Here is a 144,179-nt window from a genome sequence, read left to right on the forward strand (position 1 = left end):
TTGCGTCAATGATCGTATGGTTTCATTTCCACAAATGAATTGAATCAGGCTTTCAATATAGAAGTACTATTGACCAAAAAAAAACAATGAATTGAAATTAAGCTACCTATTGAAGGTTGATATTGGTTTTATATATCTACGTATCTAGTAACTTTATAGTGTGAAAGTAGCTAGAACATATATAAGACCGGTTATACTGTGGAAGTCCAGCATTAATTAATTGGTGCTTGACTAATGACTACCATACGTATAGGTTACTTCGAATAACATGAATAAATGTCATTTGCGTTAACGACCAAAACACAATGGAAGCTGACTATTGATCGAGGCTTAATATGTTACGTGTAAAATTTCAGATCAAGTATTAAGTTAATATATATTACTAATTTTTCATTTTTCAGTTTTAATTTAATTAATATGATGTACGTACGTGATGATCATTGAAGTTATACATATGTTGAGTTTTGTCACCGGACTAGAGGTGTTCATTATTCAGATTAACCGAATTACCCACCCAATTTATTTGACTTGTGTACTATTTGGATTGGATTATTTGGATTTGGTTTGTTGTTTGGATGAAACTGATTAAGGAAGTTGTTAAATGGTTTGATTTTGGTTTAGCAAATTTTCAATTGGGGCCCAACCGAAACCCGATTAAGCATGTTTAATAAAACTATATAATAATTAACCTAAATTAAATGACATAAATACCACTTAAATTATTTTAATAATTTAATCCAAAAAATTTTAATACACGTAGTTATTTGAATAACCTTACCATGAATAAACAAAATGGTGTACATTAACATTCGGATTGCATGACTATTCAGATATACTAAATTAAAACTTGAAAACGTTTATTATTTGGGTAATCCAAAACCCGACCAAATGACCCAAACTTAATTTGGGTGATTTGGATTGGGTGGCCACATGTATGGATTGGGTAATGGACGGTTTACTAATTCCTAAAAAACCGAATAACCCAAATCGAATAACTCTATTCTCCCAAAACCCGACCAAATGAACACCCTAACACCGGACTAGTCCAATGTTGACGAGGATAAAATTACCGGTAATTAATGATTTGCATTGGTTAAGTTGATCAAACTCTGGGAATAATCACACAACCACGAGTTATAAATATTTAAGTTATTTAATCAAAGTATTTACACAGATGATCCATGTCACGTGGTTTGTCAAAATTACATGTTTCTGTATGGGTATGTCTGGCAAAACTAGCTGGTAGCTGTAGCTAAAAGCTGTAAGCTATAGCTGGGTGGACAACAAAAGATGTTTGGCAGGCAGTGGCAGGGTACGTAGCTGTAGGTTTTAATAAAATGTATAAAATGACAAAAATAGACATAAGTAAAAATATAATCAATTTCTTTCATAATAAAATTTCACATGGTCATTTTGATGAAATAAAACGTAGTTACTTACAAACATTCGAAAACATAATATAATAATACTAAACCATTAATGACGTGCATTCCATATCAAAGTAGCAAGACTGTTGCGAACTCGTTTCATCTCATTTGTTGTTTGTGTCACGGTTACTAACATCATGTAGCTAAGTAACTATACACTACTAGAAAATTCAAAATTAGAGACAGCAAAATCTGTCCCAAAGCCGTCTCTAAACATGTTTAACAACAGATTTTCAACGGATTTCGTCCGACCCAAAAATTGCCCTTGATAAATTTTAGCCACAGAATTACCAACTGAAGGTAAATTAAAAACGGCATTTCAACGTTAGTTTCTGTTGGGAATTTTTAGAGGGATTAACGACGGACTGCGTTTTCAACGGATTCCAGACGGCTTAGGTTAGCGACGGACACAATTTACGACAGATTTTCAATGAAAAATTTGCAACGGAAAAACGAGAGGCTAAATTACTGACGGAATTTTTTGTCCCTAATCCGTTGCTAAAATATTTAATGCAATTAAAAAAATTAATCGATTGAATTAAAATTCAATCGATTTATTAGCATCAATATACCCTTTTAATACAAACATAGAAACACCAAAAAATCTGCACAAACATATAAACCCACTTCTGAGTAAAATCCCCATCATCCAAAAATAGTCAACCTCGTCGTTTGACCGAAGAAACACCACCTCTAGGAAAAAAATATATGGAATGGAACACATACAATTTTCTAAAGCGAATACATCATCGAAACGATATTAATATACTTTTATTTACAACAAACTTATAATCTAGATAAAGTATAATCTACATACAAAAAACAATCTCTATAACAAATTTCCACTCATACGTTATTCAATGTTTCAGATCTAAAATAAGATAATACATGAACCAAATATCTATTTTAATATCAAAAAGTATATAGGTTTATGGTCCTGGCATTTGAAAGTCGGAAACCATATCCATTGCCGTCGTCGCCGGCGTCTTCCTAGTAGCATCACGAATAACTTATTTCTTCAGCACATTTTTTTCCGACAATACTTTTTATTGAATATAAAAGAACAAGATTGCAGCAACACTAATAAGGAAAAGGAGAAGTGGGTTGTTTATTGATTTAAGAAAATGGCATAAATTCAAAAAAGAAGAAGAACTATATCCTATGGTTTACTAGAGAAAAAGAGGAAATAACAAACATATAAATAAAAAGTCAGGCAACTTGATTGTGGGATTGGGGGTTTGGTTTTGTGCTTTTAAGGGTAATTGTAAGCCTTTGGATAAAATTTTGGGGTTGATGTGTTTGTTGAGAGAGATTGTGAACCATTAGATTGGAATCCATGTGTGGGGTGATGGGGCTTTCTTATTGGCTACTCTATATTACAATAATGTGACTAACTTTTTTATTGGCAAAAGAACAGGACTAGAAAATGAGTGTAGTTTAAATTTTAACCAATTTTCAAAGCTTTTTGTAATATATAGTTGAAAACTTACAAGTTATTTTAATATATAGAAAAAGATCTTCTGCAAAATTAAAAATATATTAAACTGAATACTTTTATAATTGTGTAAGGTTGATCTTAATTAACCATAGATAAGTTTGAAGCAGTCAATTAAAATTATAAAACATGTGGCAAATTATAATAATATATATAGATTTATTGTATAAAACACATATGTAACGTTTATAAATTATAACAAATGCAATGTATATTTTAATGAAATTATATTTCAACAATGTAGTTACGTTATATAAATTTATTGTTATTATAGTTTAAGATTAAAGAAAACCATTTTTATTTAATTACATATAGTAACTAGTCTCTACAAAGTTATTTTAAATTTTTACTTTGTCGACATATTACTTTCCGTCTATAAATTTTAAATTTACCAACGGATTGGAGACGGACTTCTATTTCCGTCCCAAATCCGTCCCTAATTATAAATTTTACCGACGGATTTGGGACGACTTTTTATTTATATACGATTTGAGAATACGAATATCTCAAAAATGCATAAACGCTCATTCCTACATACAACTTTATCACTAAATAAACATATTTGAAAGTTAAAAAGTGTACAAACTCACACATCGTGCGAATTTATGCACAAACGTTGTAGTTCGAATATAAAAGTCTATCTATACATATACTCGGTTAAAGGTGTAAACGTAACAAACATATCTTTCTTGCTATATATATCGTACCATTTCAACTTCGTATGTATAAAAACACTTAATGAGTACGTATATGTGCATATCAATGTTCCTATACTTGAAAAATACAAAATTATATATTGGTCCCTCCCTAATCCGTCTCTAAGTGTTTTTAAATTTACCAACAGATTTGGGACGACTTTTTATTTATATATATATTTTTTAAGAATACCATTATCTCGAAAATGCATTAACACTCATTCTTACATATAATTATATCACTAAATAACCATATTTGAAAATTAAAAAGTATACAAACTCACACACCGTGCGAGTTGATGTACAAATACTCTGATTCGAGTGTAAAACTACATATATATATATATATATATATATATGGGGGATGTGAATATAAGGCTGTCGGCTATCTAAGCTTAGGTATGGAATACTCACATATTGTTTTTTTAATCCATAAAAATCATGGGGGCCCATGCATTTATTCATTAAACAAAAAATAATAAAATATTAGTATGTGAGGGGTTCCACACCTAAGCTTAGGTGCCGGACAGCCTTATATTCCCTTTTCCATATATATATATATATATATATATATATATATATAGGTCAAGGGTAAAATAAAACAACTATTAATATAAAACAAGTAAGACACCATATGAAAATGACATGTGGCATGAGAATTTCAAAAAATCAATATTTAACTAAAGGGCATTTTTAACATTGTATTTCATTTGGTCGACGTATATACCAATGCCAAGCTTGAATTTGAAATCGACTTGATAGCCAATTCTTTATGTATTTTGGTGGCTGTGAATTGAAGAAGAAAAGGAGCTGCAACGTATCGAGAAATTTATCTTATAACATCGCTAAAAAGTATGAAGAGATTATTAGCAGCAATAACGATTCTTTCTTTTTATTCTTTTTGGTTTCTTAGTGGACTATATTATTTCAATAATACATTTGAGCCTATTTTGTTTGGATTCATCCTATGTAGTACTATTTTCTTTTTCACAAAAAAGTGGAGGATTTCATTTAAACCGCCAACATTCATAACTATTATATAATATACTCGTATGAATTTATTATTTATCACATCTGTAATTTTACCTAGATTATAACTTGTACATCAGTATTTATAACATATTTTGTTCAAAGAATATATGTGCATCACTTCTTACATAATGCTTGTCCATCAATGTTTACAACATATTATGTGATTTTATCATTTTTGCAAGGTGTTGTGCATATTATACTTGTGCGTCAATTATTACATAAATACTTGTGCATCAATTCCATTATTGAATAATCAATGTGCATCAAAAATATGAACACAATATATTTTGTAAGGTTTATAAAAAGAAAAATAAAAAAAGACAAGTGTTTATATTTTTATGTATCACTAAAGTGAAGGCTCGTGCGTTGCACCGCCGGGCTTCACGGGTTGTTTTGATTGTTTGTCTTCCTTTGAGGGTTTTTCTTATGATTGTTTGGAATTGGGTAATTAGATTGTATTTTGTAGTTCTGTTCTTTGCTTTTAGTTTTTGTTTTTTTTTTGTGAATGATACAACTGTCCAACTGTTGATTGCATTTTAGTAAACTTTGCAGAACTATATGAAGCAGGATTGCATAGTTCACAATAATGTAGTAGGATATCAAAAGATATTATGATAGAATAGCATCATTCAAACCCGTATTAAAGGTGAACAAAATCGAATGATGGGTACATAAAGTCTTAGCAAAAGGTATTTAAAATACGACTTCATGACTGCTTCTTTGATCTTCTGTTACATCCAGGGTATCTTAAGTGACAACTATTGGGTTAAACTCCGATTCTTCGCCGGGGTTCAAATTTCTTGCTTTGAACTTTCGAGGCCTCAAAAGGTACTGCCTGCGTGTGGAAGGGTTTTCATCTTCACTATCTTGTGCCTAATCAGTTGATGGAGTGGTTTCTCGTGATTCATTGATATTCTCTTCTTCCGTCTCGTTTTTCTGCCAGCTAGACGTCATTGTTGTTGATATTCATATCCTCATCTTCATTTATTGGTGGGTTGTTAACGGGTTCATCAGCATCCTGGTCCTCAGGGGAGTTTGTTTCACTCATTCCAGTTCCTGTACATCAGTGTATGTGAAAGTACATTAAGTATAGAATGTTTATACATACATAGAACAATCTATTTAAGTATGTATTGTGAATATTAACATAGTCATTGGTATAAGTTTAGAGAGGTATGCATATATATATAGGTATTATGTGTCTGTATGTACATATAGTATACATACGGCTCAATTTGTTATGTTTCATCCTAACGAACCGTTATATCATGTTGTCTTGATCGTCATCGGACTCTTCATCATCTGTGACTCCATCTGGGAATTGCATAGGACCTGCCAAATTTAAGATCGATAAGTATGTTAGATATTCGGGTTTTGCCTTGCTGAATGATTTTAAATGGTCTGTTCAATTGGAGAAAACTTATTTAGTTAAGATTATAGAATCAAACTTTATGGGCTGTTACCTAACTGAATAAACGTAACATTGATCAACTAATATGATAATTAAGCAAGGGCGTGTACATATATATATTTAAGAGGTACAAATGTCTTATTGAGTATGTATTAATGTCACATGTTACCCTTACCCTTTTCGTCGGACCTCTGGTCATGTAATAACTATGTGAAAGAAGTAGGTATATATCTTCATATCGCAGGATAGCAAGAGGGAGTCCACTTCCACTACTTCCCTGTCCAAGTTTCTAGCTTATTTACTATAACTATTCAACCAAATGAAAATAACTATGTAAACAAAAGGTTGCCAAAAATAATATAATGCAAACCGTCATATCCGGAAGAGGCTTATATGCTAAAGCCAGAACACGGGATCCTTGGTGTGTGTACCTCTTGTATATGCTTACATAAAACACCGATGTATCATTCAGTCTTCCTTGTATGGTCTCTGGTGCACCCTGAAATTTCAGCACCAATAACTTTGAAACTGAATTAAATAAATTTAGTGGTATTTACAACTTTGACCTTTCACATACCTTCATAAATGCATAAAATTGTTCTTCTATGCGAATGACAACTGCGATTCTTTTCAAGTGTGATGCAAAGTGATGTATTTGAACAATTTGAATAGGGTTGCCACCTCCCCTACAAACAGTGTGGTTACTACCTCCCCTACAAGTAGTGTGGAAAACACAGGTTACCAAAAAAAAACCCATACATATAATTAGAAAGTAGAAGATTGTATTCCAACTAATAACTTCTGTTCATTACATAAAGGTGCACTTGTTAAAACATAGAAGAAACCTCTATCTGTTGGGTTATTTGTATTCCAAGAAGAATTGTACAACAAAAAAACGATCATGAACTTGTTGCACGCTATCTGTTGGGTTATTTGTATTCCATCTATTTCTATGTAATGACTTACTTGCAATAACAATTTCATCTTTAATCTAAAATAAAAAACATATTTATCTCTGTGAAAAGTGGACAGTCGGAGTTTCTAATTCCACTCTACCTGATCTTATCCTACTAAAAATGACACATTTCAACGTAAACATGTTTTGACCCATTACACGTTTTGACCCATTATACCTGATTTGCAGAAGCTTTTCTCTTTCAAACTAAAGCATCATGTGTTAAATCACAACCTAAGCCTTGAACACCTTCAAAATTGGCAATTCCTCACCATCAATTATCTGAGCCAGCGATGAGCTTGACAGTCCAAGCTCACTTGCAGAACAGGGTGCAAAAAAGTTAGAACAACAAACGACGAAAACATTGACATTTGAGACACGTAAGAAACTCACCAAAATATTTTTTCTCAGTCATAGCAGTGAGGATGCATACATAACCAACCGGTTTTGATCCTTTCCTATTGATCAGTTCCTCTCCCGTCGAGCCCTATAACGTTACTGGGATGTGTCGACCACTGCGCATCAATACAGATAAACAGTGGTCAGTGTGGCCTATTTTGACAAAATCCAAAATTAAAATAAGTAGCAAATAGTAGGGATATTATGTACTTCCATAATCAGATTGAACTCAACAGTCTGCGCGCCATTGGATTTTGTTATAGGTGCCCCGACATACGTGACATAACCAATGAGATCTGCAAGAACACATACAACATCATTACGTTCAAGCGAACAGTAACACGTAAGGAAGAACCTCAACACATTAAATAGGTCGACACACTCCATGAGCAGGAATATCAACATGTAGACCATATGGTTCTTTACATAGGAATTTTCATCAATACAATGGAGTTCTTTTCTGGAACCAAACCCATAGATTCATCTCGCCAGAATCGGGTTTCTCCATTGATTTTAATATCGGTTGTTCCTCTTCATGGTTCTTTACATAGGTATATTTTTCAATACCAATGGAATTCTTTTTTTCTACGAATGGCAATGTTGCTTCCACAATAAGAGGCACTTTCTATTTACTAAATTCTTTCATGTTAGATTATCATCAAAGTGTGTAATAACACCTTATGTTCTTGTTATTTAAATAGAATATGTGAAAGATTTGCACAAACGTTCACGAGTTAGTTTGTTTGACTACAAGTTTACACATACTTGGGTTTCTTAAGTTGCTCCATGCTCATAGCCCATCTTCAAGTTCAATAACTACCCACCATAAACTTGTATTTATCTTAAATTGAAGTTGATGCTATTACAGTATTACATCCTAAACATTCTTAAAGTTTTATACCTTGAAATGAGAATATTGATTAGCGGAAAATAAATATACAAATGCATATAAATCATTATCAAAGAATATGACAAACATAATACCGAAAATTCATAAACCACTCTTTTGGACATTTCATCAAACATCTTTTGTGTAACCTTACAATATGACACAATCAATATCATTACAAAGAAAAAAGAAGTTCACAACTTTTAAATAACTAAATCATAAAAAGAGATGAAATACAAATAAAGGAGTTTCAATTCAAAATTTTCCATCATATTTCAATTCAGATTTGGTAATAACCAAAAATTTTACTAATAAATAAAAATAAAATACCAACCTCAAGATATTTGCTTTCTATCAATCTACATCAAAAAAAAAAAAAAAGTAAATGGATCAAATAAAAATTACCTGACAGAAAGGTTGCAGAAAGATATAGAGCAAAAACCATATTTACATATATGATTTGTAATAGTTGCTGCAAAATGGAGAGCTGATATTGAATGCCAAAAACTAATAGCAGAGTATAATTGTAAATGCAGGGAACTCGATAGTCTCGATGTATGATGCGGGAACTGATGCCGGAACTCAAGAGGTGATAAATTTATGGATATAGTATTCATCACTCAAAGGACGCACCTCTGAATCCGTTCATTGAATGATTCATTCATACATACATATACAAATTAATAATATACAAATTAATAATACCTCTTGAGTAAACAAATCAAATAAATAACATACTCATACTTGTTATCTATTAAAACATTAAATAACACAATATGAACTCAATATGTAAAATGCAATGCACGAATTAATGTATATTATGTGATACAACCCTTACAACTTCACGCTATACAAATTCTCGTATATTTACTGATCTTGCCTCAATTGTATAGGTTAATTCATTGGCAAGCAATAATTAACATCTCATTTAAACCAACTAACAAACCATGCATTCACTGATGGATAAAAATTACGAAATCAAGAAGAGTAGGAAGGAAAACATTAACCTTAATCAATGACAATCATAAATAACATCATAAGTGAAGTGCTAAAAAACAATTAGGCCTATAACTTTATATTATAATAGATAATGTTGTCATAAATGTGTTAAAAAATTTTATGCGTCGCTAATGTGTAACGATTAACTATATTGAGAAAATTAATGATATCAAAACGCGCATGTGATTTTTCGAAACTAACTGTGAATTTGTGATGCACTGACTATCAAAGTGATGCATCATGATTTGTTTAAGCGAAATAGTTATGAATAATAAATCAATCAATTAGATGAATCATTGTCATCACAAATTAATTAACAATTTTGATTAAAAAAAATAGGGAGTCGATATAGCAAATAAAATAAAAAGAAACCAAAAGACTTTCTTTAATATCATTTATTAATTTAAATAAATATAAATTAACTAATATACTGTACAGTTTTAAAAAATGGTGTTAACTAATTAATTAAACATATAAATTAGGTAAATGAAGCTACAAACGTGGAACGGTTTTTTGATATATTCCATGCCATTGAACTTCTAAACATTTACAAAAAATGCCATCATTATATTTATTCTTAATCTGATCTTAGATGAAGGATCCAAAGGCTAATATTTGTCTTTTTGTTTTATGTTAATAGTTATCTTACAATAACTAACATCTATATATATATACACCTGGTTAAAGGTGTAAACGCAATAAACATATCCCTTATTGATATCTATATCGTACCATTTGAATTCAATGTGTATAAAAACACTTAATGAGTACATATATGTGCATATCAATGCTCGTATACTTGAAAAACGCAAAATTATATATTGGTCCCTCCCTAATCCGACTCTAATTTTTAAAATTACCGACGGATTAGCGACGACCTTTAACTTCTATATATTTATAATTATATTTAGGGACGAATTTGGGACAGAAAATATTATTAATATTTTTTTGATTTTTTTTAATTATTGAAAGGGTCTGTAGCAAATCTGTTGGTAAATTATATATTTAGGGACGGATTTAGGAGGGAATTATTATATTGCAGGATTTTTTAATATTATATATTATGATTTTAAGACCTGTCACAAATCCGTTGGAAAAGGTAATATTTAGGGACAGATTGCCGACGGATTTTTTGTAGTAGCCAATTTGTCCATAATCCGTTGTAAAAAATTTTGAAATCATATATTTTGGTAATCTGTCTGAAATCCGCCAGAAAATCGTTATAAATTTGGGACGGGTTTTTTGGCCGTCGAAAATCCGTTGAAAATCCAAGATTTTCTTGTAGTCACCATAAATATATTTGATTATAAGATATCGAGGTAAGCAATTTTGAGAACTTCAAAGCCAATATATATATATATATATATATATATATATATATATATATATATATATATATATATATATATAATGTATACCTACTGATCGATTTACAAAGGATGTTATTAATTAAGGGTTTTACAATAGAATTAAAAAGGAACTTAATGCTAATTTCGTTTGTCTGGTGCTTAAAGAAGATGGTAAAAAGATGAACCATATATTTCAATATATTAATGAAATTAAATCAAGCTCCTACACTATAAGAGATTCAGAGACGGAGCCAAGATTTCGAGTTAACGGGGCTATCACTAAAATCAAATAGCAACAAGTAAAAGTAACATTGCGAGAAAGCCCTTTCGTTTGTATGAAGTCTTGTTTTCACAATTTTCATTGCCGAGAAAGCCCTTTCACTTGTTGCTGTTGAAACCGGTCAAAACAGACTCGAAGGATATTTGGATTTCTGAAGCTGATAAGGTCCAAGTTTGATATATGCTCGTCTAATCTCATCACGTTGGCTACTTGGATAACTCAGGATTGGAGGAGGCATGCCGGGATCGCGAATCAATTTATCAAGCTTTATCTCTTGTGAATTTGACATATCAACATTCTCGTGTTCATTCTGGTGCTCAACTCTAGTGTTCAACTCAGGTTGTGGGTCATGAACGTCTTCCATAACATTATCAATGTTGAAGTGTGGCTGTTGAATATCTATTCGGGGCTTGAAAAAAGAATCAATTGTTCGTTTGTAGCGCATGATTTAGCCTAATACCACATAAGTACAGAACTCTATCATATAAATGAACAATAATAAGACTTTAAAACATCAATAAAATCTACAATTAAGTGCTATTGTACATACTAAAATGAAAAAATCCATTTAATGAGTTGTAAGTTGTTCGACTAGAGCTGTTAGTATACTTTTGTACAACTTCTTTTCTTCTAATGCACATTAAAATCTCATCATTTAAATTAATAACTCACTAATTGAATTAAATTATAGATTAAGAAGAAGCAATATATGGAAAATCAAATTCCCAGTAAACAAAAAGGAAAAATTAAGATAACAATAACTTAATTAAATATGAAGCAATTAAATCATTTGAATAATCAGATGAATTAATTTAAATATGAAAGGATTGAAACCTTACTTGAATAATATGGAATATGGATGGATCTGGAAAAGAAGGTAGATGGAACGACGGATGATGACTCATGATGAGGGTTTTGTTCTTTCAATTTTTAAAGATATTATTCTTATTATTATTATTCTTTTGAGGCTAGTAGACGGATATACCAATGAATTGGGGAGGGCTATGTTAAATTTTTATGGACTGGGCCGAAGAAAATTTATGAAAATTGGGCTTATTGGGGGAGGCATTGCACCCCCCAGCCCAGCCCCCCTCTATCTCGACATCATAAGATTTTGTCTCTTATAGGGTTACATGCTAGAACTTTACTAGAAATAAACACCCGCGCGTTGCCGCGGAGCTTTTATAGAAACGTCGTAAACAATGATTCATTAAGCTTAAACACGTTGCCGCAGATTATATTACACACCTTGCGGCGAGACTCAAGTAGATTATCTTTTCAGATGACAATGTTTTGGTACAAATTTGATAAAGTCACCAACAAACATTTATTTGACATTGTAACAATAAAACATTTTATTGATAGGCTAAAATGTAAAAGATAAAAACTTTAAGGGGTTAAAAGGTAAAGATGTAAAAGTTGATGGGCTAAACTGTAAATAGAAAAAACTTTAGGGGTTAAAAAGTAAAGAGAAAACTTTAGGAAGTTAAAATGTAAAGTAGTAAAAGATGATGGGTTTAAATGTAAAAGGTAAAATCTTTAAGGGGTTAAAAGGTAAAGAGTTTAAAATTACATGTATGTATAGTTATACCATGTGCATAGAAACTTGTAAAAAACCAGTTGGTTTTTAGTATATATATAAATATACCACTTATAAAATAACAAATTCATGGTACATCGGTTAACAATATTAAAAAAATACATCTGCATGTGGTGGCCAGAAACCAACTAGAAAACTCTAAAGGTAATATTAATATCTATTTTTCAATGCAAAACAACTAAAACGATTCAATGAAAACAAAGAGCATCAAGGAAAACTAAAAACAAATAGAATAGGTTACACATATATACCAGACGTAATCACATGACAATCTGAAAGAGAAAAGCGTATTAGATTTGTGATGGTTTCTTGATCATGGCCGTGTGGAAGAAGAGTTGGAATATAGTGATATAGGAACGGCTGGGAGGATTTTTATTTTATTTAGGAGGATATTTAAGTAATTATAAGGACTAAAGCTTCTAGCTATTCTTAATCGTTTGTTGCAGTAATGGGCTTTTTCTCCCAACCTAAAAGCTTATAGCTCTTTCAACCAAACAAGACTTTGTTAGGTAAGAGTTTTTTCCTAAAACCTTGAAGCTTTGAGCTCCTAAAAGCTCCTTGTCAAACATACCTTATCTTTAAAAAATTACACCGAATGTCCTTAAGGTATGCACATTTCCACTCAGAGTGTCTCTCACCCTTATGTGTTCCTTTACAAAAATGTGATGCATATACCTTGGAGAAATTATGAGGGAAGCTAGGGACTATCATAGTGAAAAAGTACATAATTTGTAAATGCTAGTTTTATTTCATACAAATGGACAAAGAATTTATAAATCACAAACCAAAGAGACCATCTGTGTAATTTACTGTTTGCTTTATTACTTTGAAACACAAATTATTTTTTCTTTTGCCTTTTAAATAAGCGATTATATATGTGTTATTTGCCCATAAGATAGAGGTTTGTTGTATGTATAAAACTAAATTATTCTTCATGTAATATATATGCAGGGTAAATATATTAATTTTTAGTTATTTATAACTTATAATATAATAAATAGTTTTTATTAAGACATTTTTATTGTAAATAATTATATTATTGTATATGAATGCATGATTATAGAGATTTGGTCTCTTATATTACTTCTTTTACTTGGAGCCTACTCCAACTTCTTGTGTATATATACTCCTTCTTTATTGTTAATAAATAAAACAATTCCTTCTCTTCATATTCTGTTTTTTATTACTTTATAACACGTTATCAAGACCCTTTAATATACTAAAAATAATGAAACTACAAAATTGTTTCTCTCCGTCGAACAATACGAGAGCAACACTTTGGTTTGATTTTTGTTTTCTAGTTAATAAAATAATAATAACAACTTTGGTTTCATTGTGAGGTTTTTTACAGTTCGGGGTAAACAACAATTCGAGTTTTGCTTCGTACGACACGATTCGTTCTTTTATAAGGTTTTTCCAATCCACTGGTATATTCTAAAGATATATGTTGATTGCTTTTATGACCAGTCAATTTTACAATCCTTGTTTACATTATAGACATAATCATTATATGTCAATTAAGTATTTTAATGACGCTTTGGAAATTATGATACTATATCAAATCTTTATTAGTATTTATAATAGTAAATCGAATGAAACAAATTTTCTCTTTTAAATTATGATGGTCCAAATTTGCTAGTAACGTTACTTGAATTAGTTATGGCCTTGTTTATCTCGACAAGTAGTTTGATTTGGGTGACTTTCATTCTTAAAAAAAACATATATGTTTTGTTCATGCTTCTATTATTTGTGTTATACAGACAGATCTTTGAATGATTTATCTAAATTGACCGCTAACGGTAGCTACACTTGATTACGATTATCTTTAGCTCGACAAATGATTCGATTTGGATAATTATCATTTGAAGTACAAATTAATTGATGGAAAAAAAACAATTTTTATTTAACTTTTTTTTGAAAATACTTCACTTTTTTGAGCACGCTCTAAACCCTGAATATAGAAAGAAAACAATAATAATAAATCGGCCGATCAAGATTTTTGGTATTGATCATCGAAAAAGATAAGCAAAGATAAGTAAATCTTGATCGAGTTTACGACTTCAGTTGAGGTTGCCCTTTACTCTTTTACACTTTAATTTGTTTGTTCAACCAACTATTTACTTTAATGTTCCATCATAGCTTATTTAATCCTCTTTAATACATAAAGATTGGGGGAAAAAAATTAAAGCATATGCATGGTACTGTTGTAAATTTAATGAAATGAAAAATGTTTAAAAAATAAATATAAAAAAAAAAAAATTACACCAACTTTAATTACGTTTTGCCTTACGTGTTTAGTTCTACAAGAACAGCGATTTATGCATGAAGATATTATATATATATGCTTGACATTATTTTGTCCTAACAGATTAGGTTTCGTTTATTGACTTTATTACATGAATGTTTGGTTTTTTTCACGATCGGCAAAACTAAATAATGTTCTGAGATAAATTAAGTTTTGGGTTTGATGGTAATTTGCAACATGCAATTCGATAGTCTACATTTGGGTTTTATATTATACAATTAAGTTACATTATATAGCAACCCCACACATTTTGCCAGCTTTACTAGAATTCAATTACAATGGTTTAAGTAGTACCTTAATCCAAGGTGTCACAGGGCACGGCATATAAGACTACACCAATGCCTTCAATCCGTTTGTTGAAATCTTTCTTCTTGTACCCGAACAACGATGCCCTTGTAATTTCTACAGGTTTTCCTCTTTTAAAAGCAGTGAACTTTTCTTCATCATCATGGGTGGATGGTTTACTCACATTAGCACTATTTCCTTTTCCTTGCTTCTAAATCTGCCCGAAACCTTTGGTAATGGTGTGACTTTTTGAATTCTTCGTCACTGATGAAAGGCTTTTGTTTTAAGATCTCCCATAAACAATTTTTATTCAAGATATAAACAGCTTCTTCCTCCTGTTCAAAGAGCATGGAAAAACATATTAGGATATGCATATAATAAAATAAAAGATGTATCTAGTTATCATAGACCAACTTTTATGTTTCTTGAAGATGGGAAGTCTCTTTTGACTGCCAAAATTAATTTAAACTCAACAATGATGTTTTTGAAGTCTCTATATCTCACAAGGATCGTTTGTTTAAAGGGCCTAAATCGCCGGAATCAAGTGATGAAAATGTGATGGTTAATAATGATGAATAGTGTTGGATATGCAAAGATGGTGACTTTTATGTGATTCTTGTACATCTTGTTTTCATCCAACCTGCATTGGATTATTGGATGGAATTCCGGATTCAAATTTCCGGTATTGTATTTATTTTTTTGATAATTCTTTTTGCAAAATCATCTTTGTGAAATAGGATTATGATTGATGAAAATCAAAAGTAGTTAGGTTTTTTTTTTCTACCGAAGATTGAAGACGAGCAGAATAAGGGAGCCATGGAAAGAGGGGAGAAGAGAGAGAATAAGTGGCCACGTGTATAGCTTCTATTGGCTTATTCTAATCCGTGTGATATTATACTATTGGCCACGACTTTTTTGACCAAATTGGTCTTTTTACTTGTCCATAACAAGACCACTCTGTTCTAATTTGACTAAAGAGCTAAATATCCCTTATATTAAGAATTGTGATAGAGAGGCCTACTAAATACACCTACTTAGGGGGGGAGGGAGCCGACAGCGAGATGACACGGGAGATGGAGCGAGCTCGCGAGATGGTGAAGGTTACGACCGCCACTGCGGCGAGTTGAGGAGGGAGATGGAGTTGGCGAGCTTCATTCTCGCGGAGGGCTGGGGTGTGGCTGCAAGAGGTGAGCGTTAGGGGGGGGGGTTAAATGTAAATAATTCAAACGGTATAGTTACTGTTTTAGGGACTAAAGGTGCATCGTTTTGAAAGTTTAGGGGTGTTTTTTTGGATTAATCAAACCGGTTCCACCATTGATATATATACATATAAACACCACACAAACACTAAATATTTGTATACAAGAACATATATACATAAACATATATACCCAAATATGGATCCTAGAATGAAAATCTCAACGTCAAAGACGCAAGGTGGTCGTGGACGGGCTCAACAAATGATGCGACCACAACAACCCGTTCGATCACACCACAACCAGTATCAACAGCCGAAACAAATCATGCGCCACAACAACATCAAGTACCAGTTGATCCATTTCAGGCGAGTGGGTCGACCTCGCAACAATACTATCGACCCGAACCAATTTCCCCTCTTCCACGACACGCTATTTCTCAAACAAATCAATCTTATTCTCTCGATGACGTCGACTCCCTCCCCGGTGCAAATGAGTTTGACTGGTTTAACGATTTGGTTCAACCAAATCAAACTTATTCGCAAATGGAATACGATCAAGACGCCGTGCCCGAAACGCAAATGGAGCAACCACAAGATATACTTTCTGTTTTGTGTTCTTGTATGATAGATATAGATATAATTTTTGTTTTCATTGTTTTGTGTTTTGTGATATAGCCGATTTTGTTTTCATCGTTTTGTGTTTTGTGTTCTTGTATAGATATGAATAGATATAGATATGAATTGATATAGATATAGCCGATTGATATAGGTAAAGATATGAATTATGTTTTGATATATAGATATAGATATGAATTCTGTTTTGATATATAGATATAGATATGAATTTTCAAAATGATATACATGATTCTGTTAGTTGATATGAATTGATATAAGTTCATGTATTTTCGAATTTAGATGGAATTGAAGTTCAAGAGGTTAAAGAACAAGACGTTGGTATCCCAAAGCAAAGATACAAAAATAGAGCCCCGAAACAACATTGGTCGTTGAGTGATGAGGAAACTTTGACGCAAGCGTGGATTCAAATCTCCACATGTAAACAAGTCGGGAATGAACAAAGTGCTACTAGTTTTTGGAAAAGGGTTTCGGAACATTTCAACAAAACCGTAGGTAATGAAAATCGGACCCATTATTCTCTAACAACAAAATGGAGGGAATTGAATGGAGCATTGGGTTTGTTTAACGGATTGCACCACCAAGCAGTATACTAATTGATTTTGTATTTTCGAATTGTACTATTCTTGGATTGTTAAATTTCTTTAATGTTGTTGGATTTGTAATATTCTTGGATTGTTTAAGTTGTTTAATTTATAATGTTAAAGTTGTTTTTATGTTATAATTGTAGACACGTCTTTGGCAAAGCGGTTGTAACGATCTTGATGTCTTCAACAAGGCGTGCGAGATGTATAAGAAAAAAAGTGGCAAAGATTTTACTTATAATCGTGCTTGGGAGGTGGTCAAAAATTAATTCATTGCACCATACATATACAAAAATTAACCAACTGAAACATATACCAAAAACAACCAGGTAAAAAATTATCAGTTACCATATGTTTTGCAAATACTAATACTGTTTAGACGATTAGCGATAATATATATAAAGTACGTGAAAAAGTTTCACAATGATATGACATGACTCAAACTATAATTACTTCAAATCCACTGGATTCTCCTTGTCCAACCCTTTACCATCTTTTGTTACAACCTTTTTTCCAAGCTTAATCTTTGTCAACCTCTCAAATTTCTTCCTTTCCACTTTTTCACCACATGAACTAAAAAAAAGAAAAGAAGACAAAGCCAGTTACAAAAGTGACATAATCTGAATTTAACAAATAAAAAAACATTAACCAAAACAATGTCAGTTACCTCCCAATCGTGGAGGTACTAGTCTTTGTTGATGCAACCTTTTGAACTTGAACAGGAACAATTTTTGGAGGGATCAGAGCTATGATAGGAACATCATCAGAATTTGTTTCCTCTTCAACAACTTCAGGAGTAGGTTTCCGAGTACGTCCACGTTTCTTCTTTCGCTGCACCTCTTCCTGAATAGTTTTCTCAACATCTTTATTATCAAATGACCTGTTAAACCTGGTAATCTTGTAAACGCCAGACAAACTTACCTCAAAAATAGGATTCTGCTTAACATTGTCATCTTGTAAACGCCTATTGTAAATCTTTGTTGGAAGTTTTGCATAATCCATTTCAACATTCTTTTTAGAAGATTATTTTTGCTTTTTCCTTGCATGGCTGCCATCATCATCAAATTCCTTTTCTCTATCCACAGTATGTTGAACAAGATCGTCTTTAGGTTTGAAACATTACCTTCCTTCTCAACAACAACAACACAACTCTTGTCGACACCAACACCCTAATTACCTTCCTTCATAACATCAACATCCGTATTTTTAGCAACACCAACAAATTCTGAACTTTTATCAACAACAAAATCGGTATCAGAAATAGATTTTTCAACAAAAGACGAAGCTTTTTTGGTAACTTCTTTCTGTGACTAGGACCAACATTAGAATCAAAAATCACTTTGTCCTGTTTCTCTAAAGTAACTGGTTGGTTGCTAGTCACAATAGGATCTTTCTAATTCTTATCTTTCTCCTTTTCGACATGATCTTCAATTTCTTTGTGATTAGGGTTAACAGCATTATCATCTCCTTCATTACCAACAACAATTTTTTGATAATCATTTGTTTCAGTATCTTGTTCTTCATTCAAGTTTTTAGAACAGTTTGCTCTTCATGATAGAACAAAGATTCCATACTAAAGACTTCAGAAATCTTGGACTGGAAAAACTTGAATTTCATCTTCTCTGGATCTTTAACAGATTTAGCATTCAAAAAATCAAACAACATATTTTTCTTTTTTGAAACCTCAACCAACTGGATGAAAGCGGTTTCATAATCCTAAAAAGAAAAGAAAATAAAACACTTATACTATGGAAGTATAAAATAGCAAATCAGTATGTTATAGTACATTACATTATCAACCGATGAGTCAATTTGAAAGCTGAATTACCTCAATTGCCAATGACTCTTCACTCATGGGACCCTTGATATCCATGATACCGAATCGACCAGCCTCGATTTCCATAGCCTCCCTACGTTTCAAATACATCTGATCATACTTCGTTCTATCCAGATACAGAAGCTACAAAATATGCATAAGCTACTCATTAATTATTAAAGATTAAATGTTATAAATAAAAAAAATAGAATGTTAACGAGACTGATAGGACCTCAATAGTAAGACTCATATTTTTGTGGTTTCCATGATGCTTTGCTCCTTTTCAAATATAACAACACTTTTTCACTCCAGTTTAGGGCTGTTAAATCTGTTTTGTTTCCAACACGGTGCAAAATATACTCATCGATACGTCCACAGTTCTCACAGTGTATAACAGAAGTGAGAAACAACATTAAAAAGTTCATTTTGAAAAACTTGTCAACCTCCCTAGATTCCACCAAGACGTCTGCAATCATCTTGACACTTACAATCTGCATATTTCCTTCTTTTTTTGTTTGCGGAAAGTGTTTCTTCCATAAGGTAGAAAACTCCACAAATTCAAGGTCCGATTCTAAGAAAGTAAATGAAATATTTCCACTTGGAATCCCAAAAACATGCTAAACACTTTTTGCATCAACTTCTATTTCACCTTTCGGTAATTCTATTTTATTTGTTTCTGGATTGTAGCTAGAAACAATGAAATGAACAAGTTTGCTAGGAAGATCAAATATCTGGAAGTCAATTAGTGACCCAAAACCATACGATCTCACAGCCTCTTTCTGAGCTGCACTTAAGGAAACAACAACTCCTAAGAAATTTTGCGGGGTTGTTCTCAGATGGATACTTGACATTTCTGGATGGTTATCAATGATCTCCTTATCAGCATTTGGGTCCTCCTCAATGGTTTGTTCTATATTAGATAAAAAAAAAAAAGAATATGTTTCAGACAAAAACGTTTTGAACACAATCACCTAACCCACCTACATTGCCACATCTAGTTATATGTCACATAGAATTTGACAATCTGAAGTGCATAATGTGGCTCACCAGTCTACAGTTACCACAGAGAATATACACAACACTTTTGCCACTTAATCAGAGAGAATAAAAGCAAATAAATCTTGACCAATACTGATTCTAAAATTAAAGCGTCAATCAAGTAATTTAGTTCCATAGAAGTACCTTGTTAGAATATTAACTAAATAACTATACGTAATACCAAAACAAACATGAATTTCACTTACAGTAGTAAGAAAACAGAAGACAATCCAAATTGACGAACAAACTAACAGAATATTACATCAAAATTCGAGATTGACGAATCAAGTAACAAAACAATAGACATGCAGGACTAAAGTATCCTTATGCATTGATTCTGAAAATTTACTCAAAATTTATTAATTCTGATTTCTAAAATTTGATTATAAACATGTTCACTAGTTGTACGGATGGAAAACATTGATTCTTGATACATGGTTGCATACACACGGAAAAAAAACAACTCCCATTAACTTCAAAAAGTCAAATAAACATAACGCAACCTATAAAGTTCATAGCAAGAAATTTTTTTAATAAAATCATACATATACAAACAAACGCATAAATCCAAACAACAAAGACGTTACCAGAAATTATTATCCCAAAATCTACTTAAAATACCACAACCATATAAAATTAGACATAGACATCTACATATACATAAGAAAATGTCAGTTTGGACTGAATATAGACAAACTATATATATATATATATATATATATATATATATTCCCTAATATGGACCAAAATCCACATTTTAAAATGAATGCTACTCATACAGATATACATATGAATAAATAAATATATACATAAGTACATACAGATATAGACTTGCACATAAATATAAACATGAACAAATAAAAAGTATCATGATAACGAAAATACCTTCTTTAGGTTTTTTTTTTCTTTTTTGTTCCAGGTTTTGTTACCGTCTGAACCTTCTCCTTAATCTCTACATTAACGACTTCAGTATCTTTTGATTTTCCTTTTTGCTTTCCAGATTTTTATATCGTCTTAATCACATTGGTAGTTTGTATATCCTCTAAAAAAAGAAACAAATAAATAACATTATGAATATGTAAAAAAATTTATAAAAAAACCCTAAAAAATAATTATTAGGTCAAAAACTTACTATCAACGATGGGAGATGCAGATTGCCGAGTTACACGCTTGTTAGGGCTTTGAACTGTTTGAGAAATTGATTGTTTTGCCATTGTTCTTGGATTTAGCGGTGGTGTTGATGATTTTTACTTACGGTTAATTTTTTGATTTAGCGTTATGTGAGTGATGGTGTGTGAGTGTTTGATTTAGCATTTTTGTGAGTGTGTGAGTGAATGTGTGTTTGTATTTGATGACAGAGCGCGAATATAAAAATATTAAAAGCCACAAACAACTACCACCACTTAAAATATCTGAAATTTGAATTTCAAATTTTTATTAAAATGATAACAAAATGATACCACTTAAAATCATCAAGAAATTTAGCCATCCAATTAGTTTGTTAATAATATGAGTGAATCACTAAGTGATTTGTTTCGTTTACTCATTTGTATTTTTTCTTATCTTTATATCAGATTTGCAATCTCAGATTAAGTATTTGTACTAATTTTTTCAAACAAAGAGCATGGTGATAAACGAATTAAACCCATATTACCAAAGCTATGAAAAAAATACCACCACAACAAATATAGGATCATCAACATTACAAATTTCAGTCCATGAGGGAACAAAATGTGAAAACTTGATATGATTTGAAGCAGGATCATTTCACAACCAAATGTACACACACACACACAACAAGGATAACTAATACAACCAAAGCATGACATAAAGAATACCAGTCTATACAAAGAATACCAGTCTAAAATATCGATATGCATTGATTCTAAAAATTCTCTCTAAATTCATTGATTCTGATTTCTGAAATTTGATTCTGAACACGGTGCTTTCACTCTAAATCTGAACCTTCCAGATCAAGATCAGAATCGGCATAGTTACTTAATGAACTATCTTCACAGACAACATTGGTTGGAAGGACGAACCCTTTTGAAATCAAACGACATATAGTCTATTAATCAAAAAACAACAAATAAGATTAAAAGAAAACTTCTAAAAGCTAGACGGAAGGTTAAAAAAAGTACATAATTAATAAAAAAGAGCAGCAATTTACCGGATGGCAAGAAAGCCCAACTTTAACTTCATTCACATTCTGAGTCTCATAATAACATCACCTAGTACAAGCTCTTCATCCCTCTTTCTAAATCTTTTATAGTAACGGGGAAAGTCAAAGTTAAGGTAAGTTTTAACCAAAGACGTGACGTTCCTAAAAACAATGGCTATTACCCACCAACTATCAACAATTTTCAGAAATGTGATATTAGGAGCATTGATCTCAAGAAAGTTTACAAGTTCATCAGCCTCATATCCAAGAATTACCAAATTCTTAATACTAGGGGATCTGATATCAATCAATGAACCACGACAGCAACAAAGGGTCAAAGTTTCCAACAAAGGACTACCAGATACAATTTTTGGGATCAAATCTTCTTCCAATCTTGAATATGATATAGTTAAATCCTTAAGGTTGTTCCAAGTAATACCAACATGAGGATCAAGCAAGCAATATCCTACATCGAGCGTTGTGAAATGCGAATTCATGTAGAATGATTGACTTTCAATTGAAAATGTATCATCATTTCCCAAATTTCTCAAGTAAAGTCTAAAATCTTTAACATACCTACGAACAGCAAATTCGATCCAATTTTCGACAAGCGAAGCAAACCTAGCATCGTAATTCGCATCGACCTCAAACTTTGTGATAGTTTCTAATCCATACTGACAAAGGGTACTATTAACAGCATTATAAAACTCTGAAAAAACTTCATCACTAAAACCTAAATCAACTAGAGTTTCTACTGCCTTCTTACAAAATGAGACATCACTAAAAACAAGATAAGGAACATATTTCCAAAGGTTTTTGCCATCGTTTAGAAATGATACTTGTTGAAATAAGTAGTTTCGTATCCAAAACGCGAGAAGGGATCAAATCGGATATTACATCATCAGGAAGGTTGCTTATGCGATCCTCCCTAATTTCAAATTCATCTTGTTTCAACCGTTTTGTAAGATCAGATACCATAGGAACGAGTTGTGTTGAAGATTCACCAGCAAACATTTTGAATTTAGGGTTTATGCGATTTGAAAGATCAGATTCGTCAGTATCTTGTTGTGTTGATGATTCACCAGCAATCATTTTGCATTTCGAGATTAGATAAATGATTGAGGAATATTAAATATAGGTTTTAGGAGTAAAAAGAAAACCCGAAGTGCGAGATATGTTAATCGTAACTGAAAAAGATATATCGGGTCAATCATATGGTAAATGGATAATAAAAAAAAAACATTTAGATCCAAACCACTCAATTATTGTAATACATAACATACAATAAATCACTAGGTGATTATACAAGTTGTCATATGAGCAAAAAGTTAATAATAGACCATCACAATCAATCATACAGGTTGGGAACGGAAGTCATGGAACGCTTAAGGAATTAGGGTTTAGCCGTTAGGCTAACCCTACAGCTTCAAACCCTAAGCCCTAAGCTACCCATTAAAAACCGATTGAAAAGATCTAAACCCTAAATGCTAAACCCTAAAATGCTAAAGGGTACAGGAGGGGGACGGAAGTCACGGTACGCTTATGGGTTTAGGGTTTGAACCCTAAACCCTAAGCTACCCATTAAAAACTGAGGGGATTATGTGTCAGTCCCATGGGGATTATTTGATTTTACTTTTCTTAATTTTATTAGAAAGTTATGGTTAAAGTCACTTAGTGATTATATGTCAGTCCCATGGGGATTTTGTGACAGTCCAATGGGGATCATTTCCTTTTGTTCTTCTGAAAAATTATAGCAAGTTATGGTTAATATCTCTTAGTGATTATAAGTCAGTCCCATGAGGATTTTGTGACAGTCCATGGGGATTATTTATTTTTGTTCTTCTAAAACATTGTAGCCACTTATGGTTAAAATCTTTTGGTGATTATATGGCAGTCTCATGCGGATTATGTGACAGTCCCATGGGGATTATTTGATTTTACTCAACTTTATTAGCAAGTTATGGTTAAAATCTCTTAGTGATTATATGTAAGTCCCATGGGGATTTTTTGCCAGTACCATTGGGATTAGCTGTTAAACCTTTACATTAACATCTAGAAATATAAAACAGATATATACGATACAAATCATGAAATTTGAATGCTTTAAATGAAATATTTCATTTTAAGAAACAAGAAATCATTTGATTACATTGTTTTAAAACTTTACATAACAACTAGAAATATACAATAGAAATCATGAAATTTGAATACCTTTAACTAATTTTTCTTCATCTTTCACGTGCAGCCCTATTTTTCAAACCTAAAAAGACAAGTTGCTTGATTTATTCCTTGTCGTAAACCTTTACAAACTCATATGCTCTTTGTAAATTTTCATCAGCCAATTTGTTCATTGGGTGTGTCAAAATCCTTGATGCATACCTGTTCCTTAACCACCTCAGTTTAACTCTTTGTTCATTCGACTCCTTGGGTAATTCACAATCCTAGCTACCATCATCCTGTCCCATGTAACTCTCCATGTGACGCATAATGAAAACTCCACAATCCAGACCGTTCTGTTCTGTTTTGCTGCCAATTGAGTTTATACAGACGATGCTTCACTTGACCAATAGCTTCAGCATGTTGGTGACCAAATTTTGTCAGAAGTTTTTGCATACTTTGTTTCTGTAAAAGTGATTTAGTCAACACATAGTAAAAAACTAACAATCCAAAAAACAAACACATAACATAGTTCATCGAAACTTACTGAATAATTTAACACCCTTTAGTATTTAGGGATGAATTCTGATCCAGAATATATGTTATCAATAATAGCCAACTCAGGTTTTCGAAAGTCAAACACAAGGAGGAAAAAGTGATCTTTTCTACAAACAGGAATGAAAACCTGTATGCGTATAACACAAATATAGTAAAAATCAATAACAAAAATAAAAGTAACAAAACAACCTAACTTTAATAAAAAAAATTACAAAAACAAACCGGATCGATTTTTTTCAAGTCAAACTTGTTTGCATAGAATAAAGGATCCAAAGATTTACGAAAATGCTCAAACATTTTAACCATAACTGGCTACCCATTAGAAACCGATTGGAAAGATCTAAATCTTAAATGCTAAACCCTAGAATGCTAAAGGGTACAGAAGGGGGACGGAAGTCACGGTACGCTTAAGGGTTTGAAGCAGTAGGGGCTAACCCTACAGCTTCAAACCCTAAACCCTAAGCTACCCATTAAAAACCGATTGGAAAGATCTAAACCCTAAATGCTAAACCCTAGAATGATAAAGGGTACAAAAGGGGGACGGATGTCACGGTACGCTTAAGGGTTTATGGTTTGAAGTAGTAGGGTTAGCCGTTAGCCTAACGACTAACCCTACAGCTTCAAACCCTAAACCCTAAGCAACCCATTAAAAACCGATTGGAAAGATCTAAACCCTAAATGCTAAACCCTAGAATGTTAAAGGGTACAGGAGGGGGACGGAAGTCACGGTACGCTTAAGGGTTTATGGTTTGAAACAGTAGGGTTAGCCTAACGCCTAACCCTATAGCTTCAAACTCTAAACCCTAAGTTACCCATTAAAAACCAATTGGAAAGACTAAAACCTAAATGCTAAACCCTAGAATGCTAAAAGGTACATGAGGGGGATGAAAGTCACGGTACGCTTAAGGGTTTATGGTTTGAAGCAGTAGGGTTAACCGGATAACCCTACACTTTCAAATCCTAAACCCTAAGCTACTTATTAAAAACCGAAGGGATTATGTGCCAGTCCCATGGGGATTATTTGATTTTACTATTCTTAATATTATTAGAAAGTTATGGTTAAAATCACTTAGTGATTATATGTCAGTCTTTGGGGATTTTGTGACAGTCCAATGGGGATCATTTCCTTTTATTCTTTCTTAATTTTTTTTTGCAAGTTATGGTTAAAATCACTTAGTGATTATATGTCAGTCCCATGGGGATTTTGTGACAGTCTAATGGGGATCATTTCTACAAATAGGAATGAAAACCTGTATGCGTATAACACAAATATAATAAAAATCAATAAAAAACTTAAAAGTAACAAAACAACATAACAGTAATAAAAAAAATTACAAAAACATACCAGATCATTTTTTTTCAAGTCAAACTTGTTTGCATAGAATAAAGGATCCAAAGATGTACGAAAATGCTCAAACATTTTCTCTTTCAAGGTTATTCTCTTTTCAGAATTCAGGCCATCATGATGCTGTCAAAAAAGTTATTAAACCAAAAAAATTAATTAGAACTAACACTTAAAGCCAACTTGGAATTAGAAATGAAAGAATTAAAACTTATAAGAACACTGGTGGGAAGAAACAACCTATGAATCGGGTGGATTTTTCTTGATTTCTCTTCATAATTCAAAATAATTCCCCACAAATCAACCACAGAAGCCTCTATCATCAAGTTGGGACATAAAGTTTCCAAAGAAACTCGAACTCCACGTATTCCACCTTCTGATTTGAAAACAGTATCCGTGTGATAAAAAAAAGTAGTAATATAATTAAATGAATTTCAACAAAATCACTAAAAGATTATTCTTCCAATCAGCATATAATACAATAGAAACAAAATGGATATGAAAGATGTATCATAGAAACATACGTTCCATTTCCAAAACATGCAAACAGATGGTTAGCAACAGCATACTCAGATCCTGACAGACGCTCTGAGACAATACTTGTACGATTCACATATGGTGATTTAAGAACCATTGATGGCTTAATGGATCTCTTTACACAAGCTTCTTCAAAAATTTGAGAACTAGAGGAAATACCATAAAGTTCATGCAACAATTCTGATCTCTTAGAATATCAAAACTAGAAGCATCATCAATGGGAAAAAGTTTTTGCATGTTGTAACTGTTCTCTAGCTGCTGTCTCTTCAAGTTTAACAATAACATGTCATATGTTCTAAATACCTCATCAGCATTCTCAGTCCACCATTGACTACAATATTCTTGTTCTTGCGCTTTAGAAACTTCAAAATCAACAACTTGATCTCTATCATTTACTACAGCCCTGCCACCAACATCTTGAGTTTCCTTACTATCAACATTATCAACAACAATTTTATGTTTGTTACCCTGATCAACTTTATCTACATCTTCATTCGTACAAACAGCCACCTGATTTTTGACAGAATCATCACCCACATTATTATGATTATAACCATCCACATCCTTCAGTAGCAAATTAGCTTTGTTGTTTGCAAATTCAGTGACAATCTGTGCTTCAGATCTTCTAGAAGCATTATCACAAACATCAACATCATTTACAACATCTTTGATACTACTTTTCATCCCATCAAAAGGAGACTTCTTCTCACAACTTTGATATAACGTCTCCTCTGAAACGACGTTCAACTTTTTCGTTTACGCCTATTATTGTATTAGTTTCTATACCGTTTAACATTATGCTATAGTTACCAAACAAAAGAAACTAATAACACATTAACGATTGGTTTAGCTAGATAAATTTTTAACGATTGGTTTAGCTTGATAAACTTTTAAGTTATGAAGTATGTTTCTAAATTTTATTGATATTTTCATGATAAATGTTTCTTAATATCAGGCTATGAAGACCAAATACAAGTTACAAAGTATGATTTTAAATTTTATTTTCGTAATAGTACTATAATATTTAATAATCGCGTATATCGTACGGGTATTGATATAATAACAACTACAATAGATGTTGAATTTCTAATAGACATATAACCAAACACTCATAAACAATTATATACCAAACAAATATTTGAACACATACACATAACGACCAGATCTAAAAACTAACAAATAAAAACAACAAAAAATTCTATCTAACAAAAGATCCTCTTGTTTGAGTGTGATGATAAAACCGTTAGAAATTGTATAATATTCAAAGGAGTGAACATTTGGCTATTACATATAATCTCATAAGGTTAATTAGTGTCTTTATATTTTACATTTGTAATAATTAACAATCTTACTTTACGACTTACCTATATACATAACAATAAATATTGAATACTACTCGCATAAATTATCATGAGTTTATGACAATGACGATTTTTTGAATCAGAATTACCTGTGAATCATGTGTCTTTATATTTATGAAAGTAGTCTAACCCACATTAATTGAAATTGAAGACTCGAACTCCGGGAGAGAAAACTGACATGATGATAACTCGTAAACCTCACCTCTATAGATCTGTCGTCGGATCTGGTGATCAGATCTGCCGCCTTGTTTATGCTTAGGATGTGTTGTTATTGTTGTGTGTGTGACACTGTGTGTGTGTTAGTGGGAGTTTGTTTATGGTTTCACTGTTTCACTGTTCGTAACTCGTAAGCCAGCTTTGTTTCCAGGTGTGGTCTAGGCCCAAATGCGTGACTTTAAACTTAATATTTAAGCCCAAATTAGACCTTTAGGAAACTGACCAGTTATAATTTTAGGTTTTTTGTTTTAACTTTTTTATTCAGCAAAACTATATAAATTACAAACCCAAGTACCCTACCGAAATAACTGTTAACAATACCCGATCACCATGAAGCAAATTTTGGGCATTTTGTTTATGGTATAATTTTACATTGGTGTTATTGCTAATTCAAATGGCAGGACCTTTTTCAATAGTGAAACTTTTTGGAAAGCAAAAATTGATACTAAAATGTGACTAGCTAAATTACCCGGGTTTAACCCGGATGCTTACCAAAGAAATAATTGCAGATTATCTTATTTTTATATATGTAAAATACTTAATCAAATAATGTAATAATAACTGAACATGGCGTAATAAAGTAGTTTTGCATTTACTATATATCAAATATATGAGAGAAACTGATAAAATAATACACGAGAATGGGGAAAAAGTTATAAACATATTAATTTATTTATGTAAAGCTCTAAATAGCTATCACACAATTAACTTTTCATTTACTTAACACCTTCAAGTTTAAGAAATGAACTTTTTTTTATGAAAATTATTATCATAATGTTTAAGAAGAAAAATCATTATTAAAGCTAAAAATCTTATAAACACGAATTCATAATTATAATCTTTTAGCTAAGCTACAACTTAAAAAAAATTAATAATTAAGATACAAATTAAAATAAACTGTAAATCTATATTACTAATAATAACATTAGCATAATGATAATAATTAATAACTATAAAGAAAAATCTTTGCATGAAATTTGTAGTACGAAAATTTGCTAGATTTGCTATTTATGAGAGCTATATTAGATTGAAAAGTATTTGGTTTCCAAATTAAATTAGATTATACGAAAATAAAAAGAAAAAAATCAAAGTGAATTATGATGTCATGATTTTTTAAAACTCTTGTAAGAAATAATATAAATTTGACACATAAGATTTTTATTTAAAAAATCTTCTATAAACAATCTTCTTTTATTTGTATAAGAGATTATTTTTTTATTATTATTATTTTTCAATAGTCAAAATTGGATTTTAGATGAAATACAAATAAACAAAATTTAGATCCAACTTGTTGTAAAACAACGACCTAATAGCATAAGAGATTTATAATAAGATATAAACAATAGCAAAATAGACATAAGAGATGTAGATGAGAAGAGGCTTTTTCATTGATTTATCAATCTTCATACATGAACCTATATATATAGGCATCTAACATTGATACACTTAATACATACATAAATGATATAATATGAAAGGTTAGGGAGGTAAATGTGGATAGCCACATATTAATGATTTCATAATACAACTGTCATAATCATTGAATTTATTAGTTTTATAATATGATGTCTGTACAATTTAGCGAGGAAAAACTATTAACATAAACCGCAATTATAGATGTTGTTGACAAAGATAAAAAGGAAAAGGTATATTTGATCATTATATAATGTATATCATAAGTTTATATATGAAAATAATGAGAAAACTATGAACAACTTGATCTCCCGACCCAACACACACACAACAACAAAAAGGTTATTGAACAACCCAAAATACTCTTATTGTTTATTAACTAATTTAAATTTATATCAATCTAATATATTTAATTATAATATACTGAATATAATTAGTAACTTACATTTCTCAACCTTTAAAATAGCTACACTATTATTTTTATGTCAATTACTTTTACATTAATAAGTATTAACTACACCCCGCGGCCTACCACTTTCACCCATCGTTGCCACCACCACAACACTGTGTCACGCAAAGTTCTAATAATTCTCAATATATATTTTTATAATTTAGGAAATGCTTACCAAAATAGAAACCGTAACAATGTTCATGTCAACTGTATTAAACTTTTTTCCTCTCCAAAAAACTTGTGGATCATTTGGTTATTAATCTCGTCGACACTATCGTGATTTATTGATAACATTAGTTGCCCTCGAATCCTCGATGTGATATAATGTAAAGAATGTCTATTCGTTTGTAAAGGTGGAAAAATTGCATCAGTCAAAACATCTTTCGATATATCTTTCTTTGTGTAGGGATGATGCATGTCATCAAGTAGTATTCGATTTTAGCTTTCAATTCGTCAATCATTTCTTCTTCTCCATCACCAAATTAAATTTAAGCAAATCAACTAAATGATTTATGAGTAATTATAGATTTATAGATAAATTAGTTAAGATTTCATAGAATTGAGATTATCAAGTATTGGAGCTTCATTTCTCCTTGACACAATATATAAACAATTATTGATAAATAAGCCCAAACAACACTGTCAAATACCACCTACTTAGCTAACACTATATTATACAACAGAAATTAAAGGCATATATCACATACTAAAACAACATATATAGCTCTTGCATTGACACAGATTGCTCATGTTTGAGACAATAGATTCTTCATAGTGGGACGTGGGCGGCATACAAGCTTCAAAGGATCTTCCTTTAGCAACGCAATGCCAGTTTGTTCGGTCAAGTTAATCATCTCCTGACTAACGGGCTCCCAGTCGAAGCACTGAATCAGTGAGCCCAAAACGTAATGGATAACACGCAATGCCATATGCTTTCCGGGACAACTCCTCATTCCATACCCAAACGGCATTAGCTTAAATCCATCTCTTTCATCGACAATCTTTTCAAATCTTTCTGGAATGAACTCTGTAGGTTGTTTCCATATATTTGGGTCATTTTGAATAGCCCAAACATTCACCATTAACATGGTGCCTTTAGGTACATTATATCCTCCAACTTTACATTTCTTTGATGACTCATGAGGAACTAGCAATGGGGCAACAGGGTATAATCGCATTGTCTCTTTTACAATGCAACGGAGATATGGCAGATGCTCTAAGTCTTCAAGCTTTAGGAATCGATTATTGCCAACATAATTATCGATTTCAGTTTGTGCTTTTTGTAGAACTTCTGGATGCTTAATTAAGAGAGAAATGGCCCATTCCATAGTACCAGCTGATGTAGTAGTACCTGCTGTCATTAGGCCCTGAAAAACAGCTTGTTTAGAACCAACACAAAATCCATTGTCACATTTCTTTGACATAAATGTTTGATCATAAATATCTTTGATTTTGTTATGTAGTACTGAATCTAAAATACATGAGTGGATTGGGATTTTAGTTTACTTCTTATTGAGATGGAATACTATACAATACAAAAATAATATCTACCAACAAAGTTAAAAATGAAAACGACTTTGAAAGTCAAATCAGAAGATGGGATAAAAAAAAGTTATCATATAAAATCTTTTTATGTAATTTAAATGGATGCAAAATGTAATTTCTCTAATGTAATTAATCACTTTTATCATAATTCAATTGTGTCAAAAGAACTTACAAGCATGAGTCCTTTGATAATATCATCACGGTAATTTTTTGGATCATCCTTTTGTCTAGCTAGCAAGAAATTAAGTACTTTTTCCTCGGTCTCACAAGTTTGATTAGAAAATTCGGCTATGGATGGTCTTAGCTCTTCAATTAAGCGGCTCAAGAGCGAGTCTCCCTTTTCTTGCAACTTCTTGCACCTTTCTTCCAACGCATTCATCAGTCCCAGTGCCTTCAATATCGGCATAAAATACCCAGTATCCGTCTCTCCTGTTGTAATTCTAAATGACTCCATCACATATTCTTTCAATGAATTTGACTCCGTCGTCTCCCCCTCAGCTGTGATTTTCTTTTGGGAGTACCTGCGTTCATATTACATTATACTCCAGATTGATTGTTTAGCTAGTCATCTAATGTATACTCTGCTATTATTTAAAGGTTATGCTTCTAAAAAACCAAATTTATCTTCATAACAGATCATATGTTGCTTTTTATACGTGTATATATATATATATATCCCCCCGTCCCATTTTAATTGTCATATTTTGACTGGTCATTGGTCAAGTCTTTTTCTTCCGACTTTGACCGTAAATATCTTTGTTTGTGTTATATATTAGTTGATAAAAAGTATATTTAAAACTCAATCAATTCGTATATGTTATATCAAGTAGTATATAACACAAACAAAAATATTTACGGTCAAAGTTGAAAGTAAAAGACTCAAAAAGTTAAACTAAGACACTTAATATGGGATGGAGAGTACTAAAAATATGTTGCTTTTCATACGTATATAGTGTATATATACGAGTAGTAAAACAAGTAGAAAGTAAAATAAAGAGGATTAGATTTTGACTATTGGATTATAATAAACCTAATGCATAAAGATTCATAAAGCCGCACAAGTATATACCATGATGCATGCAGATTTTCAAAGAAAATAATTCATTAATTTACTTGTTTTATTTGAACCAAAACCTATACATATATAGTGTATACATATGCGGAAATTAATTTGAGCTTAACAGATTAAACTAAAAGGTTATTCTTATGTTATTTATAGATTAATAATGCAACAATCACTTAGTAAATATTGTTCAAGTATATATTTTGTAACCGTACCTTTTTCCGGCAAACATCCTCACCATCACCTTAAACACAAGGTCCTGAAATATAGATTTAAAATCAACTATTTTTGTCTCGCTATGGAATAGCTCGTGAAGCAAAACCTTCACCTCGTCAGCCAACGAGTCTTGCTGGTCATGAAGACGATGAAATTTAAGAACATCAATGAATGAAGCACGACGGAGGTGACGCCAAAGGGCTCCATGAGGTGCCCAAGCAAGGGTTGAGTAGTTGCATCCAAATATCTTGCCCGGTAGCAATTTCGGTCGGTTGGCAAACACCCTATCATTGTTAGAAAAGAGGTCCTCTGCGGCCGATGAGGAAGAGATAAGAAGGACTCGTCGAAATCCAAAACGAAGTAGCAAAATTGGGCCATGACGGTTCGAGATATGAGCCAAGGTTTTGTGCATGGGTTGCTTAAAGATGATACGGTAGCCGATTATTGTTAAGGCTGAAAATGGAGTTGGAGGTAGATTTCTTATTTTTGGAATGACATATTTGTTAAAAATGGACCAAGCTATGCCTAGAAGCAAAATGTAGAAGTGAAGGGCTTCCATTTGTTTGGATTTTGCTAGCTATTGCTATTTGCTATTGATGGGATTTCTACTTTCAAGTTTAATTTCCTAGTGAATATATATAAGCGAAAAGGTGACAATTTTTCTGATATTTACACGTTTTTAACTTTTTTATTTGGAAGTTACCTCGTGTAATTCGTTTTTCTCCATCTTTGACTGATTAAAGTCAATATATGAATAGATACACTTTACAATCATTTACTCTACTGTTTTACTCCCTCCGTCCCATTTTAATTGTCTTATTTTGACTGGTCAAGTCTTTTCCTTTCGACTTTGACCGCAAATATCTTTGGTTGTGTTATATATTAGTTAATGAAAATTATATCAATAAAAAATACATTTAAAACTCAATCAATTCATATATCTTACATCAAATTTTATATAACACTAACAAAAATATTTACGGTCAAAGTTGAAAGAAAAAGACTCAAAAAATCAAACGTAGACACTTAATATGGGACGAAGGGAGTAACTTTTAAGGTCTGTAATTCGTTTTTCTCCATCTTTGACTAACTAAAGTCAATATATGAATAGAAACTCTTAATCATGGATAAAGTATTCTTTTCCAAAATAAATCAAAACAAATTAACGTATCAATTTTGTACTATTTCGAAAGATTAATTCATTCCATTCCACCAATGTTACCAAACGTAACCCAAGGCCTTGCTTTTGAAACCTTTTCTACACAATGCTAGGTTAATTGATGAACCAAGTGTCTTAAACCAATATTAATAGTGTGAGATCAATACAATTAACAAACATTTTACAAACACAATATATCTTGGTTTATCTAATTTGATGTCTTCTTCACATGTCATTTTTTGCCAGCTATAAAGTTTTCTTATCTTCTTTTTTCTAAAGGATTTTAATTATTGGTTATATGGGTTAAGCAATAGAATTATTCACAAAGGTACTATCAACATTCCACTTAATGATTTGCTTTAGTCACGACCACATATGACCAAATCAATGAAAACGTATGCATTATTGGGTGGTTGGTTAGTGTTTTCATATGCATTTCCAAATCAATCAAAACTTATTACGTACATGCGTCGTCTAGTGACTGTTATGTACTTATCCATGCAGTTTGGTCAAATTCTTTGACTCTGGTCAACTATTTTGACGTTAATCATATGACCTTGATCATGTAACTACTTAAAAATACTTCTTGTAACTACTTAAAATATTGAAATATATTGCTTTTAAAAGTTTAAAGAGTAAAAGGAATCTAAAGAATGTAAATATTTTCTCATTTGGTAAAATTTTTATTTAAGAAGAACAGAAAATATTGCATCAAATTTTATTTCTTTAAATTCTTATTTTTCTTTACACATATTTTAATCCTCACAAAAACATTATATGAATCAAACATACCCTAAGGCCTGTGCTTATAAGGAGAACCGTCCTTCAACTTCTTCTCTGCCACATTAGTATCACATAACCAAGGACTCTTCTTAGGACACCCACTGTCTATAAAGAAAAGCTTCTTGGAACTTCTTTCTACATCATCAAATAATTTATAATTTATCTCTCACACACAAATACACATATATATACCCCACACATATATAAAACAAATAAAAAAAACATCGCGACCCCACCTTTCCAGCGTCTCTCGTCTTCTTCGCGTGGACTATCACAAAGGACGCAGCCATTTGGATGCAAGGTGTCAATGGTGTCCAGCGTCCAATCACCTCCAAGACGCAAGGTGAGGACTTCTATAAGCACCGGCCTAACAACTACTATTAAAGATTAATTTATTTATCACCGTGAATAAAAGATTAATTATGTGATACCGTTACATTGTGTGGGTTCATGCTAATATATCGAAGGTTAAAAACATGATCTTAGACACATATAAGTTGGATCGATCTCACATGTCATTCCAACTCTAGCTCGGTGGCATGAACTCTTGCCTTTTGTGTAAAAAATCAGGATTCTAAACTTTGGTATTGATAAATTTTGTAATATATTAGTATATCGATATAGCTAATTAGAAGTTACATTAGTGATAATGTAATACTCATCACTAAATAAAAGTAACTATATTAAATGAAGTCTTTAGCCTTGGGATATTAATTGGTTCATCCAAACGAACCTCTAAAAAGTTATTAATTATGGGATCAAACAATATAAATAGATTTGGATAGGCATAATAATGTATATAGTGAATTGAACAACGACTATATATATTTCTGTAATGGAAAGAAAAAGTAACTATAGTGGTGGCTGTTGCTATCAATATATTGCGAGGGCTATGATTTATCGCTTTTCCATTACTATGTGTGTTTTTTTGGCAGGTTCAGAGTTAGAACCACGAAAGCCTTCAATGAAATCAACACTATAACTCACTCGATCTACGTACATTAGGGGAGTTTTTTTTCCCCCTTACTTTTTGTTTATAAATTTACAATTCTCATTTTCAGTAAATTTTAGCATATATAGGAGTTTGTTCAATTGTTCTTCTCAAATTATTATCCACAATGAGAAAAAGTAATCTAGCTAGCTTGAGTAATATTGTTTTTGCTATATCACAATTCTATACCAACATTAATCTATGAAACTTAACACTTGTTCACTCCAATCCAAATAACCTCATTAAAAGCATATTTAAAAATGTATACTCATAATATATATCCTGAAAAAGGTGGGGTTAAGCAGGAGTTTCATGGAACAATCTATCCTTCAACAAGAGCTTTTTTTAAGTCTTTCGCCAATAAAGTCATACAAAAAGTCTTGATTTACAATTGCTAGCTAAGAAATCTTTAATAGGTTTTTTCCTGAAAACCGAAACTATTCATTAATCCCTGTGGAGATTGCCTAATAAATACTCCCTCCGTCCCAATTTAAATGTCATAGTTTGACATTTTGGGTCTTTCTTGTTTTACTTTGACCGTCTAGATTTCTATTTATATTATGTAATACTTGATATAATATATATGAATCAATTAGGTTTTAAATGTATTTTATAATCATATAATTTTCACCAAGTATTATTAAACACACACAATAATATTAATGGTCAAAGTTGCGAAAGATTGACTTGGACAATCAAACGTGGACATTTAAATTGGGACGGAGGGAGTATGTAACTTTTATATATATATATATATGTATATATATGTATGTATGTGTGTGTAACATTTTAAAAAAGTTTATATTTAAATATTAAGTCTGAAGAAAAAAAGTTTACACAATAAGTGTGATGTTGGGTTTAAAATCCCACTAAGGCCTATGCTTATAATGGTCATCTTCTTGAAGCTTCTTCCCTGCCACATCAGCATCACATAACTCATCATTTCTCTCACGACACTCATTGTAGTCTATAAACAAAAGTTTCTTGGAACTTCTTTACACATCATCAATTATTTTATAATTTATGTCTCACACACAAATACACTTATATATACACTACACATATATAAAATAAAACAAAAAACTTCAGCCGACCTCACGTCCTTCCATCCTTGAACTTCTTAGGGAAGAACATCATGCAAGACGCAGCCACAAGGACAATCAATGTCAATAGCCGTCCTCGTCTTGGACAGCCAAGGACGCTCCATGCGGACTGCTATAAGCACCGCCCTAACATTGTAGCTATAGTTGTGCTCGTTTTATGTAGTTCATCAAGCATCATGTTGATCTTCGATTCATGAATTGAAATAGATAAAGATCAAGTCATTCGATTAAATCCTTGAATACATTTCATACATCATGATCATACATGTCACTATATAAGTACAAGATAATTAAGACGGATCAAATGTGTTAACAAATCACTCGTTGACCCAATTAAGATACTCATTGACAACATTACAAGTATGAAAAATTATTTCGTCTTGCACATAACAATTATTTTAATTAAAGTTTGTAAAAAATACTATGGTACTTGTGCATGATCTATAATTCCACATGATGGGTGACAAGTAGAATCCATTAATTTTCATCTACCAAAAGAATGTATGCCTATCTGTAGACCTCGAATTAATTATGACAATGTTCGAGCCTAAGTGCTAACTAACGTTTGTCTGTCTAATTCGATAATTCATTAACATCGAATCATATCAATATATATTATGGGATAGTTCTGTTATTAAACACATATCAATTGACCAGCTCTAAAACAAAAAAATAAATCTTAAATTAGAATATTAATACTCTTTGATGTCGAGATATTGCGCGCATTGTAGTGTTTTCGTAATGGATAAAAGTGAAATTTCAAGATATATTTTTTTCTTCAATCATTCCGTCTCAATGTGTTGTTATCACAAATGTGAGGTGGTGGCATTATGCTAATAGCTTTAATTTTCTCGCTTTCCTAGTGCGTTACTTCAGACAGAAAACACTTTAAGTGAAAGCTAGGACTCATATTTTATATGGTCTGACACTTTGACGATAGGATCTCTACTTCTACTTCATCGTAATAATAATAATAATTTATTTATAATGAATATAGTAATTCGATTTCATGATTCACGTGGACTACCTATTTATTTTTGAACATCCTTTTCACTTTAGTACTATTGCAACAACACGAGAAGAAAAAGTTAGTGGATGTTAAAACTTAAACGTTCGATATGTTAAAAGAAGCATTAATCAACATTTTTCTTTTACAAATACGAGAAGAACGGTTGCGCTAAATGAGATAGTGGCTATCGTCTATATATGATTAATTGTCAAGTCAAATTTTGCTTAATTATTTGGCGTCATTTTGTGATTAGCTTAAGGTAATAACTAATAACTCGTGACTAAATTGATTAATTATTGGACATTTTATATTTTACAGAAGGATATAGAAGAGGTACGTACTCAATAAACCAAGGGTCATAAGATAAACCCCAATCATTTTACCGTGTACGGGAAAATATCGGTGCACGAATCACCACCTTTCATATGATGTCGCTAATTAGTCCACACAAGGAAGCAAAGGACCATATATTCAATACGGTTGTTATTTATACAATCGTGTAATTAGGGTTGTTAATTAGGTTAAGTTTGAGTTGGCAAGTTTGAGTTCTTATGTTGGCATGGCAGGTCAAAAATATCCAATTCGAACACAACCCAAAAGAAAATATAAGCCAAAAAGTAGAATCGGGGTGTTTCCTAGCTTATTAATTTTAGCTTATGATTTGCAAAATAAAAGCAACTTATTGCTTATGTTACATAAGGTTATAGATTGTTTTTATGTGTTTGGATTAACTTATATTATTTATTTATGAAGCTTTTGGAGGAAATTCATTTTTTATTGCAATAGAATTGAAGCTAAAAAAAAAATTCATGAAGTTAGCTTCTCAAAAAAGCTTTTATTTCTAACTCTATCTATAAATAGGTGATACATATAAGATTAAAATTAGATTCGAATTACAGTATATTTCGTACCATAAAATTTGTTGTCCGACTTTTTTTTTTTAATGGTTTTATATTAAATAACATACTTTAACATATTTGACATATGTCATATACTTATACAAATCATAATCTTATTTATTTGCATCTGTCTTAATACCTTAAAATTTTTATCTTTTAACTTTCCCCACATTAAAGTTTTCAATTTCATTTTCTTTTTCTTAACACTAACTTTTAGATTTTCATGTTTTTATCAAACAATTTTCATACAGTTATGGTTTACTTTTAAAAACTTGATTTTGATTATTTTCATCTGTTTTCTATATATATAACTTTTTTTAATATATAATAACGTTCATAATCGTTACGCCTTACACTGGAAGTAATGATGAGTTGAACAAAGAAAGAAAATAATGTTTAGATTGGGAGAAAAAAGGAAACACAAAATGAAATGCGTAAAAGAATAAAGCAAAAAGTTATGGTTTTAGTTTTAAAACTTAGTTTTGATTATTTTCATCCGTTTTCTATATATATAAAAAAAATTTTAATATATAATAACTTTCAGAATCGTTACGCTTTACACTGGAAGTGATGATGAGTCGAGCAAAGAAAAAAAGTAATGTTTAGATTGGGAGGACAGAGGAAACACAAAATTAAATGTGTAAAAGAATAAAGCAAACAGTTATGGTTGTAGTTTTAAAAACTTAGTTTTGATTATTGTAACACCGTCACTTAAAAACCTGGATTTTCAAAAACTTTGCCAAACGGCATTTAAAATGTAGTGGAAAAGATCACTTTAAAATCTGCCACATTCGTAACAGATGGTACCTTTATAAATGGTGTTACTAATAAGCATCATTAAAACATAAGGCTAATGGGAAGTCTAAGCATTCAAAAGTCTTTGCTAGTCTTTTTTATTCATTCTACCCAATCTCACCAAGCTAATCTTCGCCTAGCTTAAGCTTGATTATCCTGAAGGCATAACATTTTCAAAAAACAAGTGTTAGCTAATATAATTAGCTAAGTAAGATAACACATATTTGAAAACATTTGCCATTTCATAATATATTAACAAAATCATTTCATATCTGTTAATATCGCATAATCATCATAACATATGTCATATCACAATAGAGATATCACCTACACAACATAAATATAGCACATTAGGATTGATCATACTCCTAATTGTGCCTATCATCATAAAGCTTACTTTTCATATCTTTCTTTACTTTATTTTCTATACTTGGGGATGTGGGGTTGTGTGTAGGCATTCGTAGACCATACATGGAGTCCTCACACCCGACATGATGGATAAACCAAAAGGTGGTCCATCGACGTCGTTAAGGAAAGACAAAGTCATTTCCAACTGAATAAACCGTTTATGCCTTTACGCAATGGTGGTTAGTTACTCCACCCGGAATAATCAAACATAACTATGCTACGGGAGGTATCATGATTCCCATACCACGTGACCACATGCGCCCTAGCTCCGAGGAACTAGCACGGGTTAAGCTTAACCTTAAGACTTTACTTTTGCTCGAGACTTCTTAACTTTATATTAGATTAGGCTACACTTTCACCTAAACTAATCACATACTTCTTTCTTTACTTTAGGGCCCTTAAATGTGCACGTGACATGGCAATCCTAATCATAAGTCTAGTGACTAGGTGTTCAAGCCATGCATACAAACATATAACATAATCATTTCATCTTTTCATAATCATGTAACATAAACCTTTCATCATTTCATAACATATGCACTTACCTCGTACTTTTGCAACTTGCACAAGCTTGTCATACATCGTTAATGGTAAGCATCACATCCCTTATTAACCTCCCATAATCACCCGTAATCATATAAACATGCATACATATTCATTTGGGAAGTTTAACTTATATAAACGTGCTTTGTTGTACCATCAGGTGACGAAAAGATGTTATCTTACCTCGCTGAAGAGCACAACAAATGATAATGTAAGTTACCGAGCTTTGCAAGTATTCCCGACTACCTATAATCATTTGACAGCATAATGAGCTAACAAGTACCTACTTACTTAGGGTCATGAATCAAGTCTAAATACCTATAAACTTGACCCATGACAATGCTTGATGCATCGGAGGTTCGTTTAATACTTTAGAGTTTACATAACTCGACAGAACTTGGTATTCACCCATTATTTTAACCTTTTAGGAAACTTAAAATCATAATTATATTTTGAAAGTATTACTATTAGAAAGTAGACTCTCTCACGATTCCGTGGATAGCTTATTTGTCAAAAACAGAGTTACAGTTCAAAAGTTATAGTCGTTTAAAAATGTTAACAAAATCAATCCCCAACGGGAGTTACGAATATTTGTAACGGGAGTTACAAGCCTAACGGAAGTTATAAAAATTGTAACGGGAGTTAAAGTGGAGGTGTTATCGTAGTTACCCAACTAACGGGAGTTACACAACCATAACGGGAGTTACGAAGACCAGACGTGAAAAACAACTCCAAACCTAACCAAACACATTCTAAACGACTTTAATACATCTCCACGTCTTATAAACATATATTACACTTAAAATAAGACCAAAATCATTCATTGAAAACACCAATTGATCCATGAATCATTTACAATCATTATACAATCGATTAATCACCCGAATGACTTGAAATTAATTAACGGATTACAATTAAACCAACTCAAGCCCTAAGACCAGATTTCAATCTAATTGATTGACTCATATCATCAAAAATCAAAGGGAAATCACCTTTATTACTTGTAGATGATCAAGAGGATGAGAATTTCTAACAGAACTTGCTCGAAACACCAATAAACGAAGAGATTTGATGAAGAATTGCTCTAGAAAAGGGAAGGAGCGGCTTGGGGTTTCACAGACACGTACCTTGTAGATTTTCAACAATTAGGAATGCCTAATTGCTCCTTAACCATTGGCCATCCTCTACTAAAATTCCATTTTAGGTCCCTTAAGTCCTTAACTTCTAAACGTTACTTTCTTAGCTTAACTTTCCTACCGGGAGTCTTAACGAACTATCAAGCACTTAACTTTCATAATTTACTTTAAATTAGGTTCATTTAACATATCCTAATCCTTTCATATTAAACACACAAGCATTTAATCACATAATCCCGTATAGGGCACATAAACTTAACGAACCTAACGTTGACTAACGAAATAATCAAATAATCAAACTTAAAAAGTTAAGATGTTACAATTATATTCATCCATTTTCTATATATATAACTTTTTTTTAATATATAATAAATTTCATAATCATTATGCCTTATACTGGAAGTGATGATGAGTCGAGCAAAGAAAGAAAGTAATATTTAGATTGGGAGGAAAAAGCAAACACAAAATGAAATGCGTAAAAGAATAAAGCAAATGAACTTCGAAAAACACCATAATTTTCATAAGAAAAATACAACCTACGTAGTATTTCTTGTCATATCGGTGGTTCAGGTGGCCAGTTCAACCCACTTAATCACCAAAGCAGATATATTTTTCTTTGTCAAATAAAATTTAAAAAAAATCGGTTTAGCTAAACCGACAGCTTAACATTAATATTTAAAACAATGCTATTAAGTCATTATTATATTCCAATTTGTTAACAACTAAAATAACATGTACTATCTAATATATCGTAACTAGGTAATATTTGAACATTTCTGAAAGGACTGGACTCGATAAATCGAAAATACAATTTTTTTTTCATTACCCCACTGTGTCGTAGTGGGTTCAGCACTCCCCACTGCGCCGCAGTAGAAAGGCTTGAAACAAAATGTGAAATTGCCGCAGTGGGTTAGACACCCTCCCACTACGCCGCAGTGGGAGAAAACCAAAAACTTTACGTGGGATTCCACTGCGCCGCAGTGAGCCTCCTAATCAGCAACCCTAAACCATTTCAACACTTGAACAAACTTGCAACCTTCACAATTCAACATGAACTTCATAAAACACATTTCAAAGATTGCCAAGAACAACATAGATATGTTTTGAACAAATTTACAACATCAACTAGTTTCAAAACCCATGAACACCATCAATGGGTCATTTACCCATTTTGACACATTTTTCGTCCAAAACTCAGTTATACAACTTTCCAAAAGAACTTACACTTGACCATTTACAGAAATATAACATTTGTAAGACATTAAAACATATGTACCAAGAGCCATGAGGAGAGGGATTTCTAAGCCTCTAAACCAAAAGTGTGTCATTCATCCGAGAATGACCTAATACCTTCAAATGTCTTGCAAAAGTTCACTTCAACACTTCAAGCTCTGGATCAACAATCTTCAACCGACAACACTAGTTCCTTCTTCCGGAACTACCTATAAAAGGGGTAAACAACTAAAATATAAGCAAAGGCTTAGTGAATATACTTGCACACATTTACGAATACGAAGGAGGGCAAAGTACAAGGACTTTCACATGTAACCTATGACACCGTCATGCCACATATACATGCTATTGCACACTATCAACACATATATGGATCCATATAAGCTAAACAATCATATCAATGATATCTATCGAAATTCTTAGGCCCCGGAGGTTCTTAGGCCTCATAATCACTAGGGGTGAGTATGGATCGGTTTGGTTTGGTTTTTGCCTAAAACCGAAACCAAAACCGATCCATTCGGTTTTTAGAAAACCAAAACCATTGGATTCGGTTTTTGTTCGGTTCAGTTTCTCGGTTTTTTGGTTCGATTTGGATCAGTTTTGGTTTTTTTCGGTTTTTTTAATAAATTTTGTTTTTTAAGTTATTTTTAAATATTATGTTATAAATTTAACTTTCAATTGTTAAGAAAAAAATATGATATAAAAATTCAAATACAGAGAAGCTTTTTATTAAGTAATTATATTTTTTAGGTGTTAAAATTTGTATAACTTTTATAAAACGAATTGTTTTTATTAAAAATATACAATTTGTATAGATTTGTACAATAAAAAGATAAAAAGATAAAATTATTAACATATTTATAAATTATAAGTAATAGATATAAATATAATATGATATAAAAATAAAATAAATTAAAATATATTTAGTTCGGTTCGGTTCGTTTTTGATTGGTTTTTTGGCATATGAAACCGAAAACCGAACTGATCCGTTCGGTTTTTAGAAAACGAAAACCAAACAAATGGATTTCGTTCGGTTTTTGGTTTTTTTGGTTTGATTTTGTCGGTTTTTTTCGCTTTTTGGTTTTCCGGTTCGGTTTTTGCTCACCCTAATAATCACAATGTCCCACATGGGCTCATGCCTCATCAATATCACACATGGATTTACAAACTTCAACATGAAATGGTCAAAACCACCATGGACAAAAGGCTTCAACATGATGTGGTCAATTGATCCAACATATACATGAAAGTATGCAAATATACTCACCTCCTCCGCAACTTGGAAAATAAAGCTAAACGATTATGCACAACAAGCTTCAACCTATGATCATATCATAAAATGTATAAGCTTACATTCACAACTTGACTAGCTCAACCTAGTCATACTAAATCACTAGCCTTTCTAAACTCAACCCAACCCATTTGTCATTGAGTTACTTTCATTTCCAACAATCACAAAAGGTAGTTCAACCTACCATTTTCATCATTATTTCAATAACTAGAAAAACTCATCTTTTCTCATAAACTCAAATTATCACATGAACTTATCAATTTCATATCAAACACATCATATAACTCAATGACAACTAGGTTAACTAAGGAATTGGGAAAAATTCATCCATAATAAATTTCTAGCAAAACCCCCAAATTGAAAATCTTCAAGAACCCTAACTTCAAGAGAAAAGGGAGATAAAACTAGGTTAAGGAATCAATATCTCAATCTTCCAAGAACTAATTAAAGACTTTAAGTTACAAATTCTTTTCCCCCAATTTCCTTAGGATTTTCGGCCACCACCATAAAGCCCACAAACCCTAACTCTTCAATTTGCTTGATAAGGATTATTGGTGATGGTTATTATTATAGTTTCTATCTTGAATCGAAGGAATTGAGCTTTGATTTTGAAAGAAATGGGAAGGAATGCATGAAAAGGTAGAGAAGAAGAGAAGTGGGAAGTGACTCATAAGTCATATGGATGGCTGGCACTCTTTGGAGATGCCACGACCCGTCCCACTTTTTGTGGGTATTTTACCCGCTATCCGCTTTTGTTCCAACTAAATTAACCCTATATCTAAAAGTAAAATACTAGGAAATTAATTTAATGTTAAAACTATAAAAATGGGTTAATTTTTTACCTTAAATACTTTGAGGTGTTATAATTTCACCATGATTCATCTTTCAAACCTCATTATTTCTAATTGACCGTTTTTAATGTAATTATTCATACTTTTAAAGTTTTAAGCGTATTATTCATTTCATAGCTATCGATTTAAGCTCTCATGTTTTGAATAGAGGATTGTTTTCCCATTAGTCACGTATACAAATCATTTACGAAATAATGACTGATGAGTGGTGTGTCCGTCGCATTATCCAGCTACACGAGAAACATATAAACTTACATCTTTGATTTTTCCCATATATAAATGAAAGTATAGGGATCAAACATAAAAGTTACAAAACATGATGCCCAAGAGTAGAAAAATCAAAATATGTTCAACCAAGGCGCGTGGTGGTTTGAAATTTAAATAAACCAAATCTTTTTAGCCGCCACTCTCTCACTAATCCAAAATATTTTCATCTCAAAATATATTTTCAGTTTTTCACTCATTTCATCCCTCCATTCCCAAAAACCATTTTGAAAAAAAAAAAAAAGATTTTAAAAATGGCGGCATCTGTTTTCATTCTTTCATTATATTACACAGATCCAGACTTCATTCATCAACAATCTCTCCGGTTTTCCCTCTCCTGGTTTCCTGCTACTCACACCCAACAATTTCATTAAATAATTATCAATGGCAGAATACCAGGAGAACAACACTACTGTCGGTGTTCGGGTCACCCGGTTGGCTAAGAAAAGAGCAATGTTATCTCAATCCGAACAACTCCCGAACAAGAAAACCCGAATGGCGTTGGCCGATTTATCGAATTACAATCTGGGGTATCTTGAAAATTCGAAAAAACGCATACCCAATAAAAAAGTTTTACACTTGGAAGCAAAAAATGATGGATTGAAAGCATCTGGAGACGACGAAGAATTCGTCGATAAGGAGAAGAAGAAGGATTGTTTTATTGAAGCAAATGGGGATTCATTTAGTGATCCACAGATGTGTGAAACTTATGTTTCTGATATTTATGATTATCTTCGTAAAATGGAGGTATTGTATTTTTATTTTTTAGTATTTGTTTCATTAATTTCTTGTTTAATTTAAGAGTTTATAAATGTTTAGGCCTATTTTTTTAGTAATTGCTAAGGTTATTAAATATATTTGGAATCTGGTATGTATGTGGTGCTATATTTGAAAATTTTGATAACTTATATGAATGTTACATTAGCAAAAATTATCATTAGATACATACAATTACAATGTTTTAAAGTTGGATATATTTACAAATATTTGCCCCTTTTGGAATATGGTGTTGTTTATTTGCGAATTTATTGAATTTTTGAGATTTATATATATAATGTAGATGGAAGTAAAGAGAAGGCCTAAGGAAGATTACATTGAGAAAGTGCAAAAAGATGTTACTGCAAATATGAGGGGAGTATTAGTAGATTGGTTGGTTGAAGTTGCAGAGGAATACAAACTTCTTCCAGAGACTTTATATCTCACAATTTCCTACATCGATCGGTTTTTATCAGTAAATGTACTTAACAGACAGAGGCTTCAGCTTCTTGGAGTGTCTTCAATGCTCATTGCATCGTAAGTCTTTTTAGTGTTTCGTTTATAAGTTCTTGTTATGTGGTTTGTGTCATTATTTGTCTCTAATTTGTACTATGTGTTTTGTGTTTGTCAGAAAGTATGAGGAGATTAGTCCCCCATGTACCGAAGATTTCTGTTACATTACTGATTATACTTATACGAATCAAGAAGTAGTGAAGATGGAAGCTGAGGTGTTGAAATCACTCAAATTCGAAGTGGGAAATCCCACGGTTAAAACGTTTCTTGGTAGATATATTAGGATTGCTCAAGAAGAATACAATGTAAGTTTTAGCCCGTTATGTTTTCAGCTTGATTTATGGGCTGTTATTAGTTATGTAATTGATCATTGATGTGTCTATTCTGATTTTTGCAGACGCCAGATTTGCAGTTTGAATTCTTGTGTTATTATTTAGCCGAATTAAGCTTGTTAGAATACGGTTGCATCAAGTTTTTGCCTTCAATGGTGGCTGCATCGGTTATATTTCTCGCAAGGTTTATGCTCAAACCAAACTCAAATCCATGGGTAAGAATCAGAAAATTTTGATTTCCATCTAAATATATAAGCAGTGATTCTTATATTCTTACAACAACCTATTTTACAGAGTTTAGCTTTGGAAAAGCTCTCGGAATATAAGGCGTCTGATCTAAAAGAATGTGTTGAAGTTTTACATGATCTGCAATCAAGCAAAAGAGCTGGACATTTAGTAGCAATTAGAGAAAAATACAAGCAAGTTAAGGTTTGTACAACATTGATCTATACTAGTTATTACTTAACTTTTGTTAGTTGTTACTACTTGTTACCATAGATATAAATACTGATGAAATGGTGATATTTCTTTACGACAGTTCAAATGTGTGTCTGAAGTGTCTTCTCCAATGGCTATTCCAACTTCTTTCTTTGACAATGTCAAGATGCGATAGCTTTTGCTCAAGAATAACCGGTATTTTCATTGACTACACCAAATTGATAAAGATTCACATTCGATTATAGAAGTGTTTGAAGCAAGATGAATATATCACAAAGCTTAACAAACGAGGCACGGGTTTGATTTGTATGATGCCTCTTAGAATGCTTTGAATGGTCTTGGCCCTACTAACTTAGTGCAAGCTAAGATTGAGATTGTAATTGTTCTACATATCAAGTTTTGCATTTTGATAGAGATTTATTAGTTTAGATGAAAAAATATAGATGAATGTTGTTACTTGTTAGAAAGCCTGGTTATTAGTAATAGCAACTGAAAATAAGAAGAAAAAAAAGCTCAAAGATTGATCCAAATTTAGTGCTTTGCATTATACTCGTAAATGATATACAGATAATCTAAACTGCTTACGAGCATTCTTGTTTCATTTGTTTTCCCATTTGAATTTCAAATGCCTATGCTAATGGTTAGCCAGTTTAGAAAGTGGCAATGGGCTAGTTACTCCTTCTAGGTATCATCATAAACCACTATACTTGAATATGTTTTACCTCTTTATAGGTATCAAATTGATTTATAACCTCTTTATCTATAGTAACTAGTAAAGAGAAAGCCTCTTTCTTAATTTTAAACAATTTTGTCTTTAAAATCTCATAAATATCTATAGACTTTTTATGATATATCTATCTATACTTCTATATTACTATAAAAAAATTATACCCGTATGTTGAAAAGTTTACAATTTTTGTTTATGTAAAATTATCATTTTACCCTTAATTAATTAACTTACACAACCGTTCTATAATTTTTTAAAAGATATTCACTACCTCTAAAAATCAAATATCTTTATATCAATTACCAACATCATTTGACGTCGACGTCACCACATCACAACTAATGTCATCGCCGCCGCATTGCGCGGGTACCATGCTCGTTTATTTCAAACTAGTTACTCCTATTATCTCTCTATTGCATAACAAACAAAAGAAAAAACATTAATTGCTTATTTTAAGCAGTTTTTAGAAAACTAAGGGTGCGTTTAGTTACGAAAAACATATTCTAGTTTTCCGTTTGCACTTATCAAGAACATGAGAAGGGTTTTTGATCTCTAGAAAACCATTGAAAATTTTGAAACGCGTTTAATTGTAAATTTGGAAAACACATGAGTTTTCCATATCTAAAGTTGAAAATATTTGGAAAACTATAAAAACAAGTATTCTAATATGTTGGAAAACAAGATTTTCTGTTTTCCATGAAAACTATATTAGGAAAATCACATTTGAACATGCTTTCCTTCAAATTTTTTCTAGAAAAAACTCTAGTTTTTCACAACTAAACGTACCCTAACATTTTGATTTTACCTAATAATTCGTTTTCAAAAGATACTAGCCCATGTAGACTCAAGCCTTTTATAACACCAAAGTAGAATAATATGATACGAGGAATTGAGTATTCTCATATATAATAATGCTACTTCGATAAACTCATAAATTATTATCATTAAAAAAAGCGACCAAAAGTGTAAGACATTCATGCAAGTAACATTGTTAGCGGGTCCGAAGTCCAAACGAACCAAACCTAAAAGGGTGTTTGGTAGAATGAAATGAAAAGGGTGAAAAGGAATGAGAATTACTTCTCTGGTTTGGTTGCACTGGAAAGGAAAAGAGAGAAGTGAGAATGGTTTTCATTCTCTCCATTCTCTATAAATTGGATAAAATGGTGAGAATGGAAATGGTTTTTTCATTTTTTTTTATTTTTTTTGTTGATGGAGTTTATGTCTTATTGATATATATTTCTTAAAGTATAAAATTATTAAGTTATGTATAATTTTTTTTGATATTTTTTTTAAAAATAAATTTTGTTTCTTTTTTTGTATTTTTCTTATGTTCATTCTCTGTTACTACCAAACAACTGAATATATTTTCCATCCATATACTCATTCTCTTTCCTATTATTTTCATTTTCTATTATATTTCCATTTTTTATGATTTCATCCTACCAAACACCCCCAAGTGGTAACTGCCTGACTGGTAAGTATGTCGAATAATTCCAATATAGAATGACATTGTATATTGAAGCTATCAACAAACCTATGTCAAACATAATATCCAATGTTCGTACACGTCATAAAATTCTAAGGCCCATCCTCATAGAACGTCAGCAGTGCGTCTGCCAGGCGTCGGACGCCAAAACGGACATGACGCTAGTAGCACCGGCGGCGTCTAGCCGCGTCCGGTGTACCTGCGTTCGAATTCAGACGCGATGGAGGAGAGAATCGTGGGGCCCAAATAAAAAAATAATTTTTTAATCCTATATTTTGAATTCAAACGGCTAGTTTGAATAAAATTTTTTTTTTTCTAAACCCTTATTTATTCTTAATTTCACACTACTATTTCATATCACAACTTATTTCTTTCTACTTCTTTCATCTTCAATAAGCCATTTCATATCCCATTTTTCATAAACCATTCAGAGTGTGTAGAATTGTGTGGACTCAAGAAGAAGATCTTTGTTTGTCGAGATGTTGGGTGATGAGGAGACCCGACCCTGATAAAATGTGTTTGTTTAGTTTTGTGAAAAATAAAAATGAAATAATATAATAATGGATGAATAGTGTTAGAAGTGAGTTATAAGTGGGGGTTATAATTAGGGGTGTGTCTTGGGGTGTCTAGAGGAGAGAGAAACTGATGAATAGTGTTAGACGTGAGTTAGACGTGGTTCCTTATAAGGAGAGGCCTAAATATATGCTCAGATCAAGTTTATTTATATCTACATCAACTATTATACTTATATACTGATATACTCCAGGCATTGTTCGTGTATAGGTGTTGTCGTCGTCCTTGATGTTGGAAAGGAATTTAGATGCATAATGGAAAAATTAAGGCTTCGTATCTCGGTAACAAACGCCAAGCGCATTAATATATAAAAGAGGTCTAAAATGAATTTTTTTTTTAAGAAACCGTAGTATCAGAAATAGTTCTTATAGGAAATTATAAGATAAAAAAGGAGATTAGAATTTTTCAATAAAGCATGGGAAGGAAAACATGGGCAAGGCTTCATGAAAATACTATGAGGCCAGGGTAAACAACATGAGTTTCACATGAAAGGGAAATAGATGGTGGGTGAAATAACATTGAGATGATCAATAAGTCATATTGTCTACAATTCATCTTGCAATACTTTATTAATTGCAACAACTAGGTTGTGGTAGGTTCACATAAAAGGGGAATACCTGGTAGTGAACCAACATTGCAATACTTTTTTTACTTGGTTGTGGGAGGTTTCTTACATTATATATCTTCATTCCTAAAAGGAAAAGGGTTTATTGTTTGGAAAGTACTCCAATTTAAATACTTTTGTTATTATGAGCCTCAAACAAATAAAAATTCTATTATGAGGAATGTAAATGGCCTTTTGTGAGGCTCCATACAGCTAGTCATTTAAAAATGTTTTTACTAGTCATTTTTTTAAAATTTTAAACCCATTTATTATATGGGGCTTGCTAAATACAGCCCTAAAGGCTGTGTTTAAGGTGCATAAATTGTTTGTACATTTACTATGAAAATCAGGGGACAGACTTTTAATATGGAAGGTACAAGTTTTTTTATATACGTTAAATACAACTCTTAGAGTTGTATTTAGCATTTTCCTAATTGTTTAAAATGATTGAAAACCTCTCATATGAATTCTTACATACAAAAATCAATCATTCTAATCACCTCTAAAAATTCCTGACACAAATCACATCTCATATGAACCCTCACATAAGAAAACCCAATATACACACTTCATTATTTAACAGATTTATGTTTCTATATATTTATTTATATTACACAGAGTATGACGATACGTATATATCCATATCTAACTTTAAAAGATTATGATAATTGATGTTGTTGTTGTTGCTAATTGATGAACGGGTAGGACCAAGAAAGGTTGAACGCGTTTCAACTCTATTCAATATCAATTTTTCATCATGACCGCCACTCGTATTCTATGATCCTTTTCCAATACGTATATATCCACTCGTTTCAACTCTTTTCCGGTTAGATTTTGATTTCCTCAGCGATGTATCCAGCCTCCGATGGGATTTATAGATATTATTTAATATAGAGTATGGATGATGAGTGAGATTAATATGACTAGGGTTAATGTTTTTGGGGTTGGAAATAACAGAGAAAGAAAGAGAGATAGAAGAAAGAGATAGAAAATCTGGATAAAAAGAATTTTAAAATCCACACCAGTATACAAATACATATGGCAAAGGATGTGGCAGATGATGTCCAAAAATCAAAGGGTACAACCGGCTAATTGGAGGGCACATCAGCAAAAACAGGTCGTAATCAGCAAAAACAGGTCGTAATCCTATAAAAGTGATTTTCTCCGTTTTCATTCCCCATAATAGATGTCTTTTTTGGTTGGAACCTCACAAAAATAAAAATGTCTAAGTTAAACTACTTTCCAAGCAATTAGAAAAATTTCAACACACCTAATAAAGCTTTTTTACATTCTTTATATGATACTTCATCCAAAAAAATTTGTCACTTCGATCTAGTTGCTTGGAACGATCTAATTTACATAGTCAATTTTAAATAGAGATGACAACGGGTCGGGTATGAGCCAGATTTAACTAATCCCGGACCCGATTAAATTTTCCCGTACCAAACCCGAACCCGGACCCGACGGGTACCCGTTTATTTACTAACTGCCGGGTAACGGTCCCCACGAGTAATCGGGGATCCGATATTATTATTTTTTATTATTTAAACAAATATAAAAAAGGCAGCAAATTTGTATTTAACACACATGTAAATAACGATTAACCATAAACTAATTCAATGACTTAATAGATACTGTTAACTCCACTACAACATTAATATTTTTGCATACTCATCTGGGTAGTTACACTTAAACTTGCTGCTATCATTAGTTAATTAGTTAATTATGTACAATAAGAAACTTAACCCTCTCAGGCTCTCAGATTATGATTAAGTTATTATTATTATTATTATGGGTATACGGGTTCGGGGTGAGTTTCAGGTATACGGGTCGGGTATGCGGTTTTTTATTAAAAACCAGAACCGGACCCGAACCCGGGAAAAAAAATTAAAACCATCCCCATACCCGGCCCTAAACCCGTAGACCCGGACCCGAACCAGGCCCAAAAAAATATCGGGTTTCGGATTTCCCCATCAGATACGGATTTGTTTGCCATCTCTAATTTTAAGTGACATGGATTGATTATGTAGTATCCAATACTAACTTAATTTATTACTAGATGCCTTCAATATCTTCAAGTTCCATCATCTTTATCTTGAGTAAGTTGTAGCAAGTCTTGGTCTTTGAACTTTAGCTTTCTTCCTATTTCTTGCTTAACTTTAGTAAGTTGGTCTTTGAAATACATCCGATGACAGTGTCCAAAGTTATGGGAACACTTTATTTTTCTAATATCTCTTCTAGGATATATTTGATCTCCATGGCTTTTCTTCCTTCTATCATAATTATCTTCATTCTTGTTATCTCTCGTAAATTTTCCTCGGCCTCCTCGTGTCTTATTACCACCTCTTTGTATACCGTTTCATAGTTAGCGTCTTAATTTCTGTGTCATTCTGTTGACATGTGAACAATTTATCACAATCAGCTTCCTAACTTATTTTTTTGAACTTAAATCTGCCTTCATAAATCTTAAGGGTGCGTTTAGTTGGTATAAACACCCCTTGTTTTATATTTTTGTTTTCCAAAAAAACATGGAAAACAAAAAACGCGTTCAAATCATAGTTTTTTAAAAATGTTTTCTATGAAAACCAAAAACACTATTTTCTACTTTTCCATGGAAAACTAGAACACTTTTTTTATTGTTTTCCACTTTTCCATTTCCATTTTCTAAGTTTTAAAAACCTCAAATTATTTTCCATTTTCTAGTTTTGAACGTGTTTTCAAAATTTTCATTTTATTTTCAAAAGATAAAAAACTTCTTTCATTTTCTAAAAAATTTAAAATCAAAAAATATTTTCTACAATTAAAGCGAGGTTTTTTAAATCCACCGGTGAGATATACACGAAATACATGTAGGATCATTATTAGGACCATCATACTTGCCGACCATCGATGAACTGATCGGATTAACCAACCAAAATTAGCTTCAGTCATTATGTATTGAACAGAAGCAAAAGCATCAGTAACGGTCGGACGATAGTAAAAGGTCATAGCAAATCCTGTAGCCACTTGTACTAAAAAACAGGTAAGCGTAATTCCCCCTAGACAATAAAATATGTTTACATGAGGAGGAACATATTTACTAGTTATATCATCCGCAATCGCCTGAATCTCGAGACGCTCTTCAAACCAATCATAGACTTTATTGAGATAAGTGCGATCCCCCTCCGAAAACTGCCTTAAGTTTCCAATATCTCCTACAACTTTACAATCTTAAAATCAACAATCAATTAAGTGAAATCTGCTATTTGTACAAACTTATATGTACAACATTAAATACATTTGCTAGTGGAATCTTATTTCTTAAAAGCAAAATTTATAATTTAAAACATATATATATATAAAAACTAAATTTATAATGTTTTATCTCACGTTTAATAAAATAATGAAAAATAATACTGACTTACTGAGTAGTAAAAATAATGCTCGTAGTATAATAAAATTGCCGTTAAAAATTAAAGAAAGGTACACCATGCGTGAAAATAATTCTTACATTTTTTCTTTAAGTTCTCATGATAAGTCATTCATTCCCAATACCAAAAACATATATCAGTTTTTACTTTTCATAATGTTTTGATAAATTTTGACTAGTCAAAATTCATGGGCTTAGTCATGTATATTGTACATTTCTACTCACGTTTCCCGTTAAATTAAAATTAATACTGAGTAGTAAAAATAGTACTCGTAGGACGTAGGGTCGTAGTATAATAATACTGAGATGAATTATTGAGTCTACCGTTATCTTCATGAATTATGCACCTCTTTTCCTATCTTAATTTCAATTTTATCTTTGTAATTTAATTTAGTTATTTTTATTTAAATTTAATAAAAGTTATTATAAAATTTAAGCTTTTTTTTTTTTGGCAATTCGTGAGTTAATAAGGTTGAAAGATAGTTATATATAATAATAAATAATAATGATAATAGTTATTGATTTATTATTGATTGAAAAATAAAAAAATTACTCGGGAAAGTTTTTAGGACTAGATTCAAGATGCTAGCTTTTTAATAAATTGCTTATTATTAGTAAAATATGGTTGTGGGTAATTAAAATATTTGGATAAAATATGTGAGGGGTTTTTCACCCAAATTGAGTACATAACAGCTTCATACTCACTTTTCCCTAATTTAAAACGTTCATTTTACATCATTTTTTCTTAAAAATCAACTCAATTTGTTATTTGCTGGTTTTTTACTACTGATTTGATATTATCATTTGATGTTAAGTTTAACAAACGAAAAACGAATTTTCATCACTTGGATCTCATAAGAATGTCGCAAGTCAATACTCTAATCAAAAGTTGTTAAACTTTTAATTCGAACACGGGTGTGTATATAATCAAAGGTTCTTAAACTTTGAGAAATTCCATCTTCAGTCCTTAAACTCTCCAAAACTACAAAAATAAGCCAAACATAGTACAAGAACATGTTGAACTTGTATATTTTAACAGGAGCGACTAGCAACTCTAGTTAACCTTTTAGCAAGTTTGATCGTATTGTCACCAGAAACTTTTGTTACTTTCAAGTAGGGTGAAATGCTCTTAAGTACACTAGCTACTTAGCTAGTATATATGTAGCTTATTTCAAAACTTGCATTTGTATGTAACAAACTGCTGTCAATCTTTTCTTTTTTGAAATGTATGAATTAATCTCGCTAGAGAAATTTGATGTATCTAACCATTCATGACTTGTAGAACTGTAGGCACAGATTTGATGATGGGGGGAAATTATGTCAATTAATCCCAATTATTTAATTAGGGGTTGTTTGTTTATCCAGTTAGTATTGGCCTTCTGTTAGTAAGTCTGAGATTTATTGGTGCACATTACGTGTTTCTGAAAATGTCTGAATGAATAGTGATGAGTTTTTGTGTAGGTGGTTTATGCTTTCTGTTATTGATTATATTAAATGTTAAAGTCCAGTATGAAAGCAAGTATGTTACCACTATATTATTCAATGACAAGTTCAGTACGAAAGCAAACCTATATATAGTTGGGGCTCGTGTTGGGATGTCATTATTTACATAATCTGCGGATCAATTGGAGTAGAAGATGTCTAAGGTTGTGGACGGGTTACAGGGTGATGGTACGAACGACAATGTAATGTTCTTGGATGAGCGTAGAGAAGGTTTTTCCTGCCCTATAACGGTCATGTCGTTATGTTATGGTGTGTCGTGAATGGGATCTTAGTAACATCAATGGTCGAAATCTGAGCACGGATTTCATCCTCTCTGCTTCAAAGGTAACATCCTGTCTCTTTATAATGTAGGAAGGTGAAAAGCCATTTTGTATCTAAAATGAATAGTTATCATAAGCAATTACTTTTGTATATAAACTGAACATTATACATATATTCAACAAAGTTATTCAAACCACAAATATAAATACTTAGAGTTATCAAAAGCAGCAACTTATCAAATTGATGCTAATAAATGTTTATATACTTTGGTTTAGTGAATTGGGTTTCAATTTAGTTCCTTAGCACGAATTAAAAAAAAAAAACATTCCATGATTTAATTCATTCTTAAGGGTCACGCTGGCGATCCAACAAAAAAAGTGAGGAGATGCTTGAGGCCTTCACACTGTTATTAGTGAAACAAAGAGTTTTAATGCATTATTTTTACGAAAAATATATGTATCTGAAGTCCTTACATTCAATTTTAACATTAAAACGTCACTTGGTTCCCCATTCCCCCTCATTATTCTCTCTAACATAACAATGTGTTATATAAATCCCCTTTTTTGTGTTATCATGAGCCGGTTATGCTAATATGTCTTATGTTATTTTGTGCATGTAAACCGCTTTAAAGCTATATATGCCATTCCTATGCCCATTATGATGGTTGTTGATTTGCATGTGTCATAGTAGTTGAATATATGAATGCTGTTGTGCTTACAGGGCAACGTCATGCATTGTACGGCGAGGAGCAACATTGCCCATTGTTTTATTAATTGACTAGGATAACGAAATGTGTATTCGCTCAAGGGCTTTACATTTCATAAAAAGCAAGGATGATTACAAGGTTGTTAGGGATGGTGTGTACACTGTGGAGCTACTAGGGGATTACCGTTGTCAGCTATAAGTGACATCCTCTGTGGATGGGTATGTCCACTTTCCGTTTGGACTGGTTGAAGAAGTATCTATTTGGTAAGTCTGCTTCCCTTACTTCTGTCCATATCGTGTTTAGTAGAGTTTGATTGTAAGGCTAAGCTGTTTGTTTAACGTGAATGTTGTTGGGCGTGTGACCACTGTGGGACAGTCAAACAGAATAGCAAGGGTTACTGGACCCTTGAATTCAGCCTGGTCAGGTTTGTATTTGGTTGGTCTTTGAGTAAACAGTATACATTCCCATATAGTAGATACATGGCTGAATTGTGCTCATACACAGGGGCCGCCAAGTTAGAGTCACATTAGGGGAAGTTGGGTGATGACCTGCTGGAACGTATGGGTGGCAGTTTGGATGGGTACAACATCATCCTTACGTAAATGATTGCGAAGTACTATATAAGTATGGACAACTTCCCTTAAATTATGTCCACTATATGTTGTGTAGGCTGTTGATCCTGTATCTGTTTGTCCCCGTTTCAGGCCAGCTGTCAAGCTCCTCTTCCACACTCATTTTCAATAGTGAAAAATTCCTGCACTCAAGGATTTCAAAGACCAACTGAGGTAATTATGCTTGAACCCATGTAATACAATGCACTTGCTTTCGTACTAATTGTTGTGCCTGTGGTCTATAGTGGCTTTGGTGTTAGCGTGGAGCCATGCCAATGCTACAAACAGAGGTGAGACCCGGAACACTTGCTGACTTTTTTGGAGTGGGGGCGTGTGAAAGAGAATGCTGTAAGTACCTTGGTTGCAATGAAAGTCATCTGTTTTGATCCGCGTCCGTCCATTCTTTACCTGAGTTGCTGTTCTAAAATTCATGCCGAGTGTTACATTTAGATGTAACGTAGAGATTGTGTACATCCGAATGAGGAACAGCTGGTATAACTTCACTTGCAGAAGTGGCAGTAGCAGGAAGGTAGTGTCCCGCAAGGATAGCAATTTCTGGTGTAAGAATTTGACAAAGAAGTGTCATATCCACGAGCAAAGGTACATCTGTTGTTGCAGGCTTAATACTGGCCGATGTACATTTATGTCATGATTTGCTATATATGTGTGTCGTATCTGGTGTAAACGTTTAGGCAAGAAGTAAATGTATATTCTCAATTTGCGTACCCCCTATTAAAAGACTTGTCGAAAAAATTTCCTTATTCGTGAAAACAGTTTCCATCATATTATGAATTGTGTCACAACATATGGAAGTAAATGCTGACCTTTTATCACCACTCTGTTGTTGAGAACATACTGCCGATGCTATGATCATGTGCTTTGACGAGACGAAAGACAAGCTCGCAAAAACCACTACTTGCACTACTTAATGGAGAAGCCGGGGTTTGGTTTTCTGCTTCCCCTTTGTAACTTAACCTGCATACTACGTCTATACAGGACAGTAACATTGTCTCCAATGTGTAATAGGATACGGGTGATGAGTCGTGCCTCCCACAGTGTTGGTAGGACTTCCGTTGTCATATGCTTGCTGTCACTGAATTCACTAGAAATTTGGAGGGCTTTGGTCATGCTACGATTTTTGTGAAGGCTTTTGAGGTTACAGACAAGGGAGAGAAGACTGGTATCACAAATGGCCCACGGATGATAACTTGTATGGAGAGGATGGTTACAAGTCTTCTGCACGTCTTGGTGATTATCTGAGAAAGATCGGTGGTTTGTGTCCCATTTCAGCTATTTAAAGAGAAGAAGAAAGACAAGACCAAAAAATTGTGCACAGGTTGAAAACTATGTTGGAAGAAAAGAGTAAAAGAACTGAAGAAATTCAAAATCAGGTAAGTAAGACAAGTGACTGTTCTTAAACAGAAAGAAGTGATGACTAAGAATTTTAATATATGTAGTGTTTCTTAAAGGTACCAGTTATCTGCATATATAATGGTCGGCATCTTAATTCTAATTTTACCTTGAGTGAATATGAAAAGGATGCAAGAGAAGGCTAATGAGCAGCTTACATCATTGTGTGTGTTTGGATAAGCAATCTTCGAAGTGATGTTTTTTGGATTACTTTTACATCAAGTTTTACCTAAATTAGTAAACATATATGCCAGAAACAAAAAGAAATAAAAGCTTCACAGCCAAATCATCGAGCTTTGGGAAAACTTGATGAGACGCAGCAGCAGCAGCGTCTGGAGATACAGATGAACCAAATGAAGGAGGAGCGCTGTCGGTGATGAAACACATGACTGGTGAAGCTAATGAAGCAAAAATGCAGTCGATTCAAGAAGTTCTGAAGAAAACAGAAGAGGAAGCAGAAGACTTGGAAGGGGTTCTTAATTAACAATTGATAATCAAAGAATGGTGGAGCAAGCTAGTAATTAAAGAGCTGATAAGAAAGTAAGCGTTGTCAAATTGTTCCTATTTTGTTTACCTTGAGCAACCACTTATCTTAGCTGAGTAAAGTTGGACGAACCTGAACCTGAACCTGATGTTACTTGATTTGATTGTAATAGTATAAACATGTGTTTGACGATTCAATTCTTTTTGTTCAAATATGTAACAGAATAAATGTACAACAGATTATGTGACCTTTTATTCCATTTTACCAGTTACTAGACATACGATATCATTTAACGGTCCTTGAAATTGTTCCTCTTGTCGTGTACATGTCCCAGCTGAAACGACCAGCTATGTAGTGTGGTTGGAAAAAGGATTTATCGACTACTTTTATATATATTACCTTTACTAATTAAAGGAAAATATTGTTTAGGAGTTCTGGTTCCCAGCTTCTGTCTGTTGTCCAAGTATGCAATGGAAAAAAGTAAGAAAGTTGAATGATCATTCTATTGGTTTTCTTTATCTCAGATCTTAATTAGCCCAAATAATTTAGGAAGTCGTACATATGACTTAACACTAAACCTTTGACGGATTACTTACTCGACCCAGTTAACCATTTAAACTTGTATTTTCAGAGGACAAATGAAAGTGCCCATGTGGTATCATATATCATCCAGTTAATCGACTGGTTATACTGACAAGTAAACACTACGTCGATAAAATTTATTGCTTTTTGAGGTTTGAACGCCTTGGGGTACATAATCATATGCTGATTGTATGTCCTATAACTACACGGATTTAATGCCTACATGAACTGAACCAGTTGAAGCGCGTGATAGAATTGGAGGCGATCAGATAAGAGAAATGCACCCTGACTTGAAGGAACCTCTGACTAGGCTTTGCAGTGACCCAAAAACTGACGTTGTTGTGACCCAAAACAAGCTGTTTTGGAAGAGATGCATCATCTATCTTGGTACTTCTCCATGGAAGTGTCAGTTAACTTTTAAGTTTAGGTACAAACGGGTCGAACTGACCCACAAACACATTTTCTTTAATGCAATTTTCAGACTAAAATGTTAACAAACCAAAAAAACAAGTACATTTTGTGTGTGTATAACTATATATATAGAGACACAATACATGACGATCCAAAAAAATATTAAATAACTCATTTTGATCCCGTTTGGATTTTCAGTTACGTGTTTAGTTATTAGTTTTTTGAACATTTGTTTACTTTGCGTCTCCAACCAATACTATATATTCTAATTTTTTTTGAATAGTAACTCGCTTGTGTGGCGATTACAATTCGTCCATGTCACACCCTATACTACTAGGATTTTGCCACATCACATTTTGTTCAGGCTTCAACTACGGTTTACTTGTTAGTTTCTTGCATTTTCTTTTTCCCTTTAATTAGGTTTCTAACCAATAAACTGTAAATTTTTGGTGGCTACATCTCGTGACAAAAATAACAATCTACAAAAAACTTATAAATTTTCCAGATTATCGTTAAACATCAAAACCTGTTACCCGTGTTAACTACTCAAAATACATTTTGTTCACAACCACCTATTACAAATTTGACCTATTATACGGAAAATAAAAACCTGACACTTTATGCAAGACTACTTGTTCGACTATGACAATAACCATACAAGTTTTGATGACTCTAACTTCTCAATCTCGTCTATTATCTCCTTTTCCAGGCTTCACATATAAACAAGGGTAATCACTAACGGGTGACTGAAATGTTTTGTGAGTATAATATACATGTAACATCACCATCACCTCATTCAAATATCATATGCACATAAGTGCACAGTACCTAAAGAAGATGGTAAGTTGTTCAAACATTGCTTATGCTTTTTCGCTTATTTCGTTGTAATGTAATCTCGGAACATTATTACTGAATAATTCACAGCTTTCGAAATACATTGGTCGAAATCTACTTTCTGTTAGGGACAAACTAAGATCATAACAAGAGTGTACAAGAATTAAAAAAAAAAAAAGAAGTAGAAAAGACTAGAATACCCACCACACAGGAGTGTGAGAGTATTAACAATAACGAAGGAGAAAGAAAAACTAGTGATTTTTAATATCCCAAGTTGTTAATTAATTCCTTCAAGGTAAACCACATGACTATTTGTGTGACGTTATCAATCTTTAGGGATTAAACATGACTATTTGGGTAAACCACATGGAAGATTTGTGTACATAACTTTATATTTAAGGTATTGTAAACATCATTATGTCATTATTTGTTTAATTCATTAGGCAGTATTAGGAGTTTGCTTTCTAGGTTTTCAGTTACCATATAAGATACTTAAAAAACCAAACCTTTGGCGGGAAATTTTTTTGATTCCACTAGTCAAAATATAGTCATACACTCATTAGTTTTTTTTAAAAATAAAATCTCTCAAACAATCTATAATAGGGATGAGATAAAAATCTCAAATCTCGATCTCGTTATGATACCGTAACGGTACCGGTCCCCAAAAGTGGTACCAACCCGAACGGGACCTGGACCAGTACCAAGTTTTTATAGTTTTCGGGATCTGTACTAGTCGGAACCAGGACCGGGAAATCCCGAGCTAATCCCGATAGTCCCATTTGGTCCCGACATGTTAGGAAACTAGACTTTTATATATGTTTTTCTATGATTCATTAGCATTTCAATTTGAAAAAATGAAAATTTTACAACTCCAATGCATGTGAACCGTTTAATTTAGGAAGCTGCCATTTCTCATGCCGTCTACGTGTTGTTATTTTGATAGAAAATTGGAAACCATCTTAACATTAAAAAGAAAAAAAAATAAAAATAAAAAAATAACATGAAGCTTTCTGATTTATTTCAAGCAACACATCACCATGAGTCTTTCTGATTTATTTCAAGCAGATGATGATAGCTCTAAAACGATTAATGTCGTTCGCATAAACTCATACTAACAATATCACAGAAGCTTCATGATTTCATGCATATTTTATTTATTTTTGATAGCAAAGAAATAGGAAAAGTTTCAAGCAAATGTGTGATGAGGAATTGTTATACGTGAAAAATGGTATGCAAAATGGTATATGAGTACTAAATGGGACTAATCGGAAGTTGGTACCAATATCCCGGTCCCGTCTCGGTACAGTACCGGTGGGACCCGTTCAATCGGTACCGGGATTGGTACCACATTATGGTTATTTTCGGGATCGGTAACGTCGGTACCGAGACCGATATGGGACGGTACCAGTCCCATGCCCATCCCTAATCTACAATACAAAAGAACGAATAGTTCCAAGGTGCCGAAAACACCATTGCCTGCTACAAAGAGACTATCCACACGACAAGATAAAAAGAAAACAAAACCAAACTAGCTACAAGCCTACAATTCCTATTAAACACCATATGTAAATTGCAGGTAAATGTTTACCACATTGACATGTTAAACTAACCAATGCTAAAATTTAATACCAATATACCTACAACTGAACGCTTACAGAAACAATCTTGGGGTAGTTTTAATGATCAATAAAGAAAGAAAAAAATTACATGCGGAAGTCTAGGATACAAACTACATTATTTGAAAAACAGGCACCGATCTTGTCGCCTTCTTTGTTCCAGCAAACTTCAAATATCCCACCACTTCCCACATAAGTTTTCACTACCTTTGCTTCCTTCACAGACCATATGTGCATGCATTTGTCCAATGATCCACTGGCCAAATACTCCCCGTTTGGGCTAAACGCAACAGAATATACAGGATCCCTGCAATCAATCAAACAAGAAAAATGTATAAGTACACTCACTCGTATCTATATGCTCTCCACTATTTAAAACTCGGGTATATGTGTGACAGTTTTCTTTCCATGCAAAATAGGTAAAGCCAATATCGCTCTAATTTCTCTTTTGTATAACCAACTTCTTTTGGACCAGACAAAACCATAAATAATGGAAAATTATGTGTTAATGGTAAGTAACTTTCAAAATCAACGTAATCCAACTGGGTCAACAATGATGGCATGTCAACTGAGGTGTAAGAAAAGTTAATAAACCAAAGCTGGTTATGAATTCAAAGTCAGAAACCTTAGTAAAAGATTTTGTAGGTCGGATGCAACTTTTTAAAAGTCTGACAGTGATTTGTGGCCTATAAAAAGTTGGTCACCCAAAACAAATATCTGACCAGATATGGTTCACTTTATGATTTTTTGGGTTTACAAAGAAACTTTCACTTCATCAGATCAAACACTACCAACAGGTGCACATACAGCACAAGTTCAGTAAACCTCCTAAAATACAGAATTTGTTCTTGGAAGCATTAAAGAAACTAAAATGTTGATATGTAAGTATTGTACCCGTGGGCAACTAAACTGTGGAGGAGATTCCCTGTATCCGCATCCCATAGCTTTATTGTAGAGTCAAATGATGCACTGTTCAAAAAAATAAAATTCCAAAAATAAGTTATATATATGAAATGAAATGTAAAAAATGGTAGCTGGGTTGCACGTTTATAATTTAGATAGATCTATAAGTTGTATAATTACAAAGCTTTTCAAAGAAGCATATTTACCTTGCGAGCACCAACTTCTGGTTAGGGTTGTTTGTTCCTGGACCTGTGGGGCTCCATCGGATGGTGTATATCTCCTGGAAATTTGGGTTAGAGACAATTTAAACTGTGATCATCACCTGAAGGAAATGTATGTAAGGTGGCATACCTTTGTATGCTCCTTTAGATCATGCACGCAGTCATCCTGCTTCACGCTCCATATCTATACATCATGACCGCTTAAAGTAAATAATAAAAAATACGCGCTATTTCATTAAACAACTAGCAAAACATGAGAACATGAAGCGTTTATAGAAGTAGCAGATAATGCATTATAGAAAAAGAAAGCATCACTTTATATCCCTAATACATCAGCACTTTTGAGCATAGTGATAGTAGCCTAACATAGTTTGCTCTGAAAGGAACTCCACCATAAATATATACAATATACATAATTACCTTCGCAGTGGAATCATCTGAACATGAAGCGAGAAATGTGCCGGTAGGATCCCATTTGATAGCATTAACTTCGCCCTGGAGTAACATTGAAATGCTATTAAATGATTTGGTATGTACGGAAAGCAAACAAGAAAAAAGAAAGTCAGGACCACTGACACCTAAAACATACCTGATGTCCCGCAAAAGTTTTCACTGGTCGATTATCTCCAACTTTACAAACATATATCATGTTGTCTGTCGAGCACGTTGCAAATGATACATTGTTACGCCAATCAACATCAAGAGTAGGAGCTGCAGCGATTTATTAGAATTTAGAAATAGACAAGTATTCAATAATGTCACCGCACACCCCATCATAACTATTTTACATGTGTAACATTCTGGTCCATGAACATTGTGAATTTGTGACATACAGTAGATAACTGACAAAATTCCATTAATCCATGTATAGAATTCCAAGTGATCAAATACAAAATTAAAAAAAAAAAAAATAGGTGAGATTTAACATTAATGCACCTGCATGAAATTCAAACTGCTGCTTCCATTCTCCAGTCTTAATGTCCCATACAATTGCAGTTTTATCTACACTTCCACTTAAAAGATAGTCTCCTTTCTTGTTCCATTTCAGAGAGAATATTGGCCCTTTATGTTTTGTTAAAGTACTTACCAACTCCCCTAAATAAAAATGTAAATTTGAGAAATAAGCATTTGACTTTAGTAATTTATCTTAGAAACACGAGAGGTAATCTAAATAACTCACCATCTTTAGTCCATATTCTGGCTTGTCCATCGTAAGAGCCAGTTGCAAGTAGTGTACCCTCACCCTACATAATACAAAATTGAAATTGTATGAAAAATATGAAACTAAAAACATCCACAAATTTCACAATTAAATACAGCTTAGAAAAAGAGTCATGACGAAAGGTGGCGATCTAGACCCAGTACATAGCAAATGGGTTAATTCAGATGGTATTACAAAACAGATCAAAAAATTTTAACTAAACGGGGAATGGGTCAAATAATTTAAAGGTCATCCAAAGTGCAATAAAAAAGAAGAAAGCTCTTAAGTTGTTCTATTCAAGATTTAGAATATCATTTGTAGTAAAACAGTTAACATGACTAATACGAGTCTTTTTTTCTAATGGCTACTGCCTTAAAATGGCTTAACCATGTTTTAGCAGCCATAAGTATAAGCATTAGCTAAATGGCTAATAAAAAAGTTATTTCATATGTACAAAGAATTTGTTTCAGGTCAACCGAATCCCACTTTTGACCCATTATTCGACATGCCAACCTTGCCAACTCTATGCAAAATGGTAGAGAGAAATAAGAACGAGACCATCATTTAGCATTGACAATAATCTTGTTAAAAAACTCACATTCCAGTCGAGTGTGGTTACATCCTTGCTCTTATCATTTGTTCTACCTCTGTAATGCTTTAATACAGCAACATCTAAAGGTCCCTTTTGTGAATTAGAACTGCAAGGGCCATCACCAACGGTCCAAATTCGAGCGGTTGAATCTCCAGACCTAGAAGATGTAAAATGTAGATACGAATTTAAGTTAAAACCCATCATATTTCTTATTATTAGTATTACCATCAAAGTGTCAACTGAAAGGTTATAGAAAGTATTTATATAAATCAACTTTCAACTCCAACAGCTTGATGATTTCAAAAATAATGTTTTGTTTGAAAGAGAATTTACACACCCGGATGCCAAAAGGGAACCAGCTGGACTCCATGCGCATACAAAAACCTGCAACAAATAGTTTAGAGAGTTGCTAATCACCCAGTTTTATAACTAGATAAGTAGATATCACCACTATTACTACATTTTGACTAAACCTCCAGTTTTCCTACATAAGAACCAAATTTAAAATCATTATATAATTGCTTTTGTAACTTACTTCCTAATAAGTACATTTACCCTTTTTTCACCATTTCAGATTTTTTTTTTTTTTTTGCTTACCAACTACAGCAGTTATCATGTTTAAAATTTTACTTTAGGCTGTGCATTTTCTGACTTGAAAAACAAGCACATAAACGGCTTTTCTAATTATGAAACGACACAAGTAATAATCAAATGTATGATAGTAAAAACTTTTTCTGTCATTTTCATGCCAAACATTTACTTTCCAAACCATCTAGAACTACTAATATTTTGCCCCTTTCAAGTGTTTCCAGAAACATACTTTGAACAAGGAGCAAAAAAGTTAATGTTCTTAAGCAATCTCAAACCAACCGAACCATAGTTCGTGAATTCCAATATATCATACACTTCACCAATCAAAACAGTGTTAAGTTATTGGAATTTCTCTCTTTGTAATGAAGCCTAGATAACATTCTTAATCCCTTAACTACTTTCTATCGGCATATAGTTACCCTTAAACATGCTTACTATGAACTCTAACATCATCATATTTTTATTTGCTTTTATCAAATTGAGGTTCTAATGCCACGTGTATGTACTTGATTTGGCTGATAAGTTCAAAGCAGGTCTGTGCATTATGTTTATATATTGTCTCTTGAGTGTTTAAAAAAAATACAAAATTTACTAATTGATTAAATTCATTGACGTCGGAGAAGTCCAAACAGTAAATGAATCACCTATGATTTAACAAAAGTAATCAACAAAAACTAATCATTTTTCTCATTCCCCTCCAAGGAAAAACTCACTAACTAAAATGTATATACTGAAGTGAACTCCCATTTGCAGGCACCGAATCAAATAGAGATTCAAGAAATAGGTAATATAGTCCGTATCAGAAAAAGAAATTTACAGACCTCAGAAGTATGACCTTCTAAAACGGTCACATCAGAGTTGGGAATAAGAGAAGACAATGATGTCGAGTTGGTGTCAATTTCCATCGGTTCCGCTCCTACTATGAATAGCAGAAAACATCCGTAAGTAATACAAAGCAAGAATAATAGGTACCTCACTATATAAGCATGGTGTATGAAGCACAAGCAAATCTTCTTATATTCACACTGGTTTTTATTAAGGCAAGAATTTTACGTACCTTCTTCCTTCACAGTTTCTTCACGTTTAACTTGCATCTTATCATCATCACATCGACCATCATCAATATCCTCGTTCTTCTTTTCTTTGTGTTTAGCCTTATCTCTATCTCTTTCCCTTTCCCTTTCCCTTTCCCTTTCCCTGTCCCTCTCCATCTTCTCTTTCTCCAATTCCCGTTCTTTGTCTCTTTGTTGCTTTTCCTTCTCTTTTTCTCGTTGGTGTTCAAGTTCAATTTTCTTTTCTCTTTCTCGAACATGTTGTCGTTCCTGCTCTTTCTCCTTCTCTCGAGCATGGCTGCGTTCCCTTTCTCTTTCTCTAAGAAGTTCCTGCTCAATTTCTCTCTCTCTTTCTTTGGCAAGTTCTTTCTCCCGTTCTCTAGCAAGTTCTTGTTCATGCTCCCGGGCTGAAGTACTATTCTCTTTATTCTTTTCTCTGCTTTTACCTTTCTGAAGACCTTGTTTCTTTTCTTTTATCATTTGTTGTAGTTCATATACATCCTTTGTGATAAGATCAATAGGTTGTATAAAAGAGAAATCTTCATCCATATCAGTATCACTCTATAAAGCCAATACACCAGTTAGCCAAATAACGTAAACTACCATAAACCAATAAAAGTAACAATAATAGAATCCATTCTTACACATGTTATATTTGCTTCTAACTCAAGATACTGAATTCCTTTCTGCACAAATGTAACAAGAGCACCCGGCGGAACTACATTTCCATCTATCGAACTTTTATTCAGTGCAGCCTCATAACCTAATGTGAAGGCGGTATGTGTAAAACCTGAAATATCCTCAAAAGTTGATATATGTAATCTGAAAGAGCTAGATTATCCAGCATAGATAAACAACATACAAAAATAAGCAGGCTCTGTAACTTAATCCTGGATACCAAACTTTTGAGTCAGGATATTTGCTGGTGGGGCATGAATTAAGCATAGATGCATGTACACTAGAAACTCTTATAGCACATTTTAAGTGTCAAAGTGGTTCAGTATTTAGGCTTGCAAAAGTAGGCCAACTGACCACCTTTGTGATGGGACCCGCAAAGCATGTTTACTGGCGAGACACTTCTTTTAGACCCTTTTCTTGTATAACTTTTCACTATGTTATCAATTTCGGTGATTTCGGTGGTGGGACATAATTTCGGTTTATATATCGTTTCCGAAATTTTCGGTGGTTTTGACCGAAATTTGACCGAAATACCACTGAAATTTGACCGAAATTTCTGAAATTTCGGTGAATTCTGATTTCAGCACTTCTAGGTTCTATCTTTTACTCTTATTTATGTATATATATATAAATACATATATAATATTAGAATTACCGAAATACCACCGAAAAAAACGATATTTCGTATACCAGTCCGTGACCGAAACACCGAAATTTATGTCCTTGACTACTTAGACTTTTCATGAAACTGTGTCCGCATTCACAGTCGTCAACATTTTGATTTGAAACCTTATGCATAATCTACAGGGGGTTTTGGAATTGTTTATTGAAAAGTACTTATGTGCTTAAAAACTGAGCAGGTACCAAAATGTATTTTAAGTGCTTATTCCATCTGAAATAAGTAACTAAGCAGTTCTCAAAAGAGCGTTTGGAACAGCTTATATGCTTTAAAATAAGCAATCAGCACGTAAAAAAGCATCCTAGACACAACCTATGGCCTTAAAACAACGTTACATAGCACAAGTAATTTAAATTCACAAATACCTTTCAGCTACAATCATTGCATAAAGCCTGCAAATTCTTCCATACATAAAACCACAATACTACTTTTCAATAAACTACTTTACCGCTCATAACCATCAACGTTTCGATTTCAACCCTAAGTACACTTTACATAGCCTTAAAACAAAATTTGCTAATCGACTTTCAAAACCTAAAATAACATAGAGTTCGGTATCGATCTAAGTTCCGCAAACCTAGTAGTAATTCTATTATCTTACTCTCAGAAAACCACAAATACAACTTTTTATCAAAAACCCACTTCCAAAAAGTGAATATATACAATCTTATCCAATTATTTTAATTACCCACAAAATTATTTTACTAAAAATAAACATTTTAATTAAAAAGTTAGCATCTTGAAACTAGCCCTAAAAATCTTTCCTAGTAAAAAAAAATCAATAATTAATATACATAACTATAATTCAACCTAATTAATTCATGCATTGCTAAAAACTAAGCTGAAAGTTTATACATTTAATTAAATTAAATCATAATAATAAAGAAAAAAAAATTAAATTAAGATAGAAAAGAAGGGACCTGATTCATGAAGATAACGGTAGACTAAATAATTCAACTCTTGTGAATTAATATTAATCATTTCGTTAAGAAGGAATTAACAACATCCAAAACCCTGATTTTTTATTTCAATTTTAATGTTATATTTTTTGGATAGAAATTTGGTTTATTTAAATGAAAAAGGGGTTTTGGAGTGAAGGGTTGGGAAAAAGAGGAGAGAAAAAGGGTTGTCAATTGGGTCAAAAGAGCATATCCGGGTTTTATATTTATATTTTTATTTTTAATTATGTGTTCAGGTGGTTCAAACGGGTTTCAACTATGCGTTTGGGATTTTAATTAATCTTGATGGAGGTTTTGCTGATTAGTGTTTTTCTCTTATTTGGGTTTTGCTGATTAATGTATTTGGGACATCCCTTACGATTAATATATAAACTTAACTAGCTAATCAACCCGGGTTAACTTATAAATAAATAAATCGAATTCAACCAGGGTAACTTTAAAATATGTTATCATGTTAAAATGTATGATAACAACGTTAAATAAATTGAAAAGTTGTGATAAGTTATTATGTAAATAATGTAACTAAACGGAAACAAAACTTGTGTAGTTGTACACACATGTTGAAACACATACGGGTGATAAAAACAAAAAGTAAAACATATACTAAAAGACACCATACTTTCGGCCTATTATAACGGAAATTAAGGTGATTAAAATTTTACATAATAATGTGAACATTTAATAAAAATCTATATTAATGAGATATATTTAAAAAAGGTAGAATATTTTAAATTTTAAAATCAATAAATTATGATGATGTCATAATTAATTGAAAGGATGCATGAGAATACACAATTTTTTAAAATCTTAGGTCATCACAATCTTCCTTTATTTATATAATAGATCTCGCGTAAATAATAAAAAAGGATACGTATAATGTTCTTTTTCGAACATTCAGTCGAGATACGACATCAAAAAAATTCAACGTATAATAATGAAGTCTTGCACCTACCTTAGATAACAAGATTTTGACCATGAGCCATTATAAGTATTTAGAGTAAAAAACCTTAGATAAATCCGAGAGTGCCTCTGACCAGTTGAACCGGTCATCATTAGCTTAAAAGACAAAATAATTAATTAGCTTCATTTTTAAAAAACAATATTTTTTCATATGAAATCATCATATTTTTTTAATTTTTTTTTATTATATAATAAAAGGTTTTGTTAATAATTCATGGAAATCTTATCAGAAATTTGTTCATGAAAAGCCTGTCAAATTAATGCTGACAAAATGATTGTACACCATAACAATCCGGGAATATAAAAGAGTGATTTTTTGTTAACTAAACCTCAAGGTCAAGTATGTATAGCTAGCTATGTCTATGTGTTTAATGGAAAAAATATGTAAAAAACTAAATATTGTTGTTAAAAGATCAAGAATTCGGATATATGTACACTAGATGGGTATCCAAGCAATACAATGGCGATGATGACGGGTGTCAGCAGATCAGCAGTGGACATAACGGGTGGCGAAGACGGTATCGGTGGCGATTGATTATTATGAATGTAAAGGTAACTGATATAAATAGGTAATGTGTTATTTCAATGGTTGGAGGATGCATATGTAAATAATTAATTAAGTACATTATAGGTATAGTAAGTGGAAATATGTAAATCAGTAAAGAAGAAAAGCAGTTTAAGTATTTTAAAATTTGAAAGTTTGGAAAGAAAAAAAAATAAGAATATTCGCTTAGCGTGCTTCAAGATATAAGTAAAATGTGAGTAACATACGAAATACGCTTAATTGATTTATCATGAGCAGATTATGTACAACCAAGTTTGATTATAAATATTCATGTGGTGATTGGTGCATGTAACATGGATAGTTATAGTTCATGTGTATATTTATTTTGTTATGGTTTTCTGGTGAAAAATATCAATTAATTTAATATGTATGTTTAAAAATCAACTTAAAATCTTAATAATTAGACATATGAACTTTATTAAAGTTTTTTTTTTTTTTTTGATCTTATCACTTATTTCTTTATTATTAGATATATGCATTAGGTTAATTTATCGTTATCTTTTTCTGATGTATTAAGGTTAGCTATTTTTGGCCCCTATTGCATCGTAGTCCTTGTTTGATGTAAACATCATGTCTCTTCGACATCTTGTCAGAATCTTTTATTAGTAACACCAAATGTTGTTCTAAAAAAAGTATATTATTTTGAAGATTGTTGTTGAAATTGGATGTAATACTATGAGGTATAGATTTGTGGTGTGATGGGTTCAGAACCAAACTAACTATAAAATGATTATGAAAATGGTTTGATGTCGAAGAAAGACGCAAAACCACTTTGAGACATCATATTGTTTTGCAACGGATTGCTTGTTTACAGTGGTGATGAAAAATTAGCAGGTAACAAATTGTTTTAAGCATATAAGTTTTTACACATATCATTAACGGTTATCAGATTTGTTTGTTTATTTTTAATATTCTAATAAAATTTATATTAAGAAAATTAGTTTAAACGGCTTTGGCTTTCCGCATTGTAGTAAATTTTCTACATATATGATTTAAAATCTTTTTATATCTATCTTTAGGCATATCGAATTAGTCTTGTTAATCAAAATTTCTTATAATCGCTATAGAACTACAAATAAACATATAATAAAATTTGAACTTAAAAAAGCAAATCTTGACCATTTTATTATTGAGATAAAAAATGACAACATACAAGTAGACATCATTACAAATAGTTAACTAAAGGTTTTTAAGAACGTGATTCATTTCTTTACGCGTTTTGCACATAGCCTGCAATGGCTCATTTTTGGGCATAGTTAAACCATTTCCTTCAGACAAACCCACCAACTCTTCACCAATCCTTTTCCATTCAAAACATTGTATCAAAGATGCCAATGTTAATCCCACAACCCGACCCGCAAGCCCTGACCCTGGACATTGCCTACGACCCATCCCGAATGGTATAAACCTATACCCTTCCTTATCGACATTTTCAAACCTTTCTGGCTTGAAACTTAATGGGTCCTCCCAAACAGCCGGGTCTCTATGAATGGCCCATACGTTCACAACCACAATTGTGCCACGGGCCACATTATACCCTCCAATGGTACAATCTTCTGATGGCTCATGTGGCACCAATAGTGGCGCGGATGGGAACATTCTTAGTGTTTCGTTGATCACGCATTGGAGGTAAGGTAGATTGGGAAGATCGGCCTCTTGTACCAAACGCTCGTGTCCAATATACTTATCGAGTTCTGCTCTTGCTTTGCGTAAGACGTTTGGATGATTCAAAAGAAGGGACATAGCCCACTCTATTGTCACCGATGAAGTGTCGGTTCCCGCTTGTAATAGTGTCTACACAAAATTGTCACACCATCAAATTACTATCAAAGAACCAAAATGAAAATTTGATATGGATATGGATATTCTAAGATAAGACCACGATAAGTTGCAAAAGTCGTAAAGGGTCAACAAACTATATAAACGTCATAAAATGTCACAATCAAACTTCCAAATTGACTTTATAAAGGTCAGCAAACTATATAAACATCATAGAATGTCACAATCAAATTCTTAAATTTGATTTATAGAAAAGTCTTAGACGCATTTCATAGGGAGAAATTCTAAGAGATATGTCATAAACCGAGAAAATGAAATAAAGAGAAATGAAATTGAAAGAGAAATCTAATAGATTCTATGAACATACATTACCATTATATTGCCTTTGATTATATTGTCAGTGTAGTATTCTGGTTGCGATTCCTGCAAAGAGAGCATGGCGTCAATAAACGTCTTGCCCTTTTCTTGATCTAAAAACGAACTACGCCTTTTACACCTAATTTCGTCTATCAGTTTTTGCGAAAAGCTATCAGATTTCCGTGCTAATTCCAATAGCCTTTTCTTGAAACCTCGAAAATCAATCCATTTCAAAAATGGGACAAAGTCTCCTGGATTTGGTTCAGCAAGTATTTCAAACATATCTCTTGTCAAATCTTTAAATTCACTAGCTTCTTCAAAATCATTCACTTCAGTTCCAAAGTAACGTTTTTGAGCAACGATTATCATTAGTATGTTAAACGAAATGGCTTCTATTCTTGACCTCATTTCAACTCTTGTAAAATAATCTTCAAATATATCTTGATAAAGATTCTTGATAAATGATCTAACTTCATGTTCTCGAACACCCATGTAAGATTTGAGTCTAGTTGTCGAAAAAAGTTCAAGATTCATCACTTGACGAAGGTCTCTCCAAAGTTGACCATATGGTGCAAAACCAAATTGTTGTGTAATCATAGTTTAGATACTTGCCACTTAAAAACAATGGTCTATTGGCTAAAACAATGTCGTTTTCGACGAAACATTCTTCGACTGCTGATGGTGAGGATATAATTATCACTGGCCGGTTTCCAAACCGAAGAGCCACAATAGGACCATGTTTGGAAGAAAGGTTTTGTAAAATCCTATGGAGAAGTCCATTGAGTAAATGAAGATGGCCAATTATTGGAAGTGAAGATGGACTAGGGGCAATATTTGATTTTGTACCTTTTTTGTGTATGATCAACATTTTGAATACAAAGATAAAAGAGATTAAGGATACAATTAGTGAACCAAAGGAAAAATGAGTTTCCATGATCTTGTTAGGCCAGTATTGTTCTTGCTAATTATAATTGTTAAATTGTATATAGTTCTACGTAATAAACACACCGACATGCACGCATAAAAACATAATCTACCAATAAACTAAAACAGAATTGTAGTATTCTTTAAATGACATATGACGTATTTTTTGATCGACACGTGTCATTTTAATTTAGTAACTACTCGTAATATTTATTATTTTGAATTAATCTATCTATAAAGTTTTCTAATTAATATCAAATACAACTTATATCCATATAATCAATTAAAACAAATTTGTATATTATTATTCAAACATACGTATATGTATATATGCTTATAAATTACAAAAACAATTTAACATGCTCAGTGATGGATGTAGAAAATCGTGAATAACAATATTAGTTATTAAGTATTATATTAATTTTAATATACATAAGGTAATCTTTAATATGAACAAATATTTATATCTACTTTTACTAATAAACTAAAATAAAATATACTAAAATATTGAGATGTTCTTGATACGATAAGTGACGTCATTCTTGATCGATACGTGTACTTTTAATTTATTTAATTTATTAATTTAGCCTTTATAGTTGTAGATAAATTCAATTTTTTTATTAGACTTAGAATTAAACTAACTCCTGACTTATTAATACAAAAAACATGATTGATCGTAATCTCATTAATAATTGTCTCTTTTTTTTTTTCTCAATTCTTCAACTCTCATTACTCATATTACTTTTAATAATAAGTAATTAACATGAAGACTTCAAAAAATTGAGTTTACAGTCCGAAATCACAAGGCTATTGCCGTCATCCACTATGCTTACAAGTTTCGATTTTAATGTGATTCTAAAAATTTAAAGTAAGTCCAAAACTCTAACTAAACATATATTATATTTAGTTTCAATAATCAGTTTTCTTTAAACATAATTTATTTCATACCTACGAATCATGTATGCGGCATATTCGAATTTCTTTAAGATACAATCTATATAGCTACCGTACATCGTACAAGTATTAAAACTAGTTATAGTTATAAATAGAGATTCCTCACTGTATTTTTTTAATTATCGACTCCTCACTGTATTTCTAACTTTAAGAACTTTAAAAATAATATAAGTTTTATATGATTTCAATCAATTTTTTTAATAAATCTCATTAAAGATCGTGTCCTAGTAATCTTACTAATTATGTGCACATAGTACGAATATAGAAAGACACTCTTTTCAAATTCATTGGAAGCACTCGAAGCACATGCCAAGCTCTAATTTCTAATGTCATAAGATTATAATATTAAGTACATAAAAAAACATGTATATTAGATGTTAAATTTTTTGTTTAATGTATTTAAAACTTTATATTCAATTCAATTTTTTAACATAAACAAACATATAATCATAATCATATGTAATATATAGTCAATTCGTAGTATTGAAACTAGTTTAAAACAATAAAAACCGGTTTCTAGACCCATTTTATTACATCGAATGTTTTAAATTTTAATTTTCTAGTTTTTAATGAGCCCAATAAAGAAGCCCAATCTTTGTAACATAAGTACATAAAGGGATTTGTTTGTTAAACTTTGGGCTTTGTTACGATTCATGTTTTCTAACCTGTTTATAGTTTGGTTATTTTGCTATCAATGATTCAATATCTCTGTCATCTATACTCCATTAATAAGCAAACTATCCCACCCTCTTTCAACACCTCTACATTTAAAATGTCTTTTATGCTCTCCTAATTTACACTACCCTATTTTTTCTCCATCACGCTCATTACACACACATACATTCATCCGATTTCCGATTTTCTCTCCCTCCCCCCTTTTCTTTTTCATGAGATCCGGCTGGGCTCAGTTTTGGATAAAATAAACTAGGAAAAAACGTGATTAAAAACTAGTCCACGTTTGACCCAAAAACGAGTTTAAACCGGTTCAAGTTTTGGTCAACCCTCCGATTTCCGATTTTCTCTCCCTCCCTCCTTCTCTGATTTTCTCCCCCCATAAACACCATCCACCACCGCCCCAAAACCACCATCAAATCACCATCCACTGCCACCGGCTTATTTTTTTTTTCTTTTTCATCGCCGCCGCCCCACAAACCACCATCAAACCACCGACATTTTTTTCTTATTCCCCGCTGCATCGCGCGGGTATAACGCTAGTTTCCAATAAAAAAACCCATTTTTTTTCCTAGTCACACTTTGTTCTGACCAAAACTAGTTCAGTTTTTAGAAAACGTAACGCTTTGAAATTGGTTTGAGCATAGTATTCTGACCGGTTAAAGGCTGGATGAGATCCGGCTGGGCTCAGTTTTGGATAAAATAAACTAGGAAAAAACGTGATTAAAAACTAGTCCACGTTTGACCCAAAAACGAGTTTAAACCGGTTCAAGTTTTGGTCAACCCTCCGATTTCCGATTTTCTCTCCCTCCCTCCTTCTCTGATTTTCTCCCCCCATAAACACCATCCACCACCGCCCCAAAAACTACCATCAAACCACCATCCACTGCCACCGGCTTATTTTTTTTTTCTTTTTCATCGCCGCCGCCCCACAAACCACCATCAAACCACCGGCATTTTTTTCTTATTCCCCGCTGCATCGCGCGGGTACAACGCTAGTTTCCAATAAAAAAACCCATTTTTTTCTTAGTCACACTTTGTTCTGACCAAAACTAGTTCAGTTTTTAGAAAACGTAACGCTTTGAAATTGGTTTGAGCATAGTATTCTGACCAGTTAAAGGCTGGATGAGATCCGGCTGGGCTCAGTTTTGGATAAAATAAACTAGGAAAAAACGTGATTAAAAACTAGTCCACGTTTGACCCAAAAACGAGTTTAAACCGGTTCAAGTTTTGGTCAACCCTCCGATTTCCGATTTTCTCTCCCTCCCCCCTTCTCTGATTTTCTCCCCCCATAAACACCATCCACCACCGCCCCAAAAACTACCATCAAACCACCATCCACTGCTGCCGGCTTATTTTTTTTTTCTTTTTCATCGCCACCGCCCCACAAACCACCATCAAACCACCGGCATTTTTTTCTTATTCCCCGCTGCATCGCGCGGGTACAACGCTAGTTTCCAAGAAAAAAACCCATTTTTTTTCCTAGTCAAACTTTGGTCTGACCAAAACTAGTTCAGTTTTTAGAAAACGTAACGCTTTGAAATTAGTTTGAGCATAGTATTCTGACCAGGTAAAGGCTGGATGAGATCCGGCTGGGCTCAGTTTTGGATAAAATAAACTAGGAAAAAACGTGATTAAAAACTAGTCCACGTTTGACCCAAAAACGAGTTTAAACCGGTTCAAGTTTTGGTCAACCCGGTTTCTATTTCGTTGACCAAACCCGGTTTGGATTCGGGTCGGCCAAAACCCAAGCTTTATAAACGGCTATCAAGTTGGGTGATGGATCGAGTTCCTACTGTGATTTCGCTCAGATCCAGGAACTGTTTTGTTGCTAACTCGCTGTGTGGATTATGTGACGAGGCAGATGAAGACATCGAACATATTATGTGCTCCTGTAGGATTGCAAACGTGGTTTGGGGACTAGTTGGGTCGTGGTGCAAAACTGGTTAGCCCATCCTCTTCTCAATCAAGGATCTGGTAGATTTACATAAATCATCTGGGCTTGGCAAAACAGGTAGAAAGGTGTACAAAGGTGTCATTCGGGTTACGTGCTGGTGTTTATGGAAAGCAAGGAATGATAAAAGGTTCAACAACGTCGAGGTTTGCTCGGTGAAGATCTTCCACAATGTTAAGTCTCTTGGATATTTTTGGTATAAGAATAGAAGTAAACAGGCTAGTATTAGTTGGTATGATTGGGTAAATTTCAACTGTATACTTACGTTGTAACTATATTAGTCGCTTGCGGTTTTGCAAGGACTTGTGAATACATACTTAATTTTCAAAAAAATAAATATATACTCATTTATTATGAACTTTTGGAAGACGATACATATTTCCCACACTATCATAACAACTTAATTTATTATTATTTTACAAAAGTTTAGATGCTAGAAAATACATTAATTAGAAGTAGAAAATAACTACAAAACATATACTTCGTATTCGTAAGTAATTTACAACTGACTAATTAAAAGGAAGTTAGTTATAGGTTTTAATGATACGATTTTCTCATAGTTCCTTAAGAATATGACTTATTCTTTGGCTTGGTCTACACATTGCTTCCAAAGGTTCATTTTTGGGCATAATTAGACCTTTTCCTTCCGATAAACTCACCAACTCTTCACCAGTCCTTTTCCAATCAAAGCATTGGATCAACGATGCCAACGCTAACCACACGACTTGAGTGGCAAGCCCTGACCCTGGACACTGTCTACGGCCCATACCAAATGGTATAAAGTTATACCCCTCTTTTTCCACTTTCTCAAACCTTTCTGGCTTAAAACTTAACGGCTCGTCCCATACCATTGGGTCCCTATGGATAGCCCATGCGTTTACCAACACCATCGTGCCACGGGCAACATCAAAACCCCCAATGGTGCAATCTTGTGATGGCTCATGTGGCACCAATATTGGTGCCGCAGGAAATAGTCTTAGTGTTTCATTGATGATATATTGGATGTAAGGTATATTTGGAATATCGGTTTCTTGTACCAAACGTTCATGTCCAAGATACGTATCAAGTTCTGTTTTAGCTCTCTCTAGTACATTAGGATGGTTCAATAGAAGAGACATAGCCCATTCTATCGTCACTGATGAAGTGTCCGTCCCCGCTAGTAGCAATGTCTATATATAAAGAATGCAACGGTAATAACAAGTTAATAAGATCCACAAGGAATGTAGAGATACTTTACGACGATAGTTTGACGTATGTCTTTTTCTTTTTTTAATTTGTAACGGTCAAAGATTGAACCGTGACTTTTCCTTGCTGCCGATAATGCTAGAGTGGCTGGCAATTGAAAGTCTGTTTCATGGATGTAAGAAAAATTTTAAGACAGGACCACTAAGGTATGCAAAAGTCTTAAAAGTCATGCCACTTGCCTATCAAGTTGTTACGTGACATTTAAATTGTTTGTTTTCGTATCACTATGTAATTTGGATAAAAAAAAATAGTATCAAGTTTATGAGGATATGTTGACAAATTATTAAAAGTTAGGATATCTTTAAAGACATTTTATATGCATTGCAATTGATAAAGTAGGCTATGAATTGAACATTATATATATACACGAGTACATACCAATATATTGCCTTTGATTATATCATCCGTGTAGTATTCCGGGTTCTGTTCCTGCAAAGAAAGCAAAGCATCAATGTACGTCTTGTCTCTTCTCTTTTCAGACGAAGAACCGGCCCATTTACTTCGAATTTCTTCAATGAGATTTTGTGTAAATTTATTGGTTTGATGTTGTAATTTCATCATCCTCTTCTTATAACCCTGAAAATCAATCCATCTTAAAAATGTAATAAAATCTCCAGGATTAGAAGCCCCACTAATTTCAAATACATCCTTAATGACTTTCTTAAACTTATTAGCTTCCTCAAAGTCATCTACTTGTGTCCCATAATATCTTTTATTAGCAACCATTCTCATAATTATGTTAAATGACAATCCTTGAATTCTTGACCTCATTTCCACTTTTGAAAAACCATGAAAAGAATCTTGGTGAAGATTCTTGATTAATGATCTAACCTCATCTTCTCGAACACCCGTGAAAGATTTCATTCGAGTTGTTGATAAAAGTTCAAGGGTCATAATTCGACGAAGGTCTCTCCAAAGATGACCATAAGGTGCTGAACCAACTGTGGTGTGGTCATACTCAAGATACTTGCCACTTAATAAAAGTGGTCTATTGGCTAATATGATGTCATTTTTTGTGAAACATTCTTCCACGGCTGATGATGAGGTGACTACAAGAACGGGCCGTGACCCGAATCTAAGAGCCATTACGGGACCATACTTGGAAGAAAGTTGGTGTAAGACTCTATGGATTGATCCATTTATTAAATGAAGATGGCCAATTATTGGGATGGAAGGTGGACTTGGTGCAAGGTTTTTGATCTCTTTTTTGTGTATCCACATTTTGAAAATAAGAATGAGAGAGACCAAAGATGAAAGAAAAATGAAGAATTGATGAGTTTCATCCATGGTTAATTTGTGTCTGTGTTTGGTTATGGTATTCTTGGTAACATTCATGGATTGGATATTTATAGATAATTGAGTACTTTAGGTGCCTTCCCAAAAATAAAGATAGCATGCTTTCAAGACGTGGCTAGGGGATGCTCAGCCCCTATACAAGGCTCCAACTAGTACAACTTTTTAATTTTAAAGCTTAGATTAACTTTGATTTTTTAATTTTAGTTACCTATCAAATTATCAATTTTCAAGCGATCAGCACCTTTTAATGTTAAATCCTGGATCGACACCTTTTAATGTTAAATCCTGACTCTCAATGATCGTTTTAAAATTATGTTTCCTTTTAATTGTACTGTATACACTTTACACAAAATATAAAAATACTAAATTTTTTAACACTAGCATAAATTTTTGTTATGATTTTGGAACCAAAATTCCAAGTTATTCATAGCATAAATTTTTTAACACTAGCATCATATTCATACAAAGTAACGCTAATTACTATATTGTTATAATTTTAAAGAATTTTTAAATATTTTTTGCTATGTTTAGCATGTTGTGAGAGCTTTAACACTTTTGTTAATTTTTATTTCCCATTTACTTATTAAAACATATCTATATAAGTTTGTTTACATATAAAATTAGTTTTTGAACCCAGGCGTTGTCCCAGGAAATATAACGATATGTAAAACTTACAATGTATATTAGATCGGTGACATATGTGTAAAGATAAACGCAAAAGTGTATCGTAAAACTAAAAACTTACAACGCGGAGAATAAAAAGTGGTTCAAAAGACTATTTAAAACTAATACTAATGAATATACTGCCAAATAAATAAAAAAATCAACGTTAAGTAAAAACATGAAAAAATCAAATATGCACGTTTAAATCGAAATATACAGCGACTTGGCAGCCTACTTGCTACCTTTGTTGTTCCTAAGGCTCCCTTAAATGTATATATCTACCAATAGACTAAAACATAAGTGAAATGTTCTTGAAACGACATGTGACGTAATCCTTGGTCGACGTGTGTCCTTTTAATTTATTTATTATATTAAATTAGTTTTTTAATTGTATATGGATTCAATTTTATTAATAGACTTAGATTTAAACCTCAACTCTTGGCTTATGAATAAAAAACTCATTATAACCTTATTAAACTGATTATTTTTACGTTAATAAAATTGTCTCTTCTTCTTTCTATATTTTTCGACTCCTGTTACTTATAAAGTTATAAGTTATTAACATGACTTAAAAAATTTGAGTTTCACAAGACTATTTGTCGTCATCCACTATGTTTACAAGTTTCGATTTTGATGTAAATGTAAAAATTTAAGATAAATCTAAAACTTTAACTAAACATATATTATATTTATCAATACTGTTTATTATAACTTTTCTTCAATCATCGGTTTACTTTAACCACAATTTATTTCATACCCACGAATTGAGACGTATCGAATTGTTTATGATACAATTTATATAGCTACCGTACATCGTGCGGGTATCGGGTCTAGTATATTAATATAATAGTTGATTGTATTTGCGTTCGAATTTCAAAGGCCGGTGACTTGTATGCATGTGTACGTGCGCAACTTCTTGTGGACCAAAATGTTAAGATAAGATAATACAAATTTACAGAGTAAACACCAAGAAATGTGGTGTCACTGCTTACGACTATTTTTCGGTTTCACAAACCTTTAGTAGGGAATCGATAATCAAATATATTTATTATGGGTATCTAATATTTAAAAATATATTTTAATCACCATTTATATAATAAAGTATGTATATGAAAATATGAAAAATATTAAATCCAATTCTTGAAGCCTAGGAGAATACACTGAATGCGTATAAAGAATTTGTATAAAGAATTTATATCTTTCATATTAAAACCATATTTTTTTAGCTTTATAATAAATGTCTAACTATTTAATAATTTTTAAGCTTTTAACTATAAACTTTGGGGTTTTGTTTTATAAAACTTATAAAATATGTATGGTTTATAAGTTGTAAATGATTAATCCTAGATTTATCAGAATGGGGATCCCTTTTAACAAATTTAGCGTTGACTGATCACTTTTACTAATCACAAGTATAACGGGGCCCAAGTGATATTATAGTCTGCATTTCATTTTTCATATCTTGTAGCCCAAGTATTTCTATGACATGTTTATTTTAGGCTTTTGTTCCAATCCTCATTAGGCCTCTCCTTATAAGTACCGTTTTTTCCCCACTTTTTTCCCACTTTTTCCGTTATTCATCAGCTTTCTCTCTCCAAAAACACCCCAAGAACACTCCCCTCCTTAGGCCAATACTTATAAAGCGTCGGTTGGGCGTCGGATGCGCTAGACGTCCCGGACGTTACTAGCACCACCGCGTCTAGGCGCTGCGTCCGGCGGCTGCTTCCAATTTCGAACGCGGTAGAAGTGCAAGTGGTGGGTCCGGCTTGAGCAAGTTTCCGTTGAAAAAAAAAAAAATAAAGATTTTTTAGTTTTGTGAAAAATAAAAATGAAATAATATAATAATGGATGAATAGTGTTAGAAGTGGGGGTTATAAGGAGGGGTTGTTCTTGGTGTGTCTGGAAGTAATGAATAGTGTTAGAAGTGGGTTAGAAGTGGTTCCTTATAAGTATAGGCCTTATACTACCCACTTCTTCCCCACTTCTTCCACTATTCATCTATTATTTAATTATTCCATTTTTCTTTTTCACAAAATTAATAAAACACATTTTATAATTAAAACAAACACATTACATTTATTATAAAATTAAACATTACACTAAAAAAATAAAGTAAATAAATTGTGAAAAACGACATTATTAGCAAATTAAAAACTAGACATCAACGTTGACGGCCGTGTTCAGGGAGGTTCCAAACATGTTCGATCAGAGCATTGCGGAGTTGATGATGAGCCATTCTATCGCGAAGCTCCCCGTACATACGAAGCTGCGTTGAACACCTTTCAGTTCACGTACGGGTTGGGAGTGTAGTATTAGCTATTAACTATTCTTCAAACTTTGTAATTGCACGGCCGTTATCTTCAACGATCATGTTGTGCAGAATCACACAACATAACATGATCCATTTTATCTTGTTGGTACTGTATGGCCGCGCATATTGTTCAATAATCTGCCAACGACCTTGAAGAACCCCAAATGCTCGCTCGACATCCTTTCTGGCAGCTTCTTGGTATCTTTTGAACTTGGTGGTTTTCAGGTCCATCGGGCACTTGAATGACTTAACAAGAGTAGCCCATTCTGGATAAATACCATCTGCTAGGTAATATCCCTTTGTAAACTGCTCCCCATTCACCGAAAACTCTACTTTAGAAGCCCTGTCTTGTAGCAAATCATCGAAAAAATCTGACTCGTTGAGGACGTTGTTCGAACTAGCAGGGCCAAAGTAGGCATGCCAGATCCACAAATCATATGAAGCAACCGCTTCAAGCATGATTGTTGGATGTCCCTTGTCGCCTCGGGTGTACTGCCCTTGCCATACCACTGGACAGTTCCTCCAACCCGAATGCATGCAATCTATGCTACCAAGCATCCCCGAAAAACCATGAACCTACTCATGTTTGGCAGTTAACCGCTCGATATCTGCTTCTGTTGGCCTTCTCAAGTACTTGTGTTGATACAGGTGTATCACACATTTGCAGAAAGCGTCTAAACACTAATAGCCCGTATCTTGAGCCATCTGCAAGTACTCATCTAAAGCATCAGCCTTAAAGCTATACGCTAACTGGCGTATAACAGAAGTACATTTTTGGAAAATGTTGAAACCGGGATGACCATTAGCATATGTCGCGTCTTTGTTGACGAACTGAAAGTGTTTCTGTAGCGGTTCACTGCTTTCAAAGGAGTTTATGTCTCGCACTATGCGCAGAAATATTTCCTTTCGCATTCGGAACCTTCTACGAAACATATCAGGTGGGTAAGTTGGTTCTGGCGTAAAGTAATGATCGTATAAAAGCTTTGCGGCAGCCACGTGATCTCGCGAGATCACCCTTCTAGTAAACTTGGGTCTTGAAGAACTTGACACTTCTTGGTTTTGGTTTTCTTCTTCATCAAAGATAACGTTAAGACACACACCTATGGCTTGGGGATTAAAAACAACATTCATTTGCGTAATAACATTATTGATTACTTTGTAATCGTTTGATTCGTAATCGTCACTAGAGGATGATGATGATGATGATGAACCAGACATTTTTGGTAGTAGTGTGTGATTGAAATGCTTTAAAAGTTATAAGAAAGGATATGTTTAGATTGTTGTGTTTTGAAATGGTAGTGTAATGAGGTTTAAATAGGAATAAGAAATTAAAAAAAAAAACTTGAACCAACTAGCCGTTGGTTTCAAAATTTGGATTAAAAAATGTTTTTTTTTTATTTGGCAACGGCTACCTAACTTTCGGGACCCACACATGCATTGCCGCTCGTCTACAATTGGGAGAAACACACAAGACACAGGCCAAGACGCAATGGTGCTAATAGCGGCACTCCCAGGACGCGGGTCGGACGCTGGGAAACGCACGTATAAGCACGGGCCTTATGCTTAATGAGAAACGTTTTGAGAAAGTCGACCCCTAATTTTATGGACATGCAAGGAAGTCGACCCCTAATTCTTAATGAGAAACGTTTTGAAATCGAAAGAGAAGTCAAAGTTTGGGTCTTTCGAAACTAAGTATTTCATTCGTACATACAAAATAAAAGAAAAAAAATAAAGAAAGAAATTGCTCATTGTCATTTTCTGCGGGTTTTGAGTCCTAATACTTTGAAAGTATATGAGGAAGGTTATGATGTAGACAAATCTTACCATACTAAGGTAGAGAGGTTGCTTCCAAGTTTTACCTAAATGGTAAAAAAGGACCTCCGACCTTTTGCATATATATATTTCATTCACACACTAGTTTTAGGTCTCGATCTATCCCAAACCATTAATTTCAATAATCATTATACAAATTATTCAATACATAGCAAATTAAACTAAATTACTACATAGAAGAAAAAATGATAAATAAAAGTATAAAATGCTAAACATGTTTTAACACTGTAAGAAGATAGTGCAACAAACATTAGGTTTTAGCATATCTATATTATATGTTTAAAACATTTAGATACATTAGATATATGTTAAAAAAATTAGGTTATTAATTGTTATATGATGAAATTCATTATATCTAAACAAACTGTTTTTGCACTTAAGCCTTATATATCGACACTTGAAACCCTGTTTTTTCTAATATCATGTTAAAGTTGCATCATTTAAATGTGAGAGAAACAGTTTTCCAGCTTATAACCATCTTACTTTGGTTGGATGGTCATCAGCCGCCATTCTTTGGGGGAAACTCATATTCAAATCTTGTCAAAAGCATGATTAATTTGTGACTAATTTAACTAATTTAATACCTTAATATTATCTTTGCTGGGGAATATGTAGGTATCAAAAAGATACATGAACTAAGAGGTTCCATCAATGTACCCTTTTTCATATATATTATATTATACGAGTAATATTTTACATGATTATTCTAGTTTATATGGAGTATACGAAGTATAATGATTATGTTATGTTACATAACAATACAACAAGTCGTGCACTCGTCCTTCAATAGTAGTTCAACACTAGCAAAGTAGCAAAATTAAATTATTGGATATATTTTCTTTTTATTGGATATATTTTTCTAAGAGTGCAGGCGTAAGCTATAAATATCTTTTTTAAAGTTAAGCATCCCTTATACAAAGTGAATGTATGTTGTTTACACAAGGTTTCGAATATGTTGATTTAGATATAAAAACTGTGGCAACTTCAGGAGTTTAAGTGACGTGGTCATTAGGAGGTGAAATACATAATACCTTGCGAGTTTAAGCATCCTTTTATGTTTTCCACTTTTTCTGGTAAGACTTTCAGAAAATTTTTTTGTTCTCTTTTGATTTGTGTCTTGTTAGGTTTTATCTAGTAATGTTTGAATGCCACATAAAGTCTAATAGACGTACATACAAAGAAAGTGTTATGAATAAATCTAATACTTTTAGAGAAAAGATTATTTAAGAACTCAAAAAAAAAACTCAAAAATTATTCTGGACCACATATTTCTCTTATTTTTCTCTCTCTTCAGTTAAATAATAAAATTCATCCAAATCATTTAAAATATTTTATCTCACAAACCGTAAATCGTTAGACAAAAAAAAAAGTATGGGTAATCTTAAAATTTCGTCCCCATTCATTAGAGATCCAATTCGATATACTTTTAACGACTTTTTAATTTTTGTATTTTTTCCCCTTGTACTTGTATACCTACACATGTGTAGGATCATTGTTTTCACATGTAAATTAGTAAATGAACATATGTACACAACAATGAAGGTTAAAGGCGGAGCCCGTTATTCCATGGCGGAGTCATGGTGGCCAAAGGGCGGAGCCTGTTCAGTCCATGGCAGAGCCATAAAGGCTAAGGGCGGAGCTCATTAGGTGAATCACTCATCACCGGTCACCCCCTATGACCTATCACCCTCTATAATGTATCACACTATGACTTATCACCCTCAATGACCTATCACCCCCACCAGCTTTTGTTTATGAATATCCTTAAGGACGAAGCCCGCTCTGAGTCATAATTTTTGTTCAACCTACACACGTGTAAGTACAAAAAAGAAAACAAAAATTAACAAGTCGTCAAAAGTATATTGAATTAGAACTCTCTAATGAAAGAGGACGAAAATTTAAGACTACCCATGCTTTTTGTCTCGTTTAACGATTTACGGTTTGTGAGATAAAACATTTTGAATGATTTGGAAAAATTTTCATATTTAATTGAAGAGAGATAAAGAATGTGTGGTCCAGAATTGTTCTTGAGTTCTTTTTTTATGAGTTCTCAAAATAACTGACCATAATACTTCTAATACTATCTTATAAAGTATTTTGCCCCTTTTTTTTAAGAAAAGATGATTTGAACTAACTAAAAGTTTTTCTTATTCATTAATTTAAATATCTTTACCTAATATACCTATAATACCCTTAAATCTCAACCACCCATCTTTTTCTCTCTCCTCAAATCTCAACCACTAATTTTTTTTCTCTTCTCCGTAAATCATTTTATTTCTATAATTCATTCAAAATCTTTTATCTCAAAAACCGTATGTCAATAAATTATAAAAATTGTATGGGTGTTCTTAAAATTTCATGCTCTTTCATTAGAGATGTCATTTGATAAACTTTCGCCGAATTTTTAAATCTGATGACGGAGCTCATACGACTAAGGCATTTAGCTATCATACTCTATGACTTGACCTATCACCCCTAACATTTCACCGCCGTAACACGCATGCACTATCTCTCGTATAAATTTAAGTGCCACATAATTAGGAGACTAAGTTTTGGAGAAGACACCATCATTGTTCATTATATCGATATAAAGACATATATCGATGATATTAATAATACAATATTTCATTTTCTAGGGAATATCTTAATTGTATAATTTTCACCACTCACTAAGTCACAAGTCACAACAGAACTTTGATTAATATTGATATGGCCTTATGCGATCTCATTCTACACTTCCTTGGTGGGTTGGGCCTAAATGACCCAAAATGTTTTGGGCTTAAATGTGACTCTTTCGTTTTTCTTATATAAACTCTTTCTAGTGATTTTGAAGCGAAGGTGCTATACAGCCTATGCTGGACAAGTTAACCGAGGATTATAATTTACTTCCACGCCATTTGATTCAAAGATTCTAATGGTAAATTTGATTTTCATTATTCCCTAAAAACACACCCAAATATACTAACTTTAATTAAAAGAAATAAATTTTGTTATCAAATTGGTCGAGAAAAAGAAACATTGGCTCCGTGTAAGGCATCCTGCTGAGAGACATTAGCTAATATAATCTACCCCTCTTTGCTTATGATTCAATAATTCAAACTCATCGTATCTTTGAATCTGATCTCCTTTTTTTGTGGCAAGGTTGAACACGGACAATCCAAACCGGCCCAAACTACACTATCTACACTAACCTTTTAATTTTGCAAAGGTAACACAAAATCCTTACATACCACTATAACGAGTTTTATTCCCAGGCCAGTTGTTTATATTCACTAATCACTAATCTATAATCATTAGTTGTATTGTTTTTTATATATATATATATATATATACGGGTTGTGATCATTTGAAAACTAAAAATTTCGTGAAAACTAGAAAACTGATTAAAACATACTGTGATCTGAATATAACACAAACACATTGTGTTAAGCTCATATCACAGTGTGTTTGAATAATTTTCTGATTTTCACGCTTTATCTAAAACACACTGTGGTTTAAAATTTAACACAATGTGTTTTTAGATTACACAATAAAAACACAAAACATTTGTGTTTTTAAAAACACAATTAAAACACATTATGTTAAATTCAGATAAAAGTGTGTTTTGACAACTTTTTTCTGGTTTTCACCAAAATTTTAGTTTTCAAATAAATATTTTACATATATATACATACTTATGTGTATAGTTTTAAATCTTTGTTTATAACTACTATAAGTTTTATTCCCAGAGGTTTATCAGGGCCAAATCCTCAAAAGCCCACAAGGGTATGTATGGAGATGCATTTACATTTATCTGAAAGTGACTGGTTGCATGAACTTAAGTTGATCGAGCATGACTTTGGATTATTTTGGTAAGTCAAATTTGTATGTGTCAAAGAAAGTCTTGGCTGTGCAAATATTGCTAAAACATGTTATATATTGACATATTGTAATCCATCTTTATTTAGTCTGCTATTGACCCATATAATCTTTTTGTTCTTGGTCAAATTTATGTATATATGGTCAAAGTCATACCATACTAATTCCAACTTCCTATTCAGCAATTACCCATTTTCTCCATGTGTTTTTGATCCTTCTTATCATTAACTCTAATCTGAAATTTCTTCTAAAAAACACTTGTCATTAATTTAAGGCAGAAAAAGGATATGGACCATTTTTTTTTTTTTTTGAAAGGTAGGATATAATATGGACCATTTAACCGGACTAATTCATGCCTCTTGTAAAAAACTCTATAATTCTTAGAATAATTAGGATATCTCATTACGTGTTTAATATTATAATATAAATTAGGATATAATGTGGACCATTTAACCGGACTAATTCATTCCTCTTGTAAAAAACTCTATAATTCTTAGAATATTTAGGATATCTCATTACGTGTTTAATATTATAATATAAATTCTTAGTTAAGTAAGATGATAGTTTTTAGATTATCATTCGATTTGAAAGCAACCAATTAAACAACACGCAACTGGAAGTTCGAAGCCACGAACGAATCTGGCAAAAAATAAAAAGAGCACCAAACAACTAAAAACCCACTCGAACACACAACTACCTACATGTATGAAAGCATATTAACCCGATAAAAGCCATTTAAAATGAAAAAATTTTTCTTCCGTTTTCATTGTAGTCTCATAATTTTGTTTCCTTAACGAACTAAGGTTCCGGCAGGTTGCGTAAGAGGATATTAGATGAATTGGTACATGGTGGAGTCTGAGACTGATAGGTCTTGAGTTCAAAACCGTGATGTGATGGAGACAGAGGTTTTCTCATAATGAGTTTTCTCTGGAATTGGGGTTGGGTATATGAAGAGGCATGCCGCTGAGCCCAAATTTGCCGTTAAAAAAAAAATTTGAGTAGGAATACATAACCAAAGGTGTCAATAAAAACTACGTTTTTACAACGACTAGAAATCTACAAAAAAATAAAACGATACTATAGAATGAAACACTTTAGTGTTGTTGCTCTGGCTCATCTCGAACATAATGTCATTCTTATGTTTCCATAAAAACCAGCAACAAACATATATACATATGTTAAAAATGAAATTGATCACCTATTAATTAACATAGTGTTGGTATGTGATCACATTATAATAAAGGCATGTTTGAAAATAATTTAAGCCTATGGGGTCACACGAAATGACACGGTAACTCTATACTATTAATTAGTATATTAGAGTAATATATTAAAGGGTTAATATTATTTAATTAATTAAAAAGGAGGTGTTTAAGTGTAATTAGGAATTATTGTTGTTTCCTAATTCCATTTGATGGGGGCCGAAAATTATAAGGCTTGGAAAGCCTTTGAAGTTGCTTGCCCATCAAATTTAAAACTCTAACTAATTAGCCTATAAATAGACGGTTATTCCCAAGGGTTTTTAACATAATTACACAAGCAAAAACTCTTCTCTTCTCTCCCTCTTTAGTTCGGCTGAAACCCATCTCCAAAGGGTTTTTGATTTTTAGGGTATTAAACAAAGGGTTGTTTGGTTCATGATTCGGGTACTAACATACGGTATAAGGGGGGTCTAGTGTGAGATAGTAGAGGGGTTTTACTTTAAACCTTAAACAATAATAACAATCTTATTAATAATATTATTGTAAGTTTTGCACAAAGATAGATGCTTCAATTCTATCTTTGTTAATTAATTTAATTACATATTCGATTCTTCTGTTGCGCTTACTCATGAATGTTTACTTATAGAACGTTGAGTGCTCATAATATTTGTCATACTCGTAAAGGTTATGGTTATAGAAAGTTGTAATAAGCACGTTTATGGATGTAGACTATGATTTTAAATTTTATCTATCAAAACGTTTTTATTTTATTTTATTTTATTTTATGTACTTGTAAGAGGTAAGTTTGTTTAGAAAATCAACATAGTCTTAAAATACGTATGCCGTCATTTTTTTCTATATAAAAGTACCTTGATGTATAAACATAGTAAACTATGCTACATCATATCAATTTCGATCTAGTCTTATACGTTTCCTTGCCAAATTTGAATTGCTTTGGGTTCGTGATGCAATCTAATATCCCAAGTTTATAAAGACTTCTTTACTTGTAAAATTGAGATTAACATGTTGAAATTTTTACTTGTCATTTTTGCTAACTAAAGTTAATTTATATCTTTTCAAACTTCATATAGCTATAGTGGTTCTATAGATTAAAAAAGAAAAACTAAGACCAAGCACTTTGAGTGCGATTTTATGAACAAGTTTAGAACAGAAGCTTGCATATTTTTACTGTAACAAAATAGTGATCGCCAAGAAGAAAAACTTTTATTAATTAAGTTGGTCATTTGTCGAAATTTTTTTTTTAGAGTGGGGATATCTTCATATTCATAACGTCAGATTCGTATTGGTAAATGTCTAGCGGAGATAGTAATTCTTTTATTTATGGTAGACTCAACCATGATAGCTGCAGTCCGATGCATATTCGATTTTTCGCCCTTCTCCTTTTACTATTCTTGGAATCCTGTGGAAACACAATTGGACCTCCAGTAAAACAATTTGAAGATAGTTCTTGGACTCAACTTGTTTCAAACCCAAACCAATTGATCCAAACAGATCTTTCAAACATGACCGTTCATTCTGTTCACTGAACCTTCCCTATGACCCTATCTTTTCCCCTTTATAAATCCCCCCAGTCTCCATTTCTTCGATTCTCCACACACTTTTCTTTTCTCTCTCCAAATCTCATCTCCATATTCTCCAAATCTCCAAAACCCTAAAAATCACCAAATTAAATATCCATCCAATCCTTTCTTTCCATTCCATCCATACATTATATATTCCATTTCTTTTCTCTCCTTATAATAACAAACATAACAAAAATGGCTATGGCATACAAAAAACCTACACCCGCCGCCACCACAACACCAATGACGTCATCCCAACCTCAAGTCATCCTAACCCAAGACGACCTCAAAAAAATCGCCGCATACAAAGCCGTAGAATTCGTTGAATCCAACATGATTCTCGGACTAGGAACCGGTTCAACCGCAAAACACGCAATAGACCGGATAGGCCAGTTACTAAAACAAGGCAAACTAAATAACATCATAGGAATCCCAACATCAAAACAAACACACCAACAAGCCTTATTGTAACAACCGTACTTTTAATATTATATATGTGCTAGTTAGGTTGTCTACGTTCCCGCAAGCCATAGTTATACTTGAAGCTAGTAGGTAATGCCCCAAATTAGTAATCTAATGCTAATGATATGTATAAGAATTTCCTAATGAAAATACCTCGGAACAAAAATTTTTAGAGGTGATCAATCGATACGATAATAATAACTTAAGACTCGCAAATTTAGATACCAATCAAATTCCTATGGAAAGCCCAACAAATCAAAAATATAACAACCATCCTAAAATTTATAATTATGAATTCCTATGTACAAAAATACTTGAATATAGATAAGTGTAAATATAAATATCTAAAATGAATGCAAGAATACAACTAAAGGGATAAAGTAATAATTTTGGGAATGCAAATGTATGTACACATACACACATACACGACACATGCATATTTGTATATACTAGGACACAACTAACTAACCTATATGTACAACTTAGTACATATGACTCATAGAAGACAAATGCATACACATATATGTACTTACACAACATTTTTATAAAAAAAAAAATGAGAGACTCTTCCTTTTCCCCCCCTCTTGGACCGGCCCACACACACACCCTCACACTTTCTCATTTCAAAAATTTACTTTTCATTTAATCATTCTTGAAACCCCCATTTTTCACACACACTTCACACACAATTTTCTCTCCACTCAAGAAACTCTTCTTTTCTCTTTTCTTCTCAAGATTTTCGGCCAACACCAAATCAAGGAGAAAAACATAACCAAAAATCAATTAAAACATATTAATAATAAGGGTTTTAGGCTAGATTATAAAAGGGATATAGTAAGCAAGGTTTAAGGGTTATATTAAGGTTGAAATAAGGGTTGTTGGAGCATCATTAGGCCACGAAATTTCTGCCATTTCTCATCAACAAAAACGTGTGCAACAAGGGTATATATCTTCATCTCTTTATTAGATTAATCTTATTCTTGTTCATATTAAAAAGGTTTTAACAAAAGATTGTGTTTCCTTCATGTTTTCTTTTGAATATACACTTGATGAGGGCAAAGTTGATAGGATCTTTCTTTCCATGCTCATGCATGTTGAATCCATGAAGAAAGATCCAAGGATTCAACTAGTTTAAGACCCGAAAGTGTGGATATAAGTTTAATAGTCTTTGATGTGATTTTTCCTTTGAAAGATGGCTATATTCATGCATATTATGAAAGTAATATTTCTGGAAATATTTATAAAAATATAGATTTTATTGATAAAGTATTGGATCTATAAAAGCTAGCATCAAAAAGGTGGATATGTGTTGATAGATTGTAAAGTAACTTTTTATATAAAAAGATGAACATGATGTATAAATATTTGTATATATTTCTAGAATATTTCATGAAAAATATATTTTTATGTTGATGGATTTTTGATAGTTAAATCTTTATGTTAAAAAGTATGGATTTTCATGGTCATATAGATTTAAGAAGGTTGGATTATTGTTTGGATTATGAGATGAAGCTAGGCTTGTCATAAGTGAAAAATGTGTTAAAATCAAAGTTAATATTCTGGAAAAATTATGGTAATAACAAAAATATGATTATGGAACCAAACAAGGCAAAATAGGCTTGAAATCGAAAACCGAAAACTTGTTAAAATGCATTTTGAGCACACACATGCACCATAACTATATGACCATGAAAATGTGATGAACATACTGGAAATATGACATATTAAAAGTATAAAACTCAAGTCATTTGATGCATGGCAAGAATAAGCTCAAAAATAGTCTTTTCGGGTCAAATAATCACCAACCGAAAGCACAAAATTGCACATAGCACACCACCACCACAATCACGACTTAGGTCATCAAATATGATGGACATTCTGGACAAAATGAAATAAGAACAAAAATCCCTTTTGAAGCATTTAAATTGGTTGAGAAATGAGGCAAAAATCACTATTTCGGTAAACGATTTTATATTTAAAAGTCCTCAAAATTATAAGAACACAAGAGAGATTGGATGGTTACAAATTTTTATTGATAAAATTTGCCTAAAAAGCGCCTGGGATTTTAGACAAAAACTCTTGTGATGATTTCTAAATGTTTTTATAATTTAGTGAATTTAAAAGGGATTTTAAAGAATAAATAAATCAATAATAAATTATATAAATCATGAACTTTGACAAAATCACATAAATAGGATTAAAATAACTTAAACCTACTGGAGAAAAGTAATTTCAAGGAAAGAACCAAGTTTTACATAATCTAAGAATAACTAATTAAGTTAAAAATCACTAATTAATCACTATTATTAAATAAATAAGTAATAAAGCTTAAATAAATAAATAAATAAATAATATTACAAGTTTAAAAGCATAATACTCAGTAGATAATCAAAATATAATTATCTATAAATTTTAAAGGTAATTTAAGAACCTAAGAATAATTATAAGGAATTATTTAATTAATTAATGAATAAATGGAAGAAATAATTAATTAAATAATAATAAATCAAGGAAATTAATATAAATCAGAAAATATATTTTAAAATCCAAAATACTACTGTACCAATATCAAATAATAGTACAAAGCAAAGTGTGCAAAAGAAATCTCGCGAATCAAAGCCGAATCACCGAAATTCCAACAAACACGCAAAAACGCTTAACGCAAAAACTACTCTTACCATCAATTCCAATTTAACCAAACATCTTGAACATCATAATACACTTTGATTCCATAATTAAGTAACAACCAAAGATAGGCAAGCCTACTAGCATAAATCTCATGATCTAGTTCACTAGTTCATGTAACACGCACTTACGTTGTGTATATTTGAATGCCATGGTTTAGGCTTGCTTGGGGAACGACATCACTAGGCACACATCTCGTATTTGATCAGTCCCCATTACTCTCAAATCAAGTGAGTCATAGCCCCCTTTCAAACTCTTTTATGTGTTTTACTTTCGGGGTGAAAAGCATGATACATGAAACTACTTTCTATATATGCAATGTTTCTTGAAAGAGAGTTGTTATATGAAATGATTCTTGATATATGAGTATGAAATAAAATTGTTTCGTATGTTCATGAAAATAAAGGATTTATGTGATGAGCTTGAGTTCTGTCAAACCGCGGCGTTCGGTATACTACTATTTACTCCGAAAGTGGAGGCCTGTAGTAAGTTAGTTGCGCAACTAGGTTTCGTCCGCCCACCCAAAGCGTACCGTTGGAAGGTTGGTTGCCTTCGTGACAACCTCCACTTCTAGTCTGGCCCCGGGTGTTCTAACTACCTTAAGATAATCGGGCGTCTCCATGGCACGACCCATTATCATCATTGTTATTATTATTACGGCACTTGATTGACAGCTTGTGCTATGAAATGAATTATTGAATTGTAATCGGACTTGAATAAAATGGTAGTAGTAGTGGCTCAAATCTATACTCATCTAAGATAATGGAAGTAGACCCTTGTGGTCATATGACAAGGATTTATTTATATGGGTTAAAATTGAGTTGAACGAACGATTATCAAAGGATGAATTGGAAATGTTCATGGAAGTTGGTGATTCCTAATTTATTTTGTGATGATGTGTATATATGCGTATTGTATTAGTTAAAAACCTATGAACTCACTCAACTCTCGTAGTTGACACTTTTTCTCTATGCTTTTCAGGTTTAGAGCAGTAGGTTTGCTTATGGACCGCTTTTGGACTTGGTGTTTGCATGGTGAACGAAGACTTGTAATGCAAACAAGTTTATCTTTTATTCGGATTTGGACTTATGTTATGATTTTTAACACTTTACTTTGAACTATGTAATCGTTTAATTTGGAATGGTTTTAAGACTTTAATTAAGATGTTTTCCATTTAATCTTTTGTACCATGTCGTTCTGTGGCATCTCGTGTTTCCGCCGTAGTCGGGGTGTTACACTTATCATTAAACATCCCATTATCCGACATAGATACCCACCCAGTTCTAGATTTAGCCATTGATGGGGCAGACGAAGTTGACCCGGATATGAATCTGGTAAAAGGTCGGGGCGGGTCGCTGCTCCGAGAAAAAATGATTGAAGGATGTTGCAAGAAATTTGTTGTTATTGTTGATGAAAGTAAATTAGTTGATTATGTGGGTGGAAGTGGATTAGCTATGCCGGTTGAAATTGTGCCATTTTGTTGGAAATTTACTTGTAAGAAATTGGAAAATTTATTTGTTGGTAGTGGATGTGTCGCTAAGTTGAGATGTGACGGAAATAGTGACCCTTTTGTGACGGATAATGGGAATTATATAATTGATTTGTATTTTAAGAAAGATATTGGGGATTTGAAAGAAGCTGGGGATAAGATTTTGAGACTTGCAGGTGTTGTTGAACATGGGATGTTTATTGATATGGCTACTACTTTGATTGTAGCCAGTGAGATGGGCGTGACTGTTAGGCATAAGTAGAAGTAATGTTTTTTTGCTAACTTTTTATATTATTATTAATGTTTTATCTTATAATTATTTTTTTATTTTTAATTTAATGAATTAATTTTTGATAAGTTGAAAGCATGTTTTGCTTCATAGTATTGGTTGGTATGTTGCTGGCCTTGGTATACAAGAATTTATATATTTGTGTTGTTGCATTCTACAATTAACAAGTTGGAATTCATAAATTATATGGCATATTCTGGTATAAAAACCTTTTGTTTGTTTTGTTTTTGGACATGTTAGATTTTAGTGAAATCGGGAATAGTTTTATATAGGAAATGTAACTAGTTTTGTTTATAGATGTCATTTTCACTTTGAATAGGGACAAGTCTTATTGAGTAACTTGAAATACATTGGATAGAATCTCGGTGAAAGTTTTTATCGAATTTGGTGTTGATGTATTTGCATTGGGGGCTGATTTTTACAGTATTCGTTAACGGAAACGTAAGTAGGACAATTTTGCACTTACACACATGACACAGGTTTTTGCTTTTCACAGTTGTAGAACTTTATTTCTCTTTCTATCAGTTGAAAATGATAGAACCTAAACATACAATACAACTATATACTACTCGTATATATTAATTTCGAAGCCAGCCAACATTTTTTTTTTCCAAACATTCTATGGAATCATCTTATATGGCTTTGATTCAGCCAAAATTCATCAAATATATAGCAGCAACTATAGATCTCAAATTCCCACCCATACAAACTGGCACTGCCTGGATTTGATGGGAGTATTATGTTGTCCAAGTTTGGCTACTAAAGTACTCAATGTAATATTTAGTTGATAAGTGAGGGCAGTAGTGTCTTTTTATTAATGTTTCCGTGATTGAATAAAAATCTGTAGTGTAAAAATAAGCGTCCATTTGCATTGGACGTTTGTATCAAGAGCCCGTTCAGCGTACCAAAATCATGTTGGTTTGATAGATTTGATCGGTTTTGCTGTTCATGTGTAGATGAGTTGAATACACTGTATATTTCATGGTCTTTGTTGAAGTTTGGGTCCTAAACATCTAGGGATGCTGAAGTTAATAACAAAGCACATAAGTCAAAACAAAATGATCATGGTTTTCTGAAAGGGTGAACGATACAAACATCTAAATACATTAATGCCAAAATAAGACACATTTGATAGAAACTTTAACCCAGAATTTACATAAATTTGGATTCTAATCCAATGTATTTAAATATTTGTGTTCCAACTTGTTCGTAGAAATCATTTTAGGACGCTTCTAAATCTCTTTTATTGATCATCTTCGTATGAGAGTTCAATATATATAGGAACCATGGGCTTTGTTTAATTTCTGTTGTCCTGAACTTTTGAGCTGAGACGAATTCATAAGATTTTGCTTTTTATTCCAACTTGTTTATAAAAATCATTTCAGGACTTGGAAGCATATTTGTTACATCCAACTACTTTTTGGTTCTCTTTCTTCTCATTGCTACATTGCTTGTGTTTTTCACTCGCTTTCAAGAACACATATGAGTCTATGATTCTTCGTGGCATTGAAATCTGGTTCAGCTGTTGCACAGTTTATGTTCTTTTGATTGTATTGAGTTTATCTTTTGACAAACCATATTACACCTTATGTCCCTGCAAATGTTCTTGCATCATTTTACATGTGTCTGGACATAGACCTGAGTTTTGCTTTATAGTATATAAGTTATCTCGTAAATGTAACTTCTATATATGCATGTACAGATGCTGGGGTGGTATATCTGCAATACAACTTATAGTTACCATCATAATAACAGAGTTTTATCATAGTTCAACCTTTTCCATTATGTCAATTAATTTTACCTTTTTTCTATACTAATCTGTAAACAGCTATCAAAAAGAAAAAAAAAATGTACTCCAACACATGAATATGTTATACCGAACTTATTGCACAATTGATTTTTTTTTTTCTTTATCTCAGCTTCTGCTCATGATTGATGATTGACAAGAAGTTAGGCGGTTGATATATCTCGTCTATCTGAGAATTCTTTAGTGAAATATCTGCAAAAGCTATTCTTATCCTTGCACCTTAATGAAAATGGCCTTTTAATCTTTCTGTTGCTTTCTGGAGTTCTGGTGGCCTTTTAACTCTGGAAGTTGTTGGAGCTGTTACACGATCTAAAGTAATCTCAAGGTCTTCCTATTGATAACCATGAGCCACATAATGGCTTATCTTCTGAAAAACCACATGACAAACAGAGACCCTGTGACGGTAGCTCTAATCTTCCATGTGCACAAGAAGAAATGCCCGCTCCCAGGTCGAGGTTAGACAGATTCTCCCTGTTAATTTGTAGTTCGAAAGGGACTGTGTTCTTTATTTATACCTCGAGTTTTCTGACTTCTAAGTCATGCCAATCTTTTTGAGTTTTCAGGGTTATTGGACCTGCAATGATATCCATCGAATTGCTTGCTACAGCAACTAATTTGAACCGAAGCAGAAGCTGAGTTAATTTATGTCAGTTTTTGTTGATGGTTATCCTGTTTAATGGCAGCAATTAAAGGCATTTAGACATTTAGTATTCAGAAACAAAATGCACAATTTTCAAAAAGCACCACTAAATTATGAGAAATATTGTGCAGTAGATGCAATGGGATCTACTGAATGCAGGTATGTTTTAGTTTAAAGCGTTTTGTTAGTGGTTATTGTCTTGAAAAAGGCTACTAAAATGTGATCTGATTTTACTATTATGAGTTACCAACTTGGTTTTCACTCACGGAAAGATAAGAGAATTCCAAACGCTTTGATTTTAGGTAACTTTGTCGGGTAACAAGTTTTCTGGGTGCCACTTCATGAGAAAAGAAAAAAAAAACTCTTAACATCGCCATACTATCTGATGTGTCGTTTCTAACTTGTTTGGGATACCTTAAAAAGCAAGTTTCAATCTGATAGTTTAACTCAACTTAGATGGAATTAGAACTCTATATGATAATAAACAGACATAATGTTACTTTTATAAGCAATTAGCCTTTTTAGGAATGTATTAAAGCAAAATTTACACTAAGTTGGACTGGACTACTGGAGGTCGTAAATGGTGTTTACGTTATTTCCTTAGAAATGAAGATGTCACTTATATAACGACGGAGGATGAATATGGTCGTCCTTTGAAGCTGGATTATGAGGGTGGGTAGTGGGTTATATTGTTGCTATGATTCATGGAACATATTTTAGAGAGAAAACTGGACTGGATAGCATTAAACGAAACCTTTTCCTTAAGTATACTGTTAAGCGGGTTGATTGGAGTGACCCCATTGTACCTCTTAAAATCTTTATGCTTGATGACACTCATACTTGGCAGCACACACAGGAATCCATGTGCCTTGTAAGTTAATGACACTTTGTCATTTGACATACTAATAACTTATGGAAGCTCAACTTATTTTTGTTTAAAACTTTTGAAGCTTTTATCTGCCTTGGTAAATTGCCTTGAGCTTTTTGACTATGACTTTCACCACTTCTTTAAAAAACTGAAAATCATGCAAAGAAAAAAGATAAACTGTCTCTTGTTAGATTACTAATTAAACTGTCTTTGTACAGATTGAGTATAATATTGAACAATCCACCACTGGAGGGGCTAATGATAATTTTTTGGGTAATAGGGGTTTACCCTGGTTAGATTACTAATAATAATTTCACTAGCACTAGAAGATCAAATATCAGTTTTTATAAACTAAAGTGTGAATTCATGAATTGTAAATACTCACGCAGTTATATAGATTGCTTTTAGGAGAAGCAGACAGGATCCAGCAATTCAATGGAAGGTTGTTTGCATTGCAAGACGAGCCAGCGGTTTCTTGTGTATGATTGTCCCACAGTGATACATCTGGTTCAGCCCAGGCTACAGCATTTAGTGATTTTTGTCTAAAGGATTATGACTTAGTTTCTGTCCCAGATGTTTTTTACCGCTGTATATCTAAGTCTTTGAAAGAGACGAGTTTCTAACTCATGACTGATGGGATATCTTCTTTTTTCTGCAACTATAATCGAGTATTAATTTTCCACCAAGTTTTGCTGGTGTGGTAGACAATCAGATGGATATATGGATGGCATTAGAGTAACCTTTTAAATACTGGTGTGATAAGATATCTCTTTTATCAAGTTTAGATTGCTACCTTCTTATAAGATTAGACTCTCGAGAAGGAAGTGCAAAAAACCAGATAATGGCCATAATGCAACTAATCAAGAAGATAATGTTTTATTAACCTACTTTTGAGCATTCAGTTCCAAAGAAACCTTCTAAATTGCTTAATTCAAAGAGTTTATATTACCCATGTACTAAGATATCTCTTTTAGCAAGTTTAGCTTGCTACCTATTTATAAAACTAGACCACAGAAAATATATGTTTGTAGTCCTTTTGAAACCAATCCAACCCGTTCGACCCGCATATGAAAACTACCCATCTTACCCGAATACATTCTGATATGCTACCCAGGCTCACCACTCTACCCATTTTACCATCTCATAAAAGTGGAACCAATCCGCTTTGACATATACTAAAATCGACTGTTTGACCCGTATCATAACCTCATCTGCCTGTAGGACATACTATTCTTGAGAGCTACAAAAGAATAGTGTAAAGTTTGGCGCAGACAGTAATGTCATGAATTAAAGATTTAATGCATGAAGATAATGCTGTCCAAAATCCACCAGGATATCTGAAAAGAAACTTTCATAAAGATTCAGCTTTAAAGGCATCCGGGAATTGAAATCTCAATGCAAAAGAAGAGATGAAGAAAAGCATATTTTCTGATGCTCCAACTTCAATAACATTATCCGTGTTCAAATGTTGGACTTACAAACATACGAAAACGACTCAAAAGAAGAATTGTCTAATGGAAATGAACCCAGACCATGATCAAACAACTATCAGCTACACACAAGAAACTTTCATATCTAAAAAGCTCGAAGCGTTAGAGGGGAGAAGTCCATCGGTGCACCAGCAAAGGGACCTCAACCTAGTCTAGAAATGAATTTTGCACTATACCAGATAATTAAGTGCTAATCTTGTTGCAACATACGGTATTAACTTTCACATTGGTAAAAAATATATGTAACCCTAAACATTCCTTTCAGCTTTCATCTCAAAACGACTCAAACGCAGGTAGCAAAATGGTCAGGTTGAGTAACCAGTTAAATTGGGTTGTTGAAATGGGTCGTTTTTGTATGTATTCAGTATTTATATCTAGATGTTGCTGGTTCAAACTATCTTTAGGTTTTACTTGTTATTGCGTATTTATTATAATTTGTGTTGGTGGATGATTACTCGTGGGGAAAAGTCGGATGGAATTACATGAACTGATTCTTGTATTTCGTCGATGTAAGCCTTCCCATGGATACATATTTTGACAGCCAATGAATCATTTTAGTTTCTGTGCATATACAAATACAACCTGTTTGTATCTCTTTCATTTCAGAACCTTATCGAGCATCAGTTTAAGTGGCGAGCTGTTTGGAGACATTGGACACTTATCTGAATTGCAAACCTTGTATGTCTCCTCAACCATTTTTTCAGCATCTTCAAATCTCCACAGCAACATTTTGTTATCAAACGCTTATGTTATTCTGTTATATATTTACAAGAATTGTTATCAAATGTAGGGATTTATGAGTCTAAGTGCTTTTAACTAATCTTCATGGGTTAGCTAAAACAAATCACTTTCGGATTACTTTTTAATTGGATAATGAGATTAACTTAAGTCTAAAATGATGCTTAATATCATTAAAACTGTTCTGTGAAACGTCACTACATGTTTTGTTGAAACTGTAAATATTATACCAATTCTAACTTACTCCTAAATTAATCCACATATTCCTAAATACACCTTTGGTAGACACATTCCCCTCAAAAGAGCCTATATTTTTACCGAATGAAGTTCCTCACATTGGCGAAACATCACTGTGTAAAGATGTGTGGGCCCGTCCCGTCCGACCCGTACAAAGCCGTCAGGAGAAAACCACATTGTGGAAACCCACTAACCATATGCAATAGGTGAATACCATTACGAGTATTTTCTAAGATTTCATAAAATACATTAATATTAATTCATTCAATTTATTTATTTTTTTCTACGTGTGAATCATCGATGCACATCTTGAAAATAGAAGCATCATAAAGATATTACTGTAACATATGTGTCGGTGACATAAGTTAAAAAAACCTTTATATAAAAATATTTTGAAATGAAGATCATCGGAAAGTAGATAAAAAAAAAAAAAAAGTTCTTGGTCATTTAAGTTGGAGCATGAAACTGTCGATGATAATAATCATACAATAAACCACATGAACTATTTTGTATATATTGAAAGCTTAATATAAAAACTTTTTTTAACGTAATTTGTATATATAACCTAATGATCACTAAATTAACCAACTCAATAACAAAGGAAATTGGAAACTATATTCATCGACTTTATAAATTCATGTCGTCAAACATCAAAATGATAATTATAAATAAATAAATAAAAGTAAGATCGTACAAAGTAAACCTTAAAGGCCAATGCGATCAACAGAAAGGAATTTATCGGCTTGATTGATTGTGTATTTGTGTTGGTTCAGAGGTCAAGTCCAGGGCCTTTTTCCAAAAGTCATAGTCAATTGTCTGCGTTTAATATAATTATAAAATCCAATAGAATAAAATGCCCATTATCGCGAGTCGACGCAACTATATATAGTTAATTTTTGAACGGCGCAGTAAATAACATCTTAAAATATTTTTAATTTTTTTTTTTGATATTTTAAAGTTTTAATTTTAATACATACCAAAGAGTAGTTAAAAAAATTCTAAAATACTTTATGACATAATATAGATAATTACAAATTTTGGAAAATGATTACTCGTATTATTATTATTTGGTTAATGGATATAACTTTGAGAAATAAAAATCAAACTCCCCGTGTCATATAGAGTCAAAGTATTTCATATCTATCACTTTTTTTTTTTTTTGTAACACTTTTGGTGGGTCTAAAAACATATTTTCATTCCAACTTTATAAAAAAAAAAAAAAAACTTATATCTAAACTCATCCTAAAGAGGAAATGGACTGTTTAAACCAACCACAATAAATGGTCCATCTTGAATAGGACCAACTAGGAGTTGCTTTTTGCTTTAATATTTCTAGTTTTTTGCTAATAGTCTCTCCTTGGTGTTTAAACATTCTAAGGTTTCATGTAATTATAACTAGTTTTATTTCACAATTTTTCTAATAAAAGTTTTCGTTAGTCGTTTAAAAAAAAGGACTTGCGAAGAGTGTAAGGACGGTAGAAGGCTTTTGAAACTTGGGAACAAAACTACCGACGAATATATTTTGACTTTGGCTTTGTTCGTATAATTGTATCTATGTAAAAATTTTCATTAAACTACCTCCAACTATGTTATGTTCGTACAATTTGAACACTTTTTATTCTTTTGACATGTGTATATCTTTTATATGCTAACACACTGCTCACCACAACATGGAGAGCACCATTTCAGATGGGTAGTCGGTTGTCTAAACCGAATCCCATTATCTGGCTGCCAAGGAAAAACCCACTTAACCTCCCTAACTTTTGGGGAATTAATAGAGGAGCGAAACTCGCCAAAGCAAGAATCGAACCCTCACCGGGTATTCTCAACCAGCTGGGCTGCCATGCATCACTAGATAATTTGAACACTTTTTAACTGAATTAAGTTACCGCGGGTGTATTCCGAATTTCCGATTTACGTCATTGAAATCAAATCCTTATAAAAATTTTATATTATAAAAAACACAACTAAAGTTTACGAATTACGGCTAATGCATGTGGACACAAATTATATAGCCCCACAACTTTTTTTTCTTTTTTTCCTTCTTTTGAATGTCGGTTAATTCGGCAATTCAGTTTACATTCTGTCACAAATACAATCATTTTTATCCATATAATAATCATTCATTTGTATGCCTCCATGTGAAACACAAAAATAAAAATATATAAAATAAAATTGAAAATGTAGCCTAAAAATGGGACAACTAGTGTTTTTTTTTCCCCATAAATAAACACTTATTTTAGAGGTAACTAATAGTAAATACGAAACAGACATTGTAAACGCACTTTAACAATGGTGTATTCTCTTATAGTATGTTTTAAACTGATTACGGACCCCGATATTTGTTTCAAATTAATTAGTTACTCTTTTTATTATTGCAAATTAATTTAACGTTAGTTATTCATCTATATTTATTTATCAAATTATCAAACACCTCATTTTTAAAAAATAGTTACACAATAATTACATACGAAATTATTAAATTATCTTGAAAAAAATATTAAATTTATCCTTAATGAATTTACTTTCACTCTAAAACTTTATTTTTATAGTTAACACTTTAGACCTTTTTCTTCTATAAATTTACACTATCACAATTAAATCAATCAACACCACACCACCAATACTCCAATAATACCATCACCGATACCACTAGACCTTGTTCCCCACCACCGCCGCTGCTTTGGTGCGGGTACGATGCTCGTTTATTGTGAAAAAACAATAATTGTCATTTTTTTTAAATTTGCCCAAAAGATACAAATAAATAAATAATAAAAATGACCTAAAGGAGAACACTTGAGTCAATGTCGAGAATGCAAGGGCGGATGCCAGATTGAGTACGCCGACGGACCCCAAACTATCAAGGAATTTGACTAGGGAATGTAAGGTGACAATTACCATCGACCACATTATTCAACTATTAATTTATTGCTATAAGTCTATATAACTATATATGTATCATTGGATCAAGGAATTTGACTTGGGCATCTAATTAAGGTGATAATCACCATGGAATACACTCAATCAACTACTCTTAAATATAATACGAACACTTGAAATTTTTTTAACACCAGTATTATTTAATTAATCCAATTGTTCTTTTTGAGTCTCTACTACTAAATGTTTAAAACTTTGAAGCTTTCATGGTAAAACCGTAAAAGTCATTATTAGTTTATTCCTTTATTAGTATATAGGGTAACGGCCCAACCCAAATGCGTATTTGGGTTCCAAAACTAGAGGTAAAGAGTTGTACTCTTTCTATAAAATAGAAATATTTTGCTAAAGTTATTAATGCATGTGAATGGAAAGAGTCGGAACTTTGAACTTTCAACTCTTTTTTAATTTTCATTTCACTCATTTTTCACCTAACTTAGAATAACATTGCTATGAAAGAGTTACAACTACTACATGATATATAGTTCAACATTTGAAATTAGTATATAATCTTGAAAGCACATTTGGAAGGTGGCTGCTGTCATTGCCCTAGTATACTCAAAATATAGGTTATGAAAGTCATATATATGATCACAAGATACAAAAGAATATTTCAAAAAGGAAGTAAAGTTGCAACTAGCCAACTAGCTAGTGAAGTGTATGTGTCGGCCGGGCGGTGTGTGTATATATATTACATTATTACTGTATGATGTTGTTAATTACTTGTTAGTGGTTATCTAATTACTTGTTCATAACACTTTTTTCAAAATTAGAATTTTAGACCAAATATATAGGAAAATTCTAAGAAAGATATATAATACGTATCACCACTTGTAGTATTATTTGTGTACTTTTTTTGAACAACAAAGGTATGTTTAATTATATACATATATAAAATGAATCTAACAAGATGCTAGAGTAAAAGTAAAAGTACCATAAGCGTTTATACAATATATATTATATATATAATAAAGGGTTTATGGCATACAAATGTAACCACCTATGACCAAATGGTTATGTAATGTAGTGATCTATTCATGTGACTATGTAATGTATGCACTTATGTTTTCTTGGCTATACTATGTAAAATATGTACGGACTTTACATAGTATAACCAAAAAAAATATATAGGTTCTTACATTGATTGACCCAAATAAAAAGAACCTTAAGAACCTTACATAATATAGCCAAGAAAACATAGGGGCATACATTACATAGCCACCTGAATAGGTCACTACATTACATAACCGGTGGTTACATTCGTATGTCATTATCCCTATAATAAATGTATATAAATTGAAAATACAATATGCATGGTAATGCATTAGATGAAGGGAAAATCTTAAATACTATTAAAAATATAAAAAAACTCAACCTCTATATTTCACATATGTTAGAATAAAAAACCCAGCCTTCTATATGTAAGGAGACATCATTTAACTCATGTTAACAACATATTAGACATCTATGAAAGTAATAAGCTAGTAGCTAGTAATGTTCAAAAAAAAAATAAAAAATCTAGTAGTAGTAACGTTAAACATTAATTATCTCACAAAAATTTAGCCAATATGGATATGGTATATTATGGTTTATGGTTTCATTTTTGACGTACATTCATAGCATATTTGGAAGGCGCCGCGAACATATTTTGAATATTGCTTTCATGACCATGACCATGACCAACCAAAATTATTTGACTAATTAATAACACCCTTTTACTCCATTGATTGATATGTAACACATAAATTATAGAGCTAATTAAGGTGATTGACTTATAAGGATATATGCCCAATATTTAGCTTAATTATATTTGCAAAAGACTAACACAAAAAATCCATGTAACTCCAATTTTGTCGGGAGATAAGAGTTAATATCTCTTGGAGATAAGACCACGGTTAGGAATTGAATATGTTGGAATAGTTTATAAGACTAAGTTTAGACGTTCAAAACAAAACACAAACAACTCAACAATAGAACATGAAGTAATTAAAATGTTATATTATTATATATTAATCTGTATATTAGCTTGAGAACCAAAAATAATTATTAGCTTCAATTCTCAAAAGCCAAAAAAATCTACAGAAGATGAAAGAAAACTAAAAAATAACAAAGGAATTGAAAATTTAATTGTGTGTATATATTTATATGTGTGTGTGCGCTCGCGCGCTAATGGCCTGGTCCTCTTTTGCTTGGGCCAGAGGCTAATCTGAATGCTAATGATCTCATTTTCAACTTTCTCTGATCACCAGTAGTTATATCAGCATTACTAGCATTATTGTTGGTTGTCGAAATATTGATTAATTCGGCAGCCTCTCCACCATCTTGGTTGCATTCCGTGTCGGCAATAGTATTGGTGGTCTTCATGGATGATGGTTGAAGGTGTCGGCATTGAACCGCACTGAATTGCGTTGTCATCAACAATAAAGCGATTATCACAAAAGCAAAAAACGAAACTCTCATTGCCATATCTTTGAACTCTATGAGCTTTAATTTATCTTGCTTTCAAAAACGGAAACAGACAGAGAAAAATGTGTGTAGTGTGAAATACGTGTGATAATTTGTTTTGATTTATTTTTTGAACGACAAACTATTCTGCTCTTTTAGTTTTGGTTTTGTTTGAGGATGTTGGTAAAACAAGAGAAGATGGTGAGATTGAAGTGTGAAGATGGACTATATATAGGAGGCAAAGAGCGTGTAAGGACGGTAGAGGCCTTTTGAAACTTGCGACTAAAACAACCAAAGAATTTGACTTTGGCTTGTTCGTGTATGTATGTAAACAATATTACATTCAACTACCTCAAACTATTTTTGTTCTTTTATCTGAACACCCGACTTTTCATTACAATTATATATTATCTAATTAATTGTACTTTTTAAGTCTGCATTATGCGATTTCATATATCCTGTGAAACCGAAGCTCAATGTATATGCAAATAAAAGTACAAGGGCGGAACTACATTGTTTATAGGGGTAGCTCGAGTTACGGGTCCGTTAAATTCACGTAGTTCAACTTTTTTAAAAATTGATGTATTTTTTATTGGTGTTATGGGTCAAATAAATATGGGATACCGGTCATCTAACCAACTTTACACTTTTGAAATATTTTTTATCAATAAAACTTATAAAGATGTATCTTTACAACTAAATGATAAAGAAAAACTACTAAAAGTGCCAAAAACTCTTAAAAATCGTTAAAAATAGTCAAAAATCTGTAAAAAAAATGTTAAAAATCGTAACAATTTAGTCGTTATCGTTACTTTATGTCGATACAAGGCTAGTGGAAAAAAATTGTGCTACAGGTCATTTTCGATTCTGGTTCCGCCCACTCAAAGTACTACTTCCGTTTCTAGCTCATGACCATGTGGACACAAAGTATAGAGCAAAGTATTTAGTTTTAAATTGAGACCCATTTTTACTTAAAAAATTTATTTAGTACGTGTATGTAACTTGTAATATATTAAGATAGTATCCAGTGATATTTTTGCTATCTGTATAAATTGCCGTGACATTCATATAAATTGACAGATGAATAAAGATATCACCAAATGCATACAAGATTTATATATTAAGCTAATTATACGTAATGTCTAATCGATCTATTTGCAAAGAAACGTATATCATGTAGCTTTACACGCACATTAATTAAATGTTTTTCTAACGCACAGTCTATCATAGCATGTGTTGATTAAATGTGGTGTTATATCTACAATATTCACAAAAAGTAGAAACATTTTATTGCATAAAGTGCAACTTTATATAACATGTATTATGGCTAAAAGTTGTTGTATAATGTATATTGATATGTTTTTGTTGATTATGAGCAAAATTTTTAAAAAGGGGTAATTTGATAACGTTTTAGTAGTACGAGGAGGTATGTGGCACATTAACTTAGTCAAAGCAATGTGCATTGACCATTCATTCATATTAGGAGAATTTTGGTGTGTAGTTTTATTTTGACTTTTATATTTATATGGAAACCCCCGGAACAAGCCAAGTGTGTAATAAAATGATAATTTATGATGCCACAGATATATATATATTCGTAAAGTTGCTTGCATCACCATGATTAACATATACTACTAATTTTGACTAATTAACAATAAAAATTATTAATTAGTAATCTAGTGTAACTCATTCCAACAGCTTGCAATGATAAAGATATTTTTTTTATCACTAAGTCTCATAGATATATTTTTTGACCCCAATGTATTTTATTTTACAATGATAAGATATATTTTTTATCAATAGATTTTATAGATATAAATTTTGACCAACATATATATAGCTGCAAACAGGGGCGGAACTACATTGTTTATAGGGGTAGCCGGGTTACCGGTCCGCTAAGTTTACGTAGTTCAATTTTTTGAAAAATAATATATTTTTTATTGGTGTTACGAGTCAAATAAATATGGGATACCGGTCATGTAACGTACTAACTTTAAAATTTTGAAACATTATTTTATCAATAAAACTTATAAAGATGTATTTTTACAACTAAATGATAAATAAAAACTACTAAAAGTGACAAAATTTCTTAAAAATCATTAAAAATAGTCAAAAATCTATTAAAAAATGCTAAAAATCATAACACAATTTAATCGTTATTTACTTTATGTCAATATAAGGTTAGTGGAAAAAAATTTGTGCTACGAGTCACTTCCGATTCTGATTCCATCAGTGGCTGCCAATTAAAATGTGAATAATGGCCGTAAGTTTTTCTTTTTGTAAGCGTTTTAATGATCATTTTCTCAAATTATTCTCGAAGTATGTGTTGCACATGCGTCTTTTTTAGTGCATGTTCTTTTTAAAATGTAGTTAATTTGACCTTGATTTTAAAATCCATGTTTAGTAACGGGAATTGGGTTAATGTTATTAAAACAAGATTAACTTTAGCATTTCAAAAAGTTAGACACATTTTTTCGATAATAAAAAAGAATCAAGATATTTGGTATTTAAACGTTATAAAGTTGCTAATAGGGTTGGTGACCCATTAGTAAGGTCTTTAACCTTGGAGGGATTCACCTGGGTTCGAGTTTTGTGAGGATGGATTAATAGGAATAATTCAATAGTCTTAAGTTTTATCCTAAACATACGTGTAATTTAAGAGTAGATTAAAATGTCGTTCTAAAAAAAATTAATAAAGTTAAATGGGTATATTTTTCATTGATATAGTTAATTTTATTTTAAATGATGTTATTTTTATGTAAAATCTCTTATCTTAATATATATATATACATATATATAAAGTTGTGATGTTCTCAATTTATTTTATTTTAAAACAGACTCCCATCATATATATCTACTAGTTGATTAACCTGCATATTATGCAGGTACCTGAATAACTTTTGAATTTTTAAATACACAATACAATGAACGTGTTTAATTTTTTGTTATGTTGAACACTATTACATTGTATATTTTGAGTAAGCGATGTTAAGACTACAATTTATTTGCTGTTAAATATAAATTATTTAATATCATAACTATAACAATTATTATAATCATAGATAAATAAAATCTCATACCTTTAACTCCAAAATGGTATAATAATAATCAATTTTGATCTACAAATTTGTTTTTCATTTCAATAGATACCTTCCAATCTCCCATAACTATCTACCGAATATAATTTAAATTCATAATATCTTGAAATAAGTTTTTATTTTTTTTGTTCACTTTAAAAAAGTTTTTTAGATGATGTAATAAAAAAATCAAGATTATATATTAAGAAGTCTTCTTTAAAGTAAAATGACATAATCACAATTTTGTTTTATTAATATAAGAGAAAAGATATATAAAAATGTGAGCAAAATAAAGAAAAAATGATAAATTATTTCAAGATACTATGATTTTAAAATAATTTTAGTAGATAATCATTAAAGATTCTACTAGAGTTTAAATTGAAATAGGAAACAAATTTGTAGATCAAAATTAGTTATTGTATTACTATTTTGGAGTTAAGAGATACAAATTTGATTTATTATTAGATTTTTTAATATAGATAATGTGATTTATATGTTATGATTTTTACACAGATTGTAACCTTAACATATATTACTAAAAATATACAATATAAAAGTGGTCAACATGATAAAAAGTTTAACATGTTTATTGTGTTGTATCTTAAAAAAATCAAATTTTATTCAATTGTCCGCGTAATATACAGATTGATTATCTAGTATAATTCAATTCAGAAAAGAAAAGTCTCATGAGTTGCAAAAGCATATTCAAAAGAAACTCGATAAGGAAAGTAGGTTTTATGTAACAATTAAGTACTCATCATGAGCATATAATAATTATACTAGCGTTGTATCCGCGCGATGCAGCGGGGAATAAGAAAAAAAGTCGGTGGTTTGATGATAGTTTGTGGGGCGGTGACGATGAAAAAGAAAAAAAAATAAGCCGGCGGCAGTGGATGGTGGTTTGATGGTGGTTTTTGGGGCGGTGGTGGATGGTGTTTATGGGGGATGACGTACATAGAAGGTGGATTGCGGCGGTGGATGGTGGTATTTGGGGTGGTGGTGGATGGTGTTTATGGGGGGAGAAAATCAGAGAAGGGGGGAGGAAGAGAAAATCGGAAATCGGATGAACGTATGTGTGTGTAATGAGCGTGATGGAGAAAAAATAGGGTAGTGTAAATTAGGAGAGCATAAAAGACATTTTAAGAGTAGAAGTGTTAAAAGGAGGGTGGGGTAATTTGCTTATTAATGGAGTATAGATAGATATATAAAAATATCTAGAAAAGTAACTTATCGAGAATTTTTTGATTTTCAATTGATAAAAAATCTCACTAATTTTTAGTTAACTATATAAAATATTATGTTTTATATTAATATTTAAAATTTAAGAAAAAGGTTCACTCAAATTAAAAATCTTCATCATCTTTCAACATCTAAAAAGTAAATTTTATAATCTTTCTTAATATCTAAAAGTTTTAAACAAAATTCAGACCATATAGAAAATTTAGCTGGATTTGAATCTTCTTTCACACTTTTACGGAGATAGATTAATAAAGAGTTTTTTTCGAGAGCCATATGTCTCATTCTAGACATCTAAGTAATTTAAAGATATGATAAAATGTTGTAAAAAAATATGCAAATCAAAATTTTGTTCATAGCTTGGGGTTGTAATTAACGGCTTAACGTGTATAAAAAATATATCAAAATTTCACCTCTAAATTTTGTATTAAGTGTACAATTATTTTTTGCAGTTTAACAAAAACCCACATGATTATATTTAGCAAAACTCATACTTCTTCAGAAAAAAAAATCTCTAATATATAATAAAAAAATATATATCTTAATTCATAATTAGAGAAACATTTAAATGAAGTTTAATTTTTAATTAGAATTATTAGATTAAATAATGATATTATATACTTTTGTGAACCTTTTAAAATTATTTTAATTAATAATAAAAGATGATCATAATCTATGGAAATTAGTTACAGTATTTTATAATTATAAAAGTAATTACTTTAATGATGTTATTATGAAAAATAAATTTTAAATTTTATTTTATCTTTTTTCAAAAATGTTTTTTTTGTTTTTTATCCTATAAGTTTTCTTTTGGTTTTATATCAAACGTAATTAATAAATTGTTATATATATTATTATGATATGAAGTATTTATTTTTACAACATTAGTATCTTATGATATTTAAATAAAAGATATTACATATACGTATGTTAAAAATAATCAAAATATAAAATATTATAAAAATGACAATATCACTATTTTTTAACATTTTTTTTCTAGAGTATGTTTCTTATATTGCAGTCGTATAAAGATACATGTTATTAATTGTATATGTTTACCCGTACATCAAATATATACGAGATTTAGAAACAAATTAATATGCTGTAATTACTATGTATATGCGAGATTTTTTAACAAAATTATATATTGACCTACATCATTGATAAATTAATACACCTGAAATAATCATATACATAAAATTAATAAATCCAATTAAATTATTGAATACATTTATCTATACTATTTATATAAACAAACTACCTCCTCCAAAATTTTAACACTCTACCTTTAAAATCTTCAATTTATCTTTTTAATCTATACTCCTATCAAACACTTTATTTCTGAAATTCCAAATATACTCTTAAAAGAAAAACCTTACGCATATCCCTTCCTTTCCCTGAAACAACAACGTCGGTTTGCACTTTCAGCCGGACTAAGATTCACTTGAGTTGAATCATACATTTATATAATAACACGGTACCGCTACCTAACCAACTTTTTTTCCTACGCACCGCCGCATCGCGCGGGTACAAGGCTAGTTTTATTATATTGGCGGTATATATGTATAATCGTCTATATCGATATATCTAATATTTATGGTAGAGATATAGAAAGAATGTAGCTTTAAGGAGAGAAGATAGAGAAGATTTTTTTCTAATCTCTTTTAGTTTTTTTTTATCTCTAATTTTTTTTAATTTTTAATAATTTTTTTGACATAAACCGATACCAAAAAAATCAAAAAATATCTAAAAAAAATAAACTTACACATGTGTAAGATATAAAAACTTACACATGTGTAGGGATTTATTTTTATTTTTTTTAAAAATGGGTTTTCACAACAAAAAATTAAAATGAAATACAAAAAAAAAATAAAAAAATATCAACCTTATTTCCTTTCTCTATTTAAATAACCTTCTTATTTGATATTTCTCTTATAGCTTTAAACTACTTTCTGCCATATATTCCTTATTTATTACAATGTAGAGTAACATTTACTATACACTCTTTAATCACAAGTTTATACTAATTATGAAAGGACTAAACTCGATAAACCGAAAAACTGAATTTTTTTTTTATATGCCCCACTGCGCCGCAGTGGAAAGTCTCGACAATGAAAGGAAAAAGCCCCACTGCGCCGCAGTGGGTTTGACACACCCCCACTGCGCCGCAGTGTGAGGAAATCCAAACTTTTACATGGTATTCCACTGCGCCGCAGTGGGCAAAACCACCCCCACTGCGCTGCAGTGAGCCACAGTTCAACAGCCCTAAAACCATTCTAATACTTGATCAAACTTGTAACCTTCAAATTTCAAAACGAACATCTTAAAACACATTCCAGAGATTGACAACAACTACATAGGCACATTTAAACATAATTACAACATTATTTTGTTTCAAATCTCATGAACACCATCAATGGGTCATTTACCCATTTTGACACTATTTTCGCCCAAAGTGTAACTTCACAAACTTTTTAAGAACTTTACACCTGATCAATTTCATAATTTTAACAAAAATATGACCATCAAATCAAAATGTACCAAGAGCCAAATGAATAGTTTTCTCTGAATGTAATGTGTATACTACTTATGAAGGTTGGATAATTGGGTTGACTACCTAGTTGACTTAAAGATTGAACCAAAGAAATGATGAAATGGTTAAAATGAAAAGTGAACGTAGAAAAGACTATGTAAAGAGCTAAATGAGTTTGGTCATGCTAAATTAAAGAACGACCCAAGGGAATCCTGAAATGATATGATAAAGTTAAGGATACGAACAAGTTATTTATATACGAGTGGCGAAATGATTCCGAGGACGGAATCCTCTTAAGGGGGAGGTAATTGTAACATCCTGAACTTTTAATTAACGGTTGACTTGAGTCGTTAAGTCAACACAACGTGTCCGTTAAGTCTCTAAGAGATTTAATGTTTATGTGTGATTAATGTGCATTATGTGTAAGGTTTTAAAGCCTTAATGATTCATGTGTTAATGTGTTTAAGATGATTAATTGTGATTAAAGTGTTAGTAAGTATTCCCGTTAGGTTGTTTAAGCCTTAGATGTTAAAGATGTGAAGTGAAGGGGCTTGAATGTAAGTTTAGAAAAGTGTGTACAGCAGGTTTAGGGGTAATTAGACCCTAATCCCTGTCATTATTTAGTTCCAAAAACACATTCTTCAAGCCCTAGGCCGTCCCTCCTCCTTGATCAATTCTTGTGCGACTTCATACGTTTTCGGGTGTGTTGATCAAGCCTTTTGCATCCTCTTTGTAATCTCCAGGTATCCAAGGTATAATAACATTGATTTTATGTCCTTTCAATCTTATAATCAGATCCATAACTGGTCTAGGTTATTAGAAGATCAATTGATGTCAAAAACGTGTGTTTTGATCGATTCGGTAACCTAAAACGTTTAACTATGTGATGCAAATCAAGTAAGGATTAATCAATGATTTCATTGCATCATTATGGTCTTAAAATGGTGAATTTTGAGGTGCAAAAGTCGTCCATAAGGTTTGGGGTCGTTTGGGGTGTGTTTGGTTAAGTTTTGGAGGTTAAACAATGAGGTTTGTGCAGAATCGGGGCTAGCTGCGGCGCAACTGGAAAACAGTGACACATAGCTGCGACGCAACTTGGTAGTTGCGACGCAATAGCGACGGAATTTTCAAATGGCCATAACTTTTGAACCGTAACTCCGTTTTTGATAAATAAGATATCCACGGAATCGTGAGAGAGTCTACTTTCTAATGGTAATGTTTTTGAAAGATGATTGTAATGTAAAGTTTCCAGAAAGGTTAATTTAGTGAGTGTATGTCGAGTTTCGTCGAGTTATGTAAGCCTTAAAGCATTAATCGAATGTCCGATGCATCAAGACTTGTCATGGGTCATGTTTATAGATACTTAGGCTTGATTCATGAACAAAAGTAAGTAGGTACTTGTGTTTAGCTTATTATATTGTTTAATGATTATAGGTAGTCGGGAATACTTGCAAAGCTCGGTAACTTACGTTATCATTTGTTGTGTGCTTCTATGAGGTAAGATACACTACTTTGACACGCTGAGGGTTCAACATAAACATGGTTTTCATATAATAACTTCCCTAATAATAACTTGTTTGCTTATGAGTATTCGGGGTTATACGGGAGGTGATATGGGCTATGTACATGACTATTGAGGCCTGAAATGCAGTCCCTATGATATGAAATGTAACGATATGTTATGCAATGATATGATATGTAATGATATGCTATGAAATGTTATGCAATGATACGATATGTAATGATATGCTATGAAATGTTAGGCAATGATATGAGATGTGATGATATGAAATGAAATGCTATGAAATGTGATGTATGATGATGATATGTGAAATGTGTATGATTACATGGCTTGTTCATCTAGTTCACTAGACTTATTAAGTTGCCATGACACGTGCACGTTTAAGGGCCCAAACGTAAAAGATGTATATGTGATGATTGTTTAGGTTGTGTAAACACCTAAACTATATGTGATGTGAAATCGAGCTCGTAAATTTGATGTGAAAGTGTTAAGCTTAACCCGTACTTGCCCTAGCCCGGTTAAGTGCGTTGATGTGGTTGCTTGGGTGGCTCCTTGCAACGAGGTACAACGTGAAGAGTAATACGAGTAATACGGGAGGTCTTACCAGCCCCATTGTCCTTGAACATACGGATTACTCCTGGAATTGGCTTGCCATTCCTTAACGACATTGATGTACAGCCGTAAGGTTGTTTATCTAGTCGGGTGTGACTTATGTCTCACTTATAATGATGTATATGTTATACGAGATGCGTGACTTATGTCACAATTATAAAGATGTTCAGATGTGATATGTGATGATGCAAAAGATGACTAGGCACATTAGGATGACCCATCCTATTATGAATGATGTTGATGCTATGGTATGTATATGAGATGATATGTTCGATGATATGTGCCTTAACGACTTAATATGACTTTTATATAATGTTTTAAATGGACAAACGTTTTATAAATTATGTGTTATCTTACTTAGCTAATTCGTTAGCTAACACTTGCTCTTTTAAAATGTGTTGTGCCCTCAGGTCCAACAATAGTGAGCAGGTAGATGTGAGAAGATGTGAGACATGGGTAGATGATCTTGAAGCTGGTTATAGTTTACCCATAGTGGCTGCTCGCTTTAGACATTTGCTTATTGTTTAGATAATAATGACTTGTATTGATGATGTGCTCAGTTGTTTAATGTTGGGCAACCGATGGATTTCCATTTAGACTTATTTTGATGATATGGCTAGTAACACCATTTAACGAATAAACCAAACAGATTTTGCTGGTTTGGACTTTTAAAGTTTAATTCCGCTTTCTTTGACGCCGTTAGGCAAAAGTTTTTGGAAATCCTTATTTTTAAATGTTGGGTGTTATAATTTGGTTCACTCCATGAACCCTAATTTTAAGAGGAAGATGAAAACTAATTAAGGGAGAAATCAATACCTCAACAACAACAAGCTAATTCAAGACTTTAAATTTGAAAATCCTTCTTCCCTTTTTTCTTGAAATTTTCGGCCACCACCACCCTTCACCACAAACCCTAACTTTTAAGTTCTTAAATGAAGACTATAGATGGTGATGATTATTATTGTGATTTCTATATTTTACTTTGATGAATTAATCTTTGATTTTGAAAGAAAATGAGAAGGGATGCATGAAGGGAAGAAGAAGAATAGAAGTGGGAAAATGACTCATAATCAAATGGATGGCTGGCACTTCTAGGGGATGCCACGACCCAATTCTCAATTTGTGGGTATTTTACCCGCTATCTGAAAAAATTCCAACTAAATTAACCCCATATCTAAAAATAAAATACTAGAAAATTAATTTAATGTCAAAACTATAAAAAGGGGTTAATTTCTTTTACCTTAAAATTCTTGGGGTGTTACAAATTACAACTATATTACCACTACAAAAAATTTATCGTTTGTACGCACCACTTTTTAAAAAGGCGAAAAACTTCCGAAGTTGTTCGCACTTAAAAATGTGTACAAATGATTTACACTAAAAAGTGTGAAAAAAAGTTACAAGTTTCACATTTAAAAGTGCGAAAAAAAATTTTACACACTAATAAGTGTGTAAAATATTAGATTTGTACGCACTTTTATTTGTAAAGATAATTTCTTCGCGGGTGATTTCTACACACTATGAAAATCATTTCTTCGCAGGTGAATTTTACACAAGTGCGAAGAAATCGCCCGCAAAGAAATGATTCCACACTTATAAGTGTGTAAAGTATAAAATTTGTACACACTTATTAGTGTAAACATTTTTCTTCACACTTTTAAATGTGAAGCTTATAGCTTTCTTCACACTTTTTAATGTAGACTATTTTGTACACATTTTTAAGTGCGAAGTAATCAATAAAATTTTACACACTATTCAAAAGTGCGTAGAATAAAGTGTATAGAAATGATTAATTTGTTGTAGTATACCTACACCGTTCGATGTCATTATCACATTGAAAAGTCGTCACCGCCGTCATTACCGGTCTTCATCACATATAGTCCCACCATTATATACATGGGTATATCTCTCTAGGGCTCTAGTAGTCTATAATGTGGTACATTTTTAATTTGAATTTAAAAATTTCAAGCGAAAGCAACCGAACACCAAATTAATACCAACAATCTACTCCGTTGTTTGTCAAAATGAAACACAAATTGTCTACTTCAAAATATGAGTTTATATATTTTGAACTTCAATATAAAAAGTGAACGCAAGAGACGTATCCTTGCATCCTAATTGTAGTAACATTCAACAATACTGGAGTCGATTATTTCAAATGAACTTTTGACCGAGGCACAATGACACACGGACCTATTCAAAAGTAGGTATGTATATAGTGCTCGTAATCAGATATTAAATACCGAGATACGTGTATTGCCAACATTATGCTTAACATTCAACAACATGCATGTGTTAACAACATTACATCTTGACTAGTTTTCAAGAAATTTTACATGTCCAGCTCCTTATAAAAAATGGTCGAATTCTGTCAATGTTAGTTAGTTCTCTTAGTTTGAAATAGAACGATGATTAGTACACGCTATATGACCATAGAATATATATGAGGTTATAAATGTGCAATTCATATGCTTATGTACATTTGTGAAATAAAAATGTTTACCAGAATTATACTTTGTCACTTATGTATCCACATCTTTACATATATATTTATAAAAATTATATAAACAACCTTTCATTGAGGGGTGTGACACGTTGAATATCGTTAGCTCGATCAATGGCCTCTTGATGATATTATAAATATATATATAAACAAATTAAATTAATTTGGCTCGCTTTGGTTAGTTGGTTACAAAATATCCGATTAGCTTATTAATTGTATAATACGTACAATGCATATAGACTTTGGTTATGGTTTTTATTTTTTTCAATAGTACTTTTTAAAAACGACAATTGAAAGAAAAAAATAAAATATATAATGAAAATTTTGAAAGTGTATTATTCAAATATTCAGTACATTTAATTCGTTATAGTCATTGAAGATTTTTATTCTTGTAAACTACGTAAATATATTTTCTACGTCATCCCCAAAAAACTAATCCAAATACACGATTATTACCTAGATTTATGATTAATAAATTAATATTGTAGTCGATATTTGACCATAAATGCATACATCTAATCTAATGGACGTATAGGTCGTAGGTAGAGAAGTTGTTGAGATAGTTTTGCATATATCATCATAGAGTTTATTTTCAATGTCAAGCTCTCCAATTACGAATTTAAGATAATCAAACTAACTTAATGTACGTACGTGTCTCATTTTATTTATAAGTATATATGTGCTAGATGTGTTTCGTTTTATTTCTTAGTATACTTAAAATTTACAAATTGCAAAATTTGTTTAAGTCCTCGCAATGCAGTAGTCTGAGTGGTAGTGGATACGGGTTCAAATCTCATGATTTAATTCTACATAATTTGTGTGGTTTAATAGCGGAGAAAATATCATGATTTATTACATTTATTTTTTATTAAGAAAAATCAGTAAATTTTATAACTTAATTATTTTTTCCAGGATAATTGGCTTATGAATAAGGAACAATACTTTATGTATACTTTAAATTATGAAAAAGTATAAATTCTATTTTATAAGTAATGGTTTGTCATTATAATTATAATGTAAAAAATAAAATAAAATGAGTTAATTATAAAATGTATATTGATTATATGGTATCTTGAAAATTTAAGTATTTTAAACAAATAAATTAAATGTAGTTCAATAAGAAAAATAAATATACATAATACAGAACTTAGAAAATAGAGATAGCGAGATAGGTATAGAAATACATTTTTTATTTCTATAAAAAAAATATATATGGCTTTAGTTATCTGGCTAGGCCCAAAACAGACCAGGCCTCAAATTTCTCAACCATTTCCCACTTCACTACGGTTAAACAAGACAAAAAACATCCATTTGATTTTTCACCAAAATTGCATATATTTTGTACGTGTTTTGACCCGTATAGGTGTCATCTTTTTGTCAAACATAAAAAAATTCAGCCACTTTGGGCAATTTGAAGAATAAAAGTACAAACCTTTTACGAGTAAGATTTAATATTTGTGCATGTTACGACACACTAGTGATTTATACCACACTAGTTAAAGATATGATGTATATATATGGTCTGTTTGAGCATCAAAATGTGTCGTACGTTAAGTTGTTAATAATGATTTTATTTTTATTCTAGAGGTGTAACTTTTTTTTCAGATTGGATTAATATATAAAAAAGAGAATTTTGGTGAGTTACCGAACAAGAGATATAATAGTCCTGTTTAAAGAGTGTGAGGCAAGTAACAGTTAATAATGAGCCGCCAATCACCCCTAGCCCAGGTCCAATCCTGGGCACTAACGGATAATATTTGGGGTAAAGTAAATTTGCAGAATAGCAGATTATTGTCATTTTATAAACATCAGGGCCATCTCCAAAAATGACAATACAAATTACAAAGTTGGGCCCATAGCAAAATAAAAATATAGGCCCCCAAAAAGTTATAAAACTTTAACTTGACAGTTATTGATTTATCAATTACATATTTTTGTTGATCAAACTCCCACTTGTTGTGCTACTAAATTTTTTGTTTAGGCTTAAGATTATGAAAGATAATAGTATGATGAAAAGCTATAAAACCTAATTAATTGGGCTCTTATAGAAATTGGGCCTAAGCTTATGCCCTCCTTGCCCCAGCTCAAGGATGCCCCTGATAAAAACCCAATTAAGTACGCTAAAGTTGCTTTTTTCCATGATAATAGGAGTATATTACCTGAAAACTTTATGATTTCCTCTTAAGTGCTTCAGTGCTATTAATTAGATCAGTACCACAAGCTCTCAAGTCGAGTGAGGAATGAAATGCGCAAAGGTTAAAGCAATATGGTTCCAAATGCTGAAAATATATTAGTCAAAAAGTTAATGGAACTTAGAGTACTTAAAATACACAGCCATAAGAAAGTTAACTTCAAAAAAAGAGTAGTCGATCAATTTCCTCAAGGTTTTTAAAAAAGGCCACATACCCCGACCACGGAATATTCGGTAACCCGACCACCCCTCTTTAGGAGCGACAGTCGCTCCTAAAGGGTCGACACATTTATTGCTTGCGGATACCTATGCATATACCCGTTGGACCGTTGACCCGTCAAACCCCCTCTTTAGGAGCGACAGTCGCTCCTAAAGGGGTGCATCGAATAAATAAAAACCGATCCATCCCCCTGCTTATTCATTCGTTCTCCCTTTCTCTTCTCCATTCCAATCTCCCTTTCTCTTCTCCATTCCAACCGATCCAACCCCCCTCTCCCCCATATTTTCCGGCCAAGATATTCCGGTGAGGCTTTAGGAGCGACCCAGTTTTTCAGTGAGGCTTTAGGAGCGACCCGTCGTTACCCTTTTCGTAAACCCAACGTTGAAGTAAGTTTTTATTTTTTTTTTATTTCGTATCTATTAATTTGCTATATAGTATATGTATTAGTTTAATGTTATTCTTGTTATGCATAGATGTATTAGGATCGATCTTATATGCCCATAGATTTAACGTATTGTATACGCCCATAGATTTAATGTATTGTTGTTCTTGTGTTCTTGTTGTTGTTCTTGTTTTTATTATGTAAAACTGTTTGTAAAAAAGTGTAAAAAATATAAAATGTAAAAAAAGTGCATTACATAGTATATAAAAAATATATTTAAAAAAAAGTTTATAAAAGTTTGTACTAGAAAATGTTTGTATTAAAAAATATAAAAATGTATAAATAAAAAAGGTATTAAAACATAAGTATAAAAAGATATTAAAACATATATTGAAAAAGTAGTAGTACAAAAGTCATATAAAAAATTAAGTTAAAAAAAAGTAGTTAAAAAAGTTGATATAAAAAGTATTATAATACGTGTATTATTTATGTAGATATAAGAAAAAAATATAAAAATGTATAAATAAAAAAGGTATTAAAACATAAGTATAAAAAGATATTAAAACATATATTGAAAAAGTAGTAGTACAAAAGTCATATAAAAAATTAAGTTAAAAAAAAGTAGTTAAAAAAGTTGATATAAAAAGTATTATAATACGTGTATTATTTATGTAGATATAAATAAAAAATATAAAAATGTATAAATAAAAAAGGTATTAAAACATAAGTATAAAAAGATATTAAAACATATATGGAAAAAGTAGTAGTACAAAAGTCATATAAAAAATTAAGTTAAAAAAAAGTAGTTAAAAAAGTTGATATAAAAAGTATTATAATACGTGTATTATTTATGTAGATATAAGAAAAAAATATAAAAATGTATAAATAAAAAAGGTATTAAAACATATATTGAAAAAGTAGTAGTACAAAAGTCATATAAAAAACTAAGTTAAAAAAAAGTAGTTAAAAAAGTTGATATAAAGAGTATTATAATACGTGTATTATTTATGTAGATATAAATAAAAAAATATAAAAATGTATAAACAAAAAATGTATTAAAACATAAGTATAAAAAGATATTAAAACATATATGGAAAAAGTAGTAGTACAAAAGTCATATAAAAAATTAAGTTAAAAAAAAGTAGTTAAAAAAGTTGATATAAAAAGTATTATAATACGTGTATTATTTATGTAGATATAAGAAAAATGCTAGGAGCTCACGGCGGCGACGGCGATGGGAGGGATCCGCACCGATCGTGGTGGAAGAAAATAACAGGTTGCAAAAACAGCGGTAAGAAAATTGACTTTACATTAAATTAAGTTATGCATTGAAATAATTGTATTCTTATTGTTTAAAGTAACTTATTTATGTTATTGTTACTTATTGGTTTTGTAGGCTCGAAGAAAACACCACCACCACCAAGAGGGGCAGCCAAACATCTAAACCTTGAGGCTGCCTTCAAGAAAAATGGAGGCCCGTTACCCATGTACTTCGACTACAAATCAATGACCTTTCAGTCGATCGGGGACTACGGGGCTATGTACAAATCTTTGTTAGGCTCGTTGATCGGAGATGTCCCGCAGTACTACGACTCATGGGACGATGTGCCTAAGTCTATGAGGGACAATATCTTGGAGGAAATACAGGTTAGAATATGTTTCTTTTTATATTTTTTTACTTAATATGTTTTACAATGATAACCCCGAAAATGCTAACTTGTATTTTTAAACAATGTAGCGCTGGTTTGCGATGGACCAGTACTTAGAGCTTGATGAGGACGACCCCACCCGGAAGGCAGCAAAACTGGCTTTCCGTGCTGATGCAGCTAGCATATATAGGCAGAGAAAGTCAAAATTCAAATCTCAGCATTTTACAGCACGGGGGGGTGTAGGCGCAGCAGATACCCTGCAGACAGCACCGCCAGCTGGTATGGACCCGGAAGAGTGGGGAAAACTATTGCGTTTCTATACAAGGGATGACCGGGTCAAGCGGGCCGAGACAAACAAGACAAACCGGTCCAAATAGGCGGTGGGGACTCAGGGTCGGCGATCTATTTCTCTTACCCACGATCGGGCGTTGGTACGTTTGGTTTTAACAAAAGTATACAATTCTTGTGTTTTTTTAATGCTAATTATTTGACTTGTTTGCAGGCCAAGCACCATAACGAAAAGAAGGAGGGGCCACCGCCCACGTGGGAGTCGACTTGGGCGACAACCCACAGACTACAACCTCCGGAAGTTGCGGTATATACATAACTTTAAGTTAAATTACTTTTAATTACTGCTCCATTTATTAAACTTACCTTACTATTTATATGCAGTCCCGTCTGGAAGCTGCGCAGGAGAGACATTCACAGGATCCTGCACCGACACCTCCAACCCAGTTGTTCCCGGAAGCGTTTGGATCGCGATCGGGACATCAGCGCGGACTAGGGAGGATTCTCAGGGGTTTCGGATCCCATGATTTCCCTGTTGAGTTGCCGCAACCACATTATGGACCTCCGGAAGGATCCTCCTCCGGCCCCTCTGGATCCCAACCTTCCGGCTACCATGTTGACTTGAACCAGCCTGGTGATGAGTATTTCGACCCCCGCCAGTTATGGGGTGGGACATCGGCGCATTATGGACCTCCATCAGGGGAATTTGGTAGCTTGTCGGATATGAGTGGATTTTTTAGTGGGACAGGCTCTGTATCCGGACCAGGTGTGGGTGATGATAATGCCGGTGAGGACGACGACGATTCCGGTGATTAGACTTTTTTTATTTGTACGAAGTATGGACATTTTTATAAATACAGTTTGTTATTTACATTTTTATTATTTGTGTTTGATATGGACATTTTTATTATTTGTGTACTGTTTGTTTATAATGATGGTGGACTATCCGGTTTGCAAAAATATAACACCCCAAATTTCGTAGTATTATTATATTATTAAAAGTAATATAGCAAGTAAAAAGATGATAAAGTTACGAAGTAACACCCCAAGTTTTCTTTAATAAAAAAAAAAGGAAACAAAAAAACGGGCATAACAAAAAACAAAAAACTTTATTACAATCCTAATCAGATGAGTCCACTGTTCCCATATAGATGGGAGGAGGTTTTGTTGCATCTATATATCTATTGTAGGCTAACTGGCGGTGTCGGTACAAATCTTTCCATTTGGTCACGGGAGGCCTTACACAATTGTGTATCCAATATGCGATCTCCGGGGCCATCGGGTAGTCACCTTCCAACTGCACCATGATATAGTGACCGTGACCATGTACTAATGCTATTGATATGGGCTCTCTCCTAGGCATCTCATCAGGACCATAGGTAAATGGGAACGAAGTCCAACTGGCGGCAGTAGATAAACAGTGAATTACTATACCCATCCTGTTGGACAACAACATGGCCCCCATAGTCATGTGCATCCAGTAGCCAGTTGGTCTAAACACCCCTACATAAGACCTTGATAACCCCTCAAAAAACCTCGCTTCAACCTGTCCCCATCTTGTTAGTTCATCGTAGAATTGTTTGTTGTTTTCATACTCGGCCAACATATGTAGTCAGATCCACTCGTAACCTTCGTTTTCATCGTACCCCAATGCAACAGCAAGTGCCCGGAATCCACAGTTGCCATCACCACTGACATTAATAATCCCCTTGACGTATGGTCTAAATACATTCGGTATGTCATCAAGGTAACCCTTTATACCCGTCGTCTGCAGTGGGCGAGTGTTAGGTGGTGGTACTGGTAGAGCAGCCAATTGCTGCTCAGCTGATATGGGAGATATTGGTGATGGTGCTGGTGCTGGTGGCATCAGAGGTGATGGTGCTGGTGGCATCGAAGGTTGTGTGGGCGTAGTGAAAAAATCAAAGTACGATGATGGTGCAGCTGGCATCGGAGTGCTAGGACCTGCAGGAAAATAAGTATCGGCACTGAATAACTGATCCACTACGCCTGTTGGTGCTGTTGGTGGCACAGGATAGTACGCGGGTTCGGCTGCGACGAACAACTGATCTAAGAATGAGGTTTCGGTTGTAGGCTCATTACTCGGCCCTGCTGCTGAAAATTGTGACGATCGGATCAACTCATCAATATATCCACGGGTGTCCTCCCGTAATTCGGTGTCAGGCTCCGCGAAACGTGACTGCGTGGGCACATGGTCACTGTGTCTCGCCGTCTGAAAGTCTCTGTAGCATGAGCCTGAGTCTGGTGCGGTATCCGGATACTTAGGTGTTGTCACGTGCACGGACCTCGACTTTTTCATCTTTGGTGGTGGTGGCATCGGAGGTGATACGTTCAAGTCTGGCATCTGCAATGAATGAATGAATAATTAAGTTAGATGTATACCCGTATAGTATTTAACAATTAATAATTTGCTAGACTATAATAATATACCTTTTTCTTTGACCCAACAGGTCTACCACGTGTTTTCTTTTGGACCTCCAGATCCTTGATTTTGGACCGACCCGGATAGATGAGGTCCTTTATTTTTGACATCAAGCTTTTCCTTTGTTTTGTGGGTTGTCGTTCCAAGGCAGTAGTAACCTCGCCACAAAAGTCCTCAACAGGCTCGTCATCATCCGAGTCTTTCTTCACATTTCCAGGCAGGCAGGTGGACGGGTTTATATCGAGCCTGCACCAACATGCATCTATCTCATATTCTTGAACACGCCTTCCTGCAGGAATAAAAATATTACATTAAGTATTTTTAAGTAAAATGGACCATTTGTATTTGAATGAACTGTGGAACGGAGTTAACACATTCAACGATTCTGTGGAACGTAAGCCGCTTTTGATGCATAACTGACTTCAACAAAGAATGCTCGCTCTCAACCCTGTTGGTAGTGTAGTTACGATAGTTGCGGTGTTGGTCGACCCAACATGACACAAATAACTCCTTGTACGAGGCAAGCCACTGTATTTGTAGATACTTATAAAGATCTGCAGGAAAATAAAAAGTGCTTTAGCTACATGGTTACATCGTAAGCGTTATCATAAAAACAGTATGGGGACGGGATGTATATACTTGGTTTATCTGCCAAGAATACTTTTAGCCGCTGCTCATTCTCTGCGTATTCTTTAACCGTGATTGAGTTTACGAGTTTATCCCACCGGTGTCTAAACGAACCATAATCTTTTTTGACCCAAACGATGGGTTGGCATGTAACTCAATATTCCTCCAAATGTGTATTCTACACAGTATCAGCTTCGTTTCCGGCATCACATCCTTAACCGCTTTCATGAGGGCCAGATCCCGATCAGTGAGTGTCACACGCACGACGAACCCTTCTTCGAGCGTCGACCTCAAGCACTGTAACACCCATGTGTATGCCGCATGTTGCTCATTTTCAATAAGTGTGTGCGCAATGCTGAATGTCTTGCCAGTTGGAGTGACACCCACAATCTCAACAAGCGGCATGTTGTAAACGTTGGTTTTATACGTGGCGTCTATTTGAATGATCCAAGGAAATGCACGCCATATGTCAAGTGATGTAGGATGTACGAAAAAGAGATTGGTCAAACATCCGGTTTTGCTATCCGTCGTGTACTGATACGTGTACTGATGGTCAGATAGTAATTGGAGCACAATCTGCAACGGGTAAACAACCAAAGTATAAGGAAGTCGTATTTTTTAAAAAAATAAACATATAGTTATACGATCCACATGCAGGTATGTTTCTTATTTCACCTGCATTCGAGTTTCCCCTCGTTGTTGGGCGTGCTTTAGCCGGTGTTGCCGCAGGTAGTTAGAAATGTCTTGTGAACGGGTCAAGATGCCGGGAAATGCATCCTTCAATTGGTCCCTTATGCTATTTGGCCCAAAACCTAGCAACGCCTTTTCGTCCACAAATTCTTTTTGAACATCGGTTAGTCGTCTTGCGTACGCAATACCTTCCAAATTACGAGCTGATGGATGGTTATGTCGGTGATCTATAACTTCAACCCACCAACTATGGTCCTTTGTCAGACGGCCTACCAATTTGAATGGACAGTCAATTTTGGTACTCCCTTTGGGTGCCCCGGTTGACCGCTTATCTTTTTTTCCACCACGGTTGCAAATAAGGACCACCTTTTTAACTTCTCCGCCTTTTGTGGCATTTGATCTTCGTGTTACTAACACATAACCAAACTCCTTTGCCGTTCTTTCAGCCCAGTCTACCAAATCTATGTGTGTGTCAAACACCTGAAATATTTTATACACTTTTTTTTAATACACTTTTTATACACTTTTAATTTTACTTTTTTATAATTAGATTTTATATGCACTTTTTTATAATACATTTTTTTTAACACACTATTTTATATACTTTTTTATAATCCACTTTCTTTTACACTTTTTTATAATACACTTTTTTATGCACTTTTTTTTTTAACAATTTTTCAATAACTTTTGTTAATCTACATTTTTACGTACATTTTTTAATATGTTTTTATAAACAATTTTTTATCCGTAGTTTTAATAATTAGTTTTCTTACATACTTTTATAGCAACAAATCTAATGAATAATAACAAAATACAATTACTCACAAAATAACAATACAAAAAATGAAAAGGTTGGATTATATACATACCTCCTTGGTATAAAAAACATCGTGATCGTAATCAAATTCAGCACGGACATCTGGGGATTCAAATTCGTCATCGGGCTCTTCATACACAAACTCGTCATTTACACCTTCCGGCGCATTTGGATTTAAGAAAATTTCCTCCAAGCAATCCATCTAAAATAATAAAAACACTTAACAGTAATAAATGAAAATGAAAACGATTGTAGTGAAAAAGATTGTACACAAACGATTGTAGTGAAAATGAAAATGAAAACACTTAAGATTATAGGGGCAGAAACATTTGTAGTGAAACTAACACATAACAAGAATATGAAAACGATCGAACATTTAAAGGGTGATTCGTCAAGGGGAAACAGAGGGGCAGTTATGTACGATTCCTAAAGGGGTGGTAGGTTCGAATCGTACATAACATTTGTCGTATGCTGTCGCCCGTTGTCGTATCCTACTACCCCTTTAGGAGCGACAGTCGCTCCAAAAGGGGTGGTCGGATTACATAAGGGGTGGTCGGCCTACACGCCCCCTTTTAAAATCCATATGGCTATCCATATGGCATTGCCAAGGTCTTCTTACTATCCGTAGGCAGTAGGCCCCTACGGTTCACAGGCTTGTCAACATGGCATTTTCGAGTAAGGTTGTGTAGCTCCTAGCATATATTCATCTTTTCAATATGTTTATCAGTCTATGACTAGGTGAAATATCCGACATAATATACTATATTTGTGAAACATATATACGACATATATCTAATCATGTCATCATTACAAATATGGTTAATATAACGGGAAGGTGAAATATATGCGAAGTAGATTATTTGCTTTGCCTCTTGAGATGAAGTCCACATTCAATTCATAGCATGAAATTGTTTGGACTTATTTATGTTGTCGATGGGTGATGGTGTACCCACCGTCACCCAGGATAAAGCCTCACCCTAGGTAGGCTAAAAAGATCACCCAGGGTATCACATAGCCTGGGGAAAAGAAGATAAACATGAAAAGATACGATCATATCACTTCCTTAGATAAAGGAGATCGTTACCAAAGATACAAAACGCGTGAGAGACTTATTCTCCACGAAAAAGCAGCTATAAAAGGGGGAAAACCCTTCATTATCATTATGCCTACTACGGCCAAAACCCAAAAACACATACAAGATCCACGGGCAAAACCCTAAGAGATCTAAAACACATCTAAACCGGCGTACAAAAGGTTCTCACACCTTACCAGCAGGGAATCGCCGTCCAACCCATCAAACACCTCTAAATCCTTTAACCTAATCCATTGTACAAACAATTGGCGCCATCCTCGGGACAATCGCTACTCATCACCACAACCTTCATCAAAAATAAAAAAAGGTTCAAATCTGGAAATTTTACACCAAAAAAGGTTAAAATCCGGAAACTTTTTCTCACAAAAACGGTCAGATTCCCTGATTTAACGCTCAGATCCAAATAATGTATGCCGGCAAAGATCCTAATAAAGCAAGCATGAAACGAAAAGATCCAGAAGACTCGCAAATCCAGTCAAGAGATTTATGTTTTCCAGCTTTGGGAGACAAAAAAGCCTGCAAAGATCCGTTAATAATACAAGCACAAATATTCGATATCTCAGTACGAAGAGTATATATCGATAATGGAAGCGAATGCGACATGATTTATGAACATTGCTTCCTGCAATTACCAGAAGCAATAAAGGCAAGAATGACAAACCCTATAGGCCCACTCACAGGATTCGCTGGAAACCGCGTATGGCCCCTAGGGGAAATAGATCTCGATGTTACCCTGGGGAACCCTCCGTTTGCATGGACGGAAACCCTAGACTTCACTGTAGTACGAGCACCCTCACCATACAACCTTCTCCTGGGAAGACCAGCAGTACAACGAATGGAGATGGTACCTTCCACAGTCCACGCCATGGTACTATTCCAAACGAAATCAGGCGTCGGAATGATAAAATCAAGTTACGACCAAACTAAACAAATTAGTGAGGTCAAAAATTCAAAGGAGGAACCAGAAGAAGTGAAGACACCCAGCCAGAGCGATCAGGCTCAGGATAATGACAAGGTACTTGTTAACCCAGCCTTTCCTGATCAATTAATTACCATAGGGAAAGGGCTACCAGAAGATTTCAAAAAGAAGTTACTTAAATTATTGCAACAAAACATCGACATATTCGCATGGGAATACGGGGATATGACAGGGGTCCCCAGGGTGCTCACCCTAGGGGAACAGACCTTTGTTACGGAACACAGGTTGAATGAACGAAAAAGCATGGAACCTGTAAGGCAAAAGAAAAGAAGTTTATCGAATGACAGAGATGAGGCAGTATGCAAAGAAGTAGACGAGCTTCTAAAAGCCGGAATCATAAGAGAAGCCATGTACCCTACGTGGATCGCAAACCCAGTAATGGTGAAGAAAGGAGACGGAGGCTGGAGAATGTGTGTAGACTTCACAGACATAAGTAAGGCATGTCCAAAAGACTGTTATCCACTACCAGAAATAGACTGGAAAGTTGAATCTTTGGCAGAGCATAAATGGAAGTGCTTCCTAGACGCCTATAAAGGATACCATCAAATACAAATGGCTAAAGAAGTTAAAGAAAAGACATCCTTTCATACAAGCAAAGGAACATTCTGCTACACAAAGATGCCATTTGGACTAAAAAACGCAGGAGCAACCTACCAACGACTCGTAGACAAAGCATTCCACAAGCAAATTGGGCGAAACCTAGAGGTCTACGTAGATGACATGGTCATCAAAAGCAGAACGGAGGAAGAGCTACTTGCAGACATCCAAGAAACCTTCGAGACACTGCGAAAGATAAAAATGAAGCTCAACCCCAAAAAATGCTCTTTTGGAATGGAGGTTGGGAAGTTCCTAGGGTACTATATCTCGGATAGGGGAATCCAAGCAAACCCATCTAAGGTAAACAAGATACTCGAGCTACCAGCTCCAAAGACAGTAAAAGAGGTACAAAGGCTAAACGGCAAACTCGCAGCATTAAGTCGCTTTCTTTCAAAAGGAGCGGACAGGCAATTGCCATTTTTCAAGACATTAAAGAACTGCGGGGCCAAAAAAGGGTTCGAAGTGGACAAAGGAGGCTGACGAAGCATTCGAACAAATAAAAAAGCACATAGCAGAACTCCCCACCTTGACATCCCCAAGGAAAGGAGAGACCTTGTACATATATCTCGCAGCCTCTACCGAATGCGTAAGCGCAGTCCTATTAACAGAAAGGGAAAGAAAACAAATGCCAATCTACTTAGTAAGCAAAATACTGCAAGGAGCGGAAGCAAACTACCCAGAGATGGAGAAGCTTGTGTTAGCACTTGTTCACGCAGCAAGAAGACTACACGGGTACTTCCAAGGGCATCCAATTGTGGTACTCTCAGACAAACCACTGAGACAAATTTTAACAAAACCAGAAAAATCTGGAAGAATGGTGAAATGGGCAATCGAGCTAGGAGCATATGATATCGAGTATAGGGCAAGGCACGCAGTCAAAGGACAGACCCTAGCAGACTTCATTACCGAAATACGGGAAACAGGAAATTCAGTAACTCACTCCACGACACTCACAGTGACTGGGAAAGCAGATTCTGAAACCTGGGAATTATACACTGACGGAGCATCAAGTTCAGAAGGCTGCAGGGCCGGAATACGACTAGTAAGCCCAAACAAGCAAGAATATACATATGCCCTAAGATTCGAGTTTGAAACAACGAACAATGAAGCAGAATACGAGGCATTGATAGCAGGATTGGACCTGGCCAAAGACATGAAAATCAGAAGCATCAAAGCTTTCGTGGACTTCCAGCTCGTAGCCAACCAAGTCAAAGGTGAATACGAAGCCAAGGGAGAAATCATAAAGCTATACTTGGGAAAAACAAAGGAATTAATCGAGCAATTTGCAAGCTTCGACATCGAGCACATACGAAGAAATCAAAATAAAAAAGCCGATACTCTAAGCAAGCTAGCCTCGTTAACATTTGAACACCTGGGGAAGAAAGTACAAATAGAGGTCCTGAAAGAAAGATCCATATACGAGAAGCAGGTGCATGATTTAGTTAAAGAAGAAGGAAAAAACTGGATGACACCAATAACCGAATATTTGGTGAGCGAAATATTGCCAGAAGATGAAAACGAAGCAAGAAAAATAAGAATAAATGCTCCACAATACAAGTTGATGGACGGGAACCTTTACAAGAAGGCATTTTTGACCCCATGGCTACGCTGTGTGGGACCCAAACAGGCAGAAACAATAATTTTCAAAATCCATGAAGGAATCTGTGGACTACACGCAGGACCCAGGTCAGTGGCGACAAAAGCACTGCGCCTGGGGTATTTTTGGCCATCCATGCACAGAGACGCAGCCAAGCTTTTGCAAAATTGTGAAGCATGTCAACTGCACGCAAATGTCCCCAGACTACCAAAGCAAGATATGACATCGGTAACATCCGCATGGCCATTTACAAAGTTGGGAATTGACATAGTGGGGCCACTACCCAAAGCACCAGGAAAGGTAAAATTTCTAATTGTGGCTATTGATTATTTCACAAAATGGGTAGAAGCAAAACCTGTGGCAACCACAAATGGAAAAACAATTGAGAATTTCGTCTGGGAATATATAATATACCGCTTTGGACTACCACAAATGATAGTCTCAGACAATGGAAAACAATTTGCGGAGGGTACGTTCACAGAAATGTGTCAAAGGCTAAACATAAAGCAATCCTTCACATCAGTGTATCACCCACAAGGGAATGGACAAGTAGAAACAATCAACAAACAGATTGTGAAAGGCATGGAAAAAGGCTGGGACGTAGCCATAGTGTCTGGGTGGATGAATTACCATTGGTACTCTGGGCACATCGTACAACACCCAAGCAAAGCAATGGGGAAACCCCATTCTCCCTAGCCTTTGGATCAGAAGCAGTCTTACCTGCGGAAATACAAGTCTCCACATGTCGAACAATAGACATAAATGAAGAAGACAATAATACAGAAATGCGTATAAACCTCGACCTTTTGGAGGAACGGAGGGAAATTGCTTCAATAAGAGAGGCTGCGTATAAGCAAAGAATTGAAAAATACTACAACAAAAGAGTTCACCCAGACAGCTTCAAAGTCAGTGATTACGTCCTCAGGCTCAACAGCGCAAGCCAGGTGGAATACCTGGGGAAAATGGGGCCAACGTGGGAAGGACCATACAAAGTCGATAAAGTCATCGGAAATGGTGCGTACAAGCTTTCAACGACAGATGGCAACCCCGTTGACAGGACATGGAACGCAACAAATCTGCGTAAGTTTTATTGTTAAAATATATATATCTAATATATATGTATATGCATAAATAAAAAGAGAAAAGGAGAGAAGATCTTCAACTCTTACGTGCAAATAAATACTCTATTGTTGAACAAGAGAAAAGGAGAGAAGATCTCCAACTCTTACAAACAAAGTATTCTATTTCAATTAAAGTGCACTATTATAAAAATTACGGTGGGGACGCCTACCAGACTAATACAAGGACGGGTTACAAACCCTCCAGTGCACAAAAATTATGATTCATGGTGAAGAAGGATCGCAACCTCACACACATAATTTCGAAAAGCCAAAAAAGGCAAAGCATATTATAATAAAGTCATGACTATAACAGAATGCATGCCCAAAAACGCCAAACAAGGCAATGGCATTTCAAAATCATACTCCTATGATTTTATCAAAGCATATGCCTAACTGCTGAAAAAGCAAGTGCATACAACAAAATCCTGAAAAAGGTAAATATGAGTGAAAGGGGAAAAAGGCAAACTCCCACAATAATACAGGGCACGATACAAGCTCATGTATACAACTAGGGAAAGCCATCAATGAATCCGTCAAGACAGTAAATTAGCATATATGGTGATAGTAATCCAACAACAACCAAGGCAAAGGATGAAAGCTACAAAAGCTAATATTACAAAACGGGTAATAAAACACCCGAGAACTAAAAACCGGATGAAGAATTCGAGTATACCACTAAACACTGGATGAAGAATCCGGGTACAAAAAAAAAACCAAACCAAAAACCGGATGAAGAATCCGAGTACAAAACCTAAAAATCGGATGAAGAATTCGAGAACATGACTATGACCCAACCGACGAATCCGGGCATATTTTATAAATATCAAAATCTTCACAAGCAGCTTGGTCGACAAGAGATTTCTCCGAAAAGTGGATTCACCTTGGTCAAGTGGTGTACAAAAGGAATTACTTCCGTCATTACCTTCTTATACTTCACCTGCATAGCTGATAGATCGGAACGAAGAAGTTGCAACTGATTTTCTCTATTCACCATCCTATCTCGAGCGGTCTGCAGCTGGATATCTTTAATTTCAATAGCTCCGCTTCAAATTTTGAACATCGGAGGAGCAATCATCGGATGAAACAGAGGCAACACCAGCAGACGTGCCACAATCTTCAGAATGCCGTCGTAGGATTTCCAGATCCGACTCCAACCGGCGAATTTTTATCATATCCACATATGACCTGGCACCGAGCTTAAACTTCTGGCCAATAGTCTTTATCCGGCCATGCTTGCAGACAACACTCCTCTTTTTACGATAACCCCACTTCATCTATTTATGGAATCTATCAACAAAAGTGAAAAATAAAAACCCGGATCCAATTGCTTACCTTATATAGGGATATGAACCGCACTACCGTCAATCTGCAAAAAGGGTCAATCAAGATTCGTTTTAGTACAAAATCGTCCCTTTCAAAAACCTTCTGAAAGACAGCGGACTCCCAGATGCAAACACGCAGGGTATGCTTGAAGGGTACGTTTCACTCTCGATAAACAAGGAACAGATTTGCATTTATCAAGAATCCTATATCTAGGGAAAGAAGATCAAATCAAATCCCTTATTCTTAGAAGTGATATACACGGCCCGAAAAACCCTACTTGGGGAATAGGTCACGAACCCCCTGCACACAGGGGGAAGGATGGCTAGAATCCTTTAACCTAATCTATCGTACAAACAATGGGCATTCAAGAAAACAAAAAATCTACCACATGTAGCTTAAGAGGGTGACCCATTTGACTTTTTTAGTTTTGTACAGTATGAGTCACGTTTTGCTTAAAATTGGGCTTACATTGCATAATCTTGACACCTTAACATTTGGATCTGGACCATTTGATTTATATGTGGGCTATTAATATGTCATAAGTTATAACGAGCTAATTAATATATATTACTCGTATGTTGTAAAGGGCCAAGTTTAAAAACATATATTATCTTCTTTTAAAAAAATTAAAATAATATGTTTTTGAACGCTATGAATTATTAACAGATATCGAGAGATTTAACATATGTTATCTTAATCAGGTCCAGGTTAAAGAGCCTCTTCACATAATAATATGTTAATTTAAACTCTTCAATGAAAAATCCATATTATCTAGATATATGGAGGGTTAAACTCATTCAGGCTCATTATAGATGGAATTGACATAAGTTTTATTTTTAAGAGAATGTAGAATTTATCAAGTTAGCACCTCAACATTTTGATGGTGAAAAAGTTTATCAAAATTCAAAAGTCACCTAAATTAAAAAATGAGTGTAAGATATTTTGAGAAAGAAAATTAAAATTGAAGTTTAAAAAATATTTTATCTTTTTGACATTATATTTGGTCCCCAAATAGAAAAGTGTTTTATAAAAAGATTTGGATATCATTTTACCTAATTATGTAATCTAGCTATTTGTATAAATAATTTGATGGGTCAATTTAGAGAAATTTGATCCCTTTGTATTGTATTTCTTAACTGGAAAATGATAAATCCTCTTAACTAGAAAGCCTAATAATCCTTTTAATACATAAAGAAGGTGACATGTGTTATCCACTAATTCTTTTTCCTAATCTTGTCTTCTGATTTTACAACATGTCACCATCTCATAATTAGAACGATTATTAGGCTATTTGGTTAGGAGGATTAATCATTTCCTTTCCTAACAATCCTTGTGTTGTTCAAACACATTCTAGCGAACCTTTATTATAAAAACTTTGGTAAATACGTTTTGTTGTACTTTATAACAATTCAATAAAACATCTATAGTCTTTATTTCCAAAATGTTCTCTAACGTTTATGTAAATAAATCAAACCTAACTTCCTGTCGCGTTATAAATCAATTGAGTTTTTTAAAGTGGAGGGAGTACTACCCAAGTATCCAGTCCTACTCAATTCATCATACAATCAAAACTCTGCAACTCACAACTACTCAATTCTTACCCAAATCACTTGCAATACATACCCAATTCTTACCCAATTTCATTTTCTTTTTCATTTAATTTTAATACATATAATTAAAACCATATAAACATAAAACATAATTTCATTTAACTTAAAACCACAATACATAATATGGAAAATGTTTAAATACGACTAAAACACACTTAAATAAAACTAAAATACTTAAATAAAACTAAACAACTTAAACTTAAACACTTAAATAAAACTATATAATTAAAACTTAAACTAACGCTCGGAATAATCCGAGTCAACAGTGTTGTCATCGTCATTGCGGTGATGTAGCCAAAGGCTTAGGTTACTCGGCAGCCGCGCCTGGTAGAGGAGAAACGTACTCCTCCCCCGGGTCAGAGTAGTAAGGTACATCCTGACCATCACCCACATTGGCTTGCGATATACCCCGTGGTCTAGTGTCTAGGTCAATGTTGAAGAAGCAGCGTTTAGCTGAAAAATAACTTGATTCAGCCAGTCGATCTTCTGTCGAAGATATACAAGATTCTCATTCTCCGCGGTGTTACGTGCATAACCCGGGGCGGTAAGTCGGTTGATTGTGGCTTCGTAAGCCGCTTTGTTCTCAGAAACGCCCTGAATGACGTTATTCACATCTGAGAGGTGTTTGGAGTCGTAATTTAGGTGAGTTTGGATAGCCATTTTACAATCACGAAGGTCCATTGTAATGATTTTGGTTGAAAGGAAGTTGTGGAGTAAATGGAAATTGGGTGAAAATGAAAGTTGTGGTGTAAAAATTGGAAAAAGAATGAGGTTTTTATGGGTGAAAAGGTAGAAAAGTGGATTAAATTTTTTTTTTTTTAAATCTGATCTAGCCGTTTTTGGAAGGGGGACCCACCATTCCCAACGTTCAAATTCCTTACCCAACAATCGGTTACATAGCCCGATTCCTTACCCGAATTGACCTACCGGATTCGCTACCCGATAAGTTGCGGCGGTCTAGCCGATCGGGTACTGCGAATCCAAAGCCTTACCCGACTAGTACTCCTCCCAGCCTTACTTAAATCAATTGACCTGATTATTTATTGTTAAATCACGACTCACCTAACGCGGATTTTAACCTAATATACGGATTTATGTGAAACGCGCTAACGATTGCTGTATGTGAAACGTGGGGACAAATTACTAGAAAGGGACATATTTTCTAAATTAAATTTTATTTGATTCACTAATTTTAATAATTTACCCGTTTATTATGTTTCTTGTATTTCTATTGAGAATATCCCAGTTCAGCACCACATAAACGTTAACACTGCTTATTAGTTCAAGTTTTAAGGCCTAAGCCAACCCTATCACCTCATCCTAACCGCGTATCAGTTTTTTTCTATCTTAAATCAGCTATTCTTCACTCACTACCAACCATATCTTTTATTCATCTCTTTCTCAACTATTTCTAATTTCTAATTTCTATTTATCCTTATACAAAATAAACTTACTTTTATTAAAAATAAAACATTACATTAATAAATTAAAACAAATTACATTACGAGCCCTAAAAAGCAAAAATTACGAGTCCTAAAAACTAAAACTAAAATTACAAGACCTAAAATTACGAGGCCTAAACATTAAAATTACAAGTCCTAAACATTAACATTACGAGTCAATAAAAGTGAGAATCATTAGACGACATGTCATTGCTATTATACTGTAAGGTTTTTTCGATATCGTGTACTAACTGAATGTTCGTAAAATAAAACAATTTAAATGAATATGCTCCAGTTAGTTAGATGCGATATGAGGGGTACGCTTACGAGAATTTCAAATGGATTAATTCATTCATCAATAATTGCCATGTGTACTCAAATAATAATTTTGAAAGAAACGGATTGTAACTTTAATTGCCTTTACCATATACATGAAATGAGTTATAATTTGTTTTAATAATAATAAAAAAACATATTTTATACCTTTTTGTATAGGGTCATTCATATGTTTACTGAATAAATATTATATTTTGTTGTAATAATAACGTATATGTACACTTACGAATATGGTTATTCAAATGTGTACCAGATAACATTCACATGTGTACTATTTAATGTTCACATATTTACCACGTAAGAAATATAATTTTTTATAATAAAAAGGATATTTGTACATTTATAAATAAAATCATTCACATGTGTAGCAGCTAAAGAATATATGATTTTTTAGTTTTTTTATATTCTTTTATAATCCTATGTCCATATTTCATATATTAAAATATAAGTAAAATTAAAAATAAATATTTACATTATTAATAAATTTTTAAATAAAACTTTTCTTTTATTGATTAATTTAATTAATAATTTATAAAACGGTGAAAAGTGGTTTTGAAAAAAAGGAAATATAAGCATCAATTATTATTGATTATATTAAGAAGAAGTTGATAAATTAATTAATACTAGAACGGTACCCGCGCGATGCGACGGTAACGTATGGCGGTGGTGGAGGCCACGATATAATAGCGGAAGCGGTGACGGGTAGTGATGACGTGCGGTGGGGATTGGTTGTGGTGGCAGTGGTGGTGGCGGCGGTAGCATTGAGTAGTGGTTGTGTGTTTATTTTGTCTGATGTTTTGCATCGTGATGTTTAAAAATTTTAGGGGTATAATAGGTAAATTGGTTGTGTAAATGGAGGAAGTTCATAATGTAAAAGGGCATATCCGGTATTTTAAAGGAGAAGTTAAATTGTAGGATGGACAGTTTGTTTTTTAGGGGTATAATAGGTAAATTGGTTGTGTAAGTAGAGAAAGTTCAGAATGTAAAAGGGTATATCTGGTATTTTAAAGGTAGAAGTTAAATTGGAGGATGGACAATTTGTTTATATAGATAGTATAGATTAAGAGAAAGTTGACAAAATTTTAAAATCTTGATCCATGATTTTCGAACATACGTGTTCCATTTTCCATTTATTTCTTTTTAATTTCAAATATTCCAATTATACCTTTTATCAAAAAAAATTTCCGAACATTCAGTCGGTTTGCGACATCAGGAAAACCTCACCGTATAATGGTGAAATTATACGGTGATGTTTCCTTGATGTCGCATACCGACTGAATGTTCGAAAAAAATTTATTATTTATTAATAAATTAATTTGCATTTGAATTTATTACATAAATGCCATCAAATCATTTTAACCATTGATTTAATTAATCGAATGCTCATGATTATTTATCGTAGTTCTCGACAATTTATTGGTTCTTATAATATCTCAACTCCATATATATATATATACATATGTGTGTGTATATATATACATATATATATATAAACTAGCCGTTATTTGAAGAAAAAAAATATATTAAAATGTCAAAACGGTCACATAAAGCTCTCATCAACAGCCATCGTTCCATCGATGGGGAGGGAAGACATGCGGTTCGACAAGCCCTGGACGTGTCAACCTCATCTTCGTCATTGAGGTGGTCGACGGGGTGTCGACATTAGGTTGGCACCAGCCTAAGTTGTAATAAGTATTTTTCCTTCATACTTTGTAGTTTGCATACTTTTTTCAAAACACATAAATAAACTTAATAAATAAAATACTAAAGTAATGACATGTGACCAGGGACGAAGTTGGAAAAATACGTGACCGTAAAGACGAACATGATCACAAAAACAACACAAGGATCAAACGTAATGTAATTATAATGACACGGAAGATTTGTGATAACAAGCTTTGAAATGGTCGTTGAGTTATTTCAAAGATACCGGAAATTGGTGAGTGTTTTGGTTTGTTATTTGGACTTGGGAGTAAAATATAGTAGAATGATTTTTAGTCAATCTAATTTGTCATATGCCGTTCCAAAAAGAAAAGTAAAAAATAGATTAATTTGACATATTCGGAAGAAAAGTAAAAAATACATTTGAAGATTTCAACCTTCCAAGTTGGAATTCAGTGTTGAAGGGGTTATATTTGTATATTTAAACTCTCGTCTTACAAGAACATTTGCTTTATTTAAAACTTTCCGTATAAATACCATTGAAATTTTTAGCTTTCAAAGTGTTCATCAGTTATTTTATTTACTTCAAAAGAAAAACACAGATTATTTATCATTTCCTAGATTATATTCCACTTAATACGCGGATAAACATACATATTAATATATATATATATATATATATATTAATATTAATATATATCTATATAAATATTAAAACAGTAAGAATCCTAGCTTTTTAAAACTCTCTTTAATTTAAAACTATTTTTAAAATTTGCCACATAGGATTTTATTCTATGTGTCATCTCTATAAATTTCCACAATATTTATTTATTTATGCAATGAAAAATATTAAATATATATTGGTATGTAAAAAATAAAATTATGAAATTAATAAAATTGATTTTGTTTCCTAAAAACCAACATTAATTTTATATAGATTACATAATTGTATTGACACATCACACCATTGTCATATTTTTTTTAAAGTTGGTTTTTGATTCATTTTCAAATTCTTTTCGACTTTTAATATAAAAAGTAATTGGGTTGTTAATTTTTATGAGTTTTATACATCATTATATTTCTCAAAAAATTTATATGCTTTAATGTATTATTATATATTAGTTCATGTTATTTTTATTCTTTTTACGTAGGTTATTTTAAATAGCCGCACATCGTGCGGGTAAAAGACGTAGTATATATATATATAACTAATAAAATACTAATGTTTCATGATATCTTACATTAACAAATTATAAATAAAAAGTATTGAAAGACAATAATGTTATATTTATTTACATATAAATAAATGAGTTAAATTAAATGTAAAAAAGAATACATGATGCAGATACAAAAAAAATAGGAACATAGATTGAATAAAATATGTTAAAAAATGGTGATGTTGTTATTTTTATAATTCTTTTTTATACTTTGATTGTTCTAGACATCATTTACAGATCAGAAATATCTTCTATTTAAATATTATAAGATATTAACGATAAAACATACATAAAACCATAATTTGATAAAAACGAAAAAAAATCAAGAAAGAGATTTTTAAAAATAGGAAAACGATTAATCCTTCTAACAAAATAGCCTAAAAATTCTCCTAACAATCCAATAAGGTGACAATTGGTATCTACTAATTCTCTTTCATAATTTTACCTCCTGATTTTTTCACATGTCATTATTCAATAGTTAGGAGGATTTTTAGGCTATTTTGTTAAGAGAATTAATCATTAATATAAAAGTTGGAATTAGTTTTCATAATTATATCATTAAATTAATTACTTTCTATAATTATAGAATATAGGAAGTTACTTTTCATAAATGATAACCATATTTAAATTTAGGGCTGTATTTAACGTGTATAAAAAAACTTGTACCTTCAATATTAAAAGCTCGTCCCCTGATTTTTATGGTAAATGTTCAAACAATCTATTCACCTTAAACACAGCCCTAAGGGCTGTATTTAGCAAACCCCTTAAATTTATTATAATAAAATTAAATTAAAAAAAGGTATATAACATTAACATTTTGATCTAATGGTTATAATTAAAAGTTGAGTTTCATCTAAGGTCCAAGTTTCTCCATTTTGAAATTAGGGTTTCTCATTTATATATATATATATATATATATATGAGAAAAATTATTCTAGCAACCCTTAAAAGAACGATAAACTTTAAAAACCTTTTTTCCAGAATTAATTACAAAGGTAATATTGTATTTTTCTGTATAGCAATAATAATTAATTGAAAATAAAAAAATGGTTGTTATCACTAATATTATGGCTGACCATGAATATGTAATCACTAATATGGTTGTGCATATGTAATAATCAAGTAATTTAATTTCATTCACATATTTACATAATTGTGATCACCAATTTGGTTGTTTATACACATATGAAAATCTCAACTAATTTAAGGTCATTCACATATAGTCATTATTGTGATCCAACTAATTTATTTTCATTCTCATATGATCATAATTGTATACGTGTGTTTATATGTCATAATTTATTTCCAACTAAAAAATGCATCCCTCCATCTCTTTTACAAGGACATATTGTCATATTGAAATGTTTAACATCATAAAGATTGCCGATCGACTTCTATTTTTTCTACACGAGCGGCTAGGGGTCTTTATAAATTGATAGGAAATTGTTTGTTATCTGCACTTTGATAATAATTTCTTCTATTTGTTTGTGGTGAAATGAGATTTTGTGGTGTGGGATTTTATTAGAGCGAGAAACCGTTTAAAAATTTTTTAATCCAATTGACTAAATTAAACAACCTTTTTGTATTTTAAAACTAGATTATTGTCCCGCGTAATATGCAAGATAACATATGTAATTAGTGACAAGTTATCGTTTCACAATATCATATATTGACAACCATATATAAAGATGTTGAAAATAGATTAATTAGTATCATGGTGCCAAAGTTGTAAATTAATTAGTATCTTCTTGTTAATGTATGTCTTTATATAGAAAAAAAAAACATAAAATTTCATGATTTTATGTTTCTATAAACAATTAGTAACACTTCAAATTATTGTGTCAAGTGATAGTTTGAAATTCAATATAAACAGATTTGTTTAGCGGAATATAAATAAGAGCTCTATATGGATTTGACTTCTCTTTAATTAGTGTAACTATATTAGTCATTTTTTACAATTTTCACGTAGTTTAATGTTTATATAAATATACATATAAAGAAAATTTAACAAAACAAAAGTAGTTAGCATTTGAACCACGCATGTCTGAGATGAAACTCAGTATTATTGAAAACCCTCTTAATTATCCACTCATACAAACTTCAAAAGTGTGATTTATACCCTGATAGATTTCCTTAAGGTTTAAGACCTTGCCAGTAGCTCACCTTTT

At 32.7% G+C, this 144,179-nt stretch overlaps 9 protein-coding genes, 2 long non-coding RNA genes and 1 pseudogene across 15 annotated transcripts; 3 read left to right on the forward strand and 9 right to left on the reverse strand.

Moving 5' to 3' along the window:
* Positions 1 to 10,820: 10,820 nt before the first annotated feature.
* Positions 10,821 to 11,892, reverse strand: LOC122609544. Its single transcript, XR_006325330.1, has 2 exons — positions 11,771 to 11,892; positions 10,821 to 11,384 (listed from the first exon to the last, which is right to left on the reverse strand). It is a non-coding gene; the product is annotated as an uncharacterized LOC122609544 (long non-coding RNA).
* A 5,904-nt stretch (positions 11,893 to 17,796) lies between these two features.
* LOC122608379 lies at positions 17,797 to 18,761 on the reverse strand. Of its 2 annotated transcripts, XM_043781479.1 has the most exons (3): positions 18,458 to 18,761; positions 18,204 to 18,379; positions 17,797 to 18,109 (listed from the first exon to the last, which is right to left on the reverse strand). In XM_043781479.1, exons 1-3 carry the CDS (start codon positions 18,536 to 18,538, stop codon positions 17,986 to 17,988), a joined length of 381 nt encoding a protein of 126 aa, XP_043637414.1. In that variant the 5' UTR covers positions 18,539 to 18,761; the 3' UTR covers positions 17,797 to 17,985. The 2 variants fall into 2 exon arrangements, with proteins under 2 accessions (XP_043637414.1, XP_043637413.1); XM_043781478.1 differs by having other exon boundaries at positions 18,204 to 18,761.
* Positions 18,762 to 31,116: 12,355 nt separating this feature from the next.
* LOC122607021 (cytochrome P450 81Q32-like) lies at positions 31,117 to 34,002 on the reverse strand. The gene is made up of 3 exons (XM_043779939.1): positions 33,410 to 34,002; positions 32,304 to 32,652; positions 31,117 to 31,953 (listed from the first exon to the last, which is right to left on the reverse strand). Exons 1-3 carry the CDS (start codon positions 33,967 to 33,969, stop codon positions 31,333 to 31,335), a joined length of 1,530 nt encoding a protein of 509 aa, XP_043635874.1. The 5' UTR covers positions 33,970 to 34,002; the 3' UTR covers positions 31,117 to 31,332.
* Positions 34,003 to 46,139: 12,137 nt separating this feature from the next.
* On the forward strand, positions 46,140 to 48,400 carry LOC122608338 (G2/mitotic-specific cyclin C13-1-like). The gene is made up of 6 exons (XM_043781433.1): positions 46,140 to 46,622; positions 46,936 to 47,168; positions 47,263 to 47,449; positions 47,542 to 47,691; positions 47,771 to 47,905; positions 48,015 to 48,400. Exons 1-6 carry the CDS (start codon positions 46,260 to 46,262, stop codon positions 48,087 to 48,089), a joined length of 1,143 nt encoding a protein of 380 aa, XP_043637368.1. The 5' UTR covers positions 46,140 to 46,259; the 3' UTR covers positions 48,090 to 48,400.
* Positions 48,401 to 58,643: 10,243 nt separating this feature from the next.
* LOC122608741 lies at positions 58,644 to 59,945 on the forward strand. Of its 2 annotated transcripts, none has more exons than XR_006325315.1 (3): positions 58,644 to 58,736; positions 58,821 to 59,185; positions 59,264 to 59,945. It is a non-coding gene; the product is annotated as an uncharacterized LOC122608741 (long non-coding RNA). The 2 variants fall into 2 exon arrangements; XR_006325314.1 differs by having other exon boundaries at positions 59,459 to 59,945.
* Positions 59,946 to 63,044: 3,099 nt separating this feature from the next.
* Positions 63,045 to 70,156, reverse strand: LOC122607571 (WD40 repeat-containing protein HOS15). Of its 2 annotated transcripts, none has more exons than XM_043780577.1 (14): positions 69,969 to 70,156; positions 68,336 to 68,481; positions 67,697 to 68,252; positions 67,461 to 67,555; positions 66,386 to 66,432; positions 66,055 to 66,205; positions 65,436 to 65,499; positions 65,192 to 65,350; positions 64,845 to 64,966; positions 64,676 to 64,750; positions 64,386 to 64,439; positions 64,241 to 64,314; positions 64,026 to 64,100; positions 63,045 to 63,438 (listed from the first exon to the last, which is right to left on the reverse strand). In XM_043780577.1, the coding sequence occupies exons 1-14, from the start codon at positions 70,027 to 70,029 to the stop codon at positions 63,219 to 63,221; spliced, it is 1,899 nt and encodes a 632-aa protein (XP_043636512.1). In that variant the 5' UTR covers positions 70,030 to 70,156; the 3' UTR covers positions 63,045 to 63,218. The 2 variants fall into 2 exon arrangements, with proteins under 2 accessions (XP_043636512.1, XP_043636511.1); XM_043780576.1 differs by having other exon boundaries at positions 67,461 to 67,558.
* A 2,555-nt stretch (positions 70,157 to 72,711) lies between these two features.
* On the reverse strand, positions 72,712 to 74,536 carry LOC122608885 (annotated as a pseudogene).
* A 4,014-nt stretch (positions 74,537 to 78,550) lies between these two features.
* On the reverse strand, positions 78,551 to 80,715 carry LOC122608068 (cytochrome P450 81Q32-like). 2 transcript variants are annotated; one of them, XM_043781154.1, is made up of 3 exons: positions 80,249 to 80,715; positions 79,796 to 79,993; positions 78,551 to 79,341 (listed from the first exon to the last, which is right to left on the reverse strand). In XM_043781154.1, exons 1-3 carry the CDS (start codon positions 80,702 to 80,704, stop codon positions 78,727 to 78,729), a joined length of 1,269 nt encoding a protein of 422 aa, XP_043637089.1. In that variant the 5' UTR covers positions 80,705 to 80,715; the 3' UTR covers positions 78,551 to 78,726. The 2 variants fall into 2 exon arrangements, with proteins under 2 accessions (XP_043637089.1, XP_043637088.1); XM_043781153.1 differs by having other exon boundaries at positions 79,796 to 80,715.
* A 2,984-nt stretch (positions 80,716 to 83,699) lies between these two features.
* Positions 83,700 to 84,245, reverse strand: LOC122608886 (protein ALP1-like). Its single transcript, XM_043781959.1, has one exon. It carries the CDS (start codon positions 84,243 to 84,245, stop codon positions 83,700 to 83,702), a length of 546 nt encoding a protein of 181 aa, XP_043637894.1.
* Positions 84,246 to 84,368: 123 nt separating this feature from the next.
* Positions 84,369 to 84,905, reverse strand: LOC122608887. Its single transcript, XM_043781960.1, has one exon. The coding sequence runs from the start codon at positions 84,903 to 84,905 to the stop codon at positions 84,369 to 84,371; it is 537 nt and encodes a 178-aa protein (XP_043637895.1).
* Positions 84,906 to 92,197: 7,292 nt separating this feature from the next.
* LOC122608351 (probable ribose-5-phosphate isomerase 2) lies at positions 92,198 to 101,089 on the forward strand. Its single transcript, XM_043781445.1, has 5 exons — positions 92,198 to 92,624; positions 96,548 to 97,063; positions 99,008 to 99,350; positions 99,459 to 99,694; positions 100,793 to 101,089. Exons 1-2 carry the CDS (start codon positions 92,359 to 92,361, stop codon positions 97,059 to 97,061), a joined length of 780 nt encoding a protein of 259 aa, XP_043637380.1. The 5' UTR covers positions 92,198 to 92,358; the 3' UTR covers positions 97,062 to 97,063; positions 99,008 to 99,350; positions 99,459 to 99,694; positions 100,793 to 101,089.
* A 26,519-nt stretch (positions 101,090 to 127,608) lies between these two features.
* Positions 127,609 to 130,382, reverse strand: LOC122608888 (protein FAR1-RELATED SEQUENCE 5-like). The gene is made up of 4 exons (XM_043781961.1): positions 130,371 to 130,382; positions 129,087 to 129,236; positions 128,203 to 128,697; positions 127,609 to 128,103 (listed from the first exon to the last, which is right to left on the reverse strand). The coding sequence occupies exons 1-4, from the start codon at positions 130,380 to 130,382 to the stop codon at positions 127,609 to 127,611; spliced, it is 1,152 nt and encodes a 383-aa protein (XP_043637896.1).
* Positions 130,383 to 144,179: the final 13,797 nt, after the last annotated feature.

Source organism: Erigeron canadensis, chromosome 7, assembly GCF_010389155.1.
Source record: "Erigeron canadensis isolate Cc75 chromosome 7, C_canadensis_v1, whole genome shotgun sequence".
NCBI lineage: Eukaryota > Viridiplantae > Streptophyta > Magnoliopsida > Asterales > Asteraceae > Erigeron > Erigeron canadensis.

Coding starts and splice junctions, on each gene's coding strand:
- LOC122608338 (XM_043781433.1), top strand. CDS start 46,260: ATGGCAGAATACCAGGAGAACAACACTACTGTCGGTGTTCGGGTCACC. Junction 47,692..47,770: donor AACCAAACTCAAATCCATGG/GTAAGAATCAGA, acceptor CCTATTTTACAG/AGTTTAGCTTTGGAAAAGCT. Junction 47,906..48,014: donor AAAAATACAAGCAAGTTAAG/GTTTGTACAACA, acceptor TCTTTACGACAG/TTCAAATGTGTGTCTGAAGT.
- LOC122608887 (XM_043781960.1), bottom strand. CDS start 84,905: ATGTCTGGTTCATCATCATCATCATCATCCTCTAGTGACGATTACGAA.
- LOC122608888 (XM_043781961.1), bottom strand. Junction 128,698..129,086: donor ATGTTTTTTATACCAAGGAG/GTATGTATATAA, acceptor AAAATATTTCAG/GTGTTTGACACACACATAGA. Junction 128,104..128,202: donor GAGGGGAAACTCGAATGCAG/GTGAAATAAGAA, acceptor TACCCGTTGCAG/ATTGTGCTCCAATTACTATC.
- LOC122607021 (XM_043779939.1), bottom strand. CDS start 33,969: ATGGAAGCCCTTCACTTCTACATTTTGCTTCTAGGCATAGCTTGGTCC. Junction 32,653..33,409: donor AGGATGTTTGCCGGAAAAAG/GTACGGTTACAA, acceptor ATATGAACGCAG/GTACTCCCAAAAGAAAATCA. Junction 31,954..32,303: donor TTATCAAAGGACTCATGCTT/GTAAGTTCTTTT, acceptor GCTGTTTTTCAG/GGCCTAATGACAGCAGGTAC.
- LOC122608886 (XM_043781959.1), bottom strand. CDS start 84,245: ATGCTTGGTAGCATAGATTGCATGCATTCGGGTTGGAGGAACTGTCCA.
- LOC122608068 (XM_043781153.1), bottom strand. CDS start 80,704: ATGGATGAAACTCATCAATTCTTCATTTTTCTTTCATCTTTGGTCTCT. Junction 79,342..79,795: donor TAATCAAAGGCAATATATTG/GTATGTACTCGT, acceptor CTTTATATATAG/ACATTGCTACTAGCGGGGAC.
- LOC122607571 (XM_043780576.1), bottom strand. CDS start 70,029: ATGATTAATATTAATTCACAAGAGTTGAATTATTTAGTCTACCGTTAT. Junction 67,559..67,696: donor AGAAACTGTGAAGGAAGAAG/GTACGTAAAATT, acceptor TGCTATTCATAG/TAGGAGCGGAACCGATGGAA. Junction 64,440..64,675: donor CAGATGATTCCACTGCGAAG/GTAATTATGTAT, acceptor CATGATGTATAG/ATATGGAGCGTGAAGCAGGA.
- LOC122608351 (XM_043781445.1), top strand. CDS start 92,359: ATGGCTATGGCATACAAAAAACCTACACCCGCCGCCACCACAACACCA. Junction 92,625..96,547: donor AAACAAACACACCAACAAGC/CTTATTGTAACA, acceptor CGGGGTGTTACA/CTTATCATTAAACATCCCAT.
- LOC122608379 (XM_043781478.1), bottom strand. CDS start 18,538: ATGGATTATGCAAAACTTCCAACAAAGATTTACAATAGGCGTTTACAA. Junction 18,110..18,203: donor AGTACCTCCACGATTGGGAG/GTAACTGACATT, acceptor TCTTTTTTTTAG/TTCATGTGGTGAAAAAGTGG.